A 111,160-nucleotide genomic window follows, 5' to 3' on the forward strand; every position below is an offset into this window, starting at 1 on the left:
ACACACGCTCCGACACACACAATTACACACGTGCACACACACACACACACACTCACGTAAACACACGTGCGCATGCACACTCACACACACAAACACAATTACGCACACACACAAAATCACACACACCCACAATAACAAATGCACACGCTTACACACACACATTTTACAATCTTAGATGCACATACATGCTCACATATGCATACAATCATAAATACACAATAAGCACACAATGAAAAACAATCACCCACATACACACTCACACACGATCATAAACACATACACACACTCACACACACACACAGACACACACACACAAAATCAAATGTCCCCGCACACATACTCATGTGCATACACTCGCGTGCACACACACAATCGCAAAGACCCTCACATGCGTGTGCACACAGAAGAGTAGTAGAATTTTTTGTTTTTACAGTTCTTCACAGAAACTGAAGTGTCTGCATCTCCGCGTGTCTCTCTGTGTCTGTCTGTGTGTGTGTGTGTGTAAGGTCTGAGTAAGCAGGAGAAGAGTCGAGTGTCAGCTGAGGATGTGGTGTTCCATGAGGACCCACGAGCCACTTTGCTATTGGTTTGTATGCACGCATACATGCACGTACATGTGGACACACACATCCACATGCCTAAATCCATCATTATATTCTTTTTTTTAACTGTAAGACATTAATGAAGCAGTTGGTTTATGGAAGCTATTATGACAGCAGTGTCCTGCAGTGTCCAGGAGTGTCCATGAATGCCCATCAATGTTCAGTGTTCAGGAGTGTCCAACACTGTCCCACCCAATATTGGGTTTCAGCTTCCTGGCCTTTGTGTGCTGTAGAGAACAATGTTTTGGAACTGGGCCAGCCAAAGGGAATTAGCACTAATAGAAGGCTTAATCAATAACACTTAGTCTTTACGCATTGCTATGGCTGTGGCATTTTGTGTTACTTCAGGGATGCTGTAAAGAAACGACGCTCACCTCACACCTAACCACCAAGGGGAAAATTGAATACTTTTCTCATTTTAACTTAAAACAAAACAACCACCACTAATTCTGCAAAAGTATTGTTTGTAAGCTTGTGATGCCAAGCTGTAGGTGTCTGTGCTGATGTGTGGGGTGTGTCTCTGCTGATATGTTATTGTAAAGCATATATACTCTGTGTTTTTTAGTAATATGCATTTCATCTGCAGGAGAGAGCTCAGGGGAAATCAGTCCAGGCCATCAGTAGTCTGTGAGTGTCTTCCTCTATTCACACACTTGTACATAAACATAACATGTGTAGTGAGAGCCTGTTTGTGTATCTCAGATTACCATGTGCTTGTTTGGGTGAACAGGTGTATATGTATGTGTGCATTTTGTGGGGGTACAGTACTTGTCTCCTCAAAAAATGCTACTAAAAACACACAACGGGCACACCCAGCAGACAAACGCGCTCACAAACACACACACAAAACAAGAAAGTAGAGCTCTTGTAATACATGTCCATGGTTGTGTGCTGCAGAACTGCAGAAGAGGAGGCCAGTAAAGGTGAGAGGAACTCTGAGCATGTGCACCCTAACCCAGGTATTCCTCTAGGCTGTCATCACATCCTGCATAACCCTGCCCATGGCCAACCTGACCACACTGCCTCTGTGTGCGTGTGTGCGTGTGTGCGTGTGGTCATGCGCGCATGTGTGTGTGGGTAAATGCACATTTCAGCTCCAGTAGGCATGTACTCAGCCAGACACACACCCCTGGGTGCGCGAAAAGACTGTAAGTCTGTCCCCTGCTGGCTGGAACATTCACTGCACTCTGCTATATTCCATGATATCAGGTTGTCTTCTTTCTATGAGGTACTCACTAATCTCTCTCTCTCCCCCCCCCGCGCCCAGCGATCGGTTCTCCCTTTAAGCCTATGGAAGGCTATCAGTATTCAGGTAGGTTTGTTGCGCAGTTTTGTAGATGTTGTCCCTTCTGAGCCCTTTAACGGCAATAACTGCACCTGTGAGGTCACAGCCTGTGAGCCCAATCAAGCACAAGCTTTTGTTGTCTGCTGTGAAAGAGGTCAGATGGGTTTTATCCAGGGCAGGTCACTGCACTGCTGTGTGATGACGCCAGTCTGAGTACAGTTGCTTGGAAGTGTGTGCTACACTGCTACTCTAATGACATCTGCTAATGTGCTCACCTTTTACTTCATGTCCTGTTTCCACTGTTTTCTTTGGTACTCCCCAGTTCTGCCGTCATGCAGGTTTTAGACTCTGCTGGTTCTGCTCCCTTTGAAATGCTCACCTTTATATTAGATTGATGACTGTATGCAATTCAGTGGGGCATAAAAAGCACAAGCCTTTAACTCAGCTTGGAGAGCTTTAAATGAGAGGTGTATGGTAGAACAGAAATGTTATGCTTGAGGTCTCTGTGTCTGTGCTTCTCCGGGCTCTTAAAGGCAGACATTCATCAAGAAGAGCACATGTGTAGATGTACAAATACAGTATGTCCAGTGGTTTGAAGATGATCTAAACTGTGCAAATAATAACAAAGAATCTGCTGGTAATTTGTCTTTAACTTTGTGATTGACAATGACCTGTAGTGATCGTTATTTTGTCATTTGTCGTCGTGTTTAGTACTTTGTGTTTACTGTTGTGTTGTAATTCTGTGGGCCATGTCTGGCTTCAGCTCAAGGACAAAACCACCTTTTCTTATGATGTGTTCTAATGCTGTGTGTGTGTGTGTGTGTGTGTGTGTGTGTGTATGTGTGTGCATGCGCGCGTGTGTGCGTATTAGCGGTGGAGCGTAATAACCTGATGAGATTGTCCCAGAGCATTCCATTCACCCCTGTTCCCCCTAGAGGCAAGACTTGAGTATTCCTCTTTCTAATATAAGTGGTTTTATTTCACATTAAGAAAATGTAGCTGTGCGCTGGAGCTGACTGTGATGGATCATGCTTGTGTGTATATTTGTGCCTCACAGGGGAGCCCGTGACAGTGTACCGTCTGGAGGAGAGCTCTCCTAACAGCATCAACAACAGCATGTCATCCTGGGCTCAGCGGGGCCTGTGCGCCAAGATCGAGTTCCTCAGCAAAGAGGAAATGGGTGGTGGCCTCCGCAGAGCCCTCAAGGTGCTGTGCACCTGGTCCGAGTACGACGTCCTGAAGCCGGGACACCTCTACATCGTCAAGTCCTTCCTCCCGGAGGTCATCAATACGTGGAAGAGTGTGTATAAAGAGGACACCGTGCTCCACCTCTGTCTAAGGGTATGACCCCACACACAAACACTCAAGCATGCTATGCACACGCAAAAACAATGTCCATTTCCCACATATGCACACGCCCGAGACAAGGGCAGCTGGAGTCAAGGTGGGATGTTGTTGTATGCACACACGTGCACCCCCACCTCTTATTCACCACTTTCCTTCCTTCCCGGTTTATGCCCGGTAAGTAGAATATTCCACAGAAGCTTTTGTTATGGCCTCCCTGTGTGCGTAAGATGGACTGAGTGAGTGTGTGAATGTGGTTTTATAGGATATTTGTGTGTTTGTGTGCAGTTTTTTCCTGGCAAGAACTAATTGAGGGTTGATATGGTCAGGTTCCTCTTTACCCACAAGGTATTCTCGCATTCTCTACCGCGATTACAGCAAGCCCCGTCCTCCGCTCGTTTACTGTAATGAGCCCGTCATACTGTCAGAAATGTTTGCATTACTTCATCTTATTCATTATTGGTAGCAGTGTTGTGTTTGGGGGCATTAGCTTAGGGCTGAACGATTTGGGTAAAACATCTGCAGTTTAAATGATGGATGGGTTTGTGTAAGCTCCAGGTATGTTCTACAGGTTCCAGGCCACGTGTGTGAGCATTCTACAGGTTATCTCTCTGCAACTGGAGTAAAAGATGGTGGCATATCAAGATGGTGCTCATCTTTCTGTGTATGCCTCAATTTTTGATGTCAGGAGCACCAGGGCTCCTTGGCAAAACGTTTACCATAGAACGCTACTTTAGGTTGATTCTACTTCAAGTAGCCATTCTCATCTCTGATTTCTGATCCCACACAAATCTTAAAGATCACAGGTGTCCTGAGGTAACATGTCTTTATGGATGCATATTAGGGAAACAAATCCCATCTGGAGATTTGGATAGGGTGGTTTGCTTGCTTGCTTTTGTGTGTGTGTGTGTGTGTGTGTCTGTGGCCATATACACTAGCTTTATTTATGATCTGATGTGTCATTAAATTGTTTTTGTGTCAGCATTAATCAACATTGAGCTGTGCGTGTGTCTGTGTGTCCACGTCCATACAGGAGATCCAACAGCAACGAGCAGCTCAGAAACTCACCTTCGCCTTCAATCAAATCCGACCCAAAACCATCCCCTATTCACCTAGGTAACACACACTAACACTTCACATATACACTCACAAATTCAGACATATGCCACAAATGCACTGCATTTACATTCTCCCTCTCTCTGGCTCGCTCTCTGTCTCTCTTACACTGTGACTCTCACTCACATACACACACACACACACACACACACACACACACACACACACACACACACACACACACACACACACACACACACACACAGAGGTATGTTGTATATTAAAGGCATGTGTGGGTGTGGTATGCAGGTTTCTTGAGGTGTTTCTGCTGTACTGTCACTCGGCTGGACAGTGGTTTGCCATCGAGGAGTGCATCACTGGCGAGTTTAGGAAGTTTAATAACAACAATGGAGATGAGATCGTTCCCACCAACTTGCTGGAAGAGACCATGCTGGCCTTCAGTCACTGGACCTATGAATTCACACGTGGAGAACTGCTTGTGCTCGACCTGCAGGGTGCGCGCTATACACGTCTCATACACACCACATCTGATTAGTGTAGAAAACAAGCAGTTAACGTTACATACAGGTCAGACATGAAGACCACACCGAGACTGTCTGCTGTCTTGTCTATGACTATGACATCATAGTGATGCCACTGTCTGCTGGGTTAGTGTTAATGTGTGATGGTGAGATCAGTGTGTTATTGTATGATGGTTAGACAGTGTGATTGTTTCCATGCAGGTGTCGGGGAGATTCTGACAGACCCATCAGTGATCAAAAGTGGCGAGAAAGGGTAAGACTTTATAATCCAAAAACCTTATTCAGGACTGGTTGAACATAACTGGGTTATTTCACACTGGTTTAACTCATTATCATAGCAGGGTTATTCACAACTGGTTTAACGTAGCGCGATTTCTTTGGTTGATTGGGTTCTGTACAGTTTGAATGCTTTAAACTCTTTCAGGTCATATGACATGGTCTTCGGACCAGCCAACCTTGGTGATGATGCCATAAGAAACTTCCGGACAAAACATCATTGCAATTCCTGTTGCCGAAAACTCAAACTACCTGGTGAGAAACCCCCTGTGTCTCTAGCTAAAACTAGCTTGAAATAAAGGTGTCTGTGTTAGCTTGAGTGTTAGAGTATGTGTTTGTTTGTGGGTGTGTGTCTGGGTGCATTCGCAATAAATGTTAATCTTAAATTTGCAGGCTCTTTAAGAGTATACAGGATGGCTCAGCACATGATTCTGAGAGTGAAATAGAATTTGTCCCCTGCATTACTGCCAAGCTTACATATACAGGGCCATTAACAGTCCCTATATGCACACATTGTACACAAGCCCATAACAGACACTGTCCACGGGCTGGCGGGTACATGTGCACCTACAAGGGGCGGCGGAGGGCTCTGGACACAAGTACAAGAAAGCGTGTAAATGTGGGTATGCGTGCATGCGTGAGAATGTGCGCATTATTGTATGTTTTAATACTGTGTACTGTGTTTTCAGATCTGAAAAGGAATGACTACACTCCAGAGAAGGTGACACTACAACAGGATGACCAAACAGAAGGCTCCTCCCCCTCCCCACCAGCAGGTGGCAGCACTAAAGAACCACGCCAATCCATGCGCTTAATGCTGTGAGAGAGAGACAAATACAAACACAAGCAGCATCTGGAGACACACTAGTACTGTGGTTACTGGAATGACATCCCTCCACAGAGAGAGACAGGCAGGCATAGAGACAGACGGACAGACAGGCAGGCAAAGAGACAAACGGACAGACAGGCAGGCAAAGAGACAGACAGACGTACAGACAGGCAGGCAAAGAGACAGGCAGGCAGGCAGGCGGAGAGACAGACACAGAGAACAAAGGATAGTATGTGTGTGGCGTGTGAGTGCACATATTTTGATTAGAAGTTTGCGTGCTTCCGTGCATGGGTCAGTGGAGCTGTTTGGTTGAGAGGGTTTGTGGGTAATTTTGAAGTTACACTGATGTGGTGCCTCCACATTGATTATGGGACAAAATGTACCGACACCCTGTAAAGATTCATTTCAAGATGTACAGAAGGTTAATATGTTTTTAAGAGATTTTTATTAAGCTTATATGTGAATATTTAAAATTGCTTTTAACTGGTACGGTCTTGTACTGAGGCTCTTACATCAATCAACTGAGAAGTTGCCTTGTATGAATAAAAATCATTTTCAGTGCATTTTATTTTGAAGTGCAAGCAAACTTTTACATGCCTGTGCAGATGAACACACAAGACTTTTCACAGTACAGAATGTCAACACAATCCTTTTTATACATGTACAAATCCATGTAGTCATCTGCATTATAGCATCAATACAAAACAAATGAAAGAATATTAAATCTTGTAAAGTGGGCAGATTGCAATGCTATTTTTACAACGTGATTTTAATGTGTCTGTGAAATGCTGAAATGATGTTCACACAGACAAACATGAATTTTTAATGTTACAGAGGTACTATTGTCTTTTTATTTTATTTTTTTGGTCATTTAAATAATGTATGAAAATTTTAATTATCTAGATGCAGATATCTGGCACGAATAGAAAGTGAGGGGGTATCCTGGGAAATATGAGCTTATATTATTTTATTCATTTTGTACCACATATCATTTAAACTAATAAAAAAAAGAAACAGTTGTTTGTGTTGTTTGTGAGAGATTAGAACAGAGCGAGGAAGGAGGTGTGTGTGTGTGTGTGTGTGTGTGTGTTTAACTGAAACTAGTACTTATTCTTTAATGCTCTGTTGTCTGAGACAGAGCATATGTATTTTTCACTTCTAGACAGCATTGATCCCTGTATTTCAACAGCATTCTAGTTCAATGGTATGTTGGACTTAACCTACTGTACTGACTAGGATGTAGTCTATGAGTAAATGACAAAGCACTTTTGTAAGTTGCTCTGGATAAGAGCGTCTGCCAGATGTCATAAATGTGTGTGTGTGTGTGTGTGTGTGTGAAATGGAGACAGAAAGAGCAGGATTGAATTCACTTTTTTTCTTTTTGACTGATACAGAAAACATCAATCTTACACACACTCAGCAGGATGCTGATCTTGTTTCATTACAAAATGTAAGTGCAGACCATATGTGGTAGTGTTGTGGTCAGAGCAGAGCAGTTCAAAGTGCAGACGGTTAACTTTGCATGTCAGCTGTCCATCAGCAGCAGTGGGAGGAGCACATCATCACCAGGCACTGCATGCCAGCTACAGTCACACCGCCATGCCTGTGAGTCTGACCATTAAGCACTGGTAAGAGAACCTCTGTAAAGGAAGATAATTCTGCACCACAAAAGGCCTCGACAGCAGCACTGAAACTCAGTTGTGATGTTACATATGATGTTACATTCATTCTTTATCCTGCATGTGGCATCTTTGTCGAGTGTGAATGATGTGAAATTCTCTCAATCTGGGCCCCTTTCAATTCAGTTCAATTTAACTTTATTGGCATGTACAATGCACCATAAAATATAAAACTGAATATTGTTGGAACTAACAATAAAATATTAGTAAGAAGATATTAAAATAAATAATAGTAACGTAAAATAAAACAATACTAACAAAATAAATAATGAAATCTGGATAGCAAAAAGACTTGGAAAAAAGTCACCTTGAGAACCCAGAAGAAAGAAAAAATTCCCAGTACAGAACTTTCTAATTTCCAGTAAAACTTTGGAAACGAACCCAGTAAAACAGGACAGGTTAGGCTAAGGAAACAATGAAAACCCTATTAGAAGTTTGCGATGGCGTGTTTGCATTACAGAAATTGAAACATTTATCGAACAAAAGCATATCAAATCCAGCAAAGCTGATAGGAAGCTAAAGGTTTTGCAGTGCTGTAAAGATTAATCTGAAGAAAGGAGAATGGCAACAGTGCAATGAAACGCTGCAGGGAGAAGAACTCACAACATGGGAAGCCTTACAGCAAATGATTGGCCATAGGAAAGTGAGCAGCAGAGGATCAAGAAGAGAACAAACCCTCCTTTAATCTAACCTTACTGAAAGGAACACCAACGTCAGACATATAAAGACTATAATCAGAAGTGAAGAAACATGCTGACCTAGAGATACCCCAGAATGGCAAAAGAGATACAGGCAGCAAGGAAAATGTCAACGCCTCAAGCTACACGGAGCGTGAAATAGCAATTGGCCGTTAGGAAAATGAGGAACTGCAGGTAAAACTGAGAAAAATGAAAGCTTAAGGACAAAGTAGAGAAAAACACAAAACGACAAATAGACCAACTGAAGAAAAACAAGCAGAAATGTTCCAGGACTATGGTACAACTAGCCAAAGCCCCGGCACAGACCCTAACATAACACAAGAGATACTGAAGAACATGCAGCTACTGAACATTGTTTGAACTCTACTGAAAATTCTGTCCCAAAACAGATCAGAAGTTAAAAGTAGACACCAATAGTCACTGATAGGGCACGGATACGGAAGAATGTGAAATGGACCTGGCAGGAGATGAAACTGATTAAGAGAAAAACCTTCAGCTCTCCAGCTTCCCATATTGACAACTTTGCTGATATGAAAGGAAGGGCCAATGACCTACCGAAACCGCTGGCGGCACATTCTTGCCCAGTTTACTCAGACTGTGCCACATGTCTGTGTGGGCATCAAGATGTCTCCGTATGAACCGGAGCTGACGTTACCACGAGGCAATGCGGCTGTGGACCAAGCTGCAAAGGACAGCTCTCTAGAAATGGTTTCAAGATCTGAAAATCAGACCCAATTCTGCTACCCTGAGCTATCAATTCAAGGCTTAAATGACCTGAAACAGTCGACCAGATCAGAAGAACAGTCAAGCTAGCCTCTTAATTTTAAAACATAATTTAGTTTTTATTTTAAATCATTTTCATTTTGCTTATCCTCAAATCTACATGAGAGAATCATCCACAATATTCATGTGTGTTTGCTATGTGATGGCTTTTTCATGTGATTACATTGTAGAACAAGTACAGTCATGGCCAAAAGTTTTGAGACATACAAATTCTGGTTTTCACAAAGTTTACTGCCTCAGTTTTTTTTTTAGATCCATTTGTCAAATGTTTATATAGTATAGTTATAAGTACAGTTATAAGCATTTCATAAGTTTTTTAACTTTTTATTGACAAATACATCCTCTGCAGTCCAATCCCTGTGCTTCCTGCAGAATGTCAGTCTGTCCTTGATGTTTTTCTCGGAGAGAAGTGGCTTCTTTGCTGCCCTTCTTGACACCTATCCATCCTCCAAAAGCCTTCGCCTCACTGTGCACATGCACTCACACCTGCCTTCTGCCATTCCTGAGCAAGCTCTGCACTGGTGGTGACCTGATCCCATAGCTGCATCCTCTTTAGGAGATGGTCCTGGTGCTTGCTTGACCTTCTTGGGTGCCCTGAAACATTCTTCATTGCAATTGAACCTCTCTCCTTGAAGGTTTTGATGATTTGATAAATAGTTGATTTGGTGCTATATTAGAAGCAGCAATGTCCTTACCTATGAAGCCCTTTTGATACAATGCAATGATGACTGCACGTTTCCTTGGAGGTAACCATGGTTAAGAGGAGAAAACTTTAAGCCCCACAACCCTTTTAAAGCAACCAGTCTGCTCTTCTAATCAGCATGACACAGTGATATCAGATGTCTTGTCCTTGTTAACACTTTCTCCTGAGCTAACGAGAAGAGCACTGAAATGATGTTAGCAGGCCATTTTGTGGCAGGGCTGAAATGCAGTGGCTGGAATGCAGTAATTTTTAAAAAGTACATTTTCATGGCGAAGAATGACTTTGCAATTAATTGCAATTTATCTGATCACTCTTCACAATCTAGAGTTAATGCAAATTGACCACCATAAAATTTGAAGCAGCAAACTTGTGAAAAACAAAGTTTTTGCTAGTCTTAAAACATCGCGACTGTAGGAGAAGATGAAACGGTGAAAGCAGAGATAACAAAGAATGGAAGCAGTGGAGAAAAAGACTCTCCTGGAACTGCAGGACAGTGTAGGAGCCAGCCTGGAGAATTCCACTGCAGTGTGTGAGTGTGTGTGGGTCTGTGGATGGGTGGGGGGGAATAAACATTCCTATATGTTTGATTCATTCTCATTCTCTCTCTCTCTCTCTCTCTCTCTCTCTCTCTCTCTCTCTGGGGTGAGATCAAAGTCCAACACCTGTTTTAAATCTGGAAATGGTAAATATGAAACAGGATCAGTCATACACTTTTTTTTTTTCTTTTTATATCTGCATGTGTACTAACCATGACATATAACATTGTGTTTTAAAAATTCACACTGGTGTCTGATCACAGCCAACATTCCCACGTCTTCCACTTTATTGTAAGTTGTCGGTGGTTAATTAAGTTCTTCCACCAGTATATCCACCATCCCACTGCTATACTGACCTGTATAATGCCAAAGTATTTTATGGTGCACATAAATTCCTATTAAAGTTTGCACATATTTTTAAGTTTTCCAAACAACACTCACATTTCTGCATTTTTTTTTTCTGAAGTCATTCTGTCCAAATTACAGTATTTAAGTAATTAACCCACTACTGGTCTATACCGCAGTAATTAAGTGTCTGGTCAGCTGTGATGTCAAAGAGGTCAGTAGGTGTGGTGCATTCTGGAGCATGCAAACACATGGCAGACCTTGGGAAGAGGTCTTACATTTCCACTTATAAACAACAGAGCTCCACACTGGCTACAAGCCTCCATTCGTTCTGCTTTTGTTGTGAACAAATTTATTCTATATTGGCTTGACAAACCCAACATTTGTTCAACACTTGAAAACTTGAAATATCACATACATGTATGTATGTGTGTGTGTATAAGCCACAAGTTGTCCACCCTCCACCATAGGGTGCATGGAGCTGCAGGACCAGAAACCTCCAGTGGGAGGCACTGTGGCTGGCAGCCAAGTCTGTGTGGGCTGGTAAACTCTTGCTGGTGTTCCCAACACGCTACATAAATGCAGTGCTGCAGGGCCTGATCAACACTGTCCATCTTGCTGAATACTTTCTGTTAACACAAACCAGGAAGACACTGGCACCGTGGGTATACCTTGGCCTGTTCTAGAAACACACAAACACCCTACTGTTCCTGCGAACATGTATACACACACACACACACACACACACATACACACACACACACACACACACACAGAGCTTAATAGTACAGACAATAAATGCAACCACTGCCCCATACTGTTTTGTTTGTTTGTTGTTGTTGTTGTTGCTCCTTGCAGACACAGTGGGCTTGCTGGGGCATTTTGTAGGCTGATAGAGGAGGTGTGGGTGTCAGGGAAGGAGAGATTATGTCCAGATGAGATGAGAGCGAGAGCGTATAAGCTTTACCCACAGTTCAGCAATAACTCACAGCAAGACTCCCATGAGCTCCTGCCCTCCATACTTAATGGAATACCCAGTGTGGTAAAGCAGGTAAACACACACTCAGAAAGCTGGAGCAAGCACACGTACCTCTGTGCCTGCCCCTCATTTAACCACCTGGTGTCCTGAGACTCAGAGCAGGGAGGGGGTGATAGACTGTGTGTCTCCCAGCAGACAGATGAAGGGACAGTGTTGGAACTGTGTGTGTTGACTGCAGCTATCACACACACACCTGGCAGACATTCACTATTTTTTATGTCCCCCTCCCCCAACACACATACAAATGCTCCATACACCTCATACAAGGCCTTACTGTAATTAAGTAGTTCACCAGTTGGCGATCGCAAACTGTGTGTGTGTGTGTGTGAGAGAGTGTGTGTGAAGGACTGTTTGGATATGTTCTTCCAGCAGTGTGTCTACTGGCAATGAGCAGATGTTTTGGGCTAAGTGTGAAGTAAGACGAGACACAACCATGCTGACAACCATCAAAAAAAATGCCAGAGATACTAATCCTGCACCTCAAGTGGTACACACACACACACACACACACGTTACTGCTCCTGACTGCAAAATAGTATACACACACACCCCAGGGTTACTGCACCTCTAATGCCATTATTTCTTAGTTCTATCCTTTTAAACCCTATTGAAATTAATGTCTGAATAATAGCCCTTTGTGTGCTTACGTGTGTGTGGTCTGTGAAATATCAGTTATCATTGTCAGGGCCTTAAGAAGAGGAAGTTGAGCAAATGTCCTGTTCTCATTGGACAGCCTTGATCTCTCCGTTTCAGCCCTGCCCACTGGAACACCACACACACACACTACTCTCTCTACACTTTTCTTGTGAGTCTGGAACTCCACACACACACTACTCTCTCTACACTATTCTCGTGAGTCTGGAACACCACACACACACACACACACAACACACATTACTCTCTCTGTGCTGTTGTGAGTCTGGAACACCACACAGAAAATTAGCACCCAAACACACTGCCACTCAAACCCGGGGCTGAATGAGTGTGCGTGTTTGCATGTGTGGTGTTTGCATGTGTGACAGCAACTTGTGTTTGTGTGTATGAAAATTTCTGTTTTTCCATTTGTGTGATATGTTAGATATTTTATCATTAACACTGCTCCCTGTAGTCTTTGAAAGAGAAAAGTCTCTGAAATGAGTTACACAACACCCTGATCCAGTTTTTCTGCACTGTTCTATTTATAACACTGCATTCTACTTAAAAGTCTTCTTCCTAGTTGAGAACTCTCTCCGTTCTCTGCTCATGAGTATGTCATTTTGTATAAAAACTGTTAGGGGCCTAGAATAACCTTTAAACTTAAAGCTGATGTGTTTTAATGAGTCTAAATTGTCATTACATCCTGTAAGCTAATGCTAGCCACTCTGAGAAAGAGAATAGTCTGTGACTGTGGCTAAATGGGCATGTGTCCGGAGGGCGGGTGTGGAGGGAAAATTTGGATAAAGGATGTGGGAGGACTTCTTCAATGTTGTAGCAACATCAATTACAACAACTTTAATTTGGTAACCTGTTTCTGCATGTTATCATCAATAAGTAGTTCCTAATGTTTCTTTTGGGCAGTGAATTCTTTTGTCTGTCTCAGAACCACAGTGGAGATCTGGACATCGGCCAATTCACTGCTGATGTTTATTGCCTGCTGCCGCAATGTGCACACAAACACATGGCACAAGTTTGATGACGCCACAGTAACGGAGATACAGGACTAGCTCTTCCAATCACCAAATGCATACTTACAGTTTTACGCTTTTTAGTGCTGTGGGTGCGTGTGGATACATACACGTTTGGCACATCCAGTTCCCTCTCTTGACACACACTTTACACTTCCAGGTCAACCAAGCCAAGACTGGACATTATACATAAAATTAATGTAAAAATGAAGCAAAAGAACGTCAGGCAAGTTATTTACCGACCCCCCAATACACTCGCAGATGTATTAGTTATTACAACTGTCATTTAACTGCTGCCCCAGAACGTGTGTGCACGACACACTATAACTTGTATCACTGCTATTACAACATTTATTACTGTTATTGTTGTTTACTTGCTGTCCACTAACGGGAAGTCAGTACAGTCCTCGCAGAAGAACCAACAGCTACAAATATGTTTGAGATCCTGGATAGTACAGGTTTTAAGAACCCTATACTTGCTGTACTAAACTTTTCCATTGATCTGTATATAACTGGAAAGACTGATGAGACTCTGGATAAACCTAATGCCAGGTGTTTTAGGTGTTTTCATATTTAAAATTAGTTTTACTTTTTCAGCCTTTCATTTACAAGTTGTATGTAGCAGATTTTGCTTATTGGCAACCAACAAAATGGTCAGAACTGTTTTTCTCTCACCGAGGTGCCCCACAAACAGAACAACAAACTCCATGTACTCCTGCATGCACACGTGTATGTATCCACACACACCCACAGCACTAAAATCACACAGAACACAAATCACTCCTTAATAATCTTTATTTTCACAGCTGGTTAACTACATATTTAATCATGTGAGTATATAACCCATGTGGAGGAGAGAAGAAGTATAAGGTCATGCGGCAGGATGGAGGATGGAGAGAGGGAGACGTGGGTCCTGCAGGTGGGGGGGGGGGGGGGGTTCCACTGGGGAAGCCCTAGGACTTCCTCCTCACTGACCCTGCTCCCCAAACAGAAAAACAGCAGCTCCCCCGCCAACCCCAACGCCAACCCCAACATCCCATGCCAGCTCCCTACATCTGCAAACCCACACGTGTACTTAGGAGCCAGCAGAAAATGGCAGTTTACGTTAGAAACATGTTTGCTGTTTGACCAAGAACAGTGGACTGGTGAATGTCTGGCTCCCCCTGCTGGCTGGGAGTGTTTTCCTCTCAGGACTCATGGGAAATGTTGACCAAAGGCAAACTGGAGAGGAAGCAAAGCCAGCACTGCAAGATGGTGGCAGGGTTCTAAAGAGGCTTGGAGCACTTAACACCCACTTTAAGATGGGTGGACTTAGCAAACACCTACACAGCAATCAACCTCTGCTGCATGTGATTCCCTAGTCTTACGTAAAGTTACTATCCTTAACTAAATATGCTATGCTCTGCTCAAAGGCCAGGAAGGACCGCATAGCTACGGTAGTGTATTAACACATTTTAGTTTGTACTGTAAATTCAGTTGTAAGTCTGTGTGTGATCACTGCATTAGGTTAGAAAATGAGCCAGACTATGCTGCTCATTGGAGGATTTTATATGGAAGAGCATCATTTGGTGATAAGTGATATAATGAACTATATGCTGATATAACACCACCCTACACACCCATCATTTTAAAGAATCAAATGAGATTAATGGCTCAGGATACATTAAATGATAGCGAGAGAAGCCTGTTTAATTGAGTCCAGTCCAGACTCAGGAGACTCCGCACTCCGAGCTTCTGCTGTAACCCAGCAGACCCGGCCTACACTCAGACACTGAGAAAGGATTTGGTCACTTTAAAAACCAGAACTAAAATCATGTCTGCACAAGCTGTATAAACATGCTGAATGTGAAAGAGCTCTGCCTGACTTTTTCCATTACCCTATTGGAGTTTTAGTGGAAACTAAAGCAATAAGCCAGCTATACCTAAAGGCTTTCTGATGGTCTCACACAGCCAGAGCTAACACAGCCACACCTGACCAGATGTTCAGCACTCAGGCCGTAACCAACCTCAAAAAAGACAAGTAGAAGTGTTTGGTCTGGCTATGGAGATCAGACTTTCTCAGACATACGAAAGGGTCCGAAGGTTCCAGACCCTGAGGACCAGGCCGCGCCGGGCCACACGTGAACATGTTCCACCTTCTGGGTGTGTCCAGAGGCAAAAGCAGACAGAGAATTCCGCTTCCTACTGTCAGGAATAAAAATGGTTTAGGTTCTCTACTGAAACAGAGAGAGCAAAAAGAGACGATAGTGCGAGATGGGTGTGATCTTTCACATCTCCATTCTTAGTAAAAACCCCTTCAATCAGCTCCTTATCCTTGCAGGGGAGGGGAGGGTTTAAGCACCACCCACAGCAGCCCTCCAAACATAGGTGCAACTGGTCGCCATGGTGACAGTGGGCCTGGATCAGAGGGAGGAGTAGAAGAAGATGTATGCAGCAGAGGATTTGACAGAGGATGCGGAGATCTCGGACACCTCATTGTCATCAAACTTAAACCAGTGCTGCCTAGCCGCATTCTTGCAGAACGCTGTGTAGTGACCCCCATCTAGTCCCCCATAGTGATTCTACACACAGAAAGAGAGAGAGAGGAAATCAGACATCACAAAAACTTGTGTTAAAGGTGCACCTCACACACTCACACACACTCACAGACACAGCGTAGAGGTTGTATCTCTTCAAGTTGTTCTTGGGGCCGATGACATACTGCAATAGGTCCAGATTCTCCAAAGGAAAATCTACCGAAGTCTGAAGTTTCTGCTTCCAGCGGCCCTCATACCAGAACCTACACACACACACACAATCAATATGTACTACAATCCCAATTATAATGTCTACATCTCCTAAAAGATGTTGGGTGTGCAGTCGGGGGCAGTCACTCACTCACACACACACACACACACACACACACACACACACACACACAGAGACACACCGTTTTAAGTGCACGAGCAGAATGGGCGGAACCTTCCAAATCTCCAGCTTCTTGGTGAACTCCCTCTGGGCTTTGCAGTGTGGACAGTACACCTTGTTATTGTCCGTTAGTTTCTCTTCCTTCGAGAACAGTTTCAGACAGTCCTGCGCCACACATAGAAAATTAGCACCCAAACACACTGCCACTCAAACCCGGGGCTGAATGAGTGTGCGTGTTTGCGTGTGTGACAGCAACTTGTGTTTGTGTGTATGAAAATGTCTGTTTTTCCATTTGTGAGAGTGAGGGAATGAGTGTACCTGCAGAGAGCATCTGTTGCTAGAGGCCAGGGGCAGGGACAGGTACATGAAGGTCTCAAAGGTTCGGGACTTGTGCAGACAGGTGAGGCACTGCAGGGTGGATTTGAACTGGCCCTGGAACAGAGCCACGATGATGGACTCATTCAGAAGCTTGTGTTTACTCCACGCCATTTCTGAAGCTTTCAAGTCATCCAGATGATCGTTCGGCTCTTCCCTACAGCACTTACGGTTATCTGCCTGCGAGAGAGAGAAGGAGGGAGGAACAGATCTGTGTATGGTGAAACATTAAGGCTCAGATTGTTTTAGTCAACATTTTGCAGTCTAAACACACACACACCCACACCATCTCACTCTCATAGCATGCTTATGACTTGCTCATGTTAAACACGGAAAGGGAGATGTAGGCATTTCTTGTTCACTCCCACACCCACACAAACACTGAGCACCGTTACACACATGAGCTGAGCAAATGCTGACGCGTGGGCTGACAGAACTGAACACTGACAGAATTGTCACGTGACAGGTGTAGTCACCCAGAACTTTGCACACACAGAGAAACGCCCACACGCTTTACGAACAAGCCTAAAACCATGCAGAGAAACGGAGCGCCGTACTCAAAAGCATCGGGTTCGGGGATGTGCAATGCCCAGACATGAGAGACACAGAGCGACGGATCACGCTCAGGAATACTTACTCCCTACACACACCGTCACGACAACGGAAAATATAACAAAGGGGGAAAAAAAGAATGGAAAAAATTCATACTAAATGTCGTTTAATGACACCCTTGTCACCATGGCAATCCTGACTGCTGGACAGCACAGCCCCCCCCCCCCCCCCCCCGACTGTTTTTCCATATTTCCCCTGCCTGTTTCCTCAGACTGAGAGGACAAAAAGAAAATAATTTCAGTTTTCAACATCAGAAAGTATGCAGCATGTTAAATGGCACTTTTCACCACCATCAAGAACTGACCATCGTTTCAGTCAGTCAGAGGGACATTCCTTCAAACTCACGCACTCAGCTGACTATCAGCGGGATTGTTTGGGGCTTTTCTGAATTGCACGTGGTTTTTACAGTAATGGTACACTGTCTGTCACCACAAACATTCATTTTGAGCTCTCAGTTGGTAATTTTCTAAAATAACTGGTCTCCTCAAGAGGCTGCACCTGCCCATTTCAAAACCACAAAAATTCCTGCTTAAGCACATAATGCATTAAGAGGGTTTATAAATCAAAGATGTGTTTACTAGTTGTGATGGGTTTTTTATATTACACATTGTGAGACACCAGCAATACTAAACTTCACAAAATCTGCCATCCCAGTTTATTATATTTCACTTCCTGAAGCCACACTTCATGATGGGGGTTTGCCGAACAAGACTCTAACCAGCCGTACCATTCACACGGCCTGCTGTAACACCCTCATCAGTTTACGTTGACAGTCCTCAGGTTAAAGCAGCTGAATCACAGTTAAACACTAGCTCTTCTTAAGGCTGGCCTGTCTGTGAGTGAGCTGTGACACCCCCCTAGTGGACCCAACAAGCATCACTCACAGCAGATTACGCAGAATGCACACAGGTGGTACAGTCAGCAAGGACGAAATATGAGTTCAGCCGCTGCCATGACTTGGCAAGCAGAAATGAGAGAGATGTTGACCAAACATGCAGAAACGAGAGAGATGGAACAAAAACAAAACAAAAATTAACTGTTTTAACTTTGAACTGTTTTAATGTTTTTAACTGTGCATTCTTCTTCTTTATTATAATACAGATGAATTTATCATGTGTAGGTAAAATGACTCAGCACTAAGGTGTGGATAGGGTGGGGTCGTGCGCACTAAGGTGTGGATAGGGTGGGGTCATATGCAGTAAGGTGTGGATAGGGTGGGGTCATATGCAGTAAGGTGTGGATAGGGTGGGGTCATATGCAGTAAGGTGTGGATAGGGTGGGGTCGTGTGCAGTAAGTATATTTGACTCCCATCCCAACACTGCACCTTTCAGTCCACCCCAGCGCAAACTCCAGCCCTGCACACTCTTAGCCATGGTGCTTTCACACTATAGGAGAGCTAAGCCCTGCGGTATGGAGCGTACTGTTACCTTGTTGAGGTCTTCATGAAGGCCATCCATCAGGAAAAGCAGCAGCTCCTGGGAGTCCTGCTGCTCGTAGCCGGAGAACTGCTCGTTGATTTTGCCGATGGTGATTTTAAAGTCTCGAGGACTGATGTACTTAAACTGTCCTGACCAAAGTGCTTTCATAATTGCGCCAAACTCCTCTGCAACCTCTCCCTTATGGCCCAGAATATTTGATCTGTTCAACACACACACACAAACAACTGTTATAAATAATAATCAACTAATCTGCAGATAAACTGATGTAGTTTATATCATCACCAAGTTCACATTAACAGTATTTGACCGTATGATTTCAGTGGAGAATCCACCAGCGATAAACATGGCTGCTATTGCCTTGGACACATACCTGTTGATGTCATCCTGGTAACAGTTGCGGTTGAAGTAGTCTGCCATGGCAGGAGTGTTACACAAACACTGCAAAATGGAGTTCATGTAACATGTGTTGCCCAGGTTACGGAGGCCTGTCAGAGATGGACCCAAACCTCCAAACACTGGGTTCATGTTCCTAATCTTAGCAGCAGAGGGTCGGGCAATCTCAGCTTTAGCATACGTGGTGGCAGTGAGGGGTCTGCAAGACCACACACACACACACACACACACACACACACACACACACACACACACAAATAAATAAGAGATGTATGAAACATCTGCAAAAATGCCTCAAGTTTAAGGCATTTTTTCTGAAAGTCTGCAAGTTTGAATTCATTTTAGAAGCATGCAAAAACACAATTTTAAAACCCTTAAGAAAACAAAACGCTATACAAGGTGTGTGGTGCGTGGGATGGTGGTTTAGTTCAGTAAGTGGCAGGTTCGTACTTAGTGTCTCTGTTCACTGTGGGCATCTGAGCTGGCTTCCTGCGTCCTTCTGTGCGCAGGTCCTGGCTGATGTCGGGAGAGGAGTAAGAGCGCTTGAGTTTGGACTGCTCCCGCTCTCTCTCCCTCTCTCGCTCCTTCTCTTTCTCCTTCTCCTTCTGCGTGACTCCAGTGCTGGGGGGCTTCTGTTTGGGGGTGGGAGGCGTGGCCGGAGGAGTCTGGGGGATGCTAACCTCAGGGGGGTACAGGTGCACGCGGTTGGTAGGAGAGTGATAGTACCTATACGTTCCAGTCACTGTGTCCAGGAACTGAAAAACACACACACACACACACACACACACGCACGCACACGCAGTTCATATTGTTCATATTGACTCTGACTACATTTACAAAGACGAGCACTGATTAATTTAAAGCCAAAAGGGGAAATTCACTCACTCTCTGCACAGCTCAGTGCACAGAGTGAGTGAGTGAATGAGTGATTGATTAGGTGTCTTTGTGCATGTATGTGTGTTTAGGTGTGTGTATGTATCTGTATGTGTTAGGTGCAGAGAGCAGCTGATTGTGTGTGAGCTTGGTACCTTCATCCAGCCATCTGGTAAACCAGGCACTGTTCGCCCCATCTCTTCACTCCGGGCACGGGTCAGAGTATCCCGCTGCAAAACACACACACACACACACACACACACAAAAACACACACTTAGATCTGTGTAGCTAAGACAAACTGTGTCTTCTTATATATTGTTATACATACACACTGCATGCATGTTATGAGGTCCACACACACCTTGATCTCTGAGACAGTGGTGTTGGGGAGAGGAGAGTCCAGAGACATACTCTTCATCTGACCATCTAGTGTTTGCTCCTTGGTTCCTGTCGTTCCTCTCTCCTCCGTTCCCCGGTCCTCCTCTGCTTTCTGTTGCTCGAGCTTCCATCTCTCCTGTCTCTGCTCCTCCTCTTCCTCGTTCTTCTTCTCTTCTCCCAGTCGTTTCTCTGCTGCTCCTCTCTCTTCACTCGCTTGCCGCTCACGCTCTTTCCTCTCGTCCTCTTCATCTTGCTTCTTTCTCTCTCTGTCTCCGTGACTTTCCCTCTTCTCGCCCTGGGCCGGACCGCCGGCTGCCTCCAGAGTCGGTTTGACCGAGCGATCTGGAACCACTGGCCCGTTCAACGCTGCGGGAACAGGAGCATCCTTAACTGTGCCCTCATCGCTCCCCATACCGCCATGCGAAGTTTTAACAGATGGCTTTTTGGAACGGTCAATCTGGCCAAGAGAAAGCGAGAGAGAGCGAGAGAGAGATACAGCCACTTAACAAAAAATATCCAAGCTTTCAAACAGTGAGATACAGGTTAGTGTTTGACATAAAGAAATGGATGTGTGCCTGCTATGAGTGTGGTCTACTTTACAAACTGTAGCCTGAAAAATGGTGTAAAAAAAAAGAAAAAAAAAAAAAGAAAAAGACTACGCTATTACTGCTCCTCTCCGGCTCCGTTTCTGTGAGCTGTCCGCTGCTCCTTCTCCTTTCCCCTTCCTTGAATTTCCTTAACTTCGCAGTTACACCGGAAACATGATTTTTCTTTTTTAATTAAAGAGTGGAATAATAAACAAATGACAGTTGGCCACTGTAACAAAGGCTGAAGGAAGCCATCCTGCCCAGGACTCAAACATGTGCTCTGACCACTGGACCAAAGAGCCAGCTCCCCCAGCATAGTAACCGCTGTGGTCTCCATCACAGTTGCAGATATAGCAGTGAATGGTGCTAAAATGGTGCTTTATTTCGTTTAAATGCTCTCACTATAAGACAGGAAGCCTGTTCTCCTGATAGCAATGGAAATCACACCTATGTGAGTGCATGGATATTTGCATTTGAATATAATAGTTTCTGATCGTTAATGGGAAGAAAATGCTACATTTAAACTCTACAGTGGATAAACTATGCTCAAACTATCCCAGCTGTTATCATGTGACCTGCTAAAACTAACCTGGCTGTTATCACATGCGCTGCTATGCTATTTTCAGGATGGATTTCTGATGGTTCCAGATTTGTTTCCTTAAAAATGTCTTCACCAATACCCGATCCAGCATTTTTGTTTTTTTTTTTTTTTTTTTTTTTTTTTTTTTTACTTTTATTTAAAGACTTTACAGTGTTGACCCTTATTTTTTAAGACTTCTGCAGTTGGCCTTGGCATGCTGGATATCAGCTTCTGGGCAAAATCTTGACTGATGGCAACCCATTCTTGCCTGAACAGTGCTTGGAGTTGATCACAGTTTCTGTGTTTGTTTGCCCACCCTCTTTTTGAGGATTGACGCAGGTTCTCTATTGGATTGAGATCTGGGGAGCTTCCTGGCCATGTACCCAAAATTTCAAAGTTTTGTTCACCAAGCCACTTGGTTATCACGTTTGCCTTGTAACATTGTGCTCTGTCATGCTGGAAAAAGCATCACCAAATTGCTCCTGGATCAATGGGAGAAGTTGCGCTTGGAGGATGTTTTGATACCATTCCTTATTCATGGCAGTGTTCTTAAGCAATATTTTGAGCAAACCCACTGCCTTGGATGAGAAACAACCCCACACATGAACGGGCTCAGGATGCCTCACTGTTGGCATGACGCAGGACTCATGGTAGCGCTCCCTTTTAATCTCTTCTGTCTTTGTCCAGATGTCCAAAACAGTCTGAAGGGGGCTTCATCAGAGAAATTAACTTTACCTGAGTCCTCTGCAGTCCAATCCCTGTGCTTCCTGCAGAATGTCAGTCTGTCCTTGATGTTTTTCTCGGAGAGAAGTGGCTTCTTTGCTGCCCTTCTTGACACCTATCCATCCTCCAAAAGCCTTCGCCTCACTGTGCACATGCACTCACACCTGCCTTCTGCCATTCCTGAGCAAGCTCTCATCCAAGGGAGTGGGTTTGCTCAAAATGTTATTAGAAATATAACTTCCCTTTAACATATAAACATCTCACAAAAAAACTGAGGCAGTATATTTTGTGAAAACCAAAATGTGTGTCAGTCTCAAAACTTTTGGCCACAACTGTATGTATTTGTGTGTGTGGTACCTGGGGGATAGGCTTTGCTGTAGCAACAGGTTGCTTTTGGTTGGATATACTGGCTGAGCTCACACTAGGCTGTGATGATGGTGTGGGTGTGGGGTCTTGTGTATCAGGTCCCACGGGCTCCACTTGTGCGGTTTCCACAGAGATCTTTCCGTTAACCTGCACAGGAGCCACTTCGTCCTCTCTATCACTCACGCACACATTCACACTCTTGGGTGGAGACTCCTCCAGGCAGGGGTAGCTGAAATTCACTGACACACACACGGACAACAAACATTACTCACCGTTAGATCGCTTAACACACAACGTTCAGTGACTTCACATAATGTACAGCACTCATAGTGAGATTACTTAACACACTGTCCAAACAAACTGCAACACCTCCACATAGTAGCAGGTGATACTCTGAGGCAAGTGTGAGTCTTTGTGTGTTATACTTATGCAGTGGGAAGTGTGTGCATGTTTGCGTGTGTGTGCATGCATGAGCACCTGTATGTGCATGCAATACTCATGCTCTGACAGTAGGTTCACTGTACGCCGTCTCAGCAGCGTGTGTGTGTGTGTATGTGTGTGTGTGTCTGTATGCACAAGCATGTGTTTGTGTGTGCATGTGTAAGACTCACGCTGTGGCAGTGGATTCACTGTACGTTGTCTGGGTGGTTTGATTTTGGAGTTGGTGGTGAACATGGGGTAAAAGAGTAACCAGTTCTCATATCCACCCTCCAGGATCTGGGGTTCACTGCGCAGGATAGTCACGCTGTCCCACTGGAATCACAGGCACGCACACACAAACACGTGCACAATGTAGCAGTAATGCAGAACATTGGACTCTCTGGGCAGCAGCAGCAGGAGCGCTGCCCTACATTCGACCAGTAGACCAGTGTCCATCTGCGGCGCTCTGCAGGGGCTCAGTACCTTATACAGCGCATCTTTCAGGCTCTGTAGCGTGGTGCCCATTTTGAGGTCAGATACACAGCTGAACCAGTCCAGCAGGACGATGTAGTCCACACAGCCCCGCTGCCTCCACTGGGGCAGGGAGGACACTGGCAGCTTCACCTCCACCTGGTTCACCGTGATCCTGACAATCAGTGCATGGACACACACACACACACACACACACACACGCACACACACACACACGCACGCGCACACACGCACACACACACGCACCCTCAAGCATGTGGCGCTGCATATGGAATAAGTGCACAGTGCACATCCAAGCTGGGATAGTCCAACCACAGCAGGAATGGACATGCCTAGTATTAGTGTTTCAATGCTAAGGCTATGCTGTACTACTAAGGTGTGTGATCAGTGGGTCTATAATTTTATTGTTAATATTGGCTGTGGTATTGGGGTGATTATATAAATGTGTAATAATTGTGTGTGACACATCAATGAGCGTGATTGATTACCGGGCCCTTAACCAGGGCCAGCGCCCAGTGTGTGGGGTGAGGATTGGATGGGGGGCCTTACCCAGGGCTGATGGCCTCTTCTGGAACACTAATGCAGTTCTGACCAGAAATCATCATGTGTGACTCCTCAAAATCTGCAAGTCTTCGAGCATCCATCACCAGCACACTCATCTCCGGGTCCAGTATCATATTGTACAACTGCTGTGCACTAAAACCTCCACTGGGTGGCACTTTAGGTTAGAAAGAGAAAGGGAGGGAGCAAGTTATGGAAATCAAGGCTTAATTTAAACTCATTTACACAACAAACACAGAACACAGGCGTCTCACCTGTGCAGGACACACTCTTTGGGTCATTCCGTTCCCCTTTTGCCTGTGTAAAACACACAGAAGAAATCAGGATGACAGCTTTATATTCACTGAAGAGTACAAACTCAAATGACAAATTATTTATAGTAATGTTAAAGATCAATTCTGAATGATGTACCTTTTTATTATCCTTCCTTTTTTCTGTTGCTTTGCATGAAGCTCCTCTTCCATCTTTCTCTGGCTTTTCCTCTCGTCTCTCCTCTTCCCTCTTTTCTCTCTCTTCAAGCTTTTTCCGCACCTCCACCTCTTCATACCTGTTGGGGGCGGGGGGTGATGAGAGGCCAAGGTCAAATGTCAGGGGTGTGTGATAACCCTGTGCTCGGGTCAGAGATCAGAGATGTGTCTGAAGACAATGACACGTGCTGAAATGAGCAACGCAAAATCAGTGACCTGAGCTTCAGGCTCTCTGAGAGCTTCTCAGCTTCCTCGATCGCTTTCTTAAAACTCGTCGGGCCAAGCATTGACAGGAAGAAGTCCTGGGGGATTAAAAATAAATATACTTTATTACCCTGCTTCAATAGTAACATTAAAAATGTAGAGGTAAATATGTCCCATTTCCTAAATGTCCAAAGGTGAGGCACGGAAAACCACCACCCAAAGTGGTTTAGGTGGTTACAGAGTCATGTGCTTTCTGGGAGCATTGAGTAAGGAGCTGCATCATGGCTCTGCATTCTCACTCAGGCCACATTGCACCACCTGCTGTTGCTTGAAGTCTGGCCTCTTCTTGATAAGGTCATACACAGTCAGGTACTTCATGTAGAGGACGTAGGCTTTCTCCTCATCGCGCTCCAGACGGCATTCCTCTGCTGCCTTAAAGATCTTACAAGCACTCTGCACATAGCTGGGACACACAAAGACCATTACCGTTACCAGGGAAACAAAGAGATGAAGCAGAGAGATGATACACAGTTTAAAACTCTCTTCTGCATAGACCAGGATAGAAACGAACTCATAACTGAATCTTTACTAGCAACGTTGATATGGCATTAACTCCTATTCACGCACTAGTTCACTAAAGATTCGAAAAATCGCCATCAATGGGATTTGCCTGATTTCAGGGAATCAATAGCAAAGACATCAAAGCACAAATGGTGTGTTTGTCTGACATTTCCACAAAAAAAGTTTAAGCAACTGCTCTCCAAAAAGTCTGGTTTCTCTTACTGTCTTGTGCTAACTTTGTCCAGCTTAATCTCTGCCTTCTTGTTCAGATCTCCTAGAGACGTTGATAGGTACAAGTCTTTCACTCCAGTGGACACCGCAGGCATTTTGTAGCTTGCGTTTGGATCACAGCTCACGGCAAAAATATCACGTTACATCCTCATTAGCGGTATAAGTGTCAGAACCTGTCAGAATCGGGGGACAAACAACTACGATTATAACTGCTTTGACTAAAAATAAGCATCACTTATTAAGAGTATTACCACAAAACACTAAGCCAAACAGTTTTTGCTCACTGTACGTTGTCATGTGACTCGTACATTTTCACAAACATCAAGCTGTGCGGATTCATATTAACATATAACGCTAGGTGTTTGTTTCACTAATGTACTATTAAATACAACTAGCTAAGTAAAAGTATAGCTTATCGATAGCCAGTATCAGCTACATAGATACTATAAGAATGGTCGAACTTGAGAGCTCAGAGTATCACGGAGTAAATAACAATCAAGTAAATAAGGAAGTAGCCATCTAGCCATTTAACGTCTCCAGCGGAGTGGGACAGTGCTTAGCTTTATCAACACAGCAAGCTAGCAACCACTGACCATCCCGAGGCGGTTTTATCAGCTTGTAGTCTACTCAGCTAAAGATCAAGTTAAGCTATATGTAACATAGAAAGTGACATACAAAGCAAAAACCACTGACCAGCCAAGTGAGCGTTAACAACATCTAAACAATGCTCAGATTAACAGAGCTTGAGTTGCTCAACACTTCACAGCTGATTCCCGGAAGAACCTCACAGCCACTGAACCTACACTGAGCGTCTTCAAAACGCGGAAGCTTTATTTAAAATAGGCATTTAAAGCCTAGGCATGTCTGTGGTTAACAACGAAAAGGCGCAACATTGCTTACAGGAGTAATAACTTTTTTTTGGTAAACTGGGCATTATTTTGTAGTGCATTAAGCGTTTACAACTCTTAATATGATATATATGGGCTATGTATTTAATAACTTGGTTGAGTATGCGATGGACTAGGGTACAGTTTACAGATGTCGATGTTATGAAACTTATTTTTGTAGTTTGGAAATTCCAAAGGCTTCCAAATGAAGAATTACAGGCGGTATAACTGCTGCCCCACTGTGCCCATGTACAGCCTTCACCCACTATGCCATCACTGACCTTATCTCCGTCCTAGACCACGTATCACTCCGCACAAAAATAATTTTGTTTTCTTGACTTTTATATATATATATATATATATACACACACATATGTATATATTTGGTAATTTCATTCCTAAGCGAGACAGGGGTCTTGTAACATCTCAGAATGTTACTTATGTTAGGGCAAAACTCGGCCATACCTGAGTAATTCTAGCGAAGCACGCTGACATGAAATCAAAACATTCATGATCTGTATACATCCGCACGATACACAGGGACTTCTCTATCTGTGGCTAAAAAATTTGGGCGCCGAACGAAGAGGCTTTATGAAAGGAAACACTTCATTGTTGTTTTACCGTAGTGTTTGGTGTACAACCATACGAATCCTGTCATAAAACATTAAAGGTAAGCCCGCGGAGGTCTTCGCGACGTTGCGAGACAAATGTGAATCTTTTCCAGGTCAGTGTTGATGTATTTTATGCTGCTCCACCGGATGTGGAAGTTGTTCTCTTTGGTGGTAAAAAATATTTCCACTTCCCCCGGAACCTCGATCATTCTACCGATTTCCTGTTCATTAGATTAACTTGTGATATGCAGTAAAAATGGTATCTCAACGGCTTTTGGGGATTTATTTTGTATGCCAGCGATACTAGTCCTGCTTGCTACATGGCGGATGTCTTTCCCGCGTTGCTGTCAGCACAGAAAATGGAGGCCTTGCTAGTTAGTAGCACGAAAGCTCCATGCCAAGCAATGGAAGGAGTTAGCGCTAGCAGGCTAGCAGGCTCATGTGTAATGTTCACTAGAACTCGTGGGTATTTAAAATGTTACTGTAAGATAAACGGATAGCTAGTTATTTCTTTACTTGGATACCTCGGAATCAATATACAACTATGTATTATGTATAGGTAGCTACTGTAATTTCACTTTTGTACCGCAAAGATTCGCTAGCTGTTAGTCATTATCTCATTGTTCCTGTGTGCATATTTATGCGTCTGTCGCCTGGACATGAGCTATCCGACCTCATGAAATAAGTGTAATTTTTGTACTCTTCAACTGTTGGTAACCTTTATTTTAATAAAGTATTTTAATACGTCCTTGAAAAGACATTTTGACTTCACGCCACTTTTGTTTCTATGACTTTATGAAATGTTTGAAAATTTTCCTATAGCTTATCGTCCCAATATCCTTTAGTTACATGGAACGTGCCCTAAATAAAGTTGCCATTTGGCGTGATTTTGATCTTCATGTGCACTTTGGAACATCCGATAGCAAACAACAATATATGAACCTGCTGCTGATTTGTAAGGCACCTTGAATTGCATCCTATCCAAAATGTGCTGTATAAATAAACTGTCCTTGCTTTGACTTTCCTTCAGCCCCATAACCTACATATAAAATTCTTACTTCATTGGAAGTTTATATAATTGGAACAGTTATTCAAATCTCAGTCCTTAAGGTCCAGATCCAGGTTCTCCCTATCCCTTCACCTGAGTCAGGTGTGATGACTGTCTCCAGTAAATTGCATGAACTATCAGTTTAACTACCACTGATTACAAAATCAGATTCAGCTAGATCAGCATCTTAGGGAAACCTATACCTAAATGGTTCTAGATGCTGCTGTAACTACCTGAGTATGGCTGTGGTTATAGAAGTCTGGTGGACCTGGTACAGCTGTAACTAATTGTGGTTGTAGATGTCTCTGGTGGACCTGGGAAAGAAGCTGCTGGAGGCTGCGAGATCAGGGCAGGATGACGAGGTGCGGATCCTCATGGCCAACGGTGCTCCGTTCACCACAGACTGGGTGGGTGATGTGATGATGGAAGCATAGAGTTTTGGTTAGTTTGACCTGTCCAAGGATGGGAAACTTTAGTTATGTTGGAAGACACAATAGAAGAAGTCAGCTAATACTGTCAGGTGTATCAGAACCTTATAGATTAACTCATAAAACATTTTTATGTTTGTGTAGTTGCTGGTGAAACGGACTGTGTGTTTGTATATGTGTAGTTGGGGACATCACCACTGCACCTGTCTGCTCAGTATGGTCACTACTCCACTACTGAGGTGCTGTTGAGGGCAGGAGTGAGTCGGGACGCCAGGACTAAAGTGGACCGAACACCACTGCACATGGCTGCCTCAGAGGGACACACCCGCATTGTAGAGGTGCTGCTGCAGGTGAGGAGGTGGGGCTCATGACTGCATTGGAGAGGCCCGATGCAACTATTAATTCATTAATGGAATATGCGCATGATTGACATCCAGAGAGGCAAAATATTATGTCATGTTTGCATCTGAAGTGTGTTGATGAAGGCAAAGTGCATTATATGACGTCAAGGCAACTTTGATGTTATTGTACTGAGAATTTGCTTCTATTAGAGAGATGCAATTTAGCAATGATAGAATAAACCAGTTCCTGGGCTTTCATCCTTTCTGATGGGGTAACAATGCCTGCATTGTTTGGGTGTGCGTGCATATACACGTGTGTAGCACGGGGCAGATGTGAATGCTAAGGACATGCTGAAGATGACAGCTTTGCACTGGGCTGCAGAACATGGACACCGCGATGTCGTAGAGCTTCTCCTACGATTCGGAGCAGACGTCCATGCACAGAGCAAATTCTGCAAGACCGCTCTGGACATTGCCCTCGACAACAATAACGAGGAACTGGCAGAAATCTTGCAGGTGTGTTAAGAATAGAACTCATGTTTGTACACATCCATCAAGAAAATCATCCTAATCTTGATAAAACCTCATGTACATTCAGGAAGAGTTTAATAAAACTTCTTAGTTATATAGTATAATACATGTTATATTGATATTTGTTATTGTGATATGATATTGTGAAGCTGATTGCAAAATGCTTGATATTTGCCCTAAAGCAATGAGACCAACTGTAATGCTGTAATTAATGCTGTAATTCTCCTGTCTATTGATGTTAGGCATTCATATGGTCATTTTATTATATTTTGTAAGAGTTGAATAGATTATGTTTTGTTTTTTTTTTGTTTCTGTGGATGGAATAGGTGGCTATGCAGAACCAGATCAACACTAATCCAGAGAGTCCAGATATGCTGACCATCCATACAGCTTCCCCTCAGTTCATCATCGGACCTGGTGGTGTGGTCAACCTGGCAGGGCTCATCTCTCCATCCAGTGCGACTAAAACCGCAGGTAAAGTGGAACACGCAGCCTAATTCTGACCTAATCCTGAATAACTAGATCAGCATTAGTGTCAATCTTGAATAACCCAAACTAGCCCTGATCTAATCTTGAATAATGCAGTCTGACCCTGATCTAATCCTGCGTATCTCAGGCTATCCATGATCTAATCCTGAATAACCCATATTAATCCTGATACTATAAGTGACTTTGTACTTAACATTACTCTGATTAGTGACTAGCCATCTATCTAAAGGCATACAGCATTGAGAATACTAACTGGACATTACATTACTCTAATTGGTAATTAACTGACTGCCTCGGTGTTGCCTGCCACTGATCATTCCAACGTGAACACGTCACATGCATGTATATCAGCCTCCCTAATGATCCCCTAATATTATCAGTGCCAGAAGACAGATGCTCACGCCTGTAGATTAGAGCAAGGACTCAAAGATTGGTTTTATAGGTTTACATTCATAATCTCAAAAAACCCTGTCTTATTAAAAATATGTACTGAATGTCCTGGTTTCTTTTGATGCATGAGGTTTGTCTGTGTTTGTAATCCTGTGTGTGTCTGAGTGAGATTATTAACCACTCCTCTTCTCTCTCTGAAGAAGCTCTTTGTATCTTCAAAGTCCACCATCTCTAAAGCTCCCAGCTATTACCATCAGGCATCTCCACTGCATTTTATGTCAGTATTGATTTTAGAGGCTGCATGGCCTCTAAGCCAAGCCATCATATGCTTCAACACAATTCACATTCTCTATTGGACAAGCAGCTTTCAAATACAGATAGCAGTATTTTTGTGGAGTTTATTGATGTACTTGGTGAATTAGATTTTTAGATGGTGCAGTTGTAGTGTTAATAGAGCTCTCTTCTTACCAGCATTTGACATGCTAGCAGTGATTTTATTACATTCTGAACTGGCTAGTGCTATAAGCAGATCCACTCAAGGAAAATAAAGCACAGTGTTTGCCTATATCAGATGATGATATGGACCAAACAAATTAAATCTGTTTTTTATGCACCATCTGAAGAGTCCACCTTTTGATTGTGCTTAACGGTGTGCCTCTTTCATCACCATTTACCATAACTAAGGATGATGTTAGATCTGTTTTTATTATACAAAACCCAAAGAAATCTCCTGGACCACATAAGCTTTGCCCTGATGTGTAAAAACTTTGTGCTTTTCAGCCAGTCTCAGTGTTTACGGATATATTGAACATTTCTGTGAGCCGTCCCGAGGCAGTTCTCTGAGTTGTCCCACAATGTTTTAAAAAAGTTTTTTGTCCCTCTTCATAAAGCTGCTAAAACCACTTCACTGAATGGTTGTAAACCCATAGCACTTACTTCGGTTGCTGTGAAGGCATTTGAGCATATTATTGTTATTCATCTGAAGCCACATACAGCCTGAATAAGTATTCGCTTATTCAGTGGTGTGCAGAGTAGCCAAAAACTATGCAAGTAAAAGTACTGTTACTTTAAAAATACTAATTTCTCAAGTAAAAGTAAAACTAGTCATTTAAATTATTAAAGTAAAATTCAAATCTGTTTTAAAGATGTTTCTCTCAGGTATGGTTTCTAAATGAATATAACAATAAGTATATATTACTTATTCATATCTAAGGCTGTTATAAATACGGCTGCACATTTAAAATATGTACACTCTTGAGCACCCCTCTTCAGTGTCCAGTAATAGTCTACCACTTTCCTTGGTACCAGTTTTCCACTGGCCTAATATACATAATCATATGAGTATAATTGGTTGAAAACCTTTTGTCCTATCTAAGTAGACATCTAAAAGCACTTTGGTAGATCATGTCTGTGGGATGCCATACTTGTAGATGTAAATATAATGGAACAAGAATGAATGAATATGGTTGACAGAAATTCTGAAAACATATTTTATGTTAAAAAAAAAACTTTATAAATAGCTCTCTTTCTTTGCTCTGGGTCTCTCTGGTACTACTCAATTCATGTGATATGTTTAAGGTACATGAGGTTTTTCATGTTGACTAAATATTGTGCATATAAGATGAGTTACAAGCATCACATTGGGTTTGGTGGTTGTTTTGTGGTTAGTACAGTTTCTGGGAATATTCTGAGCTCCTGCAAAATGTCACTTATAATGAAAAGTAAAATGCGTATTATTTATTTTGCAATTAGGCGATCGAGCAATCAGACCGGTTGGCTAGCTAGGTAGCTACGCTTCCGCCTGTATGTGATCGAAAGAAATAACCATAACCAACATTATAAAGGTTTCAAGGTTATAAAAATTGTTTATAATATGCCTCAATTTGGGGCATACATTCCTGCACGCCTTGAGTTCAGTTCAGCTGTTGCATTTATGTTTCTGCTGCTTGCAGTTTAAAGCTAGTTAGTTGGCCAGCCAGTTTTTCTTAGAATATCATTTGATATTGGACTACATTTACTTTTACTACATTTATTAATTATGAGAGAGCACTGATTTCACACAAATATGTGAACATTATAGAAAAGGCTATATTGCAAGCTATTTTTCATAAATGTCATTTGAGTCCAACTCCAGAAAATGTGCTTGTTCGTTTTTCATTATGTTCATTATGTTCATTATTTTCCAGTTGTCTAACTGAAGTAAAGCGGTGGCACTCGGCGATCATCAGAAGTTAATGGATTTTAAACATTAACCCAGCTTTGTTATTATATTTTGCCATTTTTAAGTGGAAGAAAACAGTCAATTATAATCAGTAATTTAACAACCAATGTTTGTCACTTACACACTTAGCTGTGTACTCAAAACAGCATGTATAATCTTATACAGATGATACCACCGTAATATGCGTGATCACAGATAATAGTTAGACTTACTAATTAGGTGAATCGATCAGTGACATGGTATTCTAACAATGACCTTCAGCTTAATACAGCAAAAACGTGGAGATCATTGTGGATTATAGGAAGAAGCAGAATGTAGAAACTCCCAGTGCAGGTTTTGGGATGGTCAATCTCTTTTGTGAAATCTTTAACATTTTTGGAAACTTGCATTAGTGACTCTTTGAAGTATTTTTTTGATCATATTAAAAATATCAATATCAATGCCAGGTTGTTCGTCTTGAGACAATTAGAAAATGCAAAGTAAGAAGAGATCTGTTGGCTAAATTTTATTAATCCATTATGGAGTGTTCAGAAGGGTGATTAGAAGAATTGGTTGGCAGCAGTTGGAGGTTGGCCATCTGCTTCCAGGGAAGCACTGCGTGAGGGCAGAAGAGGAGCAGAGAATGCTAAATCTCAAGATTAGAGCAGACATGGGCAGTCTGCGCCTAAGGTGCAAGATCTCCATATTGGACTAACGTAAGTAATTGTATTGTAGCACATATTTGATGCTTACCGACTGTGGTGTTTGTGCTGTTGCAGTGATGGCAGCAGAAGAGGTCGTGACGGCAGATTCGGTCGATGGGGCCATCCAGCAGGTTGTGAGCTCTGGTGGTCAGCAGGTCATCACCATAGTAACTGATGGCATTCAGCTAGGCAACCTGCAAACTGGTGGAGCCATCAGCCAGCCCATCATTGTCACTATGCCTGATGGGCAACAAGGTGCGTTCAGCCTTTTCTTATGTTGGGCAGCCTCTCACCTGTCTGTGTTCTTTATAGGGATGGTTGATATAAGAGAGAATTCTTATCACTATGTCTTGCTTTTCTTTAATGTGCAAATGGATGTTTACACTTGACATAGAACTCTATGAGAATTAAACGAACTGGAGTACTTGGGAGAATTAATTTTTGCAATGGTATAATAAACAAATGTAAGTACTTCTCAGTCTCTTTATTAGAATACAACCAGAAAATAAAGGTAATTTTTATGCAGTATTAAAAATCAGAAGGAAGAAAAACAGCTTCTGTAGGCTACAATGGCAAGTATTTAGTGTGTCCTGCCCTTAGGCATGAGCAAGAGCAGGAACCTGGCTTTCTTAAACCTAACACCTGCCGAAAGAAGCCTGGTATAATATACTAGAAGATAACTGCAGAAAACATTATCACAGTCTCCCCGAAAGAGTTCAGGATGTGTATAGTTCCAAGGGAGGTCACAATAAATATTGACCTTTGCCTGCAGAAGCCATTTTGGTTTTTAAAATGCTTTGTACATATTTCCAGTATTTTGTGTTTGTGTCTTAATAAAGAGAATGAGAAATAATTATGAGGACATTATACCATTGCTAAGAAGACAAGAAATCTAATGATGACCTAAAACGTTTGCAGACAACTGTATGTCCATAAAGTAATTTTACCACAGGATGTCTCAAGTTTATGACCAATTTCCATGAGATAAATGCCGGTATTAATCACAGAGATGGGAGTATCTACTCGATTTCCACATTGCCATCACACAGAAAATCCACATGTAGCTTTCACAAAACATTATATTCAACAAAACATTACCAGGCCATTTTCCACAGGATGTGATGGGGTATTTACTGACTTGGGAAATTCCATGGGATTAAAATAACCTGGGGTTATTTCTAGCGGTGATTTTATAGTGGGTAAAAGGCACCAGAATCATTACTGATTCCTGAGTGTGCAGTCTGTAAAAATGACTGATGTGGCCGATTCGGACAAGACTAAAATCATTGATAATCATGGGCAATAAATGCATTACCCCACCCATGTAAACCTAATCCTCTCTGAATAGGGCTCTCAATTATAATTATTTCAGCACAGTTCAAAATGTTTTGGGTTGAGCACTGCTGCTACTGGATCCATAGTGTATATCTTTAAATTCTAATATAATAGCTTTGTGGTCATGCCCTCCACCCCTGGCAATGGTAGTACTACCTGTACAGTTAATGCTGATTCAAAGACAGCTGCTCCTTGACCACAGTGCAAAATCAGATCGGACATTCAGTCTTAATCGCTATGATTGTGAAACCGATTTGAACCATTTCAATGCATAAAGAAGGAAATCTCCAAGAGCAGCGAAAAGGAAAGCAGTGTCATCAGGCAGACTGCCCCAGCAGCGCTGCTGAGCCCCAGAGACAGCTGCTCTCTACAGACACTGTTGCAGGGGACAGCCTCATTGTTGGTGATATCATCAATGCTGTGAAAAATCAAGTAATATTTCAGTGCCAACCAATCATTACAGTTTGTTTCTGAACTGATTAAAAAATTTCCAACAAAACTTGTTGAGCACAAAGCGGCAAAGAATATTATTGTGCATGTTGGCAAAATTGGCATGAGCTGACAGGAGTCTGAAGAATTAAAGACAAATGATCTTTTTAACACACTTGGCAAACTGCACGTGCAGTCATTTATCAGATTACTTTTTGGATTAAACACCTGGATATATAAAATCTGCAGGCCAAATGCAGTACAATTTATTGACATTTTCAATTGTTTTTTTGGATAGAATTTTTATGAATTAAAGAATACACCCAGACAGGAGAGAAATAAATGCATATCCTAATGTTCAATGCCCCCCCCCCCCCCAACAACACCTTGATGGAGCTGCTGTCATTGGATGAGATCCAAAATGGATCACATCAACTGCTGGAAATACCAGAATCTCATGCGCACTCTATACTGTCCATGTCCCTTTGCCGCTCATCACCTAAACCTTCCAGCCAGACAAAATGGAGATGCTGGTGTCTGTAGACTAACTACTCACCACCAAACAGAGTGCTTTGCTATGTACCACACCGTCAGCAGAAACCCTCATCCACTCAAATGGAAGCGCGCCAGTCATGCTCATGCAGTTCTTATAAGTGCAGTTCTCCCAGTGCTGCAGGCACTTTCTGAAATCTGTTGTGTTCCTACTGCTACAGTAATGATATTCATGTCTGTTCCCAAAACAAGCCAGGACACTCTGTGCCTGAAATAGCTGCCATTCCAGTGTTTATTAGCACTAGAGAGAACAGACTATATGAATCGGTACATTTCTCGGGCAGTGTTGGAGTTGGCTCTTGGAGCCAAACATTATTAAGGTAGCTTTTTTCAGCATCAAATTTGAATGATTTCATCGTATAGACTTGTTTTTATGTTTTAGACTTTTATATTTTTTATAATTTTATGTTTTGTAATAGAAATAATTGCAAGGAACTCTATGCCATATTTGGCATAGAGCCCACAAACTGGTGTGGTCACATTCTGGGCTTGGTTATCTCAAAAGCCTTCATATTTCAACAACGGTTGAGGATGTAGCTCTTACAAAAAATGATTGAATATTTTGTTGGATATGTGGAATTTGCTGTCAAAATCAGACATGTTTCTTTTAAGAAAAGATTCTTAGTTATGACGCAGACACTTTTTTATGGACAAAATGTCTACCTACATATCCAGCTATGTGGGACCGTTGATGCCATACTGGATAACTTAAACAAACAAACAAAAAAAGATTGGTGTAATGGATCTAATTGTAGCATTAAAGTTAAAACCATTGTAAGTAAGCAAAAAGCTTTGTTGGAATTACTTCTGCATTTTGACTCCACACAAGACAATGCAGGAAGCATAATGCATGTAATAAATGTAAATGAAAATGAAGTTTTAGTGCTCACAGCCTGGAGCATGTTTGTTCAGCATAATCCATCCCCAAAGAAGGCATTGCGGACAGAAACGTGACATGGTTTTGTCTCATCATCAGTGTTGAGACAAAGACAACTTAACCAAGTCAGAAAAATACATACGATATATATTTTTAGTTTGGTTCTCTTTGTCTGGACCAAAGAAGATAATGATACGTTGTTGGGTTTTAGTCATCACACTTTCATTAATCTTTTACCATCTAACGAAAAGATGTAAACAAATGTCATTTGGATATGTCAGATCCTGTTTGAACAGCTTTTATGATGTATATTTTGCAACAATAACTACGATAATGCTAACTGGACTAGAACAATGCTCAACACGGCTTAAATATGCTTTTTGGGTTTGTTGTGTATGTGGGGTGGTAATTTTGACAAATGAAAATGGTCTAAACCATGTGTCAGTTTAGCCAGAAAAGTCAAATATGTAGTGTGGCCTGTCTGCCAACCACGACACAGCAATAATTTATGACACTATGATTGCTGAATCTGACATAGTGACCATTGTGAAAGACAGACATATTGTGTAGTCTGATCCTGGTACCAGGATCAATTCTGTGTCCTCTTTAGTTCAGTCTCTGTATAACACAAAATGCCCTGTAACAGTTATGTAGCTGTTTAATAGACCCTTAATGCACGCTCTCTTGCGGGATGTCTTGATGTTACTGAGCCTCTACCGGTCTCAGCTGCCATGGCTACTCCCACCTCTCCCTGATGTAGCCCACCACACCTTCCTGTAGCCCACCACACCGCCACCCTAGCCAACTACTTCTTCATTGACCTTAATGGACGTTCTCTTGTGGGATGGGTCTCAGACTCATGCACACCTCAGGACAAGACAAGACTTAAGACTATGACTAGATATTAATTGCTTATTTTTTCATTTTTTTCATTTATTTTTCTCTTTACATTGTTACTATTGTGGTGACCGTTGTCAGCCAGAGGAGGTTGGGCCCCCTTTGAGTCTTGATTTGATTGATGAGCCAACAGGTTGGCTTGTGGTCACTGAGGTTTAGGCTAAGCATACATGCAACAGACTGTACTAATAACAACAGTATTATTCTAAACCCTCAGTGCTAACAGTTCCAGCAACAGATATTGCTGAAGAGACAGTGGTGAGTGAGGAACCTTCACTGAAACGACCACGAGTAGAGCTGGAGGAAGAGGAAGAAGAAGAAGAGTGCCTTGTCACAAACACACAGGAGATAAAGGTGAGCCAGGAGAAGGAAGTTAAAGAAGAAACATTGCAGGTAGCTTGCCAAAACCTCACCAACACTGTGTGTGTGTGTGATTGTAACAGGAGAAGGTGGCATTATTGAAGCAGTTGGAGGAAGCGAATAGAGAAGCACAAAAATACCGGCAGCAGTTTTTGAAAAAGGAGCAAGAGGCTGAAGCCTACCGGCAGAAACTGGAGGCCATTACACGGCAAGGTGGAAAGAAGACCGCATGAAGATGTCTGCCAGGAGTACACATGTGCACACACACACACACACACACACACACACACACACACACACACACACACCTAACTTCAGCGACCAGGGGACAGATGTAGCATATCATCCATGGTGGGTGTGGGTGTGTGTTTGTGAGTGAGTGAGAAGGAAGGTTTGTCACAGATGTGGACGCAGAGTGTTCTTTATGTCAGACCTTTCTCAGTGCTCTGTTCCTGGACCTTTCTCAGTGCTGTATTCCTGGACCTTCTCTCTGACCCTCTGGCGAGTGAGTTCTGCTGCATGCTCCATGCCTATGAACGGATTTTGGCCCACACTGATGTTTTAAAAACAGACTTCAACAAATCTATCCACACTTCCAGCAGCTAGTGTTGTGTCACTTGAACAGCGCTGACAGGAACGATGCCCCTCCAGAAACCTAGCAAAGGAACACATCTGCTTTTTACCAAGTAACTATTATTACACTGTAATAGTTACAGTTGTGTTAATTGCTACATTGGTCTTCAGTCATGATGTTGGATGTATTCAGACTGATGAGACTGATGATTGTGGTGAATATTGATTGGGTGCTTATGAGATTATGATTTATTCTTAAAAAGGACATTTCTGAAAAAAAAAACATATCTCAGTGCTGTTTGGGTGAGAAATCTTGGCCAAATTTATAATAACTCTGGATGTGATTAATGGAATATTATTTTTAATGTTCTTAAAGATTTTCCTTCATATCTCAGTCACGTGAGCTCTGCTCTGTTATGCCTTTTCCCTTGCAGCCTGCAGACCCCTGGGTAATTGTGAAATAGTTAGTTTAGCTAAACTGTCTTTAGCTACTTGAGCTGAACGGAGCGTAATGCTTTTATACTCTAACAAATGTTACCAGGTATGTGACATTGGCATTAGATCCAGGCTCTGGTGTTGATCCAGGTGTTAGATCACCAGGCAGCAGAGTTGGAAGTAACTCTGCTGGGCAGCAGATTTCTAGCAGGAAAAGCCAAAAATAAAATGACATTTTTGCCTTGATTTTGACTTGGTCACTGTGTTCAACCTTGTTAATGATACCCTGATACCCTCGCTCACTCTCTGTCCAGCAAGGGTACTGTTCTGCATGTTACTGACTTTGCATACATCACAAAATGTTTTTTCAGAATCTCCTGAATTGATCTAGGGTTTGAAGAATGCCTTTAGATTATAAAATATGCTGTAAAGTAGTGATTATCATTATGTGGAGTGAGTCCTATTTGAGGAGCTCTGGGCCACTTTAACAAGTCTGATTAGTGCTGCAGCATCCGCCTAAATGTGCCCAACGGCAACGACAAATGCAGAATGTGTTTCAGGAATTTTTTTGAAGATGTTTTACGTCAGTATGGATTTGTATAATAAACTCATCTGGACACATGAGATTTTCCCATGCAGTGTTTACACCTCAGCCAGTGTGTTCACACCGCAGTAGGTGACATTAACAGATGTCTATTCTTCTCTGTTTGATTGGGTAAAATCTCATTGAGTTCCTCAAACAGCAGCGGGGCAGTGTGGTAGAAGGGCCATCCTCCCTCGCTCCCTTATCTCCCTGCTTGCTGGGGACCTGCGCGAGGAGGTGGAAGACAGTCCAAAGCAAACGTTTCTCTGCGTCAGGCTTTCGTGGTTCGCGCGTGTGCGTGCGCAAGGAGGGGGTTGTGGCTGGTATATAATGCTTTCCACTGCTGGAGGGAACAGCAGTCATTTGTTGTTTGACCTGCACACTTCAGGGCTCAGACAGAACAAGGGATCATGCAGGCAGAGGAATACACACAGCGAGGTAAGAGGGCCAGCTCAAACACCTGCACAAATGTGCTGCGTGGGTACTATACAGTTGAATGGAAACCAACATTTTGGCATGCAGGGCAAATGGTACCTTCTGAAGTGAACTATAATAAAGTATTATATTATGGAATATAGCTCCTAAAATATTTTTAATGAAATATGTATCTTCTAAAACAGTTATTTTTATATTTAATTAAACATTTTAAACTTAAAATTATTAACATTCCAAAGTTATTATAAAACTTAAAAAAAAAAATTATAGATTATTTTACGACCTTATTAACTTATTAAATATGAGGCTACCAACTGGTGTAAATGGGCATAAAGTTCTAGTGGAGCGTTTCTGCTTCTTAATACTAAAAACTAGTAGTGCTATTGAAGTTCGAGATCAATTTAAGGCACAATATGTACTTTATGGCAAAATACACTTCATTGTTTAAGAATATCCTGTTTTGTCATGGTGAAATAGTAATTGCATGTGTGTTGTGGGAGTACAGGCAAGGAGATGGTGGATTATATTCGGCGATATCTGACTGAGATCCGCGAGAGGCGTGTGATTCCGGACGTTCAGCCGGGTTACATGCGGACCCTGATGCCCGAGAGTGCACCCAGTGATCCTGAGCCATGGGACTCTATCCTGCAGGACGTGGAGAGTGTCATCATGCCTGGGGTGGGTCAGAGGTCTTGCTCACCCTTACTATCTGCCCCGCTCGCCCCTCTCTCCCTCTTACTGCCTCTCCCGCTCGCCATTTCTCGCTCGCCCTCTCTACTTCTCTGTTTCTTTAGCTTCTTTCCTACCTGTCGCCTTATTGTCAGTCCGTTACTCCTTTATTCAGTTCTTTCCTACCTGTCGCCTTATTGTCAGTCCGTTACTCCTTTATTCAGTTCTTTCCTACCTGTCGCCTTATTCTGTCAGTCCGTTACTCCTTTATTCAGTTCTTCTTTCCTACCTGTCGCCTTATTCTGTCAGTCCGTTACTCCTTTATTCAGTTCTTCTTTCAGATCTTTTCTTCTGACCGTTTTTCTTTCTTGCTTCTTTGGACCTTTTCACTAGGCAGATAATAGTTTAAATCTTAATGCATTACAGCATTACACCTGAAACAAGCATTAGCAGGTCAGCAGCTATAGGTCTGTTGACTGCAAGTAAGAAAACACTGTGTGTGTGTGTGTGTGTGTGTGTGTGTGTGTGTGTGTGTGTGTGTGTGTGTACTGTAGGTGGTCCACTGGCAGAGCCCTCACATGCATGCATATTTCCCAGCACTGAACTCATGGCCATCTCTGTTGGGAGACATGCTGGCTGATGCCATCAACTGCCTTGGTTTCACCTGGGTAAGGCACCACACAACACACTAGTCTGATAACACATCTGTGACAAATTGTGTAAATAAATACATTTCATCTGATTTGAACTGTGTTATGTGCGTTTGTGTGTCTGCACGACTGTTCCAGGCATCAAGTCCAGCTTGTACAGAGCTGGAAATGTGTGTGATGGACTGGCTGTGTAAAGCTCTTGGCTTGCCAGATCATTTTCTGCACCATCACCCAGAGAGTCGTGGAGGGGGATACTACAGGTACAGTTGCTACACTACACCAGTGTAAAACAGGAAGAACAAGTGTAAAACACTGAAACAGGGTGGCCTGCTCAGTCTTGAAGGGCCTGACTCCAGCACAGTTTAGTTATTTTCTTGTTCTAACACAGCACCCTCTAGGGTTTGAAATGTGCACTAATGCTAAGCATAATTTCACAGATGCTGAATAAACTTGATTGTGGTTGCTAAACACCTGCACCTGCAGCAATGCAGCACTAGTGTTCGCACTGTTCCAGTGTCAGTAATGCATTCCTGCTGACTATCAAATCCTCAGTGAGCTGACATGTACACTCACGTGCTGGATTAGAGAATGTGTGTGTGTGTGAATGTGGTCTATAAGGGAGGCTAGAGGTGCATACAAGGCACAGATTAGTGTGATATAACACATTCATCTCATCAGCTAATAACCAAGTAAGTCAGGCTTTGTGGAATAGGGGCAGCATCTCTGGAGTTTGCTGGAGCTTGAATAAGTGTTATATACACTGGAGAACATAGTTTCATTGCACATTGTGCAATGGCAAGAAAGGCATTTGATTTGAAATAGCTCTGCAAGTGAGTGTAATGTATGTGTTTTCCAGCACTACGAGTGAGTGCACTGTGTGTTTTCCAGCACTGAGAGTGTGTGTGGTGTGTGTTTTTAGAGCACTGTGAGTGAGTGCACACTAGTTGCTCTGCTGGCTGCCCGAAAAGACAAAATTCTACAACTAAAGAGCAAAGAATCATCCACAGACCCCCACGCAGACACATCTGAAGATACTCTCACAGACATGGATGAATCCATACTGAACTCCACACTTATTGCCTATGCCTCTGACCAGGTGTGTTTCTGTACCATCCTCACCACACCAACTCAGGCATTAACATTCTTCATGCTCTTCATAAATATACACCTAATTTAGAGGACATTTAAGCATATTTGTATTTGTTTTGTTAGTTATTCATATGAACATGTTTGATGGTACATTATGGATGTGTGTTGAAGGCTCACTCCTCTGTGGAGAAGGCTGGGTTAATCTCACTAGTGAAGATCAGGTTCCTGGAAACAGATGAGAAGTTCTCCCTACGTGGCGAAACACTTGAGAGAGCCATCCAGGAGGACAGAAGGAGGGGTTTACTGCCTGTTATGGTAACACCCACTCCATTTACTAACTACTTACAGAAGGAGGGGTTTACTGCCTGTTATGGTAACACCCGCACCATTTATTAACTACTTACAGAAGGAGGGGTTTACTGCCTGTTATGGTAACACCCGCTCCATTTACTCACTGCTTACAGAAGGAGGGGCTTACTGCCTGTTATGGTTACACCCACTCCATTTATTAACCACTTACAGAAGGAGGGGCTTACTGCCTGTTATGGTAACACCCACTCCATTTATTAACTACTTACAGAAGGAGGGGTTTACTGCCTGTTATGGTAACACCCGCACCATTTACTCACTGCTTACAGAAGGAGGGGCTTACTGCCTGTTATGGTAACACCCGCACCATTTACTCACTACTCACAGAAGGAGGGGTTTACTGCCTGTTATGGTAACACCCGCTCCATTTACTAACTACTCACAGAAGGAGGGGTTTACTGCCTGTTATGGTTACACCCACTCCATTTACTAACTACTCACAGAAGGAGGGGCTTACTGCCTGTTATGGTTACACCCACTCCATTTACTAACTACTCACAGAAGGAGGGGTTTACTGCCTGTTATGGTAACACCCACTCCATTTACTAACTACTCACAGAAGGAGGGGCTTACTGCCTGTTATGGTAACACCCGCACCATTTATTAACTACTCACAGAAGGAGGGGCTTACTGCCTGTTATGGTAACATCCGCTCCATTTACTAACTACTCACAGAAGGAGGGGCTTACTGCCTGTTATGGTAACACCCGCTCCATTTACTCACTGCTTACAGAAGGAGGGGCTTACTGCCTGTTATGGTAACACCCGCTCCATTTACTAACTACTTACAGAAGGAGGCGCTTACTGCCTGTTATGGTAACACCCGCTCCATTTACTCACTGCTTACAGAAGGAGGGGCTTACTGCCTGTTATGGTAACACCCGCACCATTTATTAACTACTCACAGAAGGAGGGGCTTATTGCCTGTTATGGTAACACCCGCTCCATTTACTAACTACTCACAGAAGGAGGGGCTTACTGCCTGTTATGGTAACACCCGCTCCATTTACTCACTGCTTACAGAAGGAGGGGCTTACTGCCTGTTATGGTAACACCCGCTCCATTTACTAACTACTCACAGAAGGAGGGGTTTACTGCCTGTTATGGTAACACCCGCTCCATTTACTAACTACTCACAGAAGGAGGAGCTTACTGCCTGTTATGGTAACACCCACTCAATTTACTCTCCATTTAGATTCAGCCCAATTCTAGCCTTTTATGGTGTGAACATGTGTAATAAATTCAGTATTTGGAACTTTGAATAATTTAGAGGTCAAATATGCTTTTTGTTTTGGTTTTCTGTTGTTTTGTTTTTTGTTTTTTTTTTTGGTTTCTGAAATGTTCTGTTTGCTACATTATTAAGAAGCAAGGACATGCTAAAAAAATCGCTAACAACAAAATTACTAGATCATGGTAAATCATGGGAATTCATAGTACTGCATGCCTAAAACATTTGATGCCTGAATATTCGCATTTATGAAGACAATGAGACCAAGAACACTATGTGGGACGCTGGCAGAGATATATTAAAGACTTTAAGGAGAACAATATGCAATATGCATGCATAACAATGCAAGCAATGCATGCAATATACATGCATAGTTACAGACTTGAGGTTGATTTAACTGCAAATGTATGATTTTCTGAAATGAGCCAAGTGTGTATAAAATGTTGTCAGGGCTCTTATTCCTATAGTTTCTCCATTATAGACTGTAAATACCATGAAGTTAAGGCTGACAGTTTATGAATAGCTAAATGTCATCCCATGCTATGATCTCATAAGCTGCAGCTAATTCTTACTAAGGAACACTTGATTGCTGCTAAAAGTGTAAACCTTTCTTCAGTTTAGATTTGAACTGCAACTGTGTGTTTGTGTGTATAGCTCTGTGCTACCTTGGGCTCTACGGGTGTGTGTTCCTTTGACTGTCTAGACGAGCTGGGACCCATATGTAAGTGTTTCTTCAATTTCTCATACTGCTTTGCGTTTAAAATGACACAAGCAGAGATTTTGTGTAGAGAAGATATTGGGTGAAAATGACTTGCTGTGTATGCTTGCATGTGTGGTGTGCGTATGCGTGTTCAGGTGCTCGAGAGGGTCTCTGGCTACACGTGGATGCTGCCTATGCAGGCTCTGCTTTTCTGTGTCCAGAGCTGCGACACTTCCTGTCTGGGATGGAATATGCAGACTCGTTTGTTTTCAACCCCTCCAAGTGGATGATGGTGCATTTCGACTGCACTGCCTTTTGGTGAGAACACTGGCAGAAAGGGAGAGACTGTAATGCTTTTCAGTTTTCAATACGCCATGGTAAAATTCCCACCTTGAAGGGGAGGTATTGAGCACTGTGTGGGAAACTGTAGTATGTGTGTGCACAGGGTCAAAACACTAAAAGCTTCTGGAGTGTTCATGAGGTGTTTATAAAGGCACAAAGTGAACAGTATATTGTTTTGTCTGAGAGTGTGTTTGATCCTGCAGGGTGAAAGATAAGTTTAAACTCCAGCAGACATTCAATGTTGATCCTCTGTACCTGAGACATGATAACTCAGGAGCTACAGATTTTATGGTCAGTACACTCATGCTTTCACTCAAAATTTCATACTGATTTTATTGTATTTTATTGTAAATTAAATACAAAATCTTTTCTTCCTCCTCTTGCACTCTATTCCCCTCTTCTTCTGCTCTATATACCCCTCCTCTTCCTCTCTCTATACCCCTCCCACAGCACTGGCAGATCCCGCTGAGTCGCCGGTTCCGCTCGCTGAAGCTGTGGTTCGTGATGCGCTCCTTTGGCCTGAGGAAGTTGCAAGATCACATCCGGCATGTAAGTCAGCATTTATGTCTCTGCCCTGCCAGCAGCTGACACCAGAGGGCCCTCCAGTAACTGTTTCTTGCTGTGCTCTGAGTTAGTACTGGAACAGGGCAAAAATCATCTGCCAGATGAACTTTGCTCTAGGGATCTGCAGTTCTGGGACTCCTCTGTCACAACTGAAACATAGAGCAGTGTGCCTCCTCCTGACTACCACTTTCAACCCAACAGTCAAAACTCAGGGGAAAGGAACCTGATTTTGATATGACTATAGTTTCAGAACACCTAAGACCTGATTTTACACAGCTCTGAGCTGGATGATGTATAGAATGTAAAAAGCTGTGATGAAATCAGTAAAACGCACATGGAAATAATGTACAAATGAACTTGGAGTACTTTCATATTTTCAACAACTGTTTTATGTCTTATGTTTTATGTTTCTATTTTATTTATAATGTTTAAACTGACTACAGTTTCACTACCAATTCAGTGAACTAAAGGGCTCAAAGAAATCTAATGCAGCTTTTTTGTCCAGGTGGAGGCGCTGTAGTTCTGAGCTAACGCGTCTGACAAAAGGCCTCTTGTGTTGAGTTACACAACCCTTTCACTGCAGGGTGTGGAGATGGCCAAACTGTTCGAGTCACTGGTCAGGAGCGATTCAAACTTCCAGATCCCAGCAGAGAGACACCTGGGACTTGTAGTCTTCTGCCTGGTGGTGAGGCATCAGCTACACACAACGCAACACAACACTTCAACAGTCCACCACAGCCCAGTACAAACCATGGTTCACAATACCATTTTATCAACACCATATGAGGCTTTACTAGTGGATCTTTTTGGTTGTAGCTTATTTGGTGTTGGAATGCAACGTGTTAAGAGCTGTGGGTGAGACGCCTTTCAGTAATTAATTGCTCCCTCCCAAGAATCATATGTCACATTTTTCCAGAAAAACATCATCTCTAGATTCTCTGTTCCACTACCCCTCCCCTCTCCCAGGGCCTATTACAGCGGCCTTTGGCCTTTGCTACATGTGGACAAAGACCTGTACTGATAACTATCCCCTTTAGCACTGAATGCTGATGGGTACTAAAACACATTGGGTGGTAAATGATTATTTTCTGTTCTTCTGGCTGGAGAGCAAAGAGAAAAGGCTGTAAATATAATATATTCCATAGCTCTTTTACAGCATAGTCAGGTTCAGAGTTCAGAGTGCTGGATCTCTTTTAGAGAAAACAAACAAGTGAATGAAAGGAAATAATTCAATGAATCACAAAGCAAGATTTTAGTTCGGCAAGATACATTTGACCACGTCTTCATGGTATAAGCTGAAATTTATCTGAATTGGTGGAAACTTCTGTGTGTTCTTTTTTTGGGGGGGTGTCCTTGGCTTTGTGTGCTTTATAATAGAACATTGTGCTTAGTAAATGTGTGACATGTGGGACAGAGGTTAAGGCAAGCTTGTGGTGTGTTCAGGGGGGAAACGGCCTGACTCAGGAGCTGCTGAGGAGGTTGACCCAGTCTGGCTGCATGTTCCTGATCCCAGCTGCCATTGGCACCAAGCTCATTATCCGCTTCACCGTGACATCCAGTTCACTAAAGTTGAGGACATCCAACGGGACTGGGACCTGATCCAGCGTACGGCCGCAGAGCTTCTGCAGCCGGGCCTCTGTATCCGCCTTCTCTCCCTGGCCCTGGAGAACCATGTTACTGCTGACACAACCAACGCCGACACAGAGCAAGAAACGCTGTGGCTGGAGCAGGAAGTGGGGAACCTTGATGCCCAGTCAGCTGAGGGCACGGTGAGAATGGAGCCAATGATAGACAAACATTTGGTGCATCAGGGCCAGAGGCGAGCCATCCGTTCGATGAGCTGCAGTGCTGAACTCCCGCCTACCAGGCCTGAACCGGCCTCCGTTCTAAAGGAGGCTCCTCCGTCTAGCACCCTGGCACAGATCCCAGAGAGTCCTGTGGAGGGGCGACGAGGACATAAGCGTTTGCTGAAGTTTAACAGTGTGCCAAGCCTATCCCAGGGCTGGGCCCAGTGCGCCATGCAGCAGATCTACCGGCCCTTCCAGCGGCCCTGGATCACCAGCAGAGCAAGCTGCTTCAACTGCTTCCCTCTCACACAACCCAGCCCCCTGCCCACCAAGTAGCGCGCACGCACACAGCCCAGTCCCCTGCCCACTAAGCACATGCACACCCACACACCCACACCACAGACCACTGCCCACCAAATAACACAAATGCGCACACACACCCAACTACTAAAGTAGCACGCACATAAATACAAATATCTTACAAACCTTTATTAACTTTAGATTTCCCACTGGTTCTTTAATTAATCATTAACCCACAGCCCCCACCTTCATAATTATTTTCAAAATTATACAAAAATCATTGCTTTTGGTATTAAACAGAGATCTGTGCTATGGCTACTTTTATTACTTAATTCAGAATTCATGTAAAAAATCTGTTATTTTTGTGGCCTAGCACCAGTGTAATCACATTTTGGTTATGTTTGGCTCTGTTTAAATAGAAAATAAACTTTCCCTGATTTTAAGGCACTTGATTGGCAGTTGTGTTGTTACAGGCTGAATGAAAGTTCTCTCTCTCTCCATCCTCCTCGTTATAATCTCAGTCTTCCGTCACAGATGGAACTGAAAATATCCTCCGTCATGGCCACGTAAGTCTTCTTCTCATCATCCAGGAAGTAAAGTGGGTCCTGGATGGTCTTTGGGTTGAATCCCTCCTCAGCCAGCTTCACCTTCATTTGTTTAAAGGTGCTGGTGATGTTCATCGCCCTCTAGAGGACAGCAGGGGGAACTTAGACTTACTGTGATTCATGGTCCTGCATAAATTGTCTATAGCCCTTCCATTCAAGTGACTAGAAACAGTAACCGTGGTAAAAACAAAAAACCTGGACATTGTCCCAGCCCAATGGACTGTAAGAATGATGGATATTGGGACATTTTAAATGAAGAAGTTTGTGTGTCATTTCAGTGCCAGTGATTGGGCGGTGAGGGAGTTTGAATGTTTACCTGGATCCTAATGAAACGTGGTCTGCTGTATGCAGGCAGGTAGCTCTCCACGTGTTGATGCATGACAGAGCCATCAAAAGCCATCCCCTCTCTCAACCTCACAGCAGCCATTCCTATTCGACCTTCGTGACCTAAGCGCACGCGCGCGCGCGCGCACACACACACACACACACACACACACACACACACACACACACACACACACACACTTATATGAGGGATTGCATACTCAGCAAATCAAATCCTCATTAAAAACACTAGAAATGTGTGTCTGTACGTTAACAAAGGCTTTTAGCTGAAGTGGGTTATGTAGTTTAATGGCAGCACTAAATCTTGGGAAGGTCAGTTGGACAAAATTTTAATAATCACAAAATCTGTGGTGGAAATGTTTTCGACAGGAAACAATTTACAATTAAGCATAAACTGAATATCATTTGACAGGATTTTCATGTGCCTCTCCTAGAACAAAAATAAACCACAGCAAGAAGACGAGGAACTAAGCAAACAGCCAAAGATGGCAATAAATAATATTAAAAAGCCACTCTGATAAAAGCCTTTTTTCATTTTGTTTTGTGTGCTATGTCAAAACCATTATGCTACTGCAGCTAAGCTAAGATGATACTTTTATTCTCACTATAGGTACAATGAGAAATAATTTGGAGGTTGTAGATACATTAACAAAAGATTAAAATAAAATCATGGTATAAGCTTAAAAAAAGCCACACAAATCCAAATGCAAATTACAAAGATACAAGAATATGACATTGAAGAAAAATAAGAGTGTGCTGCTAAACTAATATAGCTAATCTAGCATCTTAGCCAGCTTGTCTCCAACAGTACCATAAAGTGGTCCAAGAGCCCTGGACCTGTTTGACCTCTGGAGCGATTAATCACTGAACAGCTCCTGCTGTGGTGTAATAGTGCCTAATGGGAATTGCTTAGTCATGCAACTATATATGGTAATACATTATATAACAATATTAACGATGTATGGTAACGTTATTGTGGACACTTCAAAAGACCGTCACTACATTTTAAAAAGCTGCTTATGTCACCCGAGACACCAAACGGCCCTGCTCTGGCAAACTCACATGCGCTACAGTGTGGAGCTCTGATCACACATCACTGTCCTCTGTGAGGGAGATGTAAACATAGAGAGAGGGAGACACCAGAGCACAGTTGAAGGTTGCATGACCCCAGAACCCTCCATCAAAAAAAAAGTTTAAATTGGAAATATGGAAACATTTTTGCTATGGATAAAATGAAGGACAGGTGATCACAGACAGCTGGCTAATATGCATAATGTCTGGGAAGCATGAAAGTTACTCAACACAAGCAGAGATCTGCAACCTGACCCAAAACTGAGGTGAGCTGACAGGTTTCAGGTTGTGCTCAGATTTGTGTTCTAATAATTAAAATATTGAAATATTATGTAGCTAGCTAATAGATGCACATTTTCTTTCTGCTGCATGCAGTCTATCATTAGTAACATTAAAGTCTATAGCTAGCTAGCTATGTGTGTTAAACATCTCCCTGCATTTCAGCAAACTCTTGTTTAGAATACCTGGAAATGGTGCAAATTCCCAAAACACACGGTGTTGCCTGCCACAATTCGAAGATGCCTTTGTACTAAACTCCTCAAAAATGCCATAATAATGGACTTGAAGAGACAAAGAGGCTACAGGGCAATGAAGGCTGGTAACCCAAGTGCAGACTCCTGCGTCGGTTTCAACAACATTCACCCACTGGTCAAGCTCAGGATGCATTGTGGAAAGTATGTTGGAAACATTTTAGAGACCTCTTCTTGGCTAGCCACAGCATCAGATGTATGTTCTTAGACATCATTATGGACATGTGGAGGAGTTGAAAAAATCAAAGCAGACGTGATCGGGGTGTGTGAAACCAAAAGTGGAAATAAGCTTGTCCAATGGTAGAAGGGCAGAGACAGGGGGGATGTTTCATCGTCAAAAGGTCAATTGTGCAGCAAATGCTGGACTGCCACATCACATCAGCTTCCTGATAATTGCAGTGCTTATCCCATCAAGCAGAGGAAAGCGAAGTGGAGAGATTCTATGCCAAGATCAAAGCACTTACACGGTGATAAAATTTTAATGCATTCATGGGTGATGTTTTGCTGAAAAATTGGCATCAAAGAATTTAGAAATAAAGTACAGCATAAGCATTGATGAGGACTATACTCAGTTCATTCAAATCATCCAAGATGCTGTAAAAGTGTTGAGCAAACTGAAGAAAACATCAAAAACACACATGATCTTAAAAACAATCCAAAAGATTCTGAAAATTGCTCAATTGAAGGCAGAAGGTAATAGAAAGCGTAAACTGAGAGACGTTATGGAGCAGAGAACTAACTTCTAGAAAGTGGAAAAAGTACTGCAACTCAAACAAGTTTCATGCAGCACTGAAAAATCAAGGAGTGAGAACTACAAGTTACACTAAGATGAAGCGATCTGCTTTCGTGGTTCGCGCGTGTGCGTGCGCAAGGAGGGGGTTGTGGCTGGTATATAATGCTTTCCACTGCTGGAGGGAACAGCAGTCATTTGTCATTTGACCTGCACACTTCAGGGCTCAGACAGAACAAGGGATCATGCAGGCAGAGGAATACACACAGCGAGGTAAGAGGGCCAGCTCAAACACCTGCACAAATGTGCTGCGTGGGTACTATACAGTTGAATGGAAACCAACATTTTGGCATGCAGGGCAAATGGTACCTTCTGAAGTGAACTATAATAAAGTATTATATTATGGAATATATCTCCTAAAATATTTTTAATGAAACAAATTTTGTAAATTTTCTAAAACAGTTATTTTTATATTTAATTAAACATTTTAAACTTAAAATTATTAACATTATAAAGTTATTATAAAACTTAAAAAAAAAATTATAGATTATTTTACGACCTTATTAACTTATTAAATATGAGGCTACCAACTGGTTTAAATGGGCATAAAGTTCTGGTGGAGTGTTTCTGCTTCTTAATACTAAAAACTAGTAGTGCTATTGAAGCTCGAGATCAATTTAAGGCACAATATGTACTTTATGGCAAAATACACTTCATTGTTTAAGAATATCCTGTTTTGTCAAGGTGAAATTGCATGTGTGTTGTGGGAGTACAGGCAAGGAGATGGTGGATTATATTCGGCGATATCTGACTGAGATCCGCGAGAGGCGTGTGATTCTGGACGTTCAGCCGGGTTACATGCGGACCCTGATGCCCGAGAGTGCACCCAATGATCCTGAGCCATGGGACTCTATCCTGCAGGACGTGGAGAGTGTCATCATGCCTGGGGTGGGTCAGAGGTCTTGCTCACCCTTACTATCTGCTCCGCTCGCCCCTCTCTCCCTCTTACTGCCTCTCCCGCTCGCCATTTCTCGCTCGCCCTCTCTACTTCTCTGTTTCTTTAGCTTCTTTCCTACCTGTCGCCTTATTGTCAGTCCGTTACTCCTTTATTCAGTTCTTTCCTACCTGTCGCCTTATTCTGTCAGTCCGTTACTCCTTTATTCAGTTCTTCTTTCCTACCTGTCGCCTTATTGTCAGTCCGTTACTCCTTTATTCAGTTCTTCTTTCCTACCTGTCGCCTTATTCTGTCAGTCCGTTACTCCTTTATTCAGTTCTTCGTTCCTACCTGTCGCCTTATTCTGTCAGTCCGTTACTCCTTTATTCAGTTCTTTCCTACCTGTCGCCTTATTCTGTCAGTCCATTACTCCTTTATTCAGTTCTTTCCTACCTGTTGCCTTATTCTGTCAGTCCATTACTCCTTTATTCAGTTCTTTCCTACCTGTCGCCTTATTCTGTCAGTCCATTACTCCTTTATTCAGTTCTTCTTTCCTACCTGTCGCCTTATTGTCAGTCCGTTACTCCTTTATTCAGTTCTTCTTTCCTACCTGTCGCCTTATTGTCAGTCCGTTACTCCTTTATTCAGTTCTTCTTTCCTACCTGTCGCCTTATTCTGTCAGTCCGTTACTCCTTTATTCAGTTCTTCGTTCCTACCTGTCGCCTTATTCTGTCAGTCCGTTACTCCTTTATTCAGTTCTTTCCTACCTGTCGCCTTATTCTGTCAGTCCATTACTCCTTTATTCAGTTCTTTCCTACCTGTTGCCTTATTCTGTCAGTCCATTACTCCTTTATTCAGTTCTTTCCTACCTGTCGCCTTATTCTGTCAGTCCATTACTCCTTTATTCAGTTCTTCTTTCCTACCTGTCGCCTTATTGTCAGTCCGTTACTCCTTTATTCAGTTCTTCTTTCCTACCTGTCGCCTTATTGTCAGTCCGTTACTCCTTTATTCAGTTCTTCTTTCCTACCCGTCGCCTTATTCTGTCAGTCCGTTACTCCTTTATTCAGTTCTTCTTTCCTACCTGTCGCCTTATTCTGTCAGTCCGTTACTCCTTTATTCAGTTCTTTCCTACCTGTCGCCTTATTCTGTCAGTCCGTTACTCCTTTATTCAGTTCTTCTTTCCTACCTGTCGCCTTATTGTCAGTCCATTACTCCTTTATTCAGTTCTTCTTTCCTACCTGTCGCCTTATTCTGTCAGTCCGTTACTCCTTTATTCAGTTCTTCTTTCCTACCTGTCGCCTTATTTTGTCAGTCCGTTACTCCTTTATTCAGTTCTTCTTTCCTACCTGTCGCCTTATTCTGTCAGTCCGTTACTCCTTTATTCAGTTCTTCTTTCAGATCTTTTCTTCTGACCGTTTTTCTTTCTTGCTTCTTTGGACCTTTTCACTAGGCAGATAATAGTTTAAATCTTAATGCATTACAGCATTACACCTGAAACAAGCATTAGCAGGTCAGCAGCTATAGGTCTGTTGACTGCAAGTAAGAAAACACTGTGTGTGTGTGTGTGTGTGTGTGTGTGTGTGTGTGTGTGTGTGTGTGTGTGTGTGTACTGTAGGTGGTCCACTGGCAGAGCCCTCACATGCATGCATATTTCCCAGCACTGAACTCATGGCCATCTCTGTTGGGAGACATGCTGGCTGATGCCATCAACTGCCTTGGTTTCACCTGGGTAAGGCACCACACAACACACTAGTCTGATAACACATCTGTGACAAATTGTGTAAATAAATACATTTCATCTGATTTGAACTGTGTTATGTGCGTTTGTGTGTCTGCACGACTGTTCCAGGCATCAAGTCCAGCTTGTACAGAGCTGGAAATGTGTGTGATGGACTGGCTGTGTAAAGCTCTTGGCTTGCCAGATCATTTTCTGCACCATCACCCAGAGAGTCGTGGAGGGGGGATACTACAGGTACAGTTGCTACACTACACCAGTGTAAAACAGGAAGAACAAGTGTAAAACACTGAAACAGGGTGGCCTGCTCAGTCTTGAAGGGCCTGACTCCAGCACAGTTTAGTTATTTTCTTGTTCTAACACAGCACCCTCTAGGGTTTGAAATGTGCACTAATGCTAAGCATAATTTCACAGATGCTGAATAAACTTGATTGTGGTTGCTAAACACCTGCACCTGCAGCAATGCAGCACTAGTGTTCGCACTGTTCCAGTGTCAGTAATGCATTCCTGCTGACTATCAAATCCTCAGTGAGCTGACATGTACACTCACGTGCTGGATTAGAGAATGTGTGTGTGTGTGAATGTGGTCTATAAGGGAGGCTAGAGGTGCATACAAGGCACAGATTAGTGTGATATAACACATTCATCTCATCAGCTAATAACCAAGTAAGTCAGGCTTTGTGGAATAGGGGCAGCATCTCTGGAGTTTGCTGGAGCTTGAATAAGTGTTATATACACTGGAGAACATAGTTTCATTGCACATTGTGCAATGGCAAGAAAGGCATTTGATTTGAAATAGCTCTGCAAGTGAGTGTAATGTATGTGTTTTCCAGCACTACGAGTGAGTGCACTGTGTGTTTTCCAGCACTGAGAGTGTGTGTGGTGTGTGTTTTTAGAGCACTGTGAGTGAGTGCACACTAGTTGCTCTGCTGGCTGCCCGAAAAGACAAAATTCTACAACTAAAGAGCAAAGAATCATCCACAGACCCCCACGCAGACACATCTGAAGATACTCTCACAGACATGGATGAATCCATACTGAACTCCACACTTATTGCCTATGCCTCTGACCAGGTGTGTTTCTGTACCATCCTCACCACACCAACTCAGGCATTAACATTCTTCATGCTCTTCATAAATATACACCTAATTTAGAGGACATTTAAGCATATTTGTATTTGTTTTGTTAGTTATTCATATGAACATGTTTGATGGTACATTATGGATGTGTGTTGAAGGCTCACTCCTCTGTGGAGAAGGCTGGGTTAATCTCACTAGTGAAGATCAGGTTCCTGGAAACAGATGAGAAGTTCTCCCTACGTGGCGAAACACTTGAGAGAGCCATCCAGGAGGACAGAAGGAGGGGTTTACTGCCTGTTATGGTAACACCCACTCCATTTACTAACTACTTACAGAAGGAGGGGTTTACTGCCTGTTATGGTAACACCCGCACCATTTATTAACTACTTACAGAAGGAGGGGTTTACTGCCTGTTATGGTAACACCCGCTCCATTTACTCACTGCTTACAGAAGGAGGGGCTTACTGCCTGTTATGGTTACACCCACTCCATTTATTAACCACTTACAGAAGGAGGGGCTTACTGCCTGTTATGGTAACACCCACTCCATTTATTAACTACTTACAGAAGGAGGGGTTTACTGCCTGTTATGGTAACACCCGCACCATTTACTCACTGCTTACAGAAGGAGGGGCTTACTGCCTGTTATGGTAACACCCGCACCATTTACTCACTACTCACAGAAGGAGGGGTTTACTGCCTGTTATGGTAACACCCGCTCCATTTACTAACTACTCACAGAAGGAGGGGTTTACTGCCTGTTATGGTTACACCCACTCCATTTACTAACTACTCACAGAAGGAGGGGCTTACTGCCTGTTATGGTTACACCCACTCCATTTACTAACTACTCACAGAAGGAGGGGTTTACTGCCTGTTATGGTAACACCCGCTCCATTTACTAACTACTCACAGAAGGAGGGGCTTACTGCCTGTTATGGTAACACCCGCACCATTTATTAACTACTCACAGAAGGAGGGGCTTACTGCCTGTTATGGTAACATCCGCTCCATTTACTAACTACTCACAGAAGGAGGGGCTTACTGCCTGTTATGGTAACACCCGCTCCATTTACTCACTGCTTACAGAAGGAGGGGCTTACTGCCTGTTATGGTAACACCCGCTCCATTTACTAACTACTTACAGAAGGAGGCGCTTACTGCCTGTTATGGTAACACCCGCTCCATTTACTCACTGCTTACAGAAGGAGGGGCTTACTGCCTGTTATGGTAACACCCGCACCATTTATTAACTACTCACAGAAGGAGGGGCTTATTGCCTGTTATGGTAACACCCGCTCCATTTACTAACTACTCACAGAAGGAGGGGCTTACTGCCTGTTATGGTAACACCCGCTCCATTTACTCACTGCTTACAGAAGGAGGGGCTTACTGCCTGTTATGGTAACACCCGCTCCATTTACTAACTACTCACAGAAGGAGGGGTTTACTGCCTGTTATGGTAACACCCGCTCCATTTACTAACTACTCACAGAAGGAGGAGCTTACTGCCTGTTATGGTAACACCCACTCAATTTACTCTCCATTTAGATTCAGCCCAATTCTAGCCTTTTATGGTGTGAACATGTGTAATAAATTCAGTATTTGGAACTTTGAATAATTTAGAGGTCAAATATGCTTTTTGTTTTGGTTTTCTGTTGTTTTGTTTTTTGTTTTTTTTTTGGTTTCTGAAATGTTCTGTTTGCTACATTATTAAGAAGCAAGGACATGCTAAAAAAATCGCTAACAACAAAATTACTAGATCATGGTAAATCATGGGAATTCATAGTACTGCATGCCTAAAACATTTGATGCCTGAATATTCGCATTTATGAAGACAATGAGACCAAGAACACTATGTGGGACGCTGGCAGAGATATATTAAAGACTTTAAGGAGAACAATATGCAATATGCATGCATAACAATGCAAGCAATGCATGCAATATACATGCATAGTTACAGACTTGAGGTTGATTTAACTGCAAATGTATGATTTTCTGAAATGAGCCAAGTGTGTATAAAATGTTGTCAGGGCTCTTATTCCTATAGTTTCTCCATTATAGACGTAAATACCATGAAGTTAAGGCTGACAGTTTATGAATAGCTAAATGTCATCCCATGCTATGATCTCATAAGCTGCAGCTAATTCTTACTAAGGAACACTTGATTGCTGCTAAAAGTGTAAACCTTTCTTCAGTTTAGATTTGAACTGCAACTGTGTGTTTGTGTGTATAGCTCTGTGCTACCTTGGGCTCTACGGGTGTGTGTTCCTTTGACTGTCTAGACGAGCTGGGACCCATATGTAAGTGTTTCTTCAATTTCTCATACTGCTTTGCGTTTAAAATGACACAAGCAGAGATTTTGTGTAGAGAAGATATTGGGTGAAAAATGACTTGCTGTGTATGCTTGCATGTGTGGTGTGCGTATGCGTGTTCAGGTGCTCGAGAGGGTCTCTGGCTACACGTGGATGCTGCCTATGCAGGCTCTGCTTTTCTGTGTCCAGAGCTGCGACACTTCCTGTCTGGGATGGAATATGCAGACTCGTTTGTTTTCAACCCCTCCAAGTGGATGATGGTGCATTTCGACTGCACTGCCTTTTGGTGAGAACACTGGCAGAAAGGGAGAGACTGTAATGCTTTTCAGTTTTCAATACGCCATGGTAAAATTCCCACCTTGAAGGGGAGGTATTGAGCACTGTGTGGGAAACTGTAGTATGTGTGTGCACAGGGTCAAAACACTAAAAGCTTCTGGAGTGTTCATGAGGTGTTTATAAAGGCACAAAGTGAACAGTATATTGTTTTGTCTGAGAGTGTGTTTGATCCTGCAGGGTGAAAGATAAGTTTAAACTCCAGCAGACATTCAATGTTGATCCTCTGTACCTGAGACATGATAACTCAGGAGCTACAGATTTTATGGTCAGTACACTCATGCTTTCACTCAAAATTTCATACTGATTTTATTGTATTTTATTGTAAATTAAATACAAAATCTTTTCTTCCTCCTCTTGCACTCTATTCCCCTCTTCTTCTGCTCTATATACCCCTCCTCTTCCTCTCTCTATACCCCTCCCACAGCACTGGCAGATCCCGCTGAGTCGCCGGTTCCGCTCGCTGAAGCTGTGGTTCGTGATGCGCTCCTTTGGCCTGAGGAAGTTGCAAGATCACATCCGGCATGTAAGTCAGCATTTATGTCTCTGCCCTGCCAGCAGCTGACACCAGAGGGCCCTCCAGTAACTGTTTCTTGCTGTGCTCTGAGTTAGTACTGGAACAGGGCAAAAATCATCTGCCAGATGAACTTTGCTCTAGGGATCTGCAGTTCTGGGACTCCTCTGTCACAACTGAAACATAGAGCAGTGTGCCTCCTCCTGACTACCACTTTCAACCCAACAGTCAAAACTCAGGGGAAAGGAACCTGATTTTGATATGACTATAGTTTCAGAACACCTAAGACCTGATTTTACACAGCTCTGAGCTGGATGATGTATAGAATGTAAAAAGCTGTGATGAAATCAGTAAAACGCACATGGAAATAATGTACAAATGAACTTGGAGTACTTTCATATTTTCAACAACTGTTTTATGTCTTATGTTTTATGTTTCTATTTTATTTATAATGTTTAAACTGACTACAGTTTCACTACCAATTCAGTGAACTAAAGGGCTCAAAGAAATCTAATGCAGCTTTTTGTCCAGGTGGAGGCGCTGTAGTTCTGAGCTAACGCGTCTGACAAAAGGCCTCTTGTGTTGAGTTACACAACCCTTTCACTGCAGGGTGTGGAGATGGCCAAACTGTTCGAGTCACTGGTCAGGAGCGATTCAAACTTCCAGATCCCAGCAGAGAGACACCTGGGACTTGTAGTCTTCTGCCTGGTGGTGAGGCATCAGCTACACACAACGCAACACAACACTTCAACAGTCCACCACAGCCCAGTACAAACCATGGTTCACAATACCATTTTATCAACACCATATGAGGCTTTACTAGTGGATCTTTTTGGTTGTAGCTTATTTGGTGTTGGAATGCAACGTGTTAAGAGCTGTGGGTGAGACGCCTTTCAGTAATTAATTGCTCCCTCCCAAGAATCATATGTCACATTTTTCCAGAAAAACATCATCTCTAGATTCTCTGTTCCACTACCCCTCCCCTCTCCCAGGGCCTATTACAGCGGCCTTTGGCCTTTGCTACATGTGGACAAAGACCTGTACTGATAACTATCCCCTTTAGCACTGAATGCTGATGGGTACTAAAACACATTGGGTGGTAAATGATTATTTTCTGTTCTTCTGGCTGGAGAGCAAAGAGAAAAGGCTGTAAATATAATATATTCCATAGCTCTTTTACAGCATAGTCAGGTTCAGAGTTCAGAGTGCTGGATCTCTTTTAGAGAAAACAAACAAGTGAATGAAAGGAAATAATTCAATGAATCACAAAGCAAGATTTTAGTTCGGCAAGATACATTTGACCACGTCTTCATGGTATAAGCTGAAATTTATCTGAATTGGTGGAAACTTCTGTGTGTTCTTTTTTTGGGGGGGTGTCCTTGGCTTTGTGTGCTTTATAATAGAACATTGTGCTTAGTAAATGTGTGACATGTGGGACAGAGGTTAAGGCAAGCTTGTGGTGTGTTCAGGGGGGAAACGGCCTGACTCAGGAGCTGCTGAGGAGGTTGACCCAGTCTGGCTGCATGTTCCTGATCCCAGCTGCCATTGGCACCAAGCTCATTATCCGCTTCACCGTGACATCCCAGTTCACTAAAGTTGAGGACATCCAACGGGACTGGGACCTGATCCAGCGTACGGCCGCAGAGCTTCTGCAGCCGGGCCTCTGTATCCGCCTTCTCTCCCTGGCCCTGGAGAACCATGTTACTGCTGACACAACCAACGCCGACACAGAGCAAGAAACGCTGTGGCTGGAGCAGGAAGTGGGGAACCTTGATGCCCAGTCAGCTGAGGGCACGGTGAGAATGGAGCCAATGATAGACAAACATTTGGTGCATCAGGGCCAGAGGCGAGCCATCCGTTCGATGAGCTGCAGTGCTGAACTCCCGCCTACCAGGCCTGAACCGGCCTCCGTTCTAAAGGAGGCTCCTCCGTCTAGCACCCTGGCACAGATCCCAGAGAGTCCTGTGGAGGGGCGACGAGGACATAAGCGTTTGCTGAAGTTTAACAGTGTGCCAAGCCTATCCCAGGGCTGGGCCCAGTGCGCCATGCAGCAGATCTACCGGCCCTTCCAGCGGCCCTGGATCACCAGCAGAGCAAGCTGCTTCAACTGCTTCCCTCTCACACAACCCAGCCCCCTGCCCACCAAGTAGCGCGCACGCACACAGCCCAGTCCCCTGCCCACTAAGCACATGCACACCCACACACCCACACCACAGACCACTGCCCACCAAATAACACAAATGCGCACACACACCCAACTACTAAAGTAGCACGCACATAAATACAAATATCTTACAAACCTTTATTAACTTTAGATTTCCCACTGGTTCTTTAATTAATCATTAACCCACAGCCCCCACCTTCATAATTATTTTCAAAATTATACAAAAATCATTGCTTTTGGTATTAAACAGAGATCTGTGCTATGGCTACTTTTATTACTTAATTCAGAATTCATGTAAAAAATCTGTTATTTTTGTGGCCTAGCACCAGTGTAATCACATTTTGGTTATGTTTGGCTCTGTTTAAATAGAAAATAAACTTTCCCTGATTTTAAGGCACTTGATTGGCAGTTGTGTTGTTACAGGCTGAATGAAAGTTCTCTCTCTCTCCATCCTCCTCGTTATAATCTCAGTCTTCCGTCACAGATGGAACTGAAAATATCCTCCGTCATGGCCACGTAAGTCTTCTTCTCATCATCCAGGAAGTAAAGTGGGTCCTGGATGGTCTTTGGGTTGAATCCCTCCTCAGCCAGCTTCACCTTCATTTGTTTAAAGGTGCTGGTGATGTTCATCGCCCTCTAGAGGACAGCAGGGGGAACTTAGACTTACTGTGATTCATGGTCCTGCATAAATTGTCTATAGCCCTTCCATTCAAGTGACTAGAAACAGTAACCGTGGTAAAAACAAAAAACCTGGACATTGTCCCAGCCCAATGGACTGTAAGAATGATGGATATTGGGACATTTTAAATGAAGAAGTTTGTGTGTCATTTCAGTGCCAGTGATTGGGCGGTGAGGGAGTTTGAATGTTTACCTGGATCCTAATGAAACGTGGTCTGCTGTATGCAGGCAGGTAGCTCTCCACGTGTTGATGCATGACAGAGCCATCAAAAGCCATCCCCTCTCTCAACCTCACAGCAGCCATTCCTATTCGACCTTCGTGACCTAAGCGCACGCGCGCGCGCGCACACACACACACACACACACACACACACACACACACACACACACACTTATATGAGGGATTGCATACTCAGCAAATCAAATCCTCATTAAAAACACTAGAAATGTGTGTCTGTACGTTAACAAAGGCTTTTAGCTGAAGTGGGTTATGTAGTTTAATGGCAGCACTAAATCTTGGGAAGGTCAGTTGGACAAAATTTTAATAATCACAAAATCTGTGGTGGAAATGTTTTCGACAGGAAACAATTTACAATTAAGCATAAACTGAATATCATTTGACAGGATTTTCATGTGCCTCTCCTAGAACAAAAATAAACCACAGCAAGAAGACGAGGAACTAAGCAAACAGCCAAAGATGGCAATAAATAATATTAAAAAGCCACTCTGATAAAAGCCTTTTTTCATTTTGTTTTGTGTGCTATGTCAAAACCATTATGCTACTGCAGCTAAGCTAAGATGATACTTTTATTCTCACTATAGGTACAATGAGAAATAATTTGGAGGTTGTAGATACATTAACAAAAGATTAAAATAAAATCATGGTATAAGCTTAAAAAAAGCCACACAAATCCAAATGCAAATTACAAAGATACAAGAATATGACATTGAAGAAAAATAAGAGTGTGCTGCTAAACTAATATAGCTAATCTAGCATCTTAGCCAGCTTGTCTCCAACAGTACCATAAAGTGGTCCAAGAGCCCTGGACCTGTTTGACCTCTGGAGCGATTAATCACTGAACAGCTCCTGCTGTGGTGTAATAGTGCCTAATGGGAATTGCTTAGTCATGCAACTATATATGGTAATACATTATATAACAATATTAACGATGTATGGTAACGTTATTGTGGACACTTCAAAAGACCGTCACTACATTTTAAAAAGCTGCTTATGTCACCCGAGACACCAAACGGCCCTGCTCTGGCAAACTCACATGCGCTACAGTGTGGAGCTCTGATCACACATCACTGTCCTCTGTGAGGGAGATGTAAACATAGAGAGAGGGAGACACCAGAGCACAGTTGAAGGTTGCATGACCCCAGAACCCTCCATCAAAAAAAAAGTTTAAATTGGAAATATGGAAACATTTTTGCTATGGATAAAATGAAGGACAGGTGATCACAGACAGCTGGCTAATATGCATAATGTCTGGGAAGCATGAAAGTTACTCAACACAAGCAGAGATCTGCAACCTGACCCAAAACTGAGGTGAGCTGACAGGTTTCAGGTTGTGCTCAGATTTGTGTTCTAATAATTAAAATATTGAAATATTATGTAGCTAGCTAATAGATGCACATTTTCTTTCTGCTGCATGCAGTCTATCATTAGTAACATTAAAGTCTATAGCTAGCTAGCTATGTGTGTTAAACATCTCCCTGCATTTCAGCAAACTCTTGTTGTTTAGAATACCTGGAAATGGTGCAAATTCCCAAAACACACGGTGTTGCCTGCCACAATTCGAAGATGCCTTTGTACTAAACTCCCCAAAAATGCCATAATAATGGACTTGAAGAGACAAAGAGGCAAAAATGCATGTGTGTTGTGGGAGTACAGCCAAGGAGATGGTGGATTATATTCGGCGATATCTGACTGAGATCCGCGAGAGGCGTGTGATTCCGGACGTTCAGCCGGGTTACATGCGGACCCTGATGCCAAAAGGTCAATTGTGCAGCAAATGCTGGACTGCCACATCACATCAGCTTCCTGATAATTGCAGTGCTTATCCCATCAAGCAGAGGAAAGCGAAGTGGAGAGATTCTATGCCAAGATCAAAGCACTTACACGGTGATAAAATTTTAATGCATTCATGGGTGATGTTTTGCTGAAAAATTGGCATCAAAGAATTTAGAAATAAAGTACAGCATAAGCATTGATGAGGACTATACTCAGTTCATTCAAATCATCCAAGATGCTGTAAAAGTGTTGAGCAAACTGAAGAAAACATCAAAAACACACATGATCTTAAAAACAATCCAAAAGATTCTGAAAATTGCTCAATTGAAGGCAGAAGGTAATAGAAAGCGTAAACTGAGAGACGTTATGGAGCAGAGAACTAACTTCTAAGAAAGTGGAAAAAGTACTGCAACTCAAACAAGTTTCATGCAGCACTGAAAAATCAAGGAGTGAGAACTCCTTAGTTGCTCTAAGATGAAACGATCTGCGAGAATGTTTATATTGGACTGTATTCCTCATCTGCCAGACAACAAAAAACAACATTGATGCTATCCAAGTAATAACTTGCAATGAGGTCAAAGCAGTGAGTTCAGAGAAGTGGGAAATGTCCAGGAAAGACAAAATCAAGTGTAAATACCTCAGGACAGGAGGACAGGACGCCCGGCCATGTACAAAGCATTGGCTTTATGCTTCATTCCCTACATAAGGGCACGGAGATAATTGTCATCATGGAAGGCGTCTAAGACCATCCTCATGAAAAAAGGTGAACTGGAATCGTCTCATCTTATAAGTTCTATGGAACATCTATGGAAGTTCTATGCAACTACAGACTGATCACTTTATCACAAGTGTCTAAGGTGTTCAACCATATTATTTTGAACCATGTGAGAGGAGTGTTGGTAGAACAAATGAGCCAGGAACAAGCTGGATTTAGAAAAGGCTTTCCAACTATCAACCATATTCACAGCATGAAGCAAGAAATGCAAAAAAAAGAGCAAAAAATACTGCATACCACTATGCACTATGGATTACAAGAAAACATTCAATTCAGCAGAATTTCAGGCTGTACTGAACACCCTTCAAGACAATTCAATAGGCCAGATATACATTGCTCTGCTGGAGGAACCGAACACAGGCTGGAAGACTGAGATAACACCGTTTGAGGAGCTGTGTGTCAGAGATTGTGAATGTTGTGCACCAGGGAGATTTCATCTAGCCAAAACTATTCATGGCAACCCTGGAGTCACTACAGAACCGGCACGACTGGAGCACTGGTCCAGAAAGGAAAGCCGCTTGGACCAACTTCAATCACATCAGAGACACTCTATAAGATGAGACAATACCAATGCAGCTACAGAAAGATCTGTTCAAGTACACAGTCTTGCGCACAATAACATGTTGGCTCAGAGTGAGTAAGCTTAATAAACAGATATTTTGCTCTAGAATTTTTTTAAATGGCATATTAAGGTTTGTTCTCTATAGAGAATGTTTTTTGTACTAAAATCATCAGTAAATCCTGTAATTTGACAGGAATCCTGTAATTTGACAGTGTACTAATGTTGTCATATGACTCTCAACATATTTATATATAAAGCTGGCATTCCGGAGACATCTAACCTAGATCACTAGATTTGTCTGCCTTATCAGAACTAGACAGCCCTATCAAAGTACACCTCTAGCTAACTATACACGGTGTACACAATTATAAGGCAAGAGAGAATTTTGACCATATAATCATTTTTATGCATATTTTCCAACCTCAAGCTTACTGGTAATACTCAACAGGGTCACAAGAAATGTGAGAACACGCAAATGAACAGCCAAAGATTTGAGAAGAATCAAACATAAAGTGACCAGGAACCCGTTATCCTCCAGTACTGTCGTATTCCAGAACTGCAACCCAACTGGAGTGCCCAGAAGTACAAGGTGTTCAGTACTCAGTGACACGGTCAGGTAAAGGAAGGCTGAAATCTGACCACCACTGAACAAGACACATAAGGTGAAACGTCAAGACTGGGCCAAGAAATATCTGAAGATGTATTCAGACACTTTCTTCAAGCAGTGGTTCATAAAAAAGTCTGCATCTTTCAAGCAGACCATGATTTTAATGCATTGCTCCATCGCATGCATCGAACTACTCCACTGCGTGGCTAGCCAGTAAAGGCCTTAAAGAATGAAAGAACGGCATGACCCCCTTCCTCATCTGACCTAAACCCTATTGAGAACTTGTGGGCCATTCTTAAATGGGAGATTTACAGTGAAGGAAAACAGTACAACTCTTTGAAAAGTGTCTGGGAGGCTGTGGTTGCAGATTAAGAAACTAACAGACTCCAAGAATGAAAAGCTTGTAACTGTAATTGAAAAGAAGGGAGGCTATATTGGTCACTGATTTTTTATATATATATTTTTGAAGTGTCAGAAATGTTTATTTGTAAATTGAGTTGTTTGTTTATTATTCTCACTTCAACAGATGAAAATAAACAAGTGAAATAATAATTACATAATACCCTTGTGCACTAATAGTTGCCCAATAATTATGCACACATAGATATTTTCTTAAGAAAGCCAAAACCTCACTTCTACTTTCTTAAATATTCAGGTTCGATGTTTATTAACATTTTGGAGTAACCAAGAGCACTGTAGTTGTTCAGTAATAAAATGAATCCTCAAAAATACAGCTTGCCTAATAATTATGCACAGAGTGTAGTAAAATAACCAATCCATTTAGTTTATGCTACTTCCTGTGGGTGACTGGGATTTGACATATGGGATACATTTATTTACAGTCACGTACCATATATATGGCAAAGCATATATGTCTATGTGGTTGCATTATATCCTGTGATAACTAGAAAATGCATGAATTTCTAGTCATTATGCAGTTTAAACAATATCATAAATGTATTGAGCAAAGTGATATGTTCTGTCTTTGTAACCTGTACTCTATTAATCCTACAGGTCAGGCTTATGTATCATAAACACTTACAATCACCCATCCAAATTTCAAACAATTATGCTTGAAATATAAGCTTACTAATTTTACAATTAATCGAATATGAAGTAAGACCAACACTACGAAATATGACATTATCAAGGCAGGTGCTACTGCGGTAACCTTTTCCTAAATATAAATGACTTGTTCATTTCTCACTGTACTGTTGTCTGCTGCTGAATGTCTGCTCATATGTGACTACTTTTTTAAGTATTCAGAAGACTTGTTGCTTTGTCATTGGAGCCAGTCTGTTATAAAGTATAAAGTATATTTTAAACTAACCATCAACTAGAAACAACCCATACAACATATGGGGGCTCATTAGTCACATATTTACATCTGATTAAGGCTGCAGGTAAGCTTGCACTAGTTACTAGTTGCACTAGTTGCATTACATTTGAATAAATATCAGAGATGCAGAGGTTTTTGCTTCCTACACAAAAAAAAAAAAAAAGTTTATTTACTGAGTTCAACGTATTGTAAATAAATAAATAAATAAATAAAATTATATATATATATATATAAAGTAATAAATCACATTACTTGGGGCTGTTGACTCTGTCAATGCAAGAGTATAAACGCATATGCTAGATTTCCTGCCTGCCCACAAAAAAGGCAAACATAATTGCTCAGCAATAAATATAAACCATTTCCTTGTAGTCTTGTGAAACCTTGAAAGTTAAATATAATGTCCAGCAAGTGTTTCTTTAACAGTCACTGTCATGTTACATTTGACACCTGTAAGGTTTAAATGAATACTGCATATTGTCCTAATCATGCAATAGCATCATTTCTTGCCAAAAAGACTGCCGTTCAAGTAGCTGAAAAGCCTGTATTTTGGAAACCTAATGAAAACTGCTGTGCCATTACCAGCACAGCAGTGCTGTACAAAAGTAAACAATTACATCGTTTTTCTTCTTAAGCATACTGTTTGTTTGTTCAGTTTTGCTTGATTTTTACCATATTGTGATAATATAATAAATCATGATAAAAGACTAGGTAATTATCATGATAATACATTTTTGTACTGGCACTTGCCTAGAGCTGCATTCTGCATAATGAATTCATTACCTGGCACTTTGACTCCATAGACATTTGACTCCTCGATGAAATCAAGCATGATTAAAATATCAGTGACTTCAGTGGTAGCAACATTCTCTCCCTTCCACCTGCCACATGGGAAAAACAGGTTACACAGAATATAAACATTAACAGGCTTAGCTGGCTTGGAGAACGAATACCTGAAAGTATCCCCAATTCGGTCCTGGAAATAGACGAAGCCCTCCCGGTCAACTCTCATGAGGTCTCCACTGTTAAAGTACACATCTCCCTCCTGAAACACGTTCCTCAGTGTCTTCTTGTCTGTCTGCTGTTGGTTGTTTGCATAGCCACTAAACGGAGCCACTTTAGTGACCTTAGCCACTAGCAGGCCTGTCTCACCTACACACACACACACACACACACACACACACACACACACACACACACACACATACACACACACACACACACACACACACACACTCACAGTACCTCACCACTGTCATTCTATTCAGCTGCTGGTTGGACTACTGTTTTAAATCAGACTGTGACCCATGCAGTAGCACAGCACAGTGTGCAACGAGATGCAAAACCATTATATTCCTAACAGATCATTAGTGTTTGCTAACACATAGTCTACATGTTTAGCTCATGTTTTCCTAGTGTGTCTGAAACATCTTTCATGCAGGAAAAGGGTTTTATTATGAAACCATGTGTTCAACACCAGTGGGCAGCAGTTACAGTGTTCTTCTCACAGCAGTAATAGTGCTGCATAAAGGCCTACCTGTAACCAGTATAGGCCTACCTGTAACCAGTATAGGCCTACCTGTAACCAGTATAGGCCTACCTGTAACAACCTCCATACAGAAACCTCTGGAATCTCTGACTGGTTCTTCCCTCTCAGTATCATATTTAATAAGAGCAAAGTGTGAGGCTTTCTACACACACATGCACATACACACAGGCACATACAAAAAAAACAGGAAAATATTACTAATATTATACATAATAGTGTACATTATTTGTACTAATGTACTTGTTAGGTAGCTGCAATGGGCAATCAGGGGTGAGCTGTAGTAAGTTAAGGGATAGTGAGTTTTGATGTGGTATTAAGCTCTAGTGAGTGGTGGTGAGCTTTACTGAGTGGTAGTAAACTGTAATAAATGGTACTGAACTGTATTGAGATGTACTGAGCCATATTAAGCTGATGTGAGCTGTAATGAGTGACCATGAACTGTGAGTTGTAAGGAGGTATCATGAGTGGTAATTAGCTTTAATGCATTATAATAAGTGATATTGTGATGTAATGAGCAATAGTCAATGGTGTTAAGATGTAGTGGGTGGTAGTGAGTCTATCTGAGCTATAATGAGTGTAGTGAGCTGGAGTAAGTTGCAGTGAACTGTAATGAGTGGTAGAGCTTGTGGTAGAGCTAGTTAGAGAGCTGTAATGAGCAGTCATGAACTGTAAGAGGTAGTGAACTGTAATGAACAGCAGTAAGCTTTAGTGAGCGGTAGTCAGTGGTAGTGAGCTATATTTCACTTTAATGAGCTGTACTGAGTGGTTAAGAGCAGTCATGAACTATAATGAGCTGTAGTGGGCAATAAGCAATATTTCCCGCTACAGCTGTCGAGAGATGTCGTGAGCAGTTGTGAGCTGTAATTAACTGTAGCAAGCAGTTGAGAGCTGGGAGGGAGAGGATATGAACATTTGCGAGCATTTTTGAGCGTTGGCTGTAGCAAACTGTATTAAATGGTGATAAGCTGTAATGAGCAGTAGTGTGTTGTAATGAATGATAGTAGGCTGTAATAAGCAGTAGTGAATTATACTAGCTGTAATGTGGGAGAGTGAGCCGTAAAGAGTGGCAGTGGGCATTACAGAGGTATGATGAGCAGTTGGGTTTTGAGTGTTCTCTACAACGCGACTCTCAATACAATGCAATTCTCTACAATATGACTCCTTTTTTGTAAATAGTTCTCTCTCTCTCTCTTTTTCTCTCTCTCTCTCATAGGCGCAAGGCTATGTGAAATGGTCTGCAGTTACTGTCTCACTCTATACAGCCCATATCATATTACATGGGAACATTATGTCCCAACATGTTGTAGCTGCTGTCATTTACATATTTCTGCTTACTCATCTGCTATGCCATGTATATATTCTCAAGTATCTCTGAATAAAGTGTACGTGCTTCTCAGCATCTCTGACCCTGTGTCATTCATTCTGAGGTCAACCAGACACAGGCGCGTGAGACGGTGGGACCAGAGGGACAGAGTTAAGGAAAATAGGAATATTTTTCCTTTATGAGAAAAAATAATATTTTGCTTTAATGAGAGGTACTGCGTTGTAATGAGCAATTGTGAGCTGTAGTGAACTGTAATTATCCATAATAAGCATTAATGAGCTTTAGTGAGCATTTGTGAGGTAGAAAGAGTGGTAGTGAGCTGTAATGCCTGCTAGTAGTAGTGACTGTAATGAGCTGTAGTGAGTGATCATGAGTTTTATAGATCATAATGTAGTCAGTGGTAGTGAGTGTTAAAAAGTGGTAAAGAGCTGTAATGAGCAGAAATGAGTGGTAGGGAGTGGTTGTGAGCTGTAATAACTAGAGATGCACTGATCAACTGGCCATTGACCGGAATTGGCTGGATGGTCATGAGCTGTAATGACTAGAGATCCAATCGCCCGGTGACCGGAACTGGCTGGTAATTGATTATGTGTTAAATGAACATAAATCAGAATCATCCAGTGATGTGTTTTTAAAAATTGGAAATCGGAATCGACCAAAAAAAATTGCAATGGGTGCATCTCTTGTAATGACTGTTAGTGAGTGGTCGTGAGCTGCAATGAGTGACAGTAAGCAGTAGTAAGTGGTTGTGATCTGTAAATGTGGCCGTGAGCTGTATGTCAGCTGTCTTAGTGGTACTGAGCTGAAGTCAAGTATAGTGAGCTGTAATTAACAGTAGTGAAGTGTAGTGAGGTATAGCAAGCTCCCTCTCTAACCTTTACAAACACGTTCATTCGTCCAATAGCTCCGATCTTTCCAGTGTAGTTTACAAAGCCGACATTTCCCTCTGTGGCGCCATAGCACTCACAAATCCGTACATGTCCAAAACGCTGCAGGAAGTCCACCCATGTGTCGGCACGAATACCGTTCCCAATCGCTATCCGCACATTGTGCACGCAGTCATTCTCCAACTGAGACACAAATGCACAACAGACAAATAGACTTTGGGTGTGTATCTGAGAAGGCTGGTGTTGGTGTAAGTCTGAGGATTGGTGTGTTAGCTTCTGTGAGGACTGGCGTGTCACCTTGGGTGTGTTGCAGAGGTAGCGCATGGTCTCTCCAATGTACTGGATCACCGTCACATTGTGTTTCCTGCATTCGTTCCAGAACTGAGATGCAGAGAACTTCCGCCTCAACAGAACCGTGATGCCTAACCACATACATGCACATGCACATTCAGGCAATAATTTGAGGTATGCACATACAACAACAAAAATGCAAAGGGCAGGCAATTTAATAGTTGAGCATAACATTCACATCAACTAGCATCACTAGCAGGCTAAAACCTGCACAGCTTATAGACAGTCATATGTTATGAATGCATGTATATGCTTCTTGTGTTTGTATTTGTTCATTAACAGCATATTAATGAACAATCTAAGCAGGACTGACCAGTGTAGAACATTTCATTCTGAGGCTGACCTTACAATCCAAATCCTACATCCAATTTCACTCAGAAAAAGAGCTGGACTTTTCAGTGAATGAGGCAGGACGTGGGAGATGTTGATATACCCTCCATGCTCTGTCTACATTTGGGTGGAGAACTACACTCAATCACTGAGATCAAGCTGTGTGTGTGACATGTCCTCCTTTAACATCCAAACAATCTCAGTTTTCAGTGTTTGTGCCTTCTTCTCAGATTAGGAACTCTTCACACTGCATCTCTAGAATATTTAAAATCTTCACTTTATTCTTTCCTACATGTGTGTAATGGAAGGTTGTTACTGTACTATTACACCTTAAAATTAAAATTCAAGCTCCTTGAGTCTGAATAAAAGCATCTGCCACATGATTAAATGCAAGTGTTAGGAGTATTGGTTCACCACGCTCGATGGCTCCAGTCAGACCCATGAGAAAGCCGGCGCTGTGGTAGAGAGGAAGACAGACGTAAATAATATCATCAGAACAGACCCCAGACATGCTCTGCAAGCAGGAAGCCAGCCAAACTCTCTCATGACTTATCACAGCTGCCTTTGGAAGACCTGAAACACACACACCCACACCCACACATGCACACAAGCACTTTAAGAGTTTAAAGATGTCCACAAACATCTGTGAAAAACATTTTGGGTTTACATATTCTTTATATGTCCCTTTATATTGTGTGTGTCTGTGTATGTGTGCGTGCATGTGTGTGAACGTACGGTATGTGATGGACGTAAGTGATTGCATGTGTGTCTGTGTGTGTGTGTGTGTGCAGCTTTCTCACCTGTAGTTCCTGAAGTGAAGATGTAGAGTGCAGGACTCTTGATGGTGATTGTGGAGCGCAGTGACACCGGAGGCTGATCATCCCGTGCGGCGTTTATCTTTGCACTGAGGCAGGTGATGCCATCTGTCTCACAACTCTCTCCCAGCAGATACACACACACCTGCTGCTGTCGAAGTGCAGGAAGCGCCTCCTCCACAGCCTCCCGCACATCTATGGAGAGAGAGCACATTTGCATAGACATGCCATGACTCAGTAGACACACACACACTGTCATGCTGCCCTCTGGCCCTGCTACATGGGACTAATCCTCCCTGCAAGCTCTAGGAAAGCATCTCCTGAATACGAAGTCATTGCACATGTATCTCATTATGACTGTTTATTTAAGCCTGTTTCCGCTATTTTCCTCACTGCCTATATTACAAAAGAATATGAGAATATTTCCCTTAACGCCCTTAACTGCCTTAACTGTGTATCTAATCCTGCTTGTTTTTGGATTTCAGTTTTCTGAATGATCCTTTTGCACCTCTGCCTGTTTATCATTCTTTTGGTTCTGACTATTGCTTGTTACAATTTGCACTTCAGGCTAGCCTACATTGTACTGCTAACTTTTATCTGGTTTTTTTTGGTATTGTTTTTTTCTGGTATTGACCACTGCTGTTCGTTTATGTTCTGGATCATCCATGCACGCAGTAAGTGTCCGTGTTGTCTGGTCACATCACACACACACACACACACACACACACACACACAGACATGTCATAACTCAACATGCACACAGAGACGTCATAACTCAGCACACACACAGAGACATGTCATAACTCAGCACACACACAGAGACATGTCATAACTCAGCACACACACAGAGACATGTCATAACTCAGCACACACACAGAGACATGTCATAACTCAGCACACACACAGAGACCTGTCATAACTCAGCACACACACAGAGACATGTCATAACTCAGCACACACACAGCGACATGTCATAACTCAGCACACACACACACAGACATGTCATAACTCAGCACACACACACAGACATGTCATAACTCAGCACACACACAGAGACATGTCATAACTCAGCACACACACAGAGACATGTCATAACTCAGCACACACACAGACATGTCATAACTCAGCACACACACACAGACATGTCATAACTCAGCACACACACAGAGACATGTCATAACTCAGCACACACACAGAGACATGTCATAACTCAGCATGCACACAGAGACATCATAACTCAGCACACACACAGAGACATGTCATAACTCAGCATGCACACAGAGACATCATAACTCAGCACACACACAGAGACATGTCATAACTCAGCACACACACAGAGACATGTCATAACTCAGCATACACACAGAGACATGTCATAACTCAGCACACACAAACACACATAGAATATGCCATGACTTAGCATGCAGAGAACATTCCATGATTCAACATACAGTCACCATGATATTATGTGGACCCAGCATTATCAGATGATACCAGATGATGGTTAACACAGTTTAACACTTAGCAGGTTAACACAAGTTATATAGAAGCAGGCATGACTGTTCAGCCTCTGTAACATAAGGGTTATCTTCTGGTCCATCAGATATTCACACATGCCACATATAATCCCACATCTCTGAATACCTATGCCTAATGAACTAGTTCCTAACAACAAACACACACAGAAGCAGAGAACATGCCATTATTCAGCATACATACACACCGTTAAGACAGTACCGTTCTAGCGTTGCCTCCTGGGTTTGTCATTAAAGACTGTGGCTCAGGTTTGTGTGTGAGCACACAGCTTTATCTGCTTGCAACACGCAACACTGCTTGCAACATCAAAAAGTGTTATATGCTACCACGGAGCATCCAGGCCATTAAGTACGCACATTTTGAGGAGTTCATTTCTGTCAAATCATATTTTAATGCAGCGCTTGGAGAAAATACAGCCCTTTGTTAAAAACAAACTAATAATTAAATGTACTGCTCACATACCAGCAATCAACACAAAATCAACAAAACACTTTACAGTCATACATGTAATTACTGAATGATGTTGACTGCTGAGTTTGAGCCAGACCTGCCATTAGCAGGCTCTACAGAATACAGTTAATTACTTTGCATGCAACCATTGGCATCGCGTTTAATTACCTAAATGGACAGAAGCGAGGGAAAGTAGGTGAGATCATCACAGAATTTTAACCCTGATTGGCCTGCTTGTAAACCTTTGAAAATCATGAACCTTTAATGTTTGCAAGACGGACAAAATATGATCTTAAACAGCCTGTCACGGGTGGACGGCCATCCAAGCAGGAAGGACACGCCTACTATGCCCAACTCCCAATCACCTTTATATGAATCACACACCTGTTTCACATTTCCCTCCCTCGTTATTTAAAAGCACAGGTACCGGAAGGCGGCACTGCACTTTAATGGTCTTATGACTGACGTATACGACAGAGCCCCATGTTGCCTCACGGATTATATTCTTGTTTTTTGTTCTACACTACGTGTGTACACTATGGACCACTTCCTAGCAGCTGCGTCTCTTGCTCTCTCTGTGTCTTGCTTATCATTATTAATTGGGTGTGTCTTTTCTTTACCCATCTTCCCCAATCCTGCATCCATCATTGAAATCTTAAACTCTAACCCTTACCTTTTGTCCACCCCGCATTTACAAACAACACTTATTCTCCAACCATTTATTACAGACAACATTCCATATAAGAAATATTAGCCCTTTGTGTTTTGTCAAAATTGTGCTGCCCTCTTGGCAGTGCTCTGTAAAGAAAAATATATCCTTCACGTGTAAAAAAAAGTCTTTCTGAATGAGGTACAAGGGTCAAAATAAATGCACGCACACAGGTTTATCTGCTCTCAAACTGTTTTCATTGTGCTTGCAACATGAAGGAGTGTTATATGCTACCGCAGAGCATTCAGGACAGCAAACACACCAAGCACTCCTGTTTCAGGAAGTTGACACATTAGAACCCGAGCCATTAAGGGGTTTTCATGGAAGTGTCCACAGTACGACATCTGCGACTATTGGAAATCTGTCAAGAAATATTGTAATCTGAGTTCTGAAAAAAAAAGATTATAATCAGAGTTCATTTGCGTTTTAAAGCTAGGAGGAATACCTGGAGAAAACTAATAGAGACGTACCTTGATCTGCGTGTAAAAAAAGTCTTTCTGAATGAAGTGCGACTAGGTACAAGGGTCAAAATAAATGCAAGTAAAATTAAGAGACGTACCTTCATCTGCGTGTAAAAAAAGTCTTTCTGAATGAAGTGCGACTAGGTACAAGGGTCAAAATAAATGCAAGTAAAATTAATAGACGTACCTTCATCTGCGATTAAAAATTTCGCGCCGCAGCAGGAGAAACAGTGTAACAGGGATTTGGATCTGATGTTGTAATTTAACAATGAAGCAGGGCAGCCCAGTTTCGCAAGAGCCAGCCAGGTCCAGATGAAAAACGGTTCGTTCCCGAGATAAAGAGCGACGGTGTCTCCTGGCTTCGGACAGATGTGCTCCAGAAGTGCATTAGCGACTTTATTGCTGATTTTGTCGGCGTACTCGTAAGAATATGACTGATTTTCGAAAATAATAAACGTTTTTTTAGGGTGCTTTCTAACAGCGTCCAAAAAGCAATCTAAGATTGTATAACAGGGAACTAAGTTCTTGAACTTTCTTATCCGAAGCGCAACGCGAATTCCCTTCACTATGTAAATAATATCCTGCACAAAATACGGAAAACGAACATAAATCAGAAGAGGCAGGATACCCAAGCCCGCCAACACTGTGTACAAAAGAGACATTTTAAAAAAAGTTTTGTCTGTTTGACAAAGTCTATTAAAATCCCCCTGCCATTACTACAGCAGCTGCTGACCAAATCAGTTCTCTCCTAAGGTAAAACCAGACTTGGGATTCAAAAGCCAATGGGAATGCGAGGCGGTATCAAAAGGAGCGGAACCTGGGACTCATTCTTTACATGTTCGTCACACATTTTTCACATGTAAAAAGTGCTAGTGAGTTGTGAACGAATTTATTGTTTGTGAGCAATCAGTTGCAACGAATTGGAAAACTGTATATGCAGAAAGTTTGAAACCAAATAAATGATCTTTAATTCCACAGAAAGTCGAATATCTTACAATCAAATTATCGAGTAATATCCATGTATTTCACTTGTAATTAGCCTACAGTCAAATGATCGCTTAATTTCCATGATCGTTGTGTATCTAAATTAATTAAATACAACGGCTACATTTAAGTAAAGATAAGCAAAATTACCAAATTTTGTTTAATGCCTACGTGAAGTATACAAACATGGCTCAATGTCATTTGATGCCATTGACAGCTACAGTGACTGTATTTACTATTACTCTAATTTTTCGAACAAGATAAATCATATTAACAAATCCTATATATTGAGAAATCACGAGGAGCGATGCACAAGTTGTGCAGACTATTTTTTTCACTGCCATATTGACATTTTGAATACGGGGTGTGTGTTGGTCCCATTTCAGCCATAACAGCTGGGTCTTAAAATCACTGTGATGATTTTTTGGTTTATAACCGTTTTCTGGGCTGTGCAACTCCACTGCTTGCTGTCTTTCTTATTGGACGGGTGGGTTATCACAGTCACTGTAAAGTATAAGGAAAACCTTTAATGAACGACTATATATCGGGAAAAAAAATGTTAAGAAAATGTTAAGATACAGATTTAACTGATATACTGATCTACACCTTGTAACATTATAGGCTATTTAGAACGCGGGACATTCTATTCGTCTGATTCTTTTTCAAAAATGTTTAAAAACGTTCAAGAACAAATAATTGAAAACAAGCAAAACTGTTTTTGGTACGGAAATAGGGATGTGATTTGCACGAATAAATATATAATAACTGCAGTAATTTACACCTGGATAAACACTTAAAAATAGCCAAGAATCCCCATCTTGAATCCCTCCTCCATGCAGAACATATCCTGTTCCTTGATATTCTTCAGTTTTTGCCTGTGGACTGCACCTAATACATGCTATAGGTTTTCAAATGTGTTCAAAGAGGGCCATTACAAAACTCATTTTGAGTCCTGCAAGAATTTCTGTGTGCATTTTGATTTGAATTTGGGGTCATTATCTTGCACCCACTGCAATGTTTCTGCCTTCTGGCAGAGGCAGACAGATTTTGTGCTACAGTGTCCTGGTATGTGGGAAATTCATTAGCTCACTGATTTTCATAAGAGTATGCAGTATGTTGTCAGTAATCCTGCCTCTGGCCTTGACCATGACTATCTCAATGTCATTTGCCCCTGGAAAAAAAATAATTGCACTGCCAAATTATAGGTTTGGGAATTAAAAGGCCATGCTACTGTCATTTGTTACTAAAAACAAAGAATTTATTTTAGATTTTTAAACAGCAGTTACAAACTAATGCTCTGTCAATTCAAACTAAGCTTTACAGACGTATAACGTGCAAAATATTGTTTTTCCATGAACAATTATTTCAGATTTTACCAGTCCTGGAAATAACAGAGAACCAGCGAACTATAATGCTATATGTTGATACCAGATTACCAACAGGATAATGGCTGACACATAAGACTTGCGGGTCCCTTTTGCCTGTATGTGCTTGAACCCCGAATTGCGGGTTTAGCTAAAGCTTATTTTCCAATTTTAATTTTATTGCTTATTAGATAATAAAGTTTTGTCATTATTAATTGGGTGTGTCTTTTCTTTACCCATCTTCCCCAATCCTGCATCCATCATTGAAATCTTAAAATTTAACCCTTACCTTTTGTCCACCCCGCATTTACAAACAACACTTATTTTCCAACCATTTATTACAAACAACATTCCATATAAGAAACATTAGCCCTGTGTGTTTTGTCAAAATTGTGCTGCCCTCTTGGCAGTGCTCTGTAAAGAAAAATATATCCTTCACGTGTAAAAAAAGTCTTTCTGAATGAGGTACAAGGGTCAAAATAAATGCACGCACACAGGTTTATCTGCTCTCAAACTGTTTTCATTGTGCTTGCAACATGAAGGAGTGTTATATGCTACCGCAGAGCATTCAGGACAGCAAACACACCAAGCACTCATAATGAAGCACACATACCGAAAAATATGTGGCCACAGAGCGTTCAGGACATCCTTTTGATATGGCTCTCAGAGGAAATATAGCCCTTTATTAAAAATAAACTAAAAATTTATGGTACTGCTCACATACCATCATGCAAATACTGAAGTGAGCATTTCGAAAATGAATTATCAAAGATTTGTGAATCAACTGATTGTTTCTGGATCTTTTTAAGGGTAGGGTGACAAATGTTACTCACTGGCCTCCAGTTAAATGGAATGGAATTGCAGTTTAGAGTAAACTGGTTTGAACTCTATTTGCAATGGGCCTACAGATAGGCCTGTTTCAGGAAGTTGACACATTAGAACCCGAGCCATTAAGGGGTTTTCATGGAAGTGTCCACAGTACGACCTCTGCGACTATTGGAAATCTGTCAAGAAATATTGTAATCTGAGTTCTGAAAAAAAAAGAAGATTATAATCAGAGTTCATTTGCGTTTTAAAGCTAGGAGGAATACCTGGAGAAAACTAATAGAGACGTACCTTCATCTGCGTGTAAAAAAAGTCTTTCTGAATGAAGTGCGACTAGGTACAAGGGTCAAAATAAATGCAAGTAAAATTAAGAGACGTACCTTCATCTGCGATTAAAAATTTCGCGCCGCAGCAGGAGAAACAGTGTAACAGGGATTTGGATCTGATGTTGTAATTTAACAATGAAGCAGGGCAGCCCAGTTTCGCAAGAGCCAGCCAGGTCCAGATGAAAAACAGTTCGTTCCCGAGATAAAGAGCGACGGTGTCTCCTGGCTTCGGACAGATGTGCTCCAGAAGTGTATTAGCGACTTTATTGCTGATTTTGTCGGCGTACTTGTAAGAATATGACTGATATGACTGGAATATGACTGGAAAAAAAATAATTGCATGGAACAGATCAGGGAAATTACAACACAGTGATGAGTCATGAATGAAACAATTAAAATGAGTCTTTATTTCACTGCACCACACTGGTTTTTCTGGTACTTGTGAGGGGCAAGTCAGACTTATGTATCAAACAACTATCCAACTATCGAACAATTATGCTTGAAATACAAGCTTTCAAACTGAAAATGAACATAAAATAAGGTCAGGGACAGTATCAAGGCAGATGTAGCCACAGTATTTTTTCCAAAGTAGAAATAATGTGGCAATTTCTTGCAACAGAATTATCTGTTGTGTTGTCTGTGCTGTGACTACTTATTAACGTATTTAGATGACATGTTGCCTTGTCTATATAAACATAAAGTAAACATCAACTAGGATCAACTTGTACAACATATGGTGGCTCTTTAATCACATCCTTACACCTGAGTAGGGCTGCAGTTAAACTCACATTAGTTCAAAATGCATTACATTTAAACAACAAATGATCAGACAGGTTTTTGTTTTCTACATAAATTTTGCATCCTTACACAATATATCACCAAAAAACATGTTTTTTTGTTTTTTTTTTGCGATGGTTAGCTAGATAGCACATGATAAAATAGAAACACATCGCTGTAGCTGAGAGTTGCTATTTGCCTCTCTGATCTTCCTCCTCAGTGTAAATGAGGCTCCTGCATTTTTCCCCTGTCCCTTTGGAGTGTTCCATGCTTTTCTACCATTTTGTGTATGGTTTAATCTTTCTTTTTAAAATTTGCCTTATTGTGATAATTAATAATTGCCATTACCATTTAATTCTATAACTGTTTCCTAGGCTGTGCAATTCCACTGCTTTCTGTTCTGCCTTCTTACCACAATTACAGTTCTGAGTGAAATGTCACATGTGTCAAGCATCCCCAGAAGGACAGACACACTGAAGAGCATGCTTGTGACTTTCAAACTTGAGAAAAGAAACTACACTCCTCTTTGCTCAGATACATATTCAGGTATGACACACAATAAATCAAATCACAGTGAATCACACATCAGTTGTGTGAACTCAGAAGTAACTCTGACCCACTACAATGGAGCTGTACTAGCCATTTGTAAGCAGAACATAACCCTGCCTGCTCTCCTGCAGGGCATGCACAGGTTAGGATATACGGGCAGGATCGAAACCCTCCTTCACCAGGGACATGTTTATGTGTTTAAAGGTTTCCATAAGCTTTGTACTGGATGTTCTCAGGCATTTCATGCATATTCAGGACCTGTTTTGAATAAAAGAGTCCTTAATATCTGTACTATCTATAAGTTGCTGTACAAATACACCAGTGTTTGGGAAAAAGCAATCAGGAAGACAGTGCGGTGCATTATTATAAATAAAAGGAAAGACAAACACAGCCCCCTGCCTGCCAAACACACACACCACCAAAAAACACACAGGTATACACACAGAGACATATACACAGCAAAAAAATAACACAAACATATAGATACAAATACATTACAAACCTTTAGAAACATCAGATTTCCCACATGTTTTTTCATTAATCATGAGTTGATGACATAAAAATGGTGAAAGTTCTCTCCTTCTCTCTCTCTTTCTCCTCGTTATAATCTCAGTCTTCCGTCACAGATGGAACTGAAAATGTCCTCCATCATAGCCATGTAAGTCTTCTTCTCATCATCCAGGAAGTAAAGTGGGTCCTGGATGGTCTTTGGGTTGAATCCCTCCTCAGCCAGCTTCACCTTCATTTGTTTAAAGGTGCTGGTGATGTTCATCGCCCTCTAGAGGACAGCAGGGGGAACTTAGACTTACTGTGATTCATGGTCCTGCATAAATTGTCTATAGCCCTTCCATTCAAGTGACTAGAAACAGTAACCGTGGTAAAAACAAAAAACCTGGACATTGTCCCAGCCCAATGGACTGTAAGAATGATGGATATTGGGACATTTTAAATGAAGAAGTTTGTGTGTCATTTCAGTGCCAGTGATTGGGCGGTGAGGGAGTTTGAATGTTTACCTGGATCCTAATGAAACGTGGTCTGCTGTATGCAGGCAGGTAGCTCTCCACGTGTTGATGCATGACAGAGCCATCAAAAGCCATCCCCTCTCTCAACCTCACAGCAGCCATTCCTATTCCACCTTCGTGACCTAAGCCAATAAAACAACAGAATTAAAAAAGGCTTTCTGCTCCACGTCAAAGCCATTAAGCTACTGCTACTAAACTAAGATTCATGATACCATTATTCTCACTATAAAAGTACAATGTGAAATCATTTGGAGGCTGTATATACATAAACTAATAAAGAATTTTTAAAAATGCACAAATCCTAATGCAAATTACAAAGTACAAAGATACAAGAGTAAAATGAATAAAATATGAGTGTGCTGTTACTTGGGTCTGTATAATCTAAACTAATGCAGCTAAACTAATATAGCCAAACTAGCATCTTAGCCAGCTTGTCTCCAACAGTACCATAAAGTGGTCCAAGAGCCCTGGACCTGTTGACCTCTGGAGTAATCACTGAACAGCTCCTGCTGTGGTGTAATAGTGCCTAATACCCGCTGCTTTCTGAGTGATGAATTCAATACCTGGCACTTTGACTCCATAGACATTTGACTCCTCGATGAAATCAAGCATGATTAAAATATCAGTGACTTCAGTGGTAGCAACATTCTCTCCCTTCCACCTGCCACATGGGAAAAACAGGTTACACACAATATAAACATTAACAGGCTTAGCTGGCTTGGAGAACGAATACCTGAAAGTATCCCCAGTTCGGTCCTGGAAATAGACGAAGCCCTCCCGGTCAACTCTCATGAGGTCTCCACTGTTAAAGTACACATCTCCCTCCTGAAACACGTTCCTCAGTGTCTTCTTGTCTGTCTGCTGTTGGTTGTTTGCATAGCCACTAAACGGAGCCACTTTAGAGATCTTAGCCACTAGCAGGCCTGTCTCACCTACACACACACATACACACACACACACACACACACACACACACTCTATTCAGCTACTGGATGGATTACTGTTTTAAATCATGGGTCTTTGACTCATGCAGTAGCAAAGCACAGCGTGCAGCGAGGTGGAAAACTGCTTTCTTCTTAACAGATAATTAGTGTTTGCCAACACGTACTCTATGTGACCTAGGTCATGTTTTCCTAGGGCATCTGAAACATCCATCATGCAAGGAAAGGGCTTCAGAACCCATGGGTAGCAGTAATAGTGCTGTATAAAGGCCTACCTGTAACAACCTCCATACCGAAACCTCTGGAATCTCTGACTGGTTTTTCACTCTCAGTATCATACATAAGAAGAGCAAAGAGTTCAGCTATCTACACACACACGCACACACACACGTACACGCACACAGGCACACATACAAAAACCAGGAAAATATTAATAACAGTATACACAATAGTGTAAATTATTTATAATGTACCTACATCCAGTCATGTCAAAATATTCTCCATCCAAACATCCCTCATATAGTGAGCATTTATTGAGGTAGTGAGCATTTGTGATCTATAATGAATAGTAGTGAGCTGTATTGAGATATACTGTGACCTGTCTTGACCCATAATAAGTGGTTGAGAGCTGTAATGATTGGTAAAGAGTGGTAGTGAGCTAGAGTGATTGTGAGTGGTAATGAGTGGTAGTGAGGTGTAATTAGAGGTCATGAGCTGTAGTGAGTTGTAATCATGAGCGATGAATTAGCTTTAATGAGTAGTCGTAAGTGATTGTGAGCTGGAATGAGCAATAGTCAATGGTAATGAGATGTAGTGAGCTGTAATGTAATGAGCTTAACTGAGCTACAATGAGTGTAGTGTGTTGTAGTGAGTCGTAGTAAGCAGCTGTGAACTGTGATAGTGAACTGTAATGAGCGGTACTGAAATGTAGTAAGCTTTGGTTAGCTGTAGTGAGTAGTAATGAGCTGTAGTGAACAGTAGTAAACCGTAATGAGCAGTATTGAGCTGCATTGAATGATAGTAAGCTGTAGTGAGTGGTAGTCCACGCTAGTGAGTTGTTGTGAACAGTAGTGAGCTGTAGTGAGTTGTCATGAGTGGTATTGAGCTTTATTGAGTATTAGAGAGCCATAATGAGCAGTAGAGAACTGTAAGCGGTTGAGAACAAACGTATGGCAGTAAGCTGTAGTGAGAAGTTGTCGGTGGAGGTGGTGAGCTGTAATGAGTAGCGAGGGTGATAGTGAGCTGTAATGAATTTTTGAGCTGCAGGGATTGGCTGAGAGCTATCGGGAGCTGTAATGAACTGTGATTAGCATTTGTGAGCTATACTGAACCATAATAAGTGGGCAGTAGTAAGCTTTAATGAGAGGTAGTGAACTGTAATGAGCAATTGCGAGCTGTAATGAACTGAAATGAGACATAATTACAAGTAATGGGCTGTAGTGAGCATTGGTGAGCTGTAATGAGTGGTAGTGAGCTGTAATGAATGCTTGTGAGTAGTAGTGAACTGTATTAACCTGTAGTGAGCTGGAATGAGTGGCAGTAAGCAGAAGTAAGCGGTTGTGATCTGTAAGTGTGGTCGTGAGCTATATGTCAGCTGTCTTAGTGATACTGAGCTGCAGTCAAGTATAGTGAGCTGTAATTAACTGTAGTGAGGAGTAGTGTGGTATAGCAAGCTCCCTCTCTAACCTTTACAAACACACTCATTCGTCCAATAGCTCCAATTTTCCCAGTATAGTTCATAAAGCCGATGTTTCCCTCTGTGGCGCCATAAAACTCACAAATCCGTACATGTCCAAAACGCTGCAGGAACTCTATCCATGTGTTGGCACGAATACTGTTCCCGATCACTATCCGCACATTGTTCACACATTGATTCTCTGCCTGAGACACAAATGAACAGCAGAGAGAAACACGGGTGTTGCACTGTTGGTGAAGGACTGGTGTGTTAGTTTCTGTGATGGCTAGTGTGTCACCTTGGGTGTGTTGCAGAGGTAGCGCATGGTCTCGCCAATGTACTGGATCACCGTCACATTGTGTTTTCTACAGTCGTTCCAGAACTGAGATGCAGAGAACTTCCTCTTCAACACCACTCTGATGCCTACACACATACACAAGCACAAACACACACACATTCAGGCAATAACTTGTGACACATTAACACATATACATAAAACATATGAAATTGCCTCCCCTTAGCATTTTTTATATTTCGGTATAACACCGTTTCACAGCAGCTAGAACCACTACCAGGTTAGAACCTGCGCAGCTTATAGACAGTCATACGTTATGAATGCATGTATATGCTTCTTGTGTTATATTTGTTCATTAACAGCATATTAATGAACAATCTAAGCAGGACTGACCAGTGTAGAACATTTCATTCTGAGGCTGACCTTACAATCCAAATCCTACATCCAATTTCACTCAGAAAAAGAGCTGGACTTTTCAGTGAATGAGGCAGGACGTGGGAGATGTTGATATACCCTCCATGTTCTGTCTACATTTTGGTGGAGAACTACACTCAATCATTGAGATCAAGCTGTGTGTGTGACATGTCCTCCTTTAACATCCAAACAATCTCAGTTTTCAGTGTTTGTGCCTTCTTCTCAGATTAGGAACTCTTCACACTGCATCTCTAGAATATTTAAAATCTTTACTTTATTCTTTCCTACATGTGTGTAATGGAAGGTTGTTACACACACACACACACACACACACACACACACACACACACACACACACACACACACACACCTGAAAGTATTCCTAACTGGATCCTGGAAGTAGATAAATTTGTTGTCGATTTTCATCAGGTCTTGATAGGTCTGCTACAATGACCAGCTATTCAAGGTGTGTTGTTTTTACATGCATATAAAATATGAGTTGAAATCAATAACACTCTAAATGTAGGTATATGGACAGAAATTGAGTTGTATTAGACAGTTAGATTGAACTGGATTGTAAAATAGTAACACACTCAATGTAGTTAGCTAGTTATTAACTGGCATGGTCAGGTTTAAAGTTGTGTTAAATGAGATTTTTTAAAATCAACATTCTTTAATGCTGCGTTTTTTACAGCCTAGCAGTAGGAACAAACGCAAGAATACGAAGCACAAATATACCAGTTGGTACCAGATACCAATGACAAAACCGTGGTATTTGCAAATACAAATGACTTTTCACTAGCTGATCGGTTGTCCATCCCCTTTCCGTGTCCCCCAGAAACAACATTTCCATTGTACTGCGACTGGATTTGCAGCATTTCTGAAGTTGTATGTTTTCCGAATTTGCATCGTGTTTCCGAAATGTAGTGCATATGTTATCATTTTGAATAAAGCGTCTTCCGATTTTGTATAGCGTTCATAAATTTGCATCGCGTTTCTGAAAAATGTTGTCGTTTTGATGAATGTGATTTGTGTAGTTGCAGCGGATTGTTTTCATTTGCAGGGTGTTTGGTAACTTGGGTCTTCCTGGCCACCATACTTTTTCATGGCATTTCCTTGAGAACTTAACTGTTACACTGCAGAATGTAAGCGGGAGCTCGGTCAAATGTATTAAAAAAAGCGTTTAATGAAAAGTAAAAGACGATAATACACACTACAAATCCAAACACAGCGAAAACAGACATCTACAAAGGGTCATAACCTGGTCACAACAAGGTTGTGGAATAAGCTTATTCCACGATGTTGGAATAAACGGGTATTTCTAAACAATGATAGGAAAACTAATGAGACGCGGGGGGGGCGTGCTAACAAGGGGGCCATGGCAACATGTGTAAAACGAAGTAAACAGAAGGCACATGAAGTCCCTTGCTATGAATTTGAAAAGGATTGGTGTGAATCTGAGAAGGATTGGTTTGTTAGTTTCTGTGAGGGCTGGTGTGTTGCAGTCGTTCCAGAACTGAGATGCAGAGGATACCCTTCTCAACACCACCATGATGTCTACACACAAATATACACACCCCAACATGTTCAGGCATGAATCTAGTCCACCTCTTACACACTAAGATACATTCAGTCAAACCCATATATAATCAAAACTCTCAACTGGGATATGTGAGACTGAACAGGATGAAAACTTCTGCCATTTCAGTACTGCAAAGACTAATACTGAAATAACATGGTCCTACACCCATGACAAATACTGCAATAAGATGATCCTAAAAATTGTCACGATTTGACCCTGTCTCTTTTCTTCTGGTACTGTTTCTTTTGTCTGTTAGCCATGTGCTCTTGTTTACTTCTTGGCCCTGCTTTGATTTCCTTGCTGTTGGTTCTGGCTGTTTTCCTGTCAGTCCTGACATATGCTCTTGTCTACTTCTTAGCCCCACCTTTTTTTACTCTCCCCTCCCTTGTTACCTATTATGCTAGCCATTATGGTCATTGTCTCTAACTTACCTTTATCTACTGTGCATTTATACCCCTCCATTCTCTGTCAACAGTGTGAAGTATTTGTTTTGCTGTTCTGGCTAGTTCAGTGGTGGGTCTGCCTGCTTCCTGTTTTGTGGTTTTTCGTTGTGGTCCCAGTTTTTGGTCTTTGTGTTTTATTTCCTGTTTAACAATGATGAGATATGGATATTTCGTTTCACCGTGCCCTGGACACTGGATTGTGGAAGTAACATTTAAGAGGCTTTAAAACATTTGCTATTGCAGCCTGGTTCATCTATTCCATGTATTTCATACAGAATACTTCACCACTGTAAAGTTGCAGCGAACATCAGCAGAATCACGAGGACGGATCAAGGATCAGTAAGGTCCTAGATCAATATAGGTTCTTGCTATCCAAGCTCTATTCCACCGATGGGTTCTGTTCTGTTGCTCCTATCATTTCCTGTGAGAGGTCCAGAGGTTTATACTGGAACATTATGCTCCCCTTCAGGTTTCTTTATGCTATGTGAAACACAATTTAATTTGTGTTTGAAAGTCCAGTGGAGGAGTACAAGAAGGCAACCTACATGCTATCATTTTTGGATGGCCCGGCTTGAGTTTGGGCTAATATATTAGTCCAGCAAGTACATGCAGGATTGTGGAAAGTAGTCAATTTAATATTAAATTGGTATCTAGATTGGTAATATTATCTAGATAGGTAATATTAGATTGGTATCTTTGTGCTTTGGTTTGTCTCATTGGATTATCATTTGGTTGGTTACGGTAGGCTCTGAGTTCACTTACTTTTGCCTTAGATTCTGTGAAATTCAAGGCTTGTTGTCTAACAAGGCTAGTTGTTAGTTGCTTGCTAGCAGTAATTACTCACTACAGGTGTAGTTTCGCCCTGACCTTAGGTGTGAATTGAGGGGCAGGCTCAGCACTTATTGAACTGAGTTAAATTAGGACGACTCCGTCTGTAGCGGTAATCAACATCTGGAGGAGGTTTGGTGATGTTCTCAATCAGTTCATCTACATCTCACCTACAGGACTTCACAAACTCAACTAAGTATCTTCTCATATTATCTCAATCCTTTATCTCATACATCCACAAATCAAGCATCTGAAATGTGCTTCACAGTTCCTGTCCACATATCCCACAGATCTCCCTGGCGCAATCATAGACGTTGCAATCTCAGCAACCTCACTGACTCACAACGCTTCACACCATCACAGATCGTGGTGGCAGGAGGGCTCTGGAACTGCCAATCTGCTGTCCAGAAGGCTGACTTCATCTCAGCATTAGCATCCCTCCACTCCCTACACTTCCTGGCTCTAACAAAAACATGGATCACTCCTGAGAACTCGGCGACTCCGGCTGCCCTGTCCTCTGCCTTTTCATTCACCCATTCTCCGAGGCGTCTCGGCAGGGGTGGCGGCACAGGTTTACTATTGTCTCGAGAGTGGCGTTTCACTCCACTTTCCTTCTCTACACTTTCCATCTCCTCTTTTGAATTTCTTGCCATTACAGTGTCTTTCCCCACCAAATTTCTTATCATTGTCATCTACTGCCCTCCAGGTTCCCTAGATCACTTCATTGATGAGCTTGATATCCTTTAATTCCCCATTGAAGGAAATTCCCCATTGAAGGAAATCCACTCATTCTCCTTGGTGACTTCAACCTTCCATCAGACAAGCTGCATTCCTCCCACATTCTTCTGCTGTTGACAGCATTTGACCTCACCTTCAACCACTCTCCTCTGACTCACATAGCAGGCAATGTTTTGGACCTGATCTTCACCCATACCACCACAACATCAGACATCAGTCACCCCCCCTCCAACTCTTGGACCATCACTTTTTATCCTTCTCTCTCCCTTCTCTTTCCATCCAGTCCTCTCCAACATGTTCCTCCTTCCTCCATCGCAATCTGCACTCTATAACTCCCTCTTCCCTTACTTCTACTATTTTGTCCACCCTTCCTCACCCTGACTCTCTATCCTTTCTCTCTTTGGATACAGTTACAAATACTTTCATTTCTACACTCTCCTCATCAATGAATGTGCCCTCTCTCCTCTAGACTTGCTAAGTCCTCCCCACCTACCCCCTGGCTAACAGAAACACTTAGCTGCCACAGGAGAGAACTAAGAACTGCAGAGAGGTGGTGGAGGAACTCTTGCATAGATTCAGACCTTAGCTCATACAAGTCTCTCCTTTCCAAGTTGTCACTGGAAGTAACATCTGCAAAGTCATCCTAGTACAGAGAGAAATTCGAATCATCATCATCTGATCCACGCAAGCTCTTCACTATTTTTTCTTCTCTCCTTAATTCTCCCCCTCTCCCTCCTTCCTCATCTCTTACTCCGGAGGATTTTATTACCTTCTTTGAGGAGAAGGTTGCAGCAATCCACCAGTCTTTTTCCTCTGTTCCCACTCCTCCAACCAACGTGCATTCCCCAACATCCAACTCTCTGACTTCTTTTTCTCCTCTCTCCTCAGATGAAATTCTTCAACTCCTGACTTCCAGCAATCCAACCACATGTCCACTGGATCCAATTCCTTCTGTTCTGTTCCAGACAATTGCAAGAGATCTGCTTACTTTCATCTCTGTCATCATCAACAACTCCTTATCTTCTGGATATGTACCTACTGCATTAAAAACCGCCAGGGTGGTACCAATCCTCAAGAAGGCCACTCTTGACAGCTCCAGCGTTACCAACTACAGACCGGTATCATTTCTCTCTTTCTTCTCAAAAGCCCTTGAATGAGCAGTTTATAATCAATTATTTCCTTTTCTCACCCAGAACCAGCTGCATGATCCCAATCAGTCTGGCTACAAACCGGCACATTCTACAGCAACGGCCCTCATAGTGGTGACTGAGAAACTTCATGCCGCTAAAGCTGCCAAACAGTCATCTGTTTTGATTCTTCTAGACCTTTCAGCAGCCTTTGACACAGTGAACTACAACATTCTTCTCTCTGTTCTTTCCAGGCTTGGTGTGACTGTCTCTGCTTGGAGATGGTTTCAGTCCTATCTGGAGGGATGGTCCTATCAGGTGACATGGAGAGGATCCACATCCAAACTGCAGACTCTCCACTGGTGTTCCACAAGGCTCAGTATTGGGCCCCCTTCTCTTCTCTTTGTATACTCGTTCTCTTGGTGATGTAATATCTTCTCATGGTTTCTCCTACCACTGCTATGCCAATGACACTCAATTATTTCTTTCTTTTCCACCCTCTGACACGCAGGTCTCCAGACGTATCTCGGCATGCTTGACTGACAATGCCTCATAGATGACAGCCCACCACTTGAAGCTCAACCCCAGTAAAACTAAGCTTCTGTTCATCCCAGGTACTCCCAATCCTTACCATGACCTCACTGTTTCCTTTGAGAACTCCCTGGTATCACCATCCGAAGCTGCCCTTAGCCTGGGCGTAACTTTGGACAACCAGTTGTCGTTCTCAACTCATGTTTCTAATCTAACCTGCTCTTGCAGATTCCTCCTTTGTAACATACGAAGGATTCGACCCTTTCTTTTGCAGAAAGCTACCCAGGTGCTTGTGCAGTCTCTTGTGATCTCAAAGCTAGACTACTGCAACTCGCTACTGGCTGGTCTTCCTCTAAGACCCATCAAACCTCTACAACTTGTCCAGAATGCAGCAGCATGATTGTTCTTCAATCTTCCAAAATTCACACGTTACTCCACTGCTGTGCTCCCTTCATTGGCTCCTTGTAGCTGCATGCGTCAGATTTAAAACATTGATGCTTGCCTACAAAGCCAAAAATGGACCAGCTCCTTCATACATGAGGTCAATGGTCAAAGCCTGATCCGTACCTTGAGTACTTCGAACCTCAAGTGCGGCTCGGCTTTAAATACCTTACTTCAGGTCTCATGGATGACAAGCATTGAGACCATTTTCTGTCCTGGCTCCAAGATGGTGGAATGAACTCCCACTTGCTGTCCGGACAGCAGAGTTCCTTGCAGTCTTCAAACGCGGTCTGAAGACTGTGATGGACAAGCGTTAAGCAGGACGCGGGGACGAGGCACGTTGAACATAAACATACGTTTTATTTACACATGAAACATACACGTCTTAACACAGACTACCTAGATCAAACACAGACAACTTTGACGATACAAAACAAGATTTATATACACTCATGTCAATTACACACAACAAGGATCAGGTGCACAACACAAGAGGGTGTGGCAATACGAACACACACAGACATGCAAACGAACTTGAGGGGGGAGGGGCCGTACCATGACAAAGACCCATCTATTTGCAGAATATTTAAAGGACAACTGACACTGCTCCCTTATTGGCTGACTAATTTAGTACTTATTGTAGGGCACTGTTTATGTTGTTTAACAAACTAGCACTTATTGTTAATAGCACTTATCATTGTTTAAGATAGACCTTATGTATTTTGCACTTCTAGGTATCAGCATTCATCCCTGTATTCTACAGTATTCTAGTTCATTGGTGTGTTTAATTCTAACCTACTATACTGTACTTGGATATATTCTATGAGTAAATGACAAAGCACTTTTGTAAGTCGCTCTGGAAAAGAGTGTCTGTTAAATGCCGTAAATGTAAATGTAAATATAAATAAAAGTAAATAATATGACTCTATATCTACTTAAATAAACCCAACATCAAAATCAGTTGTCTCCACAGTAACCTATTATCAACATCCTCAGTCTGTCTCATGATGTTGCTATAAGATAATGATTATAATGATTATAACATAATTATCTTATTATAAAGTTGGAACATTTAAAGCAGCACATTTTACGACGTTTTAAACTGACATGTAAATGGCGTAAAATATGGAGTTTTTGATGGTTTTTGCTGTGTATACGGTGTAGTGAAAAATAACGAATAGCGTCCAAAACGCCGCCTTTTTCGCCGTTTTACAACTAAAGCGCGTTTAGGTTTGAGGTGAATTTTGACCACTTTGGCTTTCCAAATTTTAAAACTTTGATGGTTTATGCGGTGTACTTATGGCATAGTGAAAAAATAACGGCGTATTTTGCGGCGTAAAAACGTCCAAAACGCCGCTTTTTCGACGTTTAACAAATAAAACGCGTTTAGTTTGAGGCATATTTTGACCACTTTCCACAGGTCCGCGACTTTATTACTCATGTTGTCGTCTTGAAGGTAAGTAACTATAGACATTCCAAAATTGTATAAAACGGAAATTTCTTCCTAAACCTAATTCTCTTGGACCTTAGCGAAATAATATTTGTAATGTATCTACAGTCCTGGAAAAAATAAGGAATGTATAAATAAGGAATGTATAAAAATCCTAAAATGAAGCTCGTTACTAATAAAACCGTGTACATTATTTCCATTCTTCGCAGCTCTGTTGCTTGTGAGCATGAGTTGGGTAAAGTTAAAAAAGAGCCTAATTATATAATATGCCCTGATATAGACGACGAAGCGGAAAAACCTGCTCTAACAAATCTGCATTTATATTTAAAGTGTCAGAGAAAGCGCTGGCTCTAGACCAATCAAATCTGGGAGAAAACGTCAAGTCTCGGATGCTTCACGCAACGGTCTATAATTACTTTTGAAAAGATTACATAATTATCTATTAACCTATCTACAAATGTATTATCGATCTATTACTATCATTATCGTCACTATTATATCATTTTTAATATTCTCAACACAATGAGGCCAAATTATGTAATATTCTTTTCAATTGAGTTTAACATTGGAACTCTTAGCAAATGTAAAAATGATAGCGAGAGTTCCATTTAGCTGTACTGAATTCATTAAGGCATACAAAGATGCAAGTTCATCCTTTTGTTTTGTAAACTCCATTGAGCTTCTGTCTACTGCACCCAGCTGTCCAGAGATTTTTAACTCCGGGCCTGGGAATGCACTGTTCTGTGTGAACAGAAGCTTAGAAATGTTGGTCAATTCTACAAGCCATGTAACGCCATATACTTGCTAGCTTGAAACCCTGGCTGTGCTGGAAATAGCCTAGTACATACTATTCACATACTGATTGGACCCCAATCACAAAAGGGCATTTTACCCCAAGGAAGGTCACATAGATAAATTATTTTTTTATTAACAAGTGTATTTTCAATAAAAAGCCAACACCACCCAAAATACACAGAACAGCACACTGCTAACAACCTAAGCAGAACAATGCTATCCAGTTACTGCAGCGCAAAGACAAGCCAACTATGTTAACAGTGGTGAATAATGGTAAAATATTAGAATGTTGACTGGCTGTAGAATGCACAGTCTGAAGCTGGGACACTCAACTAGAACATGTACCTGGAACGTGCATGACCTCCCAGTGGGAAAAGAAAAACTTGGTACAGCTGCGGTAGATGGTGGAGGGGTTTCTGAGACTAGCAACCACAAGTTGCCATCACTAGAGGGTTCATCATCATCAGATACTGCCAGAGCAGGTACATAGGAAGCTTTAGGAGGATAACCAGAGGACGTGGGCCTACAATGAGCCTTCAGCAGACGGACATGCTTTAACTTATGCACGTCATCCACAGGGGCAATGTTATATTATCCACATGGAGGGGCTCTCAGAACCTGATAAACTACTGAACTACATATGTCCTATGGCGACCCCTAGTGCTGTAGTGCAATGATAATCCAACTGTCCCATGTGTAGAGGAACCCCCTGGACCCGCTGATCATGCCACTCCTTCCAGCGACAAGTGTCCGCCAACAACCATTAATGAGTGTCCTCAAAGCCACCTTAAGTTTGGACTGGTGATCAGCCAACCAATCTGTACTTCTTCTGCTACAGGATTCTGGACCTGGCCCAGGAGAAAGTCTATGGGAAGTCTAGGCTCCTGTCCAAACATTAAAAGAAAGGGGACTGAGCGGTACACTGGTAAAGCATGGTGAAAAGCAGAAAAGCACCGACGGGGGACAGGAAGCCCAGTCCTGCTTCTGCGATGCTGGCAGAGTGCATCAAAGGTTGTGAAGAGTTCTGTTAAAACTCTTGCCCTGTCCATTGCCTGCAGGGTGGTATGAGGTAGTGCAAGACTTTGCTACCCCATAAAAGCAACAGAGCTGATGGATTAAAGAACTCTCAAAGCTTCTGCCTTGGTGTAAGTGAATGCAGCTCAGTCCATCCTTGAAAAAACATTCTGTTAAACGGTCCTGCGCCACAGAGAAATCCACTGGTCACGAATGGGGTTGGCCACATTGCGTTTAATGAATACATTGATCATTACAACTACGTTTTCTAACCCATACCAGGATGGCTCCAATACTGCAAAATCTATGGCAAATGAGAGACTGTGGCAATGTGATTCAGCTGATTTTTTGGTCGTTGTGTCTGCTGGCTCTCTTTTTACTATGATTACCTCTTCTCATGAGCTATGTAGATTACTTTGGGACTGTTCCCTTGGCTATTGGACTGTGTTGCTGTAACTATTACAGAGGCCTCACTATGACTATCAGGTACTCATTCAGTGCACTCTGTGCCCTTCAAAATGTACAATATAAAACTCTAGCTCCACTTTTGAAGCATTGCTGGCTTAGCATTTTGCAAAGGCCTAAGTATGTCCATCCAAGTTTAGGTCAGATGTTTGTCTACAAACAACATTCTAATAATATGCTCAAGTGTGAATCTGATTTTAGTGATTTTAGTAAATGTCAAATGTGCTCTGTTCAATGTTCGTTCCTTAAATAACAATGCAGCGTTTATTGCTGATTTTATTTTGGAACATAATACTGACTTATGTCTAAAATACATGTCTACCTTTGAATGCTGAGCTTATATCTTCTGCATGAGCTTTATTGATTGTGGTTATCTATTGTCCACCTAAAAGATCTCTTCAGTTTTTATTTATGACATTTTTAATCTGCTCACCTCACATTTAGCTATGTCTATTTAGGTCTCCTGTTGCTTGGTGATTTTGATATTCATGTGGACTTTAGTCGTTGCTCATTTGCTACTAAATTTTTAAATGTTCTTCAGTGTGTTGATATTACCCAGCATGTGGATTTCACCACTCATAACCAAGGTTACATTTTGACATCATTTGTTCCACTGGTATGTCTCCCACTAATATGTATGGTATTGATTTATTTATATCTGATCATAAGTTAGTATTCTTTCATCTTTCTTTACCATGTTATCAGTGAGGGCAACGGGAATCATGCCATTTCACTTTTAGGAATTTAAAACATTTCAGGACTTCTGTCATTTGGAATATGTTTAGCCAGGCCCCTATACCTGAGTCCACTAATCCTGATTATTTAGTGGTTCATTATGATAAGGTTCTCTCTGGTATCCTGAATTATCTGGCTCCTCTTAGAACATGTACTGTAATGTTTGCACATTTGGCTTGTTGGTATACTTCAGAATTATGTAAATTGAAACTTGTGGTGCCTCAAGTTTGGCCTACTGCCTCATATTAGATGGCCATTAGATGGCCATTGGAAATGTGGAAAACAGGATCAGGTGATTCCTGGAAAGCATTTAATAAAGCTACAACACCAGAATGAAGGCAAATAATGACTAGTTTGTGAACTAGTAAAGGGATGCACAGCACACAGCAGTAGCATCACAAGGAAAGCAAGGCAATGGCTTCACTGGAAAAGTGAGGAGAAAATGAAAATCACTTGGCAAGAGCTGTGGGCAATGGATGTGAGTCACATCAAGTTTTTACTTGGAGCAACTTATGACATCCTTCCAACTCCTCAGACCTTGGACAGTGGGTAGGTGAAGACCCCAAGAATAAATTACATGCAGGGGTTGGCACACTGAAGCATATTTTATCAGAGTGTAAGGTCAGTTTTTTCAGGGTCAGTATATATGAAGACAGAATAAAGTGCTTAGTGTATTACCATGTTTATTAGGGGTGCAACAATGCATTGTGCCACGATTCGTTGCAATGCAGCAATGTGATGATATGGACCATGGAAATGGACGATATTGTGTTCTGTTTATGACACAATAGCACATTTTTATAGTGTTACGTTATAAACCAGTGTTCCTTGAATTTTGTTTGTATTTTCTTTTAAATGCATTTAAATAAAAATGAATTTTTATTATTATTATAACAACAACAACAACAACAACAACAACAACAATAATAATAATAATAATAATAATAATAATAATAATTTATATATTTTGCATTGTTTGTGCTTGAGAAATAAAAAGAAATGGTTTCAGGTTAATGTCATGGACTGCTCCGCCCCCATAAATCACCTGTTACGGCCCGCCGCGTGCACCGGGATCCACATGTACTATGTTTATTTGTGTTGTAACCACACCCCCCCGGGATTGCACAGACATGCCCAGGATTTAGTATTAATGTCTTAGGTCTAGTTAAACCCCTGTCCATGTGTGCTCCCACTACGTGTGTTTAACTAGATTTGTGTAGCTGTAATGTTAGTTTGTCCCATGTCAAAGTGTAGGTGTTTATCGTTTATTGTTAAGTGTATAGTTATGTTCATTGTGTGTATGATACGTGAGTGCCACCGTTGTCTTAAATTTTTAACATCAATAAATGTTCTGCACAAACGAGGAAGTCTGTGCGTACTGACACTGCGGTACTCGGGCCAGCAGCTTAGTTACAGTTAATATATGGCAAAACTACATTTAGTTACAGTTTACACATGGACTTACGGTTATGTTGATATTGTGTTTAAAAAAAGTTGTGAGAAAATCGAATTATGAATCCTGTATTGTGAATTGAACTGAATCGTGAGCAGAGTGCATCATTACACCCCTAGTATTTATTTGATAGTTTATTTGATAGTGCCTAGAGGATAATGCATTGCTGAGCATTGTTAGTAATAAAGCTATTAGGTTTATTGGACAGAAAGCACAGGCTATAAATATTGGTCGAAGTGGTGAAGTGTGAGATTGGAAATTGCTTGTGGGCGTAGGTACAAAAAACAGTGTATTGCGTTAACTACACTCAGGCCAGACAGTGTAGTGGTGAATGTGGAGACAGTGGTGTTGAAAGTAAATGAACACTTTATTTTATAGAGTTAATTCCATTTGAGGATGCAGTGGATGAAGCATTTGAAAGGAAAAATCTAAAGTATGCAGACTTGGTGGCTTAGGTGAGAGAATGCAAGTGGCAGGCACATATAAGCGAGGTAGAGATAGGTGTGAGGGGATTTGTAGTAAAGTCTGCCACATCACTGCTTGTGCAGTTTGGCCTTAGAGGCTGTACATTAAGTGTAGCTGTGAAGGAGAATCAGAAGTAGCTGAAAGGGCTAGTCAAAGGATGTGGTTAAGGAGAGCTCAGACTAGTTGGGGTAACAATCCATAAAGGAGGAATGTCCGAGGTTGTCATGTCATTCTGTAAAGTGGTAGATTCAGATGGTATCAGTGGCACGGAGCAGGCATTAATGGCGCCAGCTTAATCACTGGGGAGACCAGGATGAATCTCTTGTGTTGGAGAATGTTTGCTCCACATGGTAAAACCTGATGAACCCTGAGAAGAGCTCACAATGTTGTGGTTTGCTGGAATGCTCTCATGGAGCTCTAATGGTATAAGACAATTTACATGTTATCCTGTGCACATGTACAATGCTGAGCTGTGACTGTGGCTTTTCCTCTTCATGTTTCTCCAGGCAAGCTCAAGCATTTTTGTATGGCATGATGTGTATTTGTAGGCCATCTTCTGTGAGTCATGTTTTATTTTAAAATTCTATGCCCCTGTCATCCAGAACAAGATATGGTGAACCTCTGACATGGTTTCAAGCATACAGTAACAATAAAATCAAAACCATTTTCTAACACAGGCTATAGTATTAAAATATTAAAAAGGTTAGCTACTCACAATTAAAATGACATAAAAATACATATTCATTGATCAGCCTTTTAAACCCAGTGACAGGTGAAGTGAATAAAATTGATTATCTCATTATAGTGGCACCTTTTTAAGGGGTGGGATATATCAGGCAATATGTGAACATCCAGAACATCCAGCTGTTGTGCTGGAAGTAGGGAAAATGGGTAAGCTAAAGCACTGGTGCTTTGACAAGGGCCTTATTGTGTTGGTAAGATGACTGGGACAGTGCATCTCCAAAACAGTAGGGGCTTAATTTAAAAACAAGGCCTATGCACAAAAATGGATCTGTACTGTGCATACACAACTGCTCATGCAGGAACTGGGATTTATAAAGAAATGTCTTGGCAGAAATTTACAGATTTATAAAAATGCTGGAATGTATGCTGTGTTGTCTACAGCACTGTACATTTTTGGCATTCTTAGAGAACCATAACAACCAAATAAGGTGCTAGGGTTCCTTTTATAGGGTTACACCATTTCCTGTTACTTGTGCACATGAACACGTTTTCTCTGGAATCCATGCAACTTTTTATAAGCAAGGCCCCAGGTCATATGGGGTATTCCCAGTATGCAGTGGTTAGAGTCCAAAAGAGGCCCAAGGTTGGACAGCCAGTGAAGCTGTGACAGGATCACGAGCACCCTAAGGCACGTGGGGAGAGAAGTCCAAGCCCACAAAAGAGCTACAGTAGCACATATTGCTATGGTGTGCTCAGTGCATCACAGTGCAGCGTATCACAGCTTACTACATATGCATAGCCACAGACCAGACAGAGTGTCCATGCTGACATCTATCCTCTGAAAGAGTCCACAGTGGGCACATGGTCTGATGAGTTATGTATTCATGTTTTGACATGGATGTTACTTGGACACGTTCCACTTACCAAAACATTGTGACAGGCCAAGCATACTCCTTCATTGTAATGTTATTCCCTAATGGCTGTGACCTCTTTCAGCACCCTGCCATACTGCAAAGAATGTTCATGAAAGATTTGAGAACATAACAAAGAATTCAAGGTGTTGACTCAAAATTCCCCAGATCTGTAGCATATGCTGAAAAAAAAATCAGTTTAATCCATGGAGACCTCAAATTGCAACCTGCTAAAGGATCTGCTGTTAACATGTTGGTGCCAGAAGCCTACACAATAGGCAGATGCTTTTAATGTTAAGTTTGGTAGGTGTACACACCTCAACAGTGTTCTGCCTCAGTGACTGGGCCTCTGAGAATTGTCCTGTGGATTGTTATGCCCTGAGAAGAAAGGCTTAGTATGCTGCTACACACTCACCCACATCCTGCTACTACAGACACTCACCCACATCCTGCTGCTACAGATACTCACCCACATCCTGCTGCTACAGATACTCACCCAGATCCTGCTGCTACAGATACTCACCTACATCCTGCTGCTACAGATACTCACCCACATCCTGCTGCTACAGATACTCACCTACATCCTGCTGCTACAGATACTCACCCACATCCTGCTGCTACAGATACTCACCCACATCCTGCGGCTACAGATACTCACCCACATCCTGCTGCTACAGATACTCACCCACATCCTGCTGCTACAGATACTCACCCACATCCTGCTGCTACAGATACTCACCACATCCTGCTTCTACATTCAACCCCATACTGCTACATTCCACCCCATCCTGCTGCTACAGACACTCACCCCATCCTGCTGCTACGAACATTCACCCCCATCCTGTTGCTGCTACTACAAAATAAACAGGGAATATTTTTATGTGTAAAACAAAAACAACCAAATAAATTAATTGTTTATATATATATATATATATATATATATATATATATATATATATATATATATATATATATATATATATATATATATCAGTAAATCAGTTTGTGAAGTTTAGACTAAAGACTAAACCATCAAAGTAAATGTGAAATCAGTTTATTGATATTATTCATGAACACGTTAGAGGATAATACCACAGATCATAAACGCCATTCTAAATGAAGCATGTTAAATATTGCAAACACTTGAGGTTAATAACACATTAATACATTTGATACTTTCACATATAACATTATATATTGAACATTATATATTGAATTTACTGTATATAGAACATAAAATACATGTTTGCTTTTTCCCATTTCGAGACATTCCATTATAAGCAAGCATTTTTATAAGAGGCACAGTTGTCTAATAGTCATTCATGCCTGTTTGATATTTTAATGATAGATGTATAAATGATGGTGCAGACAAACCATCAGTGATTGACAAAGATAAGAAAAAAGCACACATGTACCCCTCGCTGCTGGTACAATCACTGTTTACATCATGCTCATCTCTGCCTTGTGTGTTTGGAGGCTCTATTAGGTAAGTTTACAGCACAGAGGTGTGCTAAAGTCCCTGAGCTGCTGACATATGGAGAATAGTGTAAATGCACTGCACAGCACCCTCTTGTGTTCCTGCTGCTCTATTTCTGTACAACGTGTTTAAATGAAAACAGCGTAAAGGAATTGAATATATGATGTTTGCTAGTATGCTGTCAGCACTAAATGGAACATACAAGCTCTCATCAGAGTGTCACACAGACTTCACGCACAAGCTCAGCTAACTCTTCATCAGAGTCTGATAGTGCCTGAAATTATTGCATCATATATGATCATTGTCATAGGAACATAGCTCTGCTCTCTGTCACTGAGGAAATAGAGTGGCCCGGAGACTGCAGTGGGATTAAAGCCTTCTCTCATCAGCTTCATCTTCAGCTGCTTAAAGGTGCTGGTCACCTCCACCGCATTCTACGTGAGAGAAATAAACACTTATTTTACACAGACACACCACACAGCAGTCTACATGCAAGAAATAAACACTCACTTTACACAGACACACCACACTGCATTCTACACATGAGAAATGATCACTTTACACAGACAGACCTCAACACATTTTCCACATGAGAAACACTCACTTTACACAGTCACAGCACACTGCATGCTATACGCAAGAAATAAACAGTAATTTTACACAAACACACCTGTGTAGTGTGTGGTTTGCTTTTAATGTGTGTGATGTGTCTTCTACTTGTATTCATAGGAAGTGTGATTGAGAAATAGACTGGTAAGTGTGTGTGTGGGGGGGGGTTACCTGTATTCGCAGGAAGTGTGGCTGAGCGTAGGTTGGTAAGCATCTTGTGACATGGTTGAACATTTCAATGCCATCAAACACTGCTCCATTTTTCACTGTTACAGCGACCATTCCAATTTTACCCTCATGACCTACACATATAAACACAATCACACACACAAAAGTACAAAAACATGCAGTCACAATACACAAAAGCACAAAAAACACAACACATGCAGACATGCAGACACACGAGCAAACACCATCACATCTGATTCTACACAAATGCAAACATACAACTGCAGTTACCCACAAATACATAGAAATAGACAATGACACACAGTAAATAGCATATCACATATATGTACACAATATCATTTAATTACATTCAAGCAAACATGACACTACAACACAAACTCATATAATCACACGCTACCACACAAACACACAAGACAATAGCATACAATTTCACAATTACACAGAACAACACAGTGTGAGTTCACAGTGTGAGATGTTACCTGGAACCTCAACTCCATAAACGTTTGCCTCTTTAATGAAGTCCACCTGAGTGACAATGTCTAAGACTTCAGTTGTGGCAACGTTTTCTCCTTTCCACCTAAACAAAAAGTGCAGTGTGAAAACAGCAACTACAAAGAACACTGCTGCTCTACCCATGTCTCACCAGAGCAGTGCTGCTCCACCCCTGTGTCTCCCCACAACAGTGTTGCTCCAACTGTGTCTCCTCAGAACAGTGCTGCTCCACCCGTGTCTCCCCAGAGCAGAGCTGTTCCAATAATCTGGATCACCACAGCAATGCTGCTCTACCCGTGTCTCCCCAGAGCAGTGCTGCTGCACCCCTGTGTCTCTACAGAGCAATGCTGCTCCACCCGTGTTTCCCCAGAGCAGTGCTGCTCCACCCCTGTGTTTCCCCAAAGCAGTTCTCCTCTACCTGTGTGTGTCCCAAAACCATAAGTGTTATAGGGCTGGGGTAGGTGTTATAGAGCAGGAATCTGTACTACATCATTGCTGTGGAACTAAGTATAAACACTGACATCTGCAGATGAGCAGATCTTTTGCTTTAATATTTTACTGTGATGAACATTTTATTATTTCACATTAGAATTTATCTACAGGATCATTACAAATCAATTCAAAATGTGAAAGCACAAGAGACTTCTACAAGTAGCGTACATTACTGTTAAGACTCTTTAATGAGAACCTTAACATAGTGTATTTTATTCTTAGAAATAATCCCTTTCACCCTTTATTCCCACTTTTGCACCTGAAAGTGTCCCCAAGTCGATCCTGGAAATAGATAAAGTTGTCGTGGTCGATCTTCATCAGGTCTCCACTGTTGAAGTAAACATCTCCCTCCTGAAACACATTGCGCAGTCTCTTCTTCTCTGTCTGCTCTAGGTTACGAGCATAACCTTCAAATGAAGCAATCTCTGTGATCTTTGACACTAACAGTCCGGTTTCTCCTAAATGCAAACACACACACACACACACACACACACGCACACACACACACAGGATTTACTGTCTTCATTTATTTCCTCTGATGCTCACACAGTTACCATTTTCATAAATGCCTCTTCTTTTAATATTCTATGTGATTTATAATATCTCAGTAATTGACCTTTTGACCATGAGAATTCAGTGATTAAGCTTCTGACCTTTCAGCACTTCGATGCACCTGCCGTTGACATCTCTGATGGGTTCGTCTAGTTCTGTGTCATATTTAATCAGAGCGTACGGGAGCATTTTCTGCAAATAAGTATAATTGCTTAGATGCAGCAAGTGGAAAAGCTATAAAAATCTTCTCTTATCTTGTTTGAAATGTGGGATTGTAATGATCACAGTGTAAGGGCTCACTTTGTGCAGAAAGTTGATTCGGCCAATAGCACCGATCTTCCCTGTGTAGTTAACAAAGCCCACGTTGCCCTCCGTGGATGCATAAAACTCTCTCACCACAATCTTGCCAAAACGAGAGAGGAACTCTCTCCAGATGTCTGCTCGCAGGCCGTTCCCAATGGCCAGACGTACGTTGTGCTCCTTATCGTCCGCCCTCTGCATAGACAATAAGCTATTGACTGCTCTCAAATTCCTACAGGCTTTACTTAAAATTTCCTCAAAACAGAGTAGTTCTTAGGCGGTGCCTAAGAAGGCACGCACATACACACACACACTTCAACAGAGCTGAGTATTTTACCATACAAGTTAAACTTGATACCTCCAATGAGGAGGTAAGAAGTTGAGTCTTTACAGGCTGCATGTAGGATTTCTAAGTAAGGGCAGCTCTATTCCCAGATCACGGCTCATACAGTGCTCTGTCTCTGCTTGACACTATGATCACATGACTCTGTAAGGTCAGACATCACATGCTTCTTAAAGATTCGATTTCAGCCCCTAACTCTAACCACACCCTGTACCCCTGAACCATGTCCAACCCCACAATACACCCCTAAAATACATGCCCAACTCGACGATGTACCCTTGAAAAAGATAGACTTTGCCATAGAGCACTTTAAATCTAATTTACCCAAGAACCACCATAGGACTCAGCAAAAGGCTTCAAAGGCTTTGGCTCCTCACGTGTATGTTTGTGTGTGTGTGTGTGTGTGTGTGTCTGTCTGTGTGTGTCTGTGTGTGTGTGTGTGTGTGTGTGTGTGTGTGTGTGTGTGTGTGTGTAGGTGTGTTACAGAGTGAGAAGCAGCAGTGGTCTCTAACCAATGACATGATCACAATGTGTGACCAAAGAAGGAACAGCTGCTCTCATTCCACTGAGCTGGCATGTCTACGCAGATACAGAATTTATGAAAAGACACTTTAGATTTAACAGCTGCAACTGAACCTATTTTATAGTGAACCTCTTTTGCAACCAGATTTTTCAAGAACTAAAACTGATTTTGAATCTACTTCTCACCTAAACAGTGTGACCTTGTTGCCTTCTGTGAGATGATTTCAGTTGAGTACACAAATTATTCCACTGCATTTTCCTCTAGTTCAGAGCCCAATAAAAAGGAGGTAGTTCACCCACACTGAGCCCAGTTATAATATAGGGAGTGGTGTGTTGATGCGAATTTGAAGAGTTTTGGTGTGTTAGCTTCTGAGTATATATAAGAGGAGTACTGGTATTATTGCTGGTATAAATCTGAGGAGTACTGGAGTGTTAGCATTAGTGTGAATCCGAGGATCGCTGGTGTGTTACTGTTGTGATCTGATTCATATTATGTGCACATTACCAAGCTGAAGTATCTCAAATATGACTTTTGCTGTTTTTGTGACAGATCTGATTTTTTCAGGGCTGTGTGGACATAGAAATATGATCTTTTCAAATCAAATTTGAGTCTTTTTCACCTGGTCATAAATTGGATATATATCTGGTTTGTAGTCATGTGGAATGAATAGAATGGTCAGATCAGAATTCATGTGATATGCTTATATGAATAAGCTTAGTACAGTTGTCATCATCCAGCAACGAGCAGCACAACAAAACAATGGAGGAGAGCCAGAACAGTAACAAGAGTCAGTGGAAAACAGCAAATGCTAGACATCTGGATTTATTTTCACCTTCTCAGCCCGATCCTGTACAGCTGAAGAACGGTCGGAGGTCCTCCAGAATACAATGCGATGTATAAATGGGTTACTAGCATTTCCTTTTTGCCAGTTTTTATACCATGAGTATACCATCTCAAAAAATGGCATTTGTGTTGTTGGAGATACAGGTGACTCCATTGCAAAAAAGTAGCAATGTGCAGGTGTGCCAATTTGGCAGACAGATGCATTTACATTAACAGACAAATAACAGTCACATTCATGCAATTATGAATGTGAACCATCAAGATATGCATATTTGATCTGAGCACAATGTGGCTTGTAATGTGAAAATAGCCTCCAAGGATTATTGGTGTGTTATTGCTGGTGTGAATCTGAGTATTATTGCACTGATATAAGGAGCACTGGTGTTTACATTCTGTGTGTACCTGAGAGAACTGGTTTTGTAGTGCTGGTGTGAACCTGAGAAGGATTTTTGTGTTAGCTTCTTTGAAGGTTGGTGTTATAGTGTTGGTGTGAATTTGAGAAGGATTGGTGTGTTAGTTTCTGTGATATCTGGTGTGTCACCTTGGGTGTGTTGCAGAGGTAGCGCATGGTCTCTCCAATGTATTGGATCACCGTCACATTGTGTTTCCTGCAATCGTTCCAGAACTGAGATGCAGAGAACTTCCTCTTCAGAATTACAGTGGAACCTTACAGGAAAACATGTATTATTAAGGAAATGATTGGGAAAGAGCAAGCTTCCTGCTTTTGAAACTGTTTCATGTCAACACCACTGCTTTGGCATACTAGCTCTTACTGCTCTCTAGCTGTTCATCAATTTTTTCCTTCGACTTAACTACATTCTACCTGGAAACCAGTAACTTCCATCAGTCATTGAAAACTACTTTATCATCACAAACTACATCCAAAGAACTACCAAAAACATAAGTAACGTTAACATTTTGCTTTTCCATCATGGCTTCCATTCTCCTTCAGCCTGCTGAGTTTAGTTATTCTTACTCCGTCGTTAGCGATAGTTATATTTGTGAGAAGTATAGATTAATTACTAGTCTGACGGAGAAAATTATAGTGCTAGAAGTGCGCATCCAGACCATAGAAAGTTAGACCTACTGAGGAACTAGAAGTATAAGCTCTGGATGCCTTAGGAGAAGTTAGCAAGCCCTCAATTCTGGCACTACAGCCCTCGCAGCAGGGCGAATGGGTGACGTTACGGCGAAATAGATGAGCTTTGGGAGCACTACACATCCCCATTGTCAAACAGGTTTGCCCCACTCAGCAAGGCACCCATTGAGAAGCCTGTTGAAAGAGCTCTGGTTATAAGGGACTCTTATTTTGTGGCGTGAAATTAGCTAGGCCTTTACGGACTCCAGCAGCAGTAGTTAGCTGTATACCAGGGCCAGGGCACCAGACATTGCAGGTAATCTTAAGGTTTTAGGCAAGCATAGGTTCTCGAAGATAGTTATTCATGTAGGAGCTAACGATATACCCCTTCATCAGTCAGAGATTACTAAAAATAATAGTGAAGAGGTGTGTCAATTAGTGAAGGCGATGGCTAATCCTGCCCCCTGATGTCCCCTGCTGTAGTCCACCACACCTCTACCCCAGCCAACTACTCTCCATTGCCCTTAATGCACGCTCTCTTGCGGGATGTCTTGATGTTACTGAGCCTCTACCGGTCTCAGCTGCCATGGCTACTCCCACCTCTCCCTGATGTAGCCCACCACACCTTCCTGTAGCCCACCACACCGCCACCCTAGCCAACTACTTCTTCATTGCCCTTAATGGACGTTCTCTTGTGGGATGGGTCTCAGACTCATGCACACCTCAGGACAAGACAAGACTTAAGACTATGACTAGATATTAATTGCTTATTTTTTCATTTTTTTCATTTATTTTTCTCTTTACATTGTTACTATTGTGGTGATCGTTGTCAGCCAGAGGAGGATGGGCCCCCCCTTTGAGTCTTGGTTCCTCTCAAGGTTTCTTCCTCGTGCTCTAGGGAGTTTTTCCTTGCCACTATCACCCTTGGCTTGCTCACTGGGGGCTTGGACTTGGACATTTGTAAAGCTGCTTTGTAACATTTGTTGTAAAAAGCGCTATATATAAATAAATTTTGATTTGATTTGAATCTATACCCACAACATACTTTATCATAAACTACCTTGCATCTACATTCACTATCCTTGTTTAGGTACACTAATCCTATAGGTACATTTCATAGATAAATTATAATGTATGCTGGAATGAATTTATCAGTACTACTTTGTACGTGTTGGTGTCACTGCTGAGTGACAATTGTAGGAAACCTATGGGTCTACTAATGATAGTTCTGTGGACAGTAGTGTGTTAAGGGAATGGTGTTAAGTGAATGGTGCAGGGTGGTAAATTCATGGCTGACAAAGTGAAGTGAACTTTAACCCACTTTCATTTATTAGAGGTGAAAGCCCTGCCGTCCGAGGGTCCTACGGGGTTCTTTACAAAGTTTTTTACACAGGAAACACACACACCTGTCTCCACAGAGCCAATGAAGCCTATGAGAAAGGCTGCTGTGTGGTAGAGTGGGAGGTTCACATAGATGACATCCCTATTCGTGACCCCGTTAGCTGCCAGCACTGCCAGAGCAGCTAGCAGACGAGTGTGATTGATCACTGCTGCTTTAGGGAGACCTGCACACAAACACACACACACACACACACACACACACACACACACATGCACACACATACACTCACACACACACAAGCATGCACAGGCACACACACAATACGCACAGCTCAAGGATATGCTCAGACACAAGCACTAAACCTCACAGTTGATTGATGAGTTGGGATGTGTTTAAGCAGGTCAATCACCTGACCACACTGGTTTCTGGTATTCTAATTAGTTAAGGCAGCACTGTGGTGTCAAATAACTTGTTTGAGAGGGCCAGACTGCAGTACGGTTTGGTGATTGATCTGCTAAAATGCACCACAACTCATCAATCAATTGCCAGGTGTGAGCAGAGCAGCTGCTGCACTTTGCTGAACTCCAACACACCAGGACTGGACTTTGACACCCCTGCCTTACAGAAACTGAATGAAGAGTTGGTCATTTTCTCAATCTTCTGAAGTCTGTCTTTTTTTCTGTGAGTGGATGTGTGTGTACCTGTTGTTCCAGATGTGTAAATGTAGACTGCAGGGTCTTTGAAGGAAACATTGGCTCGTAGGGAGTGAGGGATGGGAGTGTCTGATGCCTGCTCCACTTTCTCACTGAGACTCTGCATATGGACAGACCCACACTCCATCCCCATAACAAACACACACACCTCATCTTCACACAAGGGCACAAGTATCTCCTCCACTGCTGCCTGAAGATCTGCAACACACAACAACAACAAAGAACCACATCAACAACCACAAACAACAACTCCATCAACCACAAGGGACAACAACCCCATAAACCACCACAAACATGAACCACAACAACCACACTGAACGACCCCATAAACTACAACTATCACAAACAACCACAAACATAGACCACATCAACCACAAGCAACCACATTAACAAATAACAACCACAACATCTACAACAACCCCAACAGCAATCACATTGTGACAGCAGCCACCAGCAGCCTCCACCTGGGGGTTAGTGCCACCATGTGGCTTTTGTTTATGTTGTCTTTTTAGTTCCATGTGCTTTGTGGTTTGGTTTCTGTGCCACGCCCCACACACAGGTGTTACTTGTTCCTTTTTTATTTGCCATTACACCTTTGTGTTATTATGTATTTTGTTTCACTCTTATTGAACCCCTTTCTTTTATAACTGCTGCATCAGCTGATGTTTTGTTTTCAGTTTGAGTACTAGTTATGAGTTTTCTTGTTTCAATAAATCCTTTGTTTAAACTATATGCCTGCTTGCCCCCCTTTTTTGCATTTTCTCTGCACTTGGCACACAAACAACAATCACTTCAGTCACAACAATCACACCAGTCACAGCTATGAGAATCAACAATCGCATCAGCCACAGCAATCACACCAGTCACAGCTATCACAATCGACAATCACACCGGTCACAGCAATTACACCAGTCACAGCTATGAGAATCAACAATCACATCAGCCACAGCAATCACACCAGTCACAGCTATGAGAATCAACAATCACATCAGCCACAGCAATCACACCAGTCACAGCTATCACACCAGTCACAGCTATGAGAATCAACAATCACATCCGCCACAGCAATCACACCAGTCACAGCTATCACAATCGACAATCACATCAGCCACAGCAATCACACCAGTCACAGCTATCACAATCGACAATCACATCAGCCACAGCAATCACACCAGTCACAGCTATGAGAATCAACAATCACATCAGCCACAGCAATTACACCAGTCACAGCTATCACAATCAACAATCACACCAGTCACAGCTATGAGAATCAACAATCACACCGGTCACAGCAATCACACCAGTCACAGCTATGAGAATCAACAATCACATCAGCCACAGCAATCACACCAGTCACAGCTATGAGAATCAACAATCACATCAGCCACAGCAATCACACCAGTCACAGCTATCACAATCAACAATCACATCAGTCACAACAGTCACAAATGATAACCACATCAGCCACAACAACAGAAGCATAGGAGAGAGGTAGGAGAGAGGTGCCAGGAGCAACGCTATACTGCAGTCATAAATGTTAAAATTGAAATTTTACATAGCAATCTATGCCCTAACATTACATCTGTAAAACATCAGCTCAGTTCAGTCATAAGCATTTTAGCTGATGTAATGAGGTTTAGCTTTCTACATAGTGCAGCTTTGCAGAATGCATGTGAAGCAGCAGCAGTGGTTACAAAGGGTGGTTAAGACCAGTTTTGAACAGCAAACAGTGCTGAGAAAAAAGTGTATTATTCACTATGCAAAGTGGATCATTCCTCTTGTCTAACCATGGTCTGCTGTGCAGAGCGAGGAGGTCAAAGGGGAGGTAGTGTTGCAGGCTAAGCAAATATGGTCCATATGTGATAGGAGATAAAAGTGTTACTTCATGTTCTTATTGCATCTGCCTGTTAAAATACAGAGTATTGGTTTATGGTTGAAAGAGCAATTCAGCTACAGTCAGCAAAGTAAGGCTGCAGTTGCCTCTGGACTAAATCTGTGTTACCACGGTAATAAGGGCTTACAGCTTGTGATTCTGGATTCCTCTGGCTCTAAATCTGTGGGGCAATGACGGACACTTGTAGCCAATAGTGCATTTTGTTAGTCTTCCTTTGTAAATTCAAACATTCTAAAATATTCAAAATATTATACTTAAATGATACTTTAGTGTATAAACTTCAAAATGTCAAGATTTCTACGCAGAGGGATAAAATCATGCCTGACTTATGTTTTTATTAAACATGCACCTAAAATGTTCATGTTTTTCAGTTCTGCTTTTGATAGTTTTTGAAAAGTCCTTAATTGAGGATGGAGGAAAGTTTTTACTCTGGAACCCCATGTTGAAGAAACCTACACTCAACAAGACAAAGTACTTGTATTAGACTTTGACTGATTCATAAACAAACTTTGGCATTTTTAACATTTACAGCTTTATCCCCACTTCTAGGTTGGGTTATAGGCTATATCACTGGGTAAAGGGTTAGTAATTGTGAGACAGTTGTTGAAATATGACAGGTTTCTGACTGAAATACATTGTGTCAAACTTTTAAATAATTATCAATATTTCTAGATAATAAGTAGCCATTCTCTAAAATACCCTTTAATAAATAAAGAAATCCTAACCTCCTTAGGTTAGGAAATAAAATCATGCGGTATTATTCAAAAGCATTAGTACGTGTTTAGTGTGGTTTTGCACACTGTACTTTTGCACATTTTGGAAATGAGACAAAATAACGAATGCTTATAAACGCGCGCACACGCACACACTCAAAACTCAAGACTAAACTACGCACGCACGCACGCGCGCGCGCGCACACACACACACACACACACACGCAAACGCAAACACACACACGCAAACACAGATTCCTATCATCCAACGGCCTAGTCAAATGTTTTAACCCACAACTCCTGTTAAAGAGTTAAACGAGTAATAAAGTTTCTCTAGATCGCTGAAATGTGTTTGCGGCACCTCACCTGCCGTAATGATCATGAGTTTGGCGCCGCAGCATTTGAAACAGTGCAACAACGATTGGGAGCGAATATTATTATTGAGAAGCGCCGACGCACACCCTATTTTAGATAGCGCGAGCCAGGTAAATATGAAGGCGGGCTCGTTCCCCATGAAAATGGCAGCCGTGTCCCCTTCTTTCAAAGCAGAATGAGTCCTTAAGGCGTTCGCTATTTTGTTGCTTTCTCTGTCTGTGTCCTCGTAAGAATAAGTCTTGTTTTCGAAAACAACGAAAGGCTTGTGCGGATGCTCAGCCGTCCGTTCTAAAAATCTGTCCAAAGCGAGAAACAACGGTCTCCGCCTTCTGCGCGAGGCAAATTTGAGCAATATCTTGAACAAGTCTTTGAGATACAAAACATCTGTCCAGAAATAAGGAAAGAACAATCTGAGCAGCAGTGGTAAAATGACCAATCCAGCCAAAAGTAATGACTGTAAGAGCATCTTTAAATGCACAAATAGTCTGTCGCTAGATTGGGTTATTTGTGCATTCGTTTTTAGAGCGGGAAAGCCGCCAAGAACATTCAAAACATAGCTGAGAAGTGTATTTTACTACTTTTTTTAAGCAAAGGCGGAGCAAATGGGATTCCATACGCCACGTTCCCAAGTTCCCATATGTTCCGAGGTGTGAGGAATTCCGGTACGCTGCGCGTGCGTCCCTTGGTTACTGGAGTCGACCTAGAAGCTCGTGCACTTCCATTATCACATTTACTATATAGTGGAAATTCACAATCTAATATCGCTCAGTAATGTTTCATAAAGACGTACTGACTTGTCGGGTACTATTGTAACAAAACAAGCAAGACCAGATGAAAGGAAACAATAGTTCAATAAGTGGGAAAAAAAAACACCTTATTTGACTTTTATGCAGTCAGTAGTTTTTACATAGATTTTATTTTGTGATTACTTTCATAATCAATTATGTGTTATCCCATTACTTATACCATTGCCTGTGACAGAAAAATAAGATTGGAAACATAAACTTTAAACATTTCAAAAAGCATTGCTATTATTATTATTATTATTATTATTATTATTATGATGACTTTTTTATTGCAAATGAGTCTGATTCAGTACTTGTCATGCATTGGGTGGAGCTGTCTTTTTGTTGGGTGGAGCTGTCTTGCAATGGGTAGAGTTATATCAAGTTTCAGGGTGCTGACTGGAGCAGCTGTTGGTATTACAGGGTTGGGGTGTGCTGTGGTGTAGTGTTAAATCACACTCACCCTGCCTCATCTACTTAGACATGACAAAAAAATCTAGAATGATACCTTTAAAAATGGATAATTGGAACAGCCATTATAAAATAAAGACACTGTAACCCCAAGCATGGGTATTTGGATGATCTCAGCTGCAGATGCACATCAGATAGCAGCTCCCTGAGCACACATTTATCTCAGTTGTACTTTAGAGAAGAGAAGTTGAATGTTGTTGTACCAATACATTTGAAAGTGAGGTTCTCAAAGCCTAAGCATTGTTCACAATGGAATACCAGCTGAACTGTACAGTCTGAAACTTGAGTAGTGCTACTATAGAGCACACAGAACTACTGTAAGATTTAACTTGTAGATTTGTTCCAGTCACTGACATACTGCTACTTGATAATTAAAACGACACTTTAGCATGTGGAGACTGCAGTATCAGTTTCGCAACTCCTACTCTGGTGAGGTAAAGTAGAGTACAGTCAAAATGTGAAAGAATATCTAAAGGGGGGGGGGGGGGGGTGAAATAACAGTATATTCACATTTTTTTTCTGTGTAACTCACTGTTGCCTCACACACTTTTACTGACCTTTTCATGTGCCATTAATGTCAAATGGCATTGTTATACTAAATATTTTAAACACAAAAGTTATATTGGGAGGTAAAATGAAGCCATGCACTGGCTGGTTTTGCTATCAGCTCTGCTTATTGGGTCACTCTAGCACAACGCTTGTTTCTGATAACAGATGTTTAAAGTAGCAAACTTTAACATGCTGATAAACCTGGTTAGACACACTGACCTCAGGTAATAACTTACAGCCACAGAACATGGGTCATGAGTCCACTTGTGCTCGTTTGTTTAGATTAGAAATGACTCAATGGTGTGATTCTGAGGAGCAGACAGCTGAGAGGATACAGGCTACCCTGGACCTATAGCCAGCCATACAGTTCAGCCATACAGGCCTACACGAGACGTATGTTTCACACATGGCCTGTCAGCCTCTCAAGGTTAGAGAGAGAGGAAATAGAGATTGAGTACTTGGAGATAGTGAAATTGGTGGGCAACTTCTCCA

The 111,160-nt window shown here is 41.9% G+C and overlaps 9 protein-coding genes across 13 annotated transcripts in view; 4 read left to right on the plus strand and 5 right to left on the minus strand.

Annotated features, from left to right (window-relative positions):
• The window catches only part of trpm7 (transient receptor potential cation channel, subfamily M, member 7), a 36,398-nt gene extending 30,322 nt beyond the window's left edge, over positions 1-6,076 (plus strand). For 2 of the 4 annotated variants that reach the window (XM_027022781.2, XM_027022778.2), the window contains exons 29-40: positions 507-586; positions 1,189-1,229; positions 1,500-1,561; positions 1,697-1,750; positions 1,870-1,914; positions 2,759-2,824; positions 2,945-3,228; positions 4,265-4,347; positions 4,597-4,802; positions 5,031-5,082; positions 5,230-5,360; positions 5,795-6,076. In XM_027022781.2, coding sequence (XP_026878582.2) covers positions 507-586; positions 1,189-1,229; positions 1,500-1,561; positions 1,697-1,750; positions 1,870-1,914; positions 2,759-2,824; positions 2,945-3,228; positions 4,265-4,347; positions 4,597-4,802; positions 5,031-5,082; positions 5,230-5,360; positions 5,795-5,928 — 1,238 coding nt within the window. In that variant the 3' untranslated portion in view covers positions 5,929-6,076. The remainder of the gene's footprint in view (positions 1-506; positions 587-1,188; positions 1,230-1,499; positions 1,562-1,696; positions 1,751-1,869; positions 1,915-2,758; positions 2,825-2,944; positions 3,229-4,264; positions 4,348-4,596; positions 4,803-5,030; positions 5,083-5,229; positions 5,361-5,794) is intronic. The other 2 variants (XM_027022779.2, XM_027022780.2) reach the window with 2 other exon arrangements.
• An 8,226-nt stretch (positions 6,077-14,302) lies between these two features.
• Positions 14,303-26,339, minus strand: usp8 (ubiquitin specific peptidase 8). Of its 2 annotated transcripts, none has more exons than XM_027022782.2 (19): positions 26,246-26,339; positions 25,544-25,725; positions 25,079-25,223; positions 24,773-24,858; positions 24,501-24,636; positions 24,344-24,386; positions 24,078-24,246; positions 23,520-23,682; positions 23,228-23,369; positions 22,608-22,855; positions 20,344-20,817; positions 20,137-20,211; positions 19,559-19,863; positions 19,086-19,307; positions 18,704-18,914; positions 16,607-16,843; positions 16,311-16,453; positions 16,028-16,160; positions 14,303-15,942 (listed from the first exon to the last, which is right to left on the minus strand). In XM_027022782.2, exons 2-19 carry the CDS (start codon positions 25,645-25,647, stop codon positions 15,784-15,786), a joined length of 3,195 nt encoding a protein of 1,064 aa, XP_026878583.2. In that variant the 5' UTR covers positions 25,648-25,725; positions 26,246-26,339; the 3' UTR covers positions 14,303-15,783. The 2 variants fall into 2 exon arrangements, with proteins under 2 accessions (XP_026878583.2, XP_026878584.2); XM_027022783.2 differs by having other exon boundaries at positions 26,228-26,324.
• A 601-nt stretch (positions 26,340-26,940) lies between these two features.
• On the plus strand, positions 26,941-38,885 carry gabpb1 (GA binding protein transcription factor subunit beta 1). Its single transcript, XM_027022806.2, has 8 exons — positions 26,941-27,109; positions 28,398-28,505; positions 28,709-28,876; positions 29,189-29,383; positions 29,725-29,872; positions 33,257-33,436; positions 37,489-37,625; positions 37,715-38,885. Exons 2-8 carry the CDS (start codon positions 28,398-28,400, stop codon positions 37,862-37,864), a joined length of 1,086 nt encoding a protein of 361 aa, XP_026878607.2. The 5' UTR covers positions 26,941-27,109; the 3' UTR covers positions 37,865-38,885.
• A 1,069-nt stretch (positions 38,886-39,954) lies between these two features.
• On the plus strand, positions 39,955-47,453 carry LOC118241245 (histidine decarboxylase-like). Its single transcript, XM_035525535.1, is given in 12 exon segments — positions 39,955-40,335; positions 40,881-40,994; positions 41,115-41,236; positions 41,898-42,072; positions 42,237-42,380; positions 44,317-44,383; positions 44,518-44,680; positions 44,908-44,995; positions 45,155-45,253; positions 45,852-45,953; positions 46,712-46,820; positions 46,823-47,453. Coding segments are annotated over 12 exon segments (1,917 nt in total). The 5' UTR covers positions 39,955-40,170; the 3' UTR covers positions 47,392-47,453.
• A 70-nt stretch (positions 47,454-47,523) lies between these two features.
• On the minus strand, positions 47,524-48,403 carry LOC118241244 (very long-chain acyl-CoA synthetase-like). The gene is made up of 2 exons (XM_035525534.1): positions 48,277-48,403; positions 47,524-48,041 (listed from the first exon to the last, which is right to left on the minus strand). Exons 1-2 carry the CDS (start codon positions 48,385-48,387, stop codon positions 47,865-47,867), a joined length of 288 nt encoding a protein of 95 aa, XP_035381427.1. The 5' UTR covers positions 48,388-48,403; the 3' UTR covers positions 47,524-47,864.
• A 2,478-nt stretch (positions 48,404-50,881) lies between these two features.
• Positions 50,882-59,758, plus strand: hdc (histidine decarboxylase). Its single transcript, XM_035525434.1, has 12 exons — positions 50,882-50,909; positions 51,412-51,584; positions 53,186-53,299; positions 53,420-53,542; positions 54,202-54,378; positions 54,543-54,686; positions 56,621-56,687; positions 56,823-56,985; positions 57,213-57,300; positions 57,460-57,558; positions 58,156-58,257; positions 59,016-59,758. Exons 1-12 carry the CDS (start codon positions 50,882-50,884, stop codon positions 59,694-59,696), a joined length of 1,959 nt encoding a protein of 652 aa, XP_035381327.1. The 3' UTR covers positions 59,697-59,758.
• A 70-nt stretch (positions 59,759-59,828) lies between these two features.
• On the minus strand, positions 59,829-74,887 carry LOC113585358 (very long-chain acyl-CoA synthetase-like). Its single transcript, XM_035525661.1, has 10 exons — positions 74,282-74,887; positions 70,924-71,133; positions 70,538-70,696; positions 69,740-69,864; positions 69,431-69,625; positions 67,283-67,373; positions 66,636-66,834; positions 66,466-66,563; positions 60,582-60,712; positions 59,829-60,346 (listed from the first exon to the last, which is right to left on the minus strand). The coding sequence occupies exons 1-10, from the start codon at positions 74,754-74,756 to the stop codon at positions 60,170-60,172; spliced, it is 1,860 nt and encodes a 619-aa protein (XP_035381554.1). The 5' UTR covers positions 74,757-74,887; the 3' UTR covers positions 59,829-60,169.
• A 4,633-nt stretch (positions 74,888-79,520) lies between these two features.
• Positions 79,521-83,372, minus strand: LOC118241218 (very long-chain acyl-CoA synthetase-like). The gene is made up of 8 exons (XM_035525435.1): positions 83,366-83,372; positions 82,856-82,980; positions 82,569-82,763; positions 81,158-81,248; positions 80,675-80,873; positions 80,505-80,602; positions 79,933-80,063; positions 79,521-79,697 (listed from the first exon to the last, which is right to left on the minus strand). The coding sequence occupies exons 1-8, from the start codon at positions 83,370-83,372 to the stop codon at positions 79,521-79,523; spliced, it is 1,023 nt and encodes a 340-aa protein (XP_035381328.1).
• Positions 83,373-97,966: 14,594 nt separating this feature from the next.
• On the minus strand, positions 97,967-109,461 carry LOC113577296 (very long-chain acyl-CoA synthetase-like). The gene is made up of 10 exons (XM_027009868.2): positions 108,855-109,461; positions 105,870-106,079; positions 105,233-105,391; positions 103,290-103,414; positions 101,040-101,234; positions 100,841-100,931; positions 100,447-100,645; positions 99,683-99,780; positions 99,186-99,316; positions 97,967-98,839 (listed from the first exon to the last, which is right to left on the minus strand). The coding sequence occupies exons 1-10, from the start codon at positions 109,327-109,329 to the stop codon at positions 98,663-98,665; spliced, it is 1,860 nt and encodes a 619-aa protein (XP_026865669.2). The 5' UTR covers positions 109,330-109,461; the 3' UTR covers positions 97,967-98,662.
• Positions 109,462-111,160: the final 1,699 nt, after the last annotated feature.

The sequence above is a fragment of the Electrophorus electricus genome, chromosome 4 (assembly GCF_013358815.1).
Source record: "Electrophorus electricus isolate fEleEle1 chromosome 4, fEleEle1.pri, whole genome shotgun sequence".
In the NCBI taxonomy this organism is placed as follows: domain Eukaryota; kingdom Metazoa; phylum Chordata; class Actinopteri; order Gymnotiformes; family Gymnotidae; genus Electrophorus; species Electrophorus electricus.

Bases quoted from the DNA above. Each gene is read 5' to 3' on its own strand.
- usp8 (XM_027022782.2), bottom strand. From the start codon at position 25,647: ATGCCTGCGGTGTCCACTGGAGTGAAAGACTTGTACCTATCAACGTCT. The intron at 23,683-24,077 runs GTAAGGCCCCCC...ACTGATTGTCAG, and splicing joins GAAGAGGCCATCAGCCCTGG to GATCACGGTGAACCAGGTGG. The intron at 19,864-20,136 runs GTACCAAGCTCA...TGTGTTTTTCAG, and splicing joins TACCAGATGGCTGGATGAAG to TTCCTGGACACAGTGACTGG.
- gabpb1 (XM_027022806.2), top strand. From the start codon at position 28,398: ATGTCTCTGGTGGACCTGGGAAAGAAGCTGCTGGAGGCTGCGAGATCA. The intron at 28,506-28,708 runs GTGGGTGATGTG...GTATATGTGTAG, and splicing joins CTCCGTTCACCACAGACTGG to TTGGGGACATCACCACTGCA. The intron at 37,626-37,714 runs GTGAGCCAGGAG...TGATTGTAACAG, and splicing joins CAAACACACAGGAGATAAAG to GAGAAGGTGGCATTATTGAA.
- LOC118241244 (XM_035525534.1), bottom strand. From the start codon at position 48,387: ATGGCTGCTGTGAGGTTGAGAGAGGGGATGGCTTTTGATGGCTCTGTC. The intron at 48,042-48,276 runs GTAAACATTCAA...GCTGTCCTCTAG, and splicing joins CACGTTTCATTAGGATCCAG to AGGGCGATGAACATCACCAG.
- hdc (XM_035525434.1), top strand. From the start codon at position 50,882: ATGCAGGCAGAGGAATACACACAGCGAG. The intron at 57,559-58,155 runs GTAAGTCAGCAT...CTTTCACTGCAG, and splicing joins TGCAAGATCACATCCGGCAT to GGTGTGGAGATGGCCAAACT. The intron at 58,258-59,015 runs GTGAGGCATCAG...TGGTGTGTTCAG, and splicing joins TTGTAGTCTTCTGCCTGGTG to GGGGGAAACGGCCTGACTCA.
- LOC113585358 (XM_035525661.1), bottom strand. From the start codon at position 74,756: ATGTCTCTTTTGTACACAGTGTTGGCGGGCTTGGGTATCCTGCCTCTT. The intron at 70,697-70,923 runs GTGAGAAAGCTG...TGTGTGTTTCAG, and splicing joins CTTCACTTCAGGAACTACAG to GTCTTCCAAAGGCAGCTGTG. The intron at 67,374-69,430 runs GTTAGAGAGGGA...ATGTGTGTGTAG, and splicing joins GAATGAACGTGTTTGTAAAG to AAAGCCTCACACTTTGCTCT.
- LOC118241218 (XM_035525435.1), bottom strand. The intron at 82,764-82,855 runs GTGACACACTAG...TTTGTGTCTCAG, and splicing joins ACCTCTGCAACACACCCAAG to GCAGAGAATCAATGTGTGAA. The intron at 80,064-80,504 runs GTATTGAATTCA...TTATTGGCTTAG, and splicing joins CTATGGAGTCAAAGTGCCAG to GTCACGAAGGTGGAATAGGA.
- LOC113577296 (XM_027009868.2), bottom strand. From the start codon at position 109,329: ATGCTCTTACAGTCATTACTTTTGGCTGGATTGGTCATTTTACCACTG. The intron at 106,080-108,854 runs GTGAGGTGCCGC...TGTGTGTTGCAG, and splicing joins ACTCATGATCATTACGGCAG to ATCTTCAGGCAGCAGTGGAG. The intron at 99,317-99,682 runs GTAACATCTCAC...TTATATGTGTAG, and splicing joins TTATGGAGTTGAGGTTCCAG to GTCATGAGGGTAAAATTGGA.